This window comes from Sander vitreus, chromosome 7 (genome assembly GCF_031162955.1).
Source record: "Sander vitreus isolate 19-12246 chromosome 7, sanVit1, whole genome shotgun sequence".
Classification (NCBI taxonomy): Eukaryota; Metazoa; Chordata; class Actinopteri; order Perciformes; family Percidae; genus Sander; species Sander vitreus.
In genome coordinates this window covers 20,670,092-20,792,930 of record NC_135861.1, presented here as the reverse complement: position 1 = coordinate 20,792,930, position 122,839 = coordinate 20,670,092, and the positions used below count along the sequence as shown (strand labels likewise).

General features: G+C 40.0%; 3 protein-coding genes across 6 annotated transcripts; 2 read left to right on the top strand and 1 right to left on the bottom strand.

Annotated features, from left to right (window-relative positions):
• Positions 1 to 1,355: 1,355 nt before the first annotated feature.
• LOC144521025 (dedicator of cytokinesis protein 3-like) lies at positions 1,356 to 49,578 on the top strand. The gene is made up of 53 exons (XM_078255230.1): positions 1,356 to 1,516; positions 7,741 to 7,824; positions 9,527 to 9,567; positions 11,488 to 11,543; positions 13,454 to 13,550; positions 15,138 to 15,286; positions 17,587 to 17,671; positions 19,036 to 19,077; positions 20,571 to 20,725; positions 20,990 to 21,071; positions 21,164 to 21,224; positions 21,310 to 21,457; positions 22,520 to 22,608; positions 24,449 to 24,574; positions 26,844 to 26,968; positions 27,126 to 27,288; positions 27,439 to 27,545; positions 28,246 to 28,417; positions 28,513 to 28,610; positions 28,825 to 28,908; positions 29,110 to 29,210; positions 29,308 to 29,389; positions 29,814 to 29,984; positions 30,647 to 30,839; positions 30,983 to 31,110; positions 31,315 to 31,461; positions 31,588 to 31,686; positions 31,789 to 31,883; positions 32,077 to 32,152; positions 32,324 to 32,424; positions 32,519 to 32,577; positions 32,704 to 32,852; positions 33,014 to 33,099; positions 33,214 to 33,240; positions 33,347 to 33,442; positions 33,522 to 33,582; positions 33,692 to 33,785; positions 35,675 to 35,823; positions 39,035 to 39,121; positions 39,368 to 39,472; positions 40,541 to 40,682; positions 41,194 to 41,360; positions 43,078 to 43,164; positions 43,326 to 43,505; positions 43,597 to 43,680; positions 43,796 to 43,912; positions 44,093 to 44,214; positions 44,338 to 44,527; positions 44,840 to 44,921; positions 45,204 to 45,319; positions 45,516 to 45,600; positions 45,960 to 46,042; positions 46,697 to 49,578. Exons 1-53 carry the CDS (start codon positions 1,480 to 1,482, stop codon positions 47,303 to 47,305), a joined length of 6,171 nt encoding a protein of 2,056 aa, XP_078111356.1. The 5' UTR covers positions 1,356 to 1,479; the 3' UTR covers positions 47,306 to 49,578.
• A 2,591-nt stretch (positions 49,579 to 52,169) lies between these two features.
• LOC144520321 (poly(rC)-binding protein 4-like) lies at positions 52,170 to 82,850 on the bottom strand. The gene is made up of 14 exons (XM_078253990.1): positions 82,544 to 82,850; positions 70,926 to 71,115; positions 70,708 to 70,731; positions 68,809 to 68,841; positions 66,939 to 67,055; positions 63,542 to 63,673; positions 61,723 to 61,851; positions 60,387 to 60,461; positions 59,482 to 59,553; positions 57,718 to 57,759; positions 57,544 to 57,619; positions 56,980 to 57,029; positions 53,747 to 53,916; positions 52,170 to 52,966 (listed from the first exon to the last, which is right to left on the bottom strand). Exons 2-14 carry the CDS (start codon positions 71,031 to 71,033, stop codon positions 52,621 to 52,623), a joined length of 1,374 nt encoding a protein of 457 aa, XP_078110116.1. The 5' UTR covers positions 71,034 to 71,115; positions 82,544 to 82,850; the 3' UTR covers positions 52,170 to 52,620.
• Positions 82,851 to 99,136: 16,286 nt separating this feature from the next.
• On the top strand, positions 99,137 to 115,899 carry LOC144521024 (dystroglycan 1-like). Of its 4 annotated transcripts, none has more exons than XM_078255229.1 (4): positions 99,137 to 99,395; positions 100,180 to 100,239; positions 110,718 to 111,284; positions 112,259 to 115,899. In XM_078255229.1, the coding sequence occupies exons 3-4, from the start codon at positions 110,862 to 110,864 to the stop codon at positions 114,566 to 114,568; spliced, it is 2,733 nt and encodes a 910-aa protein (XP_078111355.1). In that variant the 5' UTR covers positions 99,137 to 99,395; positions 100,180 to 100,239; positions 110,718 to 110,861; the 3' UTR covers positions 114,569 to 115,899. The 4 variants fall into 4 exon arrangements, with proteins under 4 accessions (XP_078111355.1, XP_078111354.1, XP_078111352.1 ...); XM_078255228.1 differs by having other exon boundaries at positions 99,137 to 99,522; XM_078255226.1 differs by lacking the exon at positions 100,180 to 100,239.
• The last annotated feature ends 6,940 nt before the right edge of the window (positions 115,900 to 122,839 follow it).

Genomic DNA, 122,839 nt, shown 5'->3' with positions numbered 1-122,839 from the left:
TCCGCTTGTTTTCCAGGGTGGCTGCGAGGATCTTAAGGACTTGGTTATGACGCCAGGTATAACGTACTTGGGTGAGGCTGACTCTACACCCGTCAGTATGTGCTTGAGAGAAATAAATATATAAACAGTTTCAGGATGGTACCATGATGGGGGCTTTGTATCAGCACTTAGGCCTTCATTTGTAGAAATACAATTTCCAGAAAATATAAGTGAGCAGTTAAACAGAATAAAAAAAAAAAAAATACAAATTCTAAATTCTAGGTATTGAACTCACCACTTGATATGAATTCAGTTACATCTACAGATTATACTCAAAAAATCTCTGTTAGAGAATGTAGCAGATGTGTCTCAGCTCAAGTCCAAAGTGAAGTCAAATCCCCACCTCTGGTTTGCAGCTCATTAATCTACAACATTAAGTTGAATAAATAAAGACAACTACATTTCGTGGTCGTGTGTGATATAGGTCTAATGGGAAATCAGTTTGCCAAACCTAGCCAAAGGGTGAAATTGGCCTTTAGGAATTAGTTGCATCTCATCTGTGTGGGAGCATGACTGCACTATGACAAATCATCGCCGGTAGTGGGTCTGTTTCTTTGAAATGACTCAACCAGGAGGTGCTTCCCCACATGTTCTGGCCTGATCCGTAACACCGGGAGCTACTTTATGGCCAACAGCCACCAAAGCAATGCATTCAATCAAAAAAGGTAGACTGCCAGCCAGCATCCTAGCAGGAGAAAATGCAGTTTGTGTTTGTGATGGATGCAACTGCCATGCAGAGAAAGAGAGGGAGAGAGAGAGAGAGAGGGAGAGGGTGCATATATTTGCAAATGCTTGACACATCAGTGTTGACAAAACGAGTCATGTGACGACCATGAAGATGGCGCAGCTTATGGTATATTGCAGGTTTCTCAGTATTTTCTGAGACCAGCTCGACAGTTCGGACCGCGGAACGGTATCGCGACCTATTACCAACTAATTACCGACCGATTGAGCCCGTTCACGTTGGCTGAGCAGCCTAATGTGGATCAGCTGGACTTGAACGCGATTGGCTGTAAAAGAGAGAAAAACAAAGAAATTAAATAAATTAGCTTCGAGGGAAAAGAAACCTCTTCGTTTCACTTGAAATGCGGCTGCAATCACACCTTTTTGGAGAGACCAAAAAACCGCTCACTGTGTGCGTGCGAGCGTGCGTGCTTGCGTGAGCGAGTGTGTGTGTGTGCGCGTTACATTAGGTGGACACGGAGACTGCATCAGACTGAAGACACACGCCGGGTAATAGAGCGGAGATATTGAGGCTTTGATGGTCCTCCCCCCCCGCACACATACAAAACGCCAGGATACTGATTAGGGTCGAGACATGTAGTCCCATGTATGAGCAGCCAGGAGAATTTATAGCCTTTAGCTCTCTTTTTTTTAGCAGCATCATCTCACGATATCAACATAATGTGGCTTGCTCTACCGGAGGGAAAATAACCAAATATGTGGATACCTACAGAAGAGGAGAAAATCGGAGTTGGTGAGTCAATGGCACCCTTTATTGTTAATTTCTTAACGTTTGTTTTCTAGCTTTTTAGTTGACTTTAATCATACCGCGTTGTGATGGCAGTTTTTGCACGAGAAACACCCAATTTGTGTTCATCGACACCCCGCATAGGCTACACAGCACATTTGTCCTGTTCTTGTGCCCATTACACTCAATGAAAAACATATACACTTATAATGGCTGATATACACGGCCAGCGACTGCATGGAAAGGGAAATTGCGTGGGATGATACAGCCTACAACCCACCACCTTAAAGATGCTATCGCAGTCTATACACAACCGCAGGCGTTGCTTTAAAACAGGCTCCTACTCTTAGTTGTATGGTTTTGTAAAAATGCGTCAGTGTAGCATTTTAGCCTTTTCGTCTTATGAGCATATACGGAGGGGGGAGAGGGGAGAACGCGATTCGTGTCTAAACCACGAGGGGGCATCGTGACTGCGTCCCTCCAACAGGTGTAAGCTGGAGAAAAGCTGGAGTCTACCTGTAGAAAGAAAACTGCCCTAATGCTGCTGCTGCTGCTGCAACGACAGGGACTGCATTGTACCACACTGTACTTTCATCCCACGTTGACCCCGAGGGAGAGGTGAAAGTGCAAGATCGGCATTTCTCCATTCAGATTAGCTTTTATGGGGACAAAAACAAAACACATCTCAAAGCGAGCTTTATACAGTCTAATAGGTAAAATGTGCACAAATAACGCCATAAGAGACCATACGGTCATTATAAACTGATTGCTGAACACCACGACCACGGCAAAAGTGTCTATAGCGTATGATTATCTTATAGAGGGGTTTCATTAGGGGAATGAGTCATGTCAAGATGCTCTACAGTGTGTTACTTGCAGGGCTACTCATGCTGGCTTGCATATGACCGCTCGTTTGTATTGTCATCCACGCATCCATTTATCCACCATAGAATCACTACAGAGTTTTCAAACGAAAATATATTAGGGGTTTTAACAGGGAAGGAAGGTAGTTTTGTCTGGGGAAGCAACAGTTCGGCGCAGCCTCCGCATCAGTCAGTGCAGAGTGACCTGGCGCTATCCATGGTGCTGAAATGTGGAGGTGACGCTGTCCATGGTGCTGAAATGCGGGGAAGCTGAGCCGCTGTGTACCTACACAGTACATACTGTACCTTGTAAAAGCAGCCCACATTACTCTGGTACAATTCCCCCACACCCCCCCCACCCCAACTCCCATTCGCCGTAGATAACATAATGACATGGTTCAATATTTCTCCAACATCATGTAGATGAAGCCCACGCTGCTATACTTTGACTGGCAATACAGCACCTTACGTAAATAGCCTGTTAACATTTCCTCTCCCGCCTCATCTTTGTTAATACTGGCACCATTTTGCATATTTCCCTATCTTCTTTTCTTATTTTGTCATTGCCTGTACATTGTCTCTCACCAATATTGCCATACACCAATATGAAACTGAGCTCTGGTCTGTCAGCAGCCAGCCAGGCCTTTTCTTTTCTCCTGTGCTGTTTTAATGTGCTCTATTTAAACAGGAAACAGTTGGAGACCACCTTATGAAACCTTAATGCCTTTCTTAGAATCACATTTTTTTGTTTATGCAGGAAGTAATGCTAGTTTGGTAATCACTTGAAAAGTGGCAGCAAAGGCCTGGATTGTATGTGTACTGTGGTGATGCCCAGCTTTTCCCACTCTGGAACTGCAACTGATAATTATTATAATCACCAATTAATCTAAAATGACTTGTTTTGTTCCTTGTTTAATATTTAATCTATAAAATGTCAAAAGTACCCCAAAGTAAATGCTCATTATGCAATAAAAATGAAATATAAGCTAATTGTGATTTTGTAAATTGTAAATATTTGGAATTTAATTTTATAAATGACAATAGACTTTCAAAATTATAACCATTAAATCAATCCTCAGTACAGTCTTCTTGAAATTTCTCTTATTTGCAAATGAGTAACTGATGGATGTCTCTCATATAAACAGTAATATTGCAAGATTGTCTTTACTCTTTTATTGGAGAGAGCTCTGACTGTAAGTCAGTACCTGTCCACATAAGAGAGAGTGAAATGAATCTGCCGGCTTTATCTGTGGCCACATGGACGTGGCTCAGCCGCAAACTACTGTAGCAGTACACAAAATAATCACGCAGACTAGGCCACCATTATCTGAAATGGATAGCTCGAGGATCAAACGTGTTCACGACAGAAGAAAAGATAGAGCTAATGTTCAACCGATAGTGGGATTAGAGAGATTAATGTAGCATTTCTCTGTGGGTTTTTGCCATGATTTTAGTGGAAAGTTGCTCAGCTTCATTTCGGTGAGCACTTCTTGGATTCATCATAGGCTCACAAAGTTCATTAATAGTGTAGTTTTCTGTACCTTAACTGCACATCAGCACTTGAAAATATACTCATATGTTGCATGTGTGATAGTCATGTACATGGTCATTTAAAAGTGCTTTATGATAAGGTCATCATCTTGCAGCTACACAGACCCCTGCAGCTGGGTAGCGTGCCTAGATTTCTGTGTCACTGATTTGGAATCCGATATGGTAAAATGCTCCTCTGCCTCTGTGGCAGAAATCCCTATGTTAGCAAGATTTCAGTGTAGTAAAGTGTCTGAGTAAGTGAATGTGCATTCAAGTCGTGCTGAACCACACAAATCAGTGGGCGAAGCCCAAAGACCGTTGTTTTATTTTAACTTAGCTGGATCTGGGACAAGACTACTCAAGCAGGACCTTCATGGTCTTCATAATCACATTGTATTACTGAAATGGTTTAAGGAATCACTTGGTAAGCAGTTCAGCTTCAATTGTACCAGTCATGGTTGAGACTGGAACTAAAAAGATGAAATAAACCTAATGAAATAAGTTAATCTCAGTTCTGCAGTATAGATGAGCACACTGTCCTCTTTAATCAAATGTGTCTCAATACACTGGTGCTATGGGCACTCAGGTGTTTTAGCAAAAAATAGCAGACAATTTATAATCCATAGTAGTGTTTACTGGCAGGTTTTTGATGACATCTCTTCTCTCTCTGCAAAATATTTCTCCCCTGTCTCTCTCTGATTCTAATACAAGGCCAGTAGGTCACACATGCTGTGTTTTAAGCTTCACTATATTACATATAGAGAAGAAAACATGTTTCAAGACATGACAGCATGTAATAATATTTACAGTGGAAAGTGATACATGTCTCACTTCATATGTTGTAAAAGAACAACTCATGTTTAAAAAGAAATTATAGCTTACATATTGGATTTGGCTTGACCATAAAAATTACAGAGAATGACAGAAAACAGGAAAGTAAAGGGTAGACAAGGGAAATAGTTCAAATGTCACCCTCAGTGTCTTAAATACCTTAGACTGCCTTTTACAGAGTATGTAGTGAACATTGTCTTGAGATATTTTCAGATTTTATTTTATTTGTTGTGTTTGGTGTGCAGGAAATATGGCAGATAGCAAAGACACAGTAATGTGACTTGAACACATTCAAAACTGTGAATAGTATTACAGTTGCTAATGTGATGCTAGTGTATGCTAGTGTGTGACCCAAGACATTCCTCCCAACATAGGCACAATGTTTGTGGTGCTACAACTCTCTATTTTAACACATTGGAGAGCTCTCTGAATCGCCACATTTTTCTTGCAGTCATCACATTAAAGCCCTTTTTATACTACAACACTGCAGGATATAATCAACAAGATGAGGTGGAGGGTTTTAGTGTTCACTCATAGGCTTCCTATTTAAAAAGTAGGCTTTTTTCTTACACACCATGGGCGGCAGGAATGCTAGTGAAGAACAGCCAGTTAAAAAATAAAAGCACAACAGAGGAAGAGCGTTATAAATTCTTACTGAGGCCGCTTCAGTGAAATTTATACTTATTTTACAATTGTGCTCCAGTTTATCTCCGGTCTCCTGAGTCTAAACTATGACGCTTGATACTCAGTGGGTGATATTCCTCCTATGATTATCAGTATTAGGTCACCCTGAGTGGTACCATAGATAGTGTAAACTTGAATGTCATAACGTCTGCATAATGAAATCCAGGAATATTGCTACTTTTGTCCCACAGGAACTGGTGTTATTAGTTGCTATGGAATATCAGCTCCAGCATCTGTTCTTACTTTAAGCCAACACAGAAAACTGGTTTCTTAAGAGACTAAGTTTCAGGCTGTTAAAAATGTTTGGTAGATATCTGAAGAATAATTCAGAATGGGAAATTGAGAATGTTATGTGCATTGAGTTTATATTTTGCCTGTTGACAATACATAGTAAATATCTAATTCATTACTTTGAATCTGTTAATTTATGAAATACAAAGCATTTACAGTAATGATGATGAAACCTGTCTGGCTATAGTTTGTTGTTCTCTATCTTGATCTATCTTAAACTCAATTTATTTCTTTAAATAGTCTGTTTCTGTAGTTTTTTTGGAAGAATTATTCAGCATTTTGCACAGCCTAGTTTTATACATTTGCTAAGGCTGATAATTAATTAGGAAAAAGCTTTGCATCTCTTTGCTAAATCCACAATTTCAATTGTTTGATAGTTAATGAGTAAATGAATACAGGTGATGTTTGAGTTATGGATTAGTAGACATATATTTGTTATAATGGAGAAGTTGTAATGTGAGAGTAAAGGGGAGGACAGCAGGACCCTTGTCCTGGGCTCAAGCACCATAATTCTGTTGTGAGTTGCTGGTTACACAATAGCAGCCATAAGATGCCATGTGGACTGAATGCAAGTGAATAGAGGGACAGTCTGGACTGATATACTATTGCTCAGAAGAAATGTTTGCTTTTGCCAACATTTTCCACTGCCTGTCCTGTCAGTCCTTCCAACATCCTACGTTCAACATGTTAAAGTATAAAGATGAATTTGGTTGGTTAGGTTTTGTGGATATGCTAATGCCCTGAAGCTTTTAGGCACAATGAGAGAGTGTTTACACAGCTTGGAGATTTTGTGAGGGTGGACTATGAAAATATGAACCTGTTTGATGCGCCCATTTCTCTCAAAACATGACAAGCTCATCTTGTTCTGACGTGACCTCCGTTTAAGAGTTTTCAAATGGTGTGAGTGCAGGTTTTGCAATTCAAATGAAATAGAGGCCATAAAGAATATCACTCTCAAATAGGAAATACTCATCCCTTGTTCGAAAAAGGCCCTGAGGCAGACTGAAAAAGGTGACAAGAAGGCTCTTTAAGTCTATCCATCTCTCTGACGCTAATACAGGCCCAATACGCTGCTTGACTTGAACTCTTGTGCCATGCAGCATCCATAAGCTTTGCCATTTTAAAATGCCCAGATCCCCGCAGCAGGTACAGTGGAGAAATCCCTCCAGTTTGTAAATGATCTGTTGCCATAGTTACCCAAGCACAGGAACTGAGCACTTATTACCCTCAAACAGGCAATGGAGCCCAAGCCCCTCCTCCTCTTCCTCCCCCTCACTGGGTCCCCTGGCTAGTTCATTAGCATAATGATTCACACCAAACTCTCCTTGAAGGGCCACCATTTGTAGGTTTTTAAAATCGTCAGTGGAGCCCTGTCATTATTAAACAAGTTTGTCTTTACTGAGGCTTGTATGTTGTATGTTACAGAGATGCACAGGTAAAAAAGCAGGCTCCAGAGGCCATCCTATTGTGAAGGCCTTTACTGTGCCATTTATCCCCTAAGTATTAATAATGTTCATAATCAGTGTTTGAGTCACAGGATGTTTCTGTGTATGGTCTAAGACTGTGTGATGCTGCATAAGCAGGTGGCATGGAAGATTTATGCTAATACCGACTTATGATAAAGCAGTGTTTACTACTTAGCAGTTTGTGTGGGCTCTATTTTGGGAGACAGATCAATTAACTTAACATTCCACAAAAATTAGGCCGCTTAAGAATTAATTGCCTATTAAAATGACTACACACTTCAGGGTGGGAGCTTGTTTACAGTTTGCTAAGCAGTGGTTCCTGTGTGACACTCTGTTTAGATGTTTGCATTAAACAGCTTATTAAAAGCCCCGCTACAACCCCAAAGCACATGCTGTGGAGACACGACAGTGTAGGGGAGGCACCTTGCCTAATCCGAGGTCACAAAGATGAAACCAAGCATGGATCTTTATCCGTAATGTAATATCTCTTGACAGTCAACTCCTATAAGGTCTAATATTTTTTCATCACTGCTGTCTGCTGAGTGTTTTCTTTTTTTCTGCACAGTGATCTGCAACTTCCGGTCATCAATATGTCAGGCCCTGGTCCTGGAGATTGGGGAAACTGTGCAGATTTTGGAGAAGAGTGAAGGTAAAATCACTCAGATTGCCTATGACAATGCATACTTGTGATAAACAGGAAACAGTTGTTGTGTTTGGTTGTAAATGATAGCATTTCTGTACTGCACAAAGATATCAGGTATGCAAAGTTGACACTACTGTTATGTGGTGGTCATTTTCACCCAGGGCCTCAATGTCCTCCTCAGCATTTTATGTGGGAATTTGTTTAGTTTTTTAGCTAGTATTAAAATGTGGATACTTTTAGGCCAAATAAAAAAAGTATTTGTCAAATTTCATTCCATGCAGCAGAGGCTTGAAAGAGCATTTATGTTGGAAAATAAAACATTTTATTTCACGGGTCTATAATTAGCTAATAAACTCCCGTAAAGATTCCTGTGAAAAACTATTTATGCTGGTGATAATTATAGGGAAATTAGGGGCAATGCTCTAAAACACATTTTTACTTAGAGTCTAGTTAGTTCAGTTTACAAGCAGTTTTTGATTTCCAGATGAATTTCCTTGAAAGACCTGCAACGTTTAAATAAAACTTAAAGAAAATATAACTGAAGCTAAATCGATAAATACAATATGGCAAATTCAAATAATTATGATATTGGACTTTCTTTTTGGTGTTGGGGGGGGGCTTTGACTTAAAGCTATAGTGCGTAACTTTTTGATATTAATGAACGTCCGTTACATTCAAGCCATTGCCAAATGGGTTGATAAAAAGCTAATTAAGAGTATCAGCTTCACAAAACTCTCTCTGTATTTCTCAGTATGGCTATGTTCAGAAAATGGTGTCGTCCGGCGACTTTCGAACGAAGAAACTCCAGTAAAGATAATTGCCTCGTCTGAAGAATCCATTATGTTTTTTAAATCCTCCGTGTGTGCGTGATTACGGAAGGCTTGTGTCATGTGGGATGCAACAACAGTGGTGTTGTCATTGCTTAGAATTCCTAATTGGCACTATAGCTTTAAGCCCACAATATTTTAAAAATCCTGGTTACAGCACTGTTTTAACCACAAGCCTAGAGTAAACTGCACTTGATGGCACAGTTTCATTGTGAACCAGTCGAGGTCTTGAAACCTCTAGACAAACTGCAAACTTTGATAAATTCCAGTAACAACACTAGTCCTAACATACTGAGATAGCTGTATGTAACATTTATTAAAATGTAATCGCATTACTGTTTTCAGTGCAGCCAGTGGTGTCTAGAGAGCCACTAATGTTATTTTTATCCATCACACTGGTTCAGTGATGTAGCAGAGCTAACTGCTAGCTAACGTAACCCCTGCTAACGTAACTGCTGCCACATATCTGTTTAATAGTTTGTGGCCAAAGCATTACCCCACTACAGAGTATCCACAGCATCAGTTTAAAGGCTAGGCTAGTCAAAGCAGCTAATGCAAGTTTGATAAGTAGTTGACACGGTATGTGAAGACAACAACATTGTTGTACTATTATAGTTGAGTGAAATATATGTTTAAAAACCACGTTAGCTATTGTGTTAAAAGCAATGTTATAACAGCAGAGAATAACATTCACATTTCAAGTACAAGTTGATTTGAGGTGTGGAAAAAAAAAGAAGCTGGCACACTTCATCTTCAACGTTTTGTACCATGATACCAACTACTTCAGCAAAATGGTGTAATGGCACATACTATATACATTGGTTATGTGTTTCATTGTGAGGAAGTGAGGTTTTCTGATGTGCACTTTGCTCTTTCTTTAGGTTGGTACAGAGGCTTTTCCTCCAAGAAGCCTTCTATCAAGGTAATTATTTTATAACAGCAGAATTTGACATTTTGTTGATTCCTGCAGGCTGCCTACAGTAGTATGCATTTATATGAATTGAAAGTGAATACAACACATCATATGTCACATATGTGACAAAAAACTATTTGGATTGTGTATAAAACCTTTAATGTATTATAAATGTCTATGTGCACATTAATAATGCAGCAGACTGTTAACTAAATACATAATTGAACAACCAGTATTTTATATAAGGTTAACTAGGATTGTATTAAACACATGAAGAGCTGGTTGCCTTGTAATACAAAGTGGTCTCCACATGAAGGTGTTATTCGAGGCTGATGCATTTTTGTGAATGATAATGTGATGTGAGAGATGAGCATCCCAGAAATAACTTTGTCTAGACAACAAAGACCTTAATGACTGATTAACTTATTGAATAGAGCTTTGATTTGACAAAAATAGAAATCTCCTGACCTGTATTTTCAGATGGGTTTTCATAAAGACACGTTTTACCCAAATTGTTCTGACTTCATACACCACAAAAGCACTACATGTAGTGTTATTTACAAATGGTGGAAACAACTACACAGCAAATATAATGACAAGAAAAGACAAAATATAATAAAAAAGATACACTGTATGTGTGTCGCATTACATGCACAATATGGTATGAGGCACATGCCAGCTCTAACATTTATTTTAAATTTTAGTATGGCACTTTATAGATTATCAGAGCATCTTGGATGCACCACTCTACACACTTCTCTCCTGTGCAGACTTCTTTCGAAAATCCAAATTTTGTTTTCCTTTCAGCCAGCAGATGGTGCAAACAGTAATCTGAAAACCATTCATTTTACCAAAAAATGCTATAAAATAATTAAATCCAAGTTGGTTAATTAATTACATTAAATACATTGTTTTCTTCAGTGACTTCTGCAGGACAGATTCAACACACACTTGTTGTGGTGTTTTATCTTTGATCAAGGCAGAAAACAAGTTGAGATGGAAGGCGGGATGGAATGATTCAATCCAAACCTCTCACTTCACAGTTCGTGCATGCAGCATCATTATGATAAATCCTGCTCAGTAAGAAAAAAACATAGGTGCAGAACTCAACACCATTATACAACACCATCACTGCTGACAGAGATCAATACTCTGCACTGCAGTAAGTGCTTATTATATACCACTGACACATCTGCTTCCCAAATGATTGATTGTTTAGTAAAGACGGACTCCATCCTTGATAACCTGTTTCATAGGTCTACTCTGCTTTAAAATGAAATGTCAGAAGCTGAAGTGTTATGTGATGCTGTTCTAATGTTTTAAAGCACACAAGCTGTCCAGTCCTGGTAAATGTAGGTGTTAGTGGCTACATGCTGTCCTTCTCTACTCTCATCAGCTATTTACAGTTCTTACTAACACCCCTCCATTTTGTTATGTACTCTGCTGCCCACATTCAGTCGCCCCCATACTCTCTCTGTGCTGAGAGAATTAGTTGTGCTCACTGTGGCCAATTCTTCACATCTGGCAGATTAGAATAAGAAAGATGAACTGCAAGGGTGGCAGTTGGCACCACTCAGTCTCGCATGCCCTTCCCCTGCTAAGCCAAGCCGCAATAGGGCTCCTGCACATTGCTCTGCCTCTCGTCTTTGTAGTGGTGCAAACAGTATCCTTTTTTTCTTTGCATGGCAGAAAATGTCAGCACATAGCAAAGGAGAAATTGTCGAAATACTAAAGGAATGATCTCATGTTTCCTTCAACATATAATTTGTTGCCAGCAGTATTGCATAATCCTAACTCAACACAGTTTAGGTCATTCTACCTAATAACAGAAACACAATACTGTATGTTTTGGTTACATGTAGCAGGAAGATTAAGAATGTGATCCTGTCCCACTCAGTAACATATCTGCTCTTTCTTCTCTGTCCACAGGGTATTTTCCCAGTCAGCTATGTCCACTTGAAGAAATCCACAGTGACCAACAGAGGGTGAGTTGTATGATGTATGATGATGTTTTTTGATTTGAGCTTGCACAGCATCATAATTAGGGATGCACTTATCCAACTGTAAAAGTACTTAGTATTTACCCCACCCTGATACATCCACCAACATCAACTCATCTGTGTCAGAGCATGACAATCTGCGATGATCCATTCTTTAAGACAATTTCCACCGGACAGCTGCTGACATGCATGCACACACTCCCTCTCACACACACATACACACACACATGTATGTACTGTACACACAGTGGCGGTCATCTACCGTTCCAATCACAAAAGCCGACCACGGCTATAGAGGCCAGAATAAAGGCAAAGACAAAACCAGGCAGCAAAGCTCTTTATCAGCCTGAACTCATGGATGTTAAATCTGCAGGCTGGGAGCTGTGGCTCAGTGTGGACTGGGAGTTTGCTGTTATTTCACCACCCTCCAGTTGAGCTACCACATAGCTTGAGGACTCTCGTTTACACTCAAACAATTAAAAGTGCAGGCTTGGAAATTAACATTATTATACTTCCTCGCTCCAGGGGCTGCACTTGGGGAAATGTGCTGTGCTGTCTCATGGGGTTAATGAGGTGAAACACCTACTGCATATCTGTAGTTATCCCAAAGCATCCGTGCCACAGACAATCACCCTGACTCATTGTGTAAGGGATGGATATGCTTCCCTTGTTGCAAAAACAACATTACAGTATTAAAGAGATCTAACCTTTGGTTTAATGTTTCCCTGTGAGTGTGGTCACATAGGAAGGATGTGTGTTGAGGTTTTTATTGGAGTGCACCACCTCCGTTCCTTCCTCTATTACCTCTTTGTCATTTCATAGCTTCTTTAAAAAGCTGACTTGAAGCAGTGACATACGTAAATGCATGTGGTTTTGTATGTGTGAATATTCAGTCAATTTTTGGCAAGTTACCTGAAAATGTAATCATTTACACATTACATATTACTCATTTAAAAAGTAATTACATTACTTATTACTCAACAAAAGTAATCAGTTACATTACTTATTACTTTACTTTTGTTCTCAGCTCACCGTTAACTCGGTAGCGACTAACCGCGTCCCTGAACCAAGTTACTCATTTCACCTCACAGCTTGCAGATTCCGGGTTTGAACCTACTGGCCAGCTTTAGCTCTTGTGTGTGGAGTTTGCATGTTCTCCCTGTTTTAGCATGGGTTTCTCCACGTTCTCCGGCTTCCTTCCACAGTCCGAAGACATGCAGGTTAGGTTAGTTGTTGACTCTAAATTGCCCGTAGGTGTGAATTACAGCTATGATCAGGCCTTGAACCTGCATGGTTTCTATCCAAGCCCAACCTGAACCCAAACCACAGCAGCAGGTTTGGGTAAATCGATCCCAATTAAAAACCTGACTTTCCTGCTTCAGTCAAGCTTTAGTCAATTAGAGTATTTTCTGCACAGTAACTGTCATATGCCATATTAAAAAAGATTGTATAACATTTCTCCACATTAATCAGAGGTGGGAGTCGAAATTTAGCACGAAACTGACCCAATTCAAGCCCCCGGGAATTTTGAGAAATTACAGCCCCAATCGGATTCGGGCTCACGAATTAAAGCTCTAGTGTGAATGTGAGCATGAATGATTGTCTCTGTGTGAGCCCTGTTATGGTCCGCTGAACTGTCGAGGTTGTACGCAGCCTCTTACCCAATGTCAGCTGGGATCGGCTCCAGCCGATGTGCAGCGGTTGACCTGCACCTGGATAAAACAGGTTACATACAATAATTATCACATACTCAGGGGTCAACAGAATTTAAAATTGTAATCCCTTACACTATTCATTACTGAAAAAAGTAATCTGCCAATATTGCATTACTGCCCAAGACTTGTGTGTATCATTGTGTGTTTTTCCACATTCATGTACATGTTTCTTTGCTGCAGGCTGTGCGAGACGGTGGTGCCCCTTGAGGACCCTATTATCACAGAGACCACCTCCACACTGCAGGAATGGGGGATATTGTGGAAGCAGCTCTATGTGGTCAGTGGCAATATATTTAATACATCACATTCATCTTAAAACATACCTAAGCTATACATGTGAGACTGATTCTAACATTACTAATTTCCAAGGGAGTTGGGAGAAAACCAGGTTTTACAAAAAGAAATTCCATCATTCGTTGTTTAATTTGCATCCTTTTAAGGGGCTTTAGTTTAATAAGCGTGTTGAGTATGTCTTTCTTCCCTGCCCCTAATTCAACACCTGGTATAACCAGAAAGTATAATGAACAGCTCACAGAGATACAGCCCAAAGTGTGCAGTGACAGCTCCTTAAGATATTTCCCCATAGCATGTCGTTCTGACTGTCGCCCTACATTTTCATATACTATCTATGTAGGAAAAGAAATGGTGGTTGGGCACAGCTAATGGCCTACAGACCTGTCGTATGCAATTTCATGCTGTGTCATTCAGCCATTGATTGATTTAAGCCTGCCTCTTGTAGTTTCTACATCATCTTAAGATCCAGCTCTGCTTGCCACCTTCAGTCAGCCTTTACTTGCTGGCTAAAAGTGATTACTGGAAACCTAAAGCATCTTAATCCTGCTATGTGTTGAGGGGGCAGGCTGAAGAGGTTGGTAGGGTTTGGAGCTGAGTGGATACGTTGTGGAGCTGGCAGCAAGTTTTTACATAACCTCTCACTGAGGACTGATCATGCTCTGAGCAACTAAGGAGCCAGTGGCATTGGTGTGGTGATGTAACTTCCTCTGAAGCTCGACTAATGTGAAGCGCTGATTTAACAGTGCTCGTTTTGGTGCTCACCCCCTGTGTGATATGGGCCATGTTGCCACAGTTGCATCCACAATAATAGGATGTAGCATTGGCTAGATGTTAATACATTTTACCTTATTGTTGCCAATTACAATTCATGGTATTACTTCAGGGAGCAATGGCCTAAGCATAACTGTGTATCTGTTATAATGTAGGTAATTAGCCCCGCACAATAGACACCCGTAAGGGCTCATCAACCCTGACAAAAATCTTAGTTTTTCAGCAGCCTTTGAGAACATGCAGTGTTTATCCTCATTAAATTTACATCGGCATTGTGGCAGCGCTTAATATTTGCTTTTATGTAAACAAACCTGGGTGGTAATGTGGGCTTGTAATGCCATTAGGGATAACAGAAAATGCCTGAATTAAAGGTGTTGTCCTTGGTCTCCGAAAATGGTGATGAAATTCATTACCGTGAGGAGGTCAAAGCAGACTTGCTAGAGGAATTTATTTTTTGTTTCATTAACAAAACCAGTGGGCTTTAAATCTCAGTATTTGTTCTGCTACCTGCACTGGCTGGCAGAAGTGGTTAGAACGTGATATTTGTCTCAATCATACCTTAATTGAATGCAAAATAAATCACCAAAGTCTGATATCAGAGAACCACCTTCATGTAGACTGTTGTTTTTCTCACTGTCCAGCTTTGTAGCTGTAGAGTACTGCTATACAGTATATAGTTATAAAATCCATGATACCAAGAAATTTCTCTGCAGAGTTTAATTAATAACCTTTAAATAAATGCTGCAGAAGAAGGATATCACATATCTTAACTAAGTCTTTTTTTTGGCTGCTTCAATAGAAACACAAGGTGGATCTATTTCATAAGCTGCGTCATGTGATGAATGAGCTCATCGACCTGCGTCGGCAGCTGATCCAGGGTCACCTCGCCCAGGACCAGACTCGTGAGATCAAGCGGCACATCACTGTACGGCTTGACTGGGGCAATGAGTGAGTTAATCTTGTACTGAGTGCATTGTATTGACATTGGCTACCAAAGAATAGAATATGTCTTTGGCAGAGATCTACAACACTGGATGAGTGGGTGTGAAATAGCATCCTCTATGATGTAATTTTATGGTCATTTAGCAGATGAGTGAATCTCAAGCGGCTTAAAGTCAATGCACATCCCCCTGAAGGAACTGTAAAGCCACATTCCTACTGTTGCCAGTTTTAAACTCCATCCAACTGAGCTGTGACAGGCATCCATAACAGAGATAAAGATGTGAGGGCTCTAGTTCGGCCAAGGAAAAGCTTTATGTAGGGGCCATCTGTCAGTTTATTATAAGACTCATTGCACAATTTAACATAAAAGTACACAGATATTCACTTGAACTATGTGTGTCAATGTAAAAAAACAAAAAACACTCAGAAGTGGAGCCGGAATTCACTGTATTTTATTCACCATGTGTGTTCAGTGCTCTGTCGTGCACACTGACCTGAGAGCTGTAGTGATCTAATGTCATGGTCATCAGAGCAGCGCTGATAGTACTCCATGATTTGAGGCTGCACAATTTTGTTTAAAGTGCTCATATTATGCTTTTTGGCGTTTTCCCTTTCCCTTATTGTGTTATATATCTTTTTGTGCATGTCATAGGCTTCCAAAGTGAGAAAGCCCAAAGTCCACCCCAAAGAGACTTACCATCTCCAACAGAAAACACTGTTCACAAACTGCTCCAAACAGCTCTTGTAGTCCAGCCTTTACTTCCGTGACGAACGTGTGTCACTTTGTAACACACGTTATAATGCTCGCCAATGTGCTAGAGTGGCACGCCCTCATGCTCTGCTTCTGATTAGCTAGCAGTGCTTACCTAGCTACTGTGCATGTGTGACTCCCAACAAAGATGGAACAGAAGTGAGGTGCCTCACTCTGTAGCTAAAACAGAGAGCTCAACACACAGGGTGAAAAGAGGAGCTGCAGCAATGTGCAGTACAATATTTGATTCTGATATAACCTCTAAATACAATTATGAACCTGAAAATGAGCATAATATGAGTACTTTAAGTGAAAGGTTACAGTATTTTATACAAGAGCATAAACCAGAGGTGTAAGGAAACAAAGTACATTTAGTTACTTTTACTGTAGTACTGTACTTAACCTCTTTAATCCCATAGAGTCTTTGGTGGATCTCTTTAATTCAAACTCATGTTGAGTGGTTAAGTACTTTTCAAACCCATAAATCCCAATTCCACCAAGAGATCCAAGTGTTTTCAAAGTTGCCAAAAATGTCTAATGGACAAGACTAATCTAAAATTGTCCATTGGATGTGACGGTGCTGCGTCTGAAATACATTTAACTCATTATTTTAACATGAAAATCCAACAATTGTCATCTTTAAAACACTATCTAATGGTAGGCCTAATTATGATAATAATACATATACTCATTATGCAGAATGGCTCCTTTTAGAGATATACATAATATACATTATATCATTGATTATTTAAATGATGCATTAATAGCAGTTTTTAATGTTGCAGCTACCATCAAACACTTTAAATACTGATGTGTAGTTACTAAATTAATGATATTTGATAAAGTAATCCTGTGTTTTCTATGTAAAATCTTGAACATTTTGGGAAATACGCTTATTACCACTATATCTTGGCCCTGAGCAGTTGCCAGGCAACCAGCAAGACTCAAGTAAAGGACTGTGCTTAGCTAAGAGATAGTCTGGCATATAAACCCCCCAGTGAAACAGAAAACTGTCATTTTTACACAACATTTGTTTGTATGGATTACACAAGCAAGATATAATGTGCGAATTAGTGAGCTTTAGAGGTGCTGGTAGGCATATTTTGCTATTTTCAGACAGAGCCCGGTTAGCTGTTTCATCCTGTTTCCAGTCTTTTTGCTAAGCTAACTGTCATCTAACTCTCCAGCAGAAAGTGAATAAACATATTTCCCATTCCTTTAATATGAAAACTAATAACTATAGATGTAAGATAAAAGTAAAAAGTGTGTTTTATTATTTAGAAATACTATTATTAGTACAGTACTTAAATAAATGTAAAAAGGCATGTTTATAAAGATTTGGATATATTACAAAATTGATTGAGACACGTCTCTTATCATCTTGTGAAGTGAAAAAGAACACCAAGATCATATGCACAAGCTCAACATTTGATTCACTTCCACTAAAAGTTGAAATGTGACATTGTTTGACTCAGAATCTAATTTTCTTTCCTTTCTTCACTACTGTTTTTCTTCTTCTTCTTCGTCATACACCCTTAACCCCCTCTTTCACCAGACACCTTGGCTTAGACCTTGTTCCCAGAAAAGAGTTTGAAATGGTGGATCCAGATCAGATCAGCGTATCAGAGCTACACAAACTGGTATGTTGGGTGGGAATATTGTTGAACCAGTGCATGCAGTACAAATTCAACCCATGAATTATTGAATACGATACAGTATTCTTTGAAGGATAAAAATGCTATTAAATATGATTCTGCACCATGCATATACTATTCTAGATAAACTATGTATATCTACTGCAATGACTCAAAGATACTGTCTCTACCCACTATGAGCTTTTTTGTGCCTCTTTTTTTATTGCACAGCCTGTTTTTGAGACTTTTGTTGGATGTGTAGGGATGTGTGAATGTACCGATTATCAATCATCCATAAAAAGGTGACTCACAAGAGAGTGTGATTCAGCTGTTGGAGCTGCCTTATGCGAACTGTTCTTTATGCTTATCTTACTGCCATATTGTGTTCCTTTTCTTGCATGCACGTGACTCTCACAAGCATGATTGCCAGCTAGCAATGCAGACATAATGCAAAGTGACAGTCCCAGGTGAGGCTATGAGAAAATACATACAAATACATTTTTTTTTAAAATAAATTACATATTTTAGTCTTGGTTCCTTTAATCCAGCAAACAAACTAGAGGCATATTTATATAAATACAAATTGCCTCAAATGTATTTTGGCTTCAGTTACATGGGACTTTCAAATGTACACACGCACGTGCGCGCACGCACGCACACACACACACACGCGCACACACACACACACACACACACACACACACACACACACACACACACACACACACACAAAAGAGACTTACTGAAGCAGATCCAATTTTAGAAATATTACAGCACAGATGTTATGAAATCTAATGTAATACTGCTGGATACTGTTAGGAGGGAGATCCTTTCTGGTCAGAAGTTGAATCTCCATATGCTGATCAAAACACTCTCCAACTGCCCTGCAGCCTCCCATTATCCCGATGCCATGTTTTTCAGCTTTGTGCACAGAATGTTTGTGCACTAAATGCCTTGTCCAGAATCAACAGTGTAGCTCTTCCTTGCCAAAAAGCCGCCTGACTCTGTCGATGAAAGTGAGCTTGTTTTTGGCAGGGCACAAGGCCTTGGCACCTCTTCAGGTAGAGGAATAGAGGAGTTCTTTTAGGCTGCTAACCAGAGAGGTGTGTGTGGGTGATCCTGGCTTTGTCCTCTCCTCTCCCACACGCTCACGTTTTACCTCATGTGGGCTTCTTGTAGCACCACAGTAGTATAGCCGCTTGGCAATGTGCGTAGGTGAAATTTTGTCAGATTTGAAGCATCGACCGAAGCATGGCTCAGGTAGTGTGTCTGAAGCTGCTATAAGGTAAATAAGTTCAATGCTGTGTGGGAAGAGTAAAGAATGGGCTGACTGATCTGACATCTTTCCTTTGAACTTCACTCTTTTTTAGCATATATCCAGCAGACACTGTGGTCAGCAAAGCACAAACCAGGTATAGTCATTTCAAAGCAGTTTGTTTACAAAATCATCGAACCTTTCATACTTTGCCAGTCTCTTCATCTCTCATTTTATATTTCTCTCTGTACCAAATGAGTGTTGTAAAGTCAGGGCACTCTGGCTCTGACACTATCACATTTAGACTTGGTGATAGGAATTTATCTTATTGCACTGAGGACATAATAAGAGCTTGTAGGGTTAAAAGCCCTTGATATAAAATTCAAATTACATGGTGTCGCTGCCATGCTCCGTAAGAACCTTACACCAACGCTGCTCAGAGTGTGAGAGTTGATTCCCATTGGGACCACATATGCCCCAAGATGTGTGCCAACAGTATAACATTGAAAACCCAACAAGCAGTGGCGAAGTGACGCTTGTCGCAATAATTACATTTTTCTTAGGCTGGGAGGCGTGTTCATGTGTTTCAGGCGGGAAGAAATTCTTTGTAACATAGGTCAACATGTCATAGGAATCTGTTTACTGATTGGCTGCGGGTATTATCTGGCCACAATACGTTGCAAAAAGTTAAACTATCCCTAGTCTATATCCTTCGCGTTCCACTCCGGTGCTGCAGGAAATTCCGCCGGATGCATGTATTTTTCCGTCTCCTCCTGCTTTCTTTGTGTTGGAATTTTAAATTCGGTGGATTTATGAGGACTATTGCTCCTCAGATCTCTGCATGGTAAATTGAGACAGCTAGCTAGACTATCTGTCCAATCTGAGTTTTCTCTCACACAACTATTTTGCAGCGGCTCTGTGAGGAGCGTAGCGCCGCCCATGACTATTTTGATTGGTTTAAAGAAATGCCATTAAACCAGAGCACGTTTTCCTCCCATCCCCGAATGCTGTGTTGAGTAGCCAGACTCTCCTTCAGTGCAATTTGGAGGAGGGTCTGGCAAAACGAGACTAAACTATCCCTAACTTTAGTTTGGCTGCATTTTGCCGCAGAATCAAATGGCCGCAGCTTTCTTTAGACATTGCATGGCAGCTCGCCGCTGGATGCACTTCGCTGCTGCTTGGTGTGTTTTCAGCGTAAAGCTCCCTAATAAGCCTCCCATAAAACAATATGTCGTTTGTACACTTTGGGTTTTGTACGGATTAAACAAACAAGATCAAACAAGCGGTTGCTTTATATTAAACAGGCAGATATCAATGTTCAACTCTCAGCAAGAAAGCATATAAATAGAAAAGTTTACATCACAGGAATGCATCCTCCCTGCATCCCCTAACAACAAATACAGACCCACCAAAGCTGCATTTTTTATCATTCATTCATAATTTCTTGTAACCTGCATGTTTACTGAGTCAACTGTAAATAGCATGCACATGTGACAGGATGGAATACACTGTAGAGCATATATCAATGAATTATTCAGACCTTATAGTACCCCCATTGATCTGTTAAATAAGCTTATATATATACAGAGTGGCAGGTACTTTGCCTCTCTCACAGTCTTGTTAACGGTCACTTTCTTCTTTTGTTCCCAGAGTGATAGCACGAGACAGCGCCATGGTGACGGTTGCCGTGTCCCTGTGTCGCACCACCTCTTCATTAATCTGAAGAGCTTTACTTACAACAGCATCAGCGAGGATGCAGATGTCTTCTTTTTTCTGTATGACACTCGCGAGGCCAAACAGATCAGGTACACATAACAGCCCCAAATGATCCCACGATGCAAGAGCAAACACACACACACACACACACACACACGCACACACACACGCACACACACACACACACACACACACACACACACACACACACACACACACACACACACACACACACACACACACACACACACACACACACACACACGTTTACACACTATCTCTGTCCAGCAGATTGACTGAGGCATTCTGTGGTTGACAGACACTCTCAAACTGTGAACTGGCTTCTTTTGCAGTGAGAAGTTCATGGTGAAACTGAACAAAAATGGAGGACCAAAGAATCCAGAGAAGGTTGATCGTCTGTGTGCTCTCTTCACGGTAACATATTTTCCCTTCTAGACATAAATATAAATACTCTGTATTTCAACTCTTAAAGGAACTTTTTTTTTTTTTATCCCATTTTACTTTAGGACCTGAGCAGTAAAGACTTGAAGAGAGACCTGTACATTGTTGCACATGTCATAAGAACTGGTAAATAAAATGCAGTGTTTAATGACAGAGGTTTATGGTTTATCAGTGCTCCTTCTTAGTGCGTCCCTCTCCTTTTTGTTTCCAGGTCGCATGCTGCTGAACGACTCAAAGAAAGGCCCACCTCATGTGCAGTACAGAAGGCCTTATGGCTGCGCTGTACTTGCCATGAGTGATGTTTTCCACACCATCACAGACCTCAAAGAGGAGAAGGACTTTGTGCTCAAAGTTTACACGTGAGTGTACATGTGAAGCTCTTCTTCTTGATTATAAATACAGTAGCGAAAAAAAAGAATTCCTCTTGCATTTTAAAGTGTGAAACAGAATACAATCTGTATACAGCCGTCAGTGTAATTGCTCAGTAGTTGCATGACTTCTGTACTTCTGGTAATAGAGTTTATTCAGTGAGGTGGGAATGTGTGAATGCATGACAACCTAGTGCTTCAGTGTTGATGCCTGGTGTGTTTTGACCAGAGTGATAATGAAGTGTCCTCTGAAAAATCAATAGCTGCTCACCCCGGGCCTGAGATAGGGCACTTGGCGTGTTTTGAATCTGGCTGCTTCTGTTAGGCTTCGCTACAGAGAGCCACTCCTGTACGCCAGCCAACCCAGTGAACGAGGGAGACACAGAGAAGGAGAGGGGAAGAGACCGAGAGAGATGACACTTAGATAATTGAGCAAAGTTAGAGGACAAAGAAGAATAAAAAAACACCAAGCTCAGCATTTTCTCTTGTCAGTCAACAGCTAGAATGTCTCCTTGTGTGGGCACTGTCCTCCTCAGCGTCCACTCCGGGTCAGAGGTCATTCATACACTTTGCCATCCTATTGTATGTGACATTTGTCTTGTGTAGCATTTTCAGGATAACTTTACAGCTCAGTGTGAAATAAAGATTTCCAGAATAGAAAGCTGTCGTTTTTATTGGATTCCTCTGCTGAGGCGAAGAGCTCTTCCCTTTAAAAAGCAAGCAGTGATTCAGTGCTGAGCTGCCTCCAAACTGTCGGCTCCTATAACGCTCCAGTCTGTGTATTTCCCCATGCCATCCCAGGGGCCTACGGGCCCACAGTAATGAAAAAGGCTGGTAGAGAGCTGGCTGTCAGGTTTGCTTAGTGAGCTGTGCATTTGGGCTAATGTGCTGCTTGATAGCACCTCCCCCTGCTGCTACCTTTTCTCCAGGTGTAAATCGGCTCTGGGACACATGCTGTTCATGTAGTCCCCATGCACACAATCCCGATCCCTCCACCTGGACCCACTAATGGGTGCGTTGTTAATAGCCCTACCCAACTGTCTTTCTCTCCAGATGTAACAATGAGAACGAGTGGTACCAGATACAGGAGAACATCATTCGCAAGTCCAACACAAAGTACTCCGCTCCCAGCACCAATTATGGTAAATATAATGTCTCTACTGGTCTGTTACCTGTTTGGTCTCCCCAGGATTATAGATTTGCACCTTTTTTCCCTAGACAGTGTCATGGTGAACATGCTGTCTACAGTTTTTATAGGGAACTAGTTCCTTCATAGAAATTAGTTCCAAAGACAATTGTGCCCAGCAAGGTCTGTTGATTATTCTGAGAAAACCGGACAGGAAATTTGTGTTTCTGCAGACACGTTGCTATTAACGACTATATCAAATCAATACAACTAAAATGATTAACATTATTAGACCAAGTGAATTTTCTTTTGTGTGTGAATAGTGTAGGGTTCATATGATTATATATACCATGAGATGATAAACATTTATTAACTGCCAGAAATGTTCATGTACTGTTTATACTGAAGGTAACTATCCCTTTAACATCTCAGGTTATTGCTGCTAGTGTTGTAAATTAAGTATTGGATTAACAGGGTTCTTGCATCTATTTTTGATATTTTCACATATTTAAATAAATAGTTTCACATTTGGCATTTTTGCTTTCTTGCAGAGAATTAGGTGAAAAGATTGATGCTGCTCTCATGTCGGTACGGTAAATAAGAAGCTACAGGCAGTAGCCAGTTAGCTTAGCACAAATATTAGTGACACCTAGCCTGGCTCTGTCCAAATATTTTTTTAAAAGCCTACCAGTACTTCGAAAGCTCATTAATTATTTTTTTGTTGTTGTCCCGAACACAAACAGAAGTGTACAAGACTAAACGTTGTGGTTTTACAGGGGATTATGTGAGTGGAGTGTTTTGTTGCCGTGAGCAGTGACTCCTGCTCCTGGCCAAGAAATAGAAATTGTCCTTAGCTAAGCTAATTGACTTCTGGCTGCAGCTTCATATTCAAAGGACAAATAAGAGAGTGGCATCAAAATAAGTCATCTAAAAATAAATAGGGCTGCAGAGTATTTTCTCGATTAATCGTTTGGAGTATTAAATAGTTCCCAGAGCCCTGAGTGACTTCTTCAATATTCTTGTTTTTCCTGATCTGTCCAAAGCCCAACAGTGTTCACTTTTACATCAAAGAAGAAGACCACGAAAACCATCCAAATGTTCATTTGTGAACCTGGAACCTGGAAGCAGGGAATTTCAGAGCTGTCAAACTATTCTTTTAATTCCCCTCCAATTAATTTATCTAAAAATGGTTTTACAACAAAAGTATAGAAAATATACCCTGATATTTATGAATGTCAATTAAAATTACTTCAAAATATACAACCCACCCCTAACTGTCACTAATCACCTGAAGGAGAAAACACACCAGCTCACCCATTTGGTTAGCTGCTATGAAAAGATAATGCAGCTCACTTTGTGTCTTTGGTATTATACAATCTTGCTGTGTGGATTTTTCAAAATGGCCTTACTGTAAGCGTGAACTCTCCTAATTCACTATTACTTTTCTTTTTTATGAGCGTCTCACAGTTTGATATATGACTCATGCCTCACAAAAATCTGTCACTAGATTTGTGTGGTAGCCATATTTTTCCTTGCTTCTTTACGTAATTCCACTACACCCTTTCTCCTCCCTCCCTCTGTTGTCCCTGGCTCTGATCACGTCTCTCCATCCACTCTTGTGTCTGTCTTCTCCTCCCCCACATTCTGACTAATGTCCTTTAAATACCCCTCCCAACTCCTTTCTTATTCATCCCTTCCCTTTCTTTTCTTCAATTCCACTTTCCTCCCACAACCCCACACCTCTACATTTGCACACACACACACACACACACACACACACACACACACACACACACACACACACACACACACATACTCACACAAAACTCAACCCTCCCCTCCCTTCCTGCCCCCAGGCCTCATAATTTCCCTGCAGCTGCTGCGGGGTGAGCTGGAGCAGATCAGACGGGAGAACCAGGCTGTGTTCAACAGGGCCCTGGCACTCACACGCAAACTGGGTTTCCCAGATGTCATCCTGCCAGGTAAGGAGGCAAAGAGCAGTGGGCGGTAATGTGGACAGAGAGGTTGAGGGAGGCGGTGGAGACCAGAGGCCAGATGGCTTGGAGGAATGAAAAGAGGGTAAGGTCACAGATCAGGGTACAGACGAGGCAGATGAAGGAGGACAGGGATTGGGCAAGAAGGATGTAAGAAAAGCAAGGATGGGGGTTAAAATTGAATAGAAGAAAACGGAAATGGTGTTAGAAAGATGTAGGAGAGAGCAGAATGGGCTGTGGTCTTGAGGAAATAGTCATTCAAGTAAATCTACTCAAGTACTGTACTGAAGCACAACTTTGAAGTATTTGTACTTAAGTATTTCCACTTGATGCTACTTTATATTTCTACACTTCAGAGGAAAACGTACTTTTTACTGCACTACATTTATCTGACTGCTACAGTTACTAGTTATTTTTCAGTTACATTGAACACTTTGACTAAGCTTAAAAAAGATTTGTACATTTGTACAATACTAGTGGCCTCTTGTTATATCTCCGATGCCTATGAGTTGTTAAAGTTCCTCCAACAAGACATTTTCCCTCCTAACTTCTCAGATGGTTAATTTAAATAACTGTATGAGGCCCAACGAGGTAAAGTAATCCAATATTTTACAAAAACAGAAACAATTTGAGAATAGTCACACAAAAGTCAACATTGTTTTTTCTTCTCTTGTACCTCATTAATCATCTCATGACCCCTCAAATTTATCTTGTGACCCCTTTGAGTGGACCCGACCCCAAGGTTGGTAACACTAAACTACCTAACTGTATGTAAAGTTGTTAAAACTGGACACACCTTGACTAGCTACATTAGTAAAATACATATTGATGCAGCAGTATAAACAACTAAGATTTTGAATGCAGGACTTTTACTTTTACTTACTACTACTGTAACTACACCATTGGTATTTAGGAAGCTCTCAGATTTGTCAGTCCCTATTTGCCTGAGATCGGCATTTAGGTCAGGTACTGAGAAGTTTATGAAGAGCAGAGGTCTTCAAAGAGAGAGAGAGAAAGAGAGAGAGAGAGAGAAAGGGAGAGGTGTGTGTTTATTTCGGTATATTTCATCAGATAACATTGTTCTGCTTTGTGTCTACTGAGAATGTATGATCCTCTCCTCTCTAGCTCCTCTCCAGCTCTTCTCCAGATCCAGTTAGCCTGAAATACCTCCCAATATCAACTCTTGTGACTCATCCGTCCCCAAGGAAATGACTTGGATATAAATAACTATCATCTGATTTTATATATAACTGCAATATCTTCCTCCACTGTTGCCACTGATATTTATTGCATTAAACACTGACCGCACAAAAGGGGCTGAGGCAGTCATGAGCTGCAGTGTATTACAACTCAGTGGGGTCATTTCTCATCGACAAGAACAATGGCATGTGGTCTGTGGTGCACAGCTTAGTCTTAATTTATGTTGAGCACTTGCAGTTCGTCTGTGGAACAGAGGTTGACATGTACATTATAACTTATTAACATCGCCAAGGCAGGAGACATGTTTGTTATCATAGTCTGGGAATTTCTGAGATGTCTTTGTCCTGTTGTTGTCTCTAGCTTGAACCTCAAGAGGGCAATGATTTTGCGCATGACGTCCTAGCTAGTGTGTCAAGCTTAAATGAGTGCTCTGCCGATATAGCATAGCACTCCTATAACATTATCAGTCACAATGCAAAAAAAAAAGTCAAATTCGATGCAGCAGTCTTTTTTTATTCCACGCATTCTTCTTCTTGTCAAAACCTTATGCTACATTACCTATAATTACCCAACTTGACTGCTAACAGTTTGGAGATTGGATCGGCGATTCAGGTGTGTTATGCTAATGTAGCCTCGAGCCCCGAGCCTCAAGCAGAGATGAGGAGCGGGCTACAGAGCTCTGGTAAACCTCATTTCTTTCTTTACACCATGGATGTATTAGGAGAGCTGGATACGGGGGGAAATAGCCTTCTGCCTGCCAATTTATCCCAGTTAGCCACTTGCGATATTGCAAAAATCTGTAAAAATTTCAGTAAATCTGTTGACAGAACAATGGAACTATGAACAAATTCAATTATTATTCTTTGTATTTTACATTTTATTTTTATTTTCAAATCTGTTGTCCCAAACTGACGTTGGACGTTGATCACTTGAGGCACTCCAGAGGGAACCGCAGAGGGCTTTATAAAACGTTTTAATGCGTTGCCCCAAGAGCTGTCAACAGGCTTTGATATGTTGGCGAGTTTCCCCATTAACTGTAATTTCCCCTGTGTCTTAGGTGACATACGCAATGACCTGTACCTGACCCTGGAGCGGGGGGAGTTTGAGAGGGGCGGCAAGAGTGTCCAGAAGAACATCGAAGTCACGCTCTATGTGCTTTATGCCGACGGGGACACACTCAAAGTATGACACATATGTACATGAGTTTTTGTGTTCCATATCATCCATATATGAGTCATGACTAATGTAACCTTCCTCCTATACATCCCCACATTCATTTGATACATCATTATCAGTACATGTCACTAAAAACAATCCACCATGCTCCTTTTCTTCTCAGGACTGCATCAGTTTGGGCAGTGGGGAGCCCAACACAAGTGAATATCGCTCTTTTGTCCTTTACCACAACAACAGCCCTCGCTGGAGTGAGATGGTCAAGCTTCCCATTCCCATAGATCGTTTCAGAGGATCCCACCTACGCCTTGAGTTCAGACACTGCTCCAGTGAGTCACTAATACAGCCCAGTGGCAGTCATCCCTCAGCGCACAAGATTATTAGGACAGATTGGATCACGCTCTGAGTTATACAAGTATGGTTTGTGCTGTGTAGATACAATATGATGATGCATGATATTATGATGTGCTTCCTTTCAGCTAAAGACAAAGGAGAGAAAAAATTGTTTGGTTTTGCTTTCACTCCTCTGATGAGAGAAGATGGGACCACACTGTCAGATGAAAGCCATGAGCTATATGTGTACAAGGTATGTGTAGGTTCAACCCACACATTTTAGATGTATGGTGTCTTATCTTTATCGTCAGTGTCTTTTTAACTTTGACCTTTGGTGTCTTAAGCTTTTAAATTAAAAGTCGATTGCATGGCCCAGCTGTGATGGGTTGTTTCTGTGTTGGTGGGGAGTCCTGTGCTGGGAGTCGGCAGCTGGCAGCTCTCTGTGTGTCTTTATTGTATTTTCTCAGCAGTGGACCCTGGGTCATAGTCTGCTCTGACAACATGCAATTAAATGCAACATCCATTTAGTTTCCTCTCCTGCACCAAAACATGTACACATTACACAATGATCACAACAGTTAGAGAGTTGTCTCATAATTATGATTTATGGCATTAATAAAATAATCAATGTTAACTTGTTGTTAGCATGCTAAAGTGTCACCCTCAGAATAAAACTTTTGCGTGGGAGCACAACACATTAGCAAGTAACATTAGTATGCTATGAAGCCAGAAAGCTACTCAAAGCAATATGCATATTGTGCTGACATTTTTATTTGGTTGGAGACTGGCTGGCCGCTCTACTGCAGCTACATAGAAGAGCCAATCAAATGATTCTGTGGTCCAGTGGACCAATCACCGACTTGAGAGTGCCATTGTTCCATTACTTTTTTAAACTCCAAGATGTCTCCAAAACTCAATGAATCTTTTCTTTCCCTCTGTTATCTGCCCTCTAGTGTGATGAAAATGCTACCTTCAGTAACCAGGGCCTCTACCTGAGTCTGCCCTGCTGTAAAGAGGACTTCAACAGCTGCCCCAACCTGCCGGCCAACTTGCCCTTCCAGAGAAGCCCCAAAGAAACCTTCTGGGTCTCAACGATACTATGCTCCACCAAACTCACACAAAATGGTAATCGAACACTTTAGCTCTTATTTGTATATTTTCACTTTCCATTTAATTTGATTAATTGATTCAACTCAATTTGATTTATTTTCCCTTTCTAGTGGACCTTCTGGCTCTTCTGAACTGGAAGGCCCATCCAGACAGGGTGTTGGACATCCTTGGTCGATTACGTCAGATTAGTGGAGAGGAGATTGTCAAGGTCACTGTCATAGCACTATTTATATTTTTTTATTTATTTTATATTATTCACTCAACAAAAGACATTTTCAGTTTTCTATGACAATCATTTCAGAATTAAAAAAAGGTTTTATTGCCATGTTTTTGGATGAAGGGGCTACCCTTTGTTTCTATTTTAGTTAGCAGCAAAGCATTTAATGTGATGTGTAAAGTGTTGTTCCTTTTTCTCCTCACAGTTCTTACGAGATGTCCTGGATACGCTCTTCTGTCTTTTAGATGACAACACTGATAAATACGGACCGCTGGTTTTCCAGTCACTGGTAGGAAAATTAAAGGAGCACAACCATACTCTACTATATGATTTATTTTGCCTGTAAGCAGAGGAAATAAGCATAACATCTCTCTCTCTCTCTCTCTCTCTCTCTGTATATGTATATATATATATATATATATATATATATATATATATATATATATATATATATATATATATATATATGTGTGTGTGTGTGTGTGTTTAGGTGTTCATCATTAACCTGCTCAGGGACAGCCGTTTCTACCACTTCAGACCTGTCATGGACTCCTACATCCAAAACCACTTTGCTGGAGCTTTGGCATACAAGTACAACAACAAAGCACATACAACAATCTGAATTTAGATAGTTACAAAGTCACACTTGATATTGACTCTCATAATTTTAAACTATGATTTACTGCAGAGAGCTGATTCGATGTCTGAAGTGGTACATGGACCGCTCAGCTGAGGTCGTCCGACAGGACCACATCCAGGAAGCCATGAGGGTAAAGTATCACACACACTTCCTTCTGGTCTGCCCTGGCTCCCTTTACTGGGATTAATTAGTCGGAAATGGCAACAGACAGACTGATAAGGAGTAATGTGACTCCATATACAGCCTCAGTAAGTGACTTCCATGCTGAGAGAAAGTTATATAAAATCTCTGCAGATATTGAAATGTGCAGAGTGAGACATTTCCACAGGGTCTTTGAATTTCCTTTTCCCGATGAGATCATGTGAAGAGGTATTTTCTTACGAGACCTGAAAATTGGAAACATTTGTTTTATGTATTGATTTTCTCTGGATGATCAACCACAAACCCATTCAGTGCTCAGTGTTTTTTCATTGTGAGGGAATTTATAGTACGAAATTATGTGTATCTTTGCTGACTGTGTGTCTCCGTCTGCTTCCTGCCGACACCCCCCTCAGGCTCTGGAGTACCTGTTCAAGTTCATCGTCCAGTCACGTATCCTGTACTCGAGAGCCACCTGCGGGATGGAGGAGGAGCAGTTTAGAGCGAGCATCCAAGAGCTCTTCCAGTCCATCCGCTTCGTCCTGAGTCTGGACAGCCGCAGCTCAGAGAACCTGGTGTTCACACAGGTCAGATACTTCACACAGCATGACAAACACTGTCTAACTGTTCTGACGACGTACAGTGTGTCACCTGCTTGGAAGTCTTATTTTATCTTTGGTTATATTTGTTTATTTTCTCTTTTATTCATCCTCTTAGTTTGCAGTCACGATTAATTGATTCATTTTTGTTTGTTAACTTGTTTCTCGTTTCATTCTTTTTACTTATTTCACTTTTCATTCCGTGCATTTTGTGACCGATGCTTCAGTCTCGCACCCCACTGTTGTCCTATCCTTGTATTGCTCTGGGACATTTTAGGGGTGTAATCAGCTGCATGCCTGTCTGTGGACATGCCTGGGGCTCTCATCCATCTCAGTAAGTCACAGCGCCCCCCTGTGTTGGTTCCACAATGCAGCAGATGCTTTGTGTCCAGGATGATGTATTCTTAAATAACTGCTATGCAGTCTGTGAAAAGAGATCAATTGTGTTCCTCTGTTAAGATCCTGGTGCTCCTTTTAGAAGATAAACAGCAAGTTGAAGTTTGGGCTGTTTTGTTTTGTGTCAGTGTCACTCAGAAAGAGCAATATTTGTTAAAAGTGGTAATTTTTGTGATGTTTTTATTCATGTAATTGTAGCTTCTTTGATTTCATATGCACACTTCATATTCCTTCTTCCTTTGTCCACCTCCCAGGCGGCACTGTTGAACAGTTTCCCTGATATCTTTGATGAGCTGCTGCAGATGTTCACCGTTCAGGAGGTAGCCGAATATGTCAGGGGCACCCTAGGGAGCATGCCCAGCACTGTGGACATTGGCCAGTCTATGGATGTAGTCAAACTGCAGTCCATTGCTCGTACAGTTGAGAGCCGCCTCTTCTTCTTCCCTGGTGAGACAAACATGAATGTTTATGCAAAGTGTTATCTTTCTCTGAAGAGACCAAAACAACCATATATGTAAGTCTAATGTGCATACAGTGCTTTTCAGTCTCATCCTCACTCTGTCTCCTTTTTTTTTCTTCTCTTCCCTCAGAGTCTCGAAGTATTCTGTTGCCGGTGGTTCTGCATCACATCCACCTGCATCTGCGCCAGCAGAGGGAGCTGCTCATCTGTTCTGGGATCCTTGGCAGCATCTTTTCCATAATTAAGACTAGCTCCATGGTACAGTAAATTATACCATATACATACTTAACATATATGACTTAAAATCACATGTGATTACAAAAAAGTTAAATTGAATTAGTAAAGACAATATAAAATGCCTATTTCCTTTTAAAATATATTATATCATGGAAATGCAGCTGTAGCATGTTAGCACAAACAGTAAAGCATTAAGCAGCATGTTTGCATCTCTGTGTGTCTCAGGAGTCTTCTGTTCAGGAGGAAGTGGAGATGATGGTGGAGAGCCTTCTGGATGTGCTGCTGCAGACTCTGCTGTCCATCATGAGCAAGTCTCACTCTGTGGAGACATCCAGAGGACAACGCTGTCCCCAGTGCACTGCCGAGATAACGGTAAGCTACCACTCATATGTGCCTCTTGGATGTGCAATAAAAACAGGTGGAATTTTAGTTCATAGTTTGAGTTGATTAACCTTTTTGAATATGTGTGCCCATATCTGTCATTTTCTTTTTGTGCAGGGGGAGTATGTTTCCTGTCTTCTCTCTCTGCTCCGGCAGATGACAGAGATCCATTTTCACCATCTACTCAACAACTTCCATAGCAAAGAGGAGCTGAAGGTGGGGAACTCTTACATAGCTGTGCTTGATCACAGCATTTTGCTGCAGCCTACTTACTGCATACCTTGACTGCATACACTTTTAAAATATATTCCTTTGCAGGAGTTCCTTTTGAAGATCTTCTGCGTGTTCCGCAATCTGATGAAACTGACTATCTTCCCCCGAGACTGGAGCGTCATGAGGCTTCTTACTAGTCAGTGAGTCTGCTTTTCCATTTCTATCATGCAGTCTTCTTTGTCCCAGAGAAGGTAAGGGGATACAGCCAACCATTAGATCAGACTCTCTTCAGATAATCCTGCTCTGAGGTGACACTTGTGTTGCAAATGTTTTCATCTGTTTTTGGCATCTACCTCGTTTTGTAAGCTGACAGTGTTATTTTGCTTTCTACAGTATCATCGTAGTGACAACACAGTTCCTGTCTCCGGCTCTGCACAAGAACTTCTCAGAGGCAGATTTTGATTTCAAGGTGTGTCTGAAAAACAGGAGGCTAGTATTTAGCAAACCCACCACACCATGAAGCCACAAACTAACTAACTAACTAAACTGTGATGCTTTTCCATAATTCAATTTCTGAAGCTAGTGTAATGATTCAATGTAACATTTATTAATTTTTGTTTTTGTCTGTTGTGTGTGTTAGGTGTGGAACTCCTTTTTCAGCCTCACTGTACTGTACATCAACCAGCCCAGTCTGCAGCTGGAGGCGCTCGGCCCGGCGAAGAGAAAGAAAGTCCTGGACAAGTAAGAAACTGCCATAGATTCATTGTGTGCATTCTCTCCAACACATGTTAATTATTAATCAAACTTTTTATACCTCAATGTCCACTCTTTGTAGGCATGGAGATATGAGAGTGATGATGGCTTATGAGCTCTTCAGCATGTGGCAAAAATTAGGTGCGTCAGACAGCCTGACTCCACACACACATACAGTATCACAGTGGACCACCTCCATCTAGATTTTTATAAAAAAAAAATTAACGAGAACAATGGCTCCTATCTATATGAATCTATGTAATCCAGGTGACAACAAGCCCCACTTCATCCCAGGAATGATGGGTCCCTTCCTTGGTGTCACACTGGTGCCTCAGACCGAGGTTAGAAATATCATGATTCCAATTTTCCACGACATGATGGATTGGGAGCAGAGGAAAAACGGCAACTTCAAACAGGTCATTATGACATTATTTTCTCTCTAAAGTACAGATTGTGTACCATGGTATGTTGTTTGTCACATAACATACCCACATCTTTTGGCTGAGTGTGTGTGTGTGTGTGTGTGTGTGTGTGTGTGTGTGTGTGTGTGTGTGTGTGTGTGTGTGTGTGTGTGTAGGTGGAAGCAGAGCTGATGGATAAGCTGGACAGCATGGTGTCGGATGGAAAAGGCGATGATAATCACAGAGAGCTCTTCAGCCTTTTGTAAGCATCAAACCTGTGTTGAGTGAGCCTGTGGAGTTATACTCAGAAAGATGCTGCTCTCAAAGTATTTCCCTCTAACGTACTGCTCTGTGTTGTTTGACTGTCACACCGCAGGACCCAGCTGTTTGGTCCTTATCCAAGGTGAGGTGTAACACCCTCACTGCTAAGACTAAGACTCCTAGTGATTTATAGCTATTCACTTCCTGTGCTTGTCACCTTTAGTAAGAGTATCTTATTTTCTCTGCAGCCTGCTGGAGAAGATAGAGCAGGAGACCTGGAGAGAGACAGGGATCTCATTCGTCACATCAGTCACAAGACTTGTCGAGCGATTACTGGATTACAGGTATGCTGAGATTAAGTTGCACATTATAACTCTAATGGGATCATGAAATTGAGAAAAAATATATACTTTTCATTTTTAGGGACTGCATGAAAGGAGATGAGATGGAGAACAAGAAAATTGGTGGTTCTGTCAACCTCATGGTGAGACATTCATGGCAGTGCTTTTTAGATTTTAGAAACATGTTGAGGATGAATAAATAATTCTACACATGCAATAAGATTTTAACCATTCTTTTTCATTCAATCCCAGAACTTCTACAAATCAGAGGTCAACAAGGAGGATATGTACATCCGTTACATCCACAAGCTGTGTGACCTGCATCTCCATGCAGAGGACTACACAGGTAAGGGAGATTACTGGGTCATTTTTTGTGATGGTGCATGCTTCATGGCGGAGCTTTTGTTCCGGGTAAAGTAGCATTTCTATTTGGTGAACGCAGGTTTTATTTTCTCTCATTTGCTCTGTTGCTCTGCATGTGCTGTCTCTATCCTTTCATTGGATTTTACCAATAGAGGCACCTAGAGAAGTAGTAGAATATATGTAGTAGGTGGGAAAAAGCACGACATGTAAAGCAGAATCATGGCTATATGTTTTGGGGTTTGAGGCCCTGCATACCGATGGCCCACTCACACAGGCCATTTCACTTGTTTTAGCTGATTATACATCTTCTCAATGTGTAGTCCGACAATGTCCAGCCAGTTTGAGGGAGCGGGTGAGTTTAACTATACATTCAGGAAATTCTGATTGTTTTATTCCTTGTTTTATAACTGCATGGCAAACTAATACAAACAGCAGAGAAGGTGGAATGCTGCTTGGCTGTAGTGAGTGCAAGGACAGTGACAGAGATAAATGATAAAATGCTATATAACTTTGTGGACTGCTGTTTAGAGCCTGCTAGCTTCCGCAGTTTATAGGTACAACTCCATCATTAATCTTTATGATTCTTATTAGTACATGGAACCCGATGACCTCCCATACTTCCCAGCATACCTCCACCCACCTTTAACCTGAGTAGAGGTTTAACTAGCAAGAGTAACTGAAAAAAATTGATTGTGCAGGGGCTTTAAAGGTGATAGTTTCAGGCCTGGATACCTTTTTACAGAAAACAGTTCTCTGTAGATAATCAAAATAATTCCAGCAGATCTGCCCTCAGCAATTAGACAAAGAAAAGAGTCTGGTGGCATCGTCTTATAAAAACTGGTAAAACTCAACCCCAGCATTTATATCACAGTTGTCCATTCTATATTAGAAAAAGAGAACATTTGTTATTTTTAGGGGTGGGGTGGGGGGGGAGTTATAGTAAATTTTATTCAGTTCTGGTAATGCCACTCTCAATCATGTAAAAAGGAAATCAGGGGAAGTTGTCAGTTTATGTATTCGTGTAAATGGCTTAAGTGTTCTTGATTTACTCATATTACTGGCAGTGGTGGCTTTATTGTGTGCATGTAGCCAAAAGTGACTAATTAAACAAATCATATTCATAAATAACACTAAAGAAAACTATGAATTCAACATAGAAAAAGCATAATTTGTATTTGGTTTTATACTGTGGATTCAATGGATTCATGTTGTACTGTTTATTTAGAACATAAACTAATAATTATACTTTTCGATTAATCTATAAAATGAGAGTTTTACCAAGTAACACTCAAAAGCCCAACAGTATTTAATTTATTATCTCATAAGACAAAGAAGCAAATCTTCACAATTGAGAAGCTTTTTCTGTCAATCGACTAATCGATTAATCAACTGATCGTTTCAGCTCTAGTTTATAATTTCTTTTCTTATAGTTTAAAGCCAAGACAGTCAGATGTCTAAGGAACTATTTTAATATGACAGATATAACTAATATTGTGTTTCTATGTGTCTGTGTAAAACTGAAAATACATATTAAATAGTAGAGTGAAGACAAATTTTACAGAATCCTGATTTTAATTTGACCATTGTGCCAAAGCAACTGAGAGCAGCGGATAGGATTTCAACTGTGCAGGTGCCTTTTGCTCCTCTGGCCACCAATATGCCAAAACATACTCACCATGCTCTGGGCTAATTGTGCTTTAAGCCATTGACTGAGCTTTGTGCCATTCACCATCTGTTCACGAAAACTGAACCCAAAAAGATATCATCACTGAGGCCAGACTGAGCAGACTGTTCAACATCTGTAGCTTTACTAGATAGCAGATAATACCCTTTTATTCTGAAGACCTTTGACCTGTATCCCCTCAACAACAGAGGCAGCGTTTACCTTGCTGCTGTACTGGGAGCTGCTGCAGTGGGAGGACCGGCCTCTCAGGGATTTCCTCCACTACCCCTGTCAGAGTGAGTGGCAACGTAAGGAGAACCTGAGTCGTAAGATCCTCCACTACTTCAACAAGGGCAAGGCAAGTGCATTTTTATAGCTTTATCTCTCGCTCCTGTTTTGACTGACTTTCAAGCCAGTATTTCAGGCCTTTGGCCACTGCAACTGAGGCTCACATAGTAAAACGTGAAAATGGAGGCAAGGCCAAGTTAACTTTACAGTGATGGAGCAGTATTGGTAGGTTCGTGCTGGATAAGGCATATCAGAAACTAAATCAACATTAGATCACATTTAGTTTCATAGATTTCTTTTTTTTTTTTACAATGTTCAAGTGGTTGTTTTTTCTCATCTGCAGTGCAGCTTTTCCCAAATGTAATTATGTTGTGCCCTCATTAACATTAGGAGTGAGACAGAATCTTGCTGTGTTTCTTATATTCTTTCTCAAAGTTTTTGTTTATCATGTTTTATATCAAAACTTACTTACGTGCTTAGACTAGATTATACAGTGGTGGTGGAGAAGTACTGAGATCCTTTACTTAAGTAAAAGTATCAATACCACAGTGTTAAAATACTACAGCTTTAAAGTCTAAAATTCAAAATGTTACTTCTGTAAAAGTACAGCAATATTGGTAAAACATGTATACTGTAATACATATAGAAGACTTGTTATGCAAAACACTAGCTGCCAAGATTGTTATATTATTATACATATATTATATTTTGATTATTACTAACGAGGTTATACATTTATGTAAGTAGCATTTAATGTAGCCTGTGAACGTGGAGCTAATTTGAACTACTTTATATACTGCAGGGTAGTTAAATATTTAACAGTTATTATATTTTACAAGCTGACCATATGTTTTCAATATCAAATATTATCATTTACAGCAAGATAAATGTTGTGAAATAAGAAAAGTAAGTACCTTAATACTTCACTTAAATAAATGTACTTTCCACCACAGGTTTTTTAGCTAAAGCAACATCCTTTCTACAGCGTTGAGAGCATTAACAGAACTGCGGATTATCAAAACAACATCATATAATTGTCATTGCCTTGGCATATATCATGAACAGTGTTGGGCAAGTTACTTTTAAAAAGTAATTAGTTATAGTTACTAGTTACTTCTTCCAAAAAATAACTAAATCAGTTATACAGTTACAAATTATCAAAGTAACTAGTTACTTCAGAAAGTAACTATTGCGTTACTTTCAAGTACATTTTTAAATGCTCAAATGTGACCCCACCTCCACCTACCCCTCTTTAATGGAACCTCAAAATACTTGTGCATGTTCAATTATTTATGATAAATCTGAATATTATAATGAAATGGACACACATTATTAACAGAAACAATGTACACAAATCTAAACTATTTTAATGTTGCTGTGGGACAAAGTGAGATTAGCCTCCAATCAAATGCCATGTATGTAGATATTATATTTATATAGTGGATCGATACAAATAACACAACACCTCAACAGGCCACAACTGGGCAAAATTAAATAATGCTTGTTAAGCACTATACCAAAAATAAATAACAAATATATACACTCTTTTTAGTGCAAATAACGTAAGTGGCCTGATCTTTATACCTATATACGCCATACCTGTCTCTCTCTCTCTCGTTGACTGACTCGCTTGTGTTGTTTGTTGTGTGTCCGACTGCGTGCTTTCGAACACCCGCCCAACTCTACCTCTGATTGGCTAACCATGACATTTTACTCAACCTCAGCCAATCGTCAGCATTTATGCGCTTGCGTCGTGCACTGCCCACTAACCAAGGAAGAACAGTAAAAAAAAAGTATTTGCCTCTCGGCTCAGACTCAGAGATCTAGTTGGTCTGATGAAATGAAAAAAAAATAGTAACGCGCCGCATTTTTTGGCAGTAACGGTAACGGCGTTATTAAGATGGGAAGAGTAATCAATTAGATTACTCGTTACTGAAAGAAAGTAACGCCGTTAGTAACACCCTTTATAATGCTGTTATTCCCATCACTGATCATGAAATAGTTTTCTGTACTAAAGCAAACTCTGAATATTATATAATTTAAATACAAACATGCAACCTTTGCCCATATCGACAGTACTATTGAGGAAGGGTCAGATGTCTGCTCAAATGTGATTTGCTTCCCCGAATCACTCCTCCCTGGCTGGCATTCATCCACAAAATTAAATTAGTTGACTGGTCTCTGTGCTTTGGAGAGGACAATGCCCTCTGGACTCTGGGAGCAGCTGAGGAGGAAATAAAAGTGGCCTCCTTTATTAACTCTTTGTCATCTCTAGTTTTTATTGCAGCTCTAACAGAAAAGAAAAAGGTAGCCTGTGTGTACCTGTGGAATCATGTTGTCATGCTGTTACGAATGTTAAAATTCTTCCAGTACAAATAGAAATGTACATGTGCTTAAAGAGCAACATACAGGCTGGCGACCGCAGTGAATTAATGGTTAGGTAGAAGACTTTGAAAAAAAATAAAAATATATATATATATATATATATATGTACTACACAGCGTGTCATTTCCTTTTTTACTGCATACTCAAGAAGTACTCTAACATTAAAATGCAAGATATTTTATTTTGAAAACATGTAACAATATAATATATTATATATGTAGTCAATTTTATTATTTTATTAGGAAAATTCTATAAACAGAAGATAAGTGTAGTTTTAATACGACAGCTCCCTGTTCCCCTAGGTAAACATGAATTGTTTTTTTCTTCTACTAAATTAGTTAAAATTATACAAAAGTTTGTGTTCTTCTTCTTCTGAATTTCTTCCCATATGGCATGTTAAACATAAAATCATACATTAACTGTTCATATAACGATCTCCACGAAACATAAAGTACAAGTCTGAAAGAAATGTAACCTGCAAGTGTTGTTTTTATTTATTGTTACTGTAGAATTTAAAATAAACAGAAAGGCACGACGAGATGTTCACATACAACTTTTCAGTTATCACACACATTTTGAAGCTATATTGAATTCCAAATATGATATTTCTACTTTTAGCTCCAACCTTTGGAACTATAGCTCAGCAGGCAAACCAGACTCCTATAGACTCTGATGAAGGTGTTTTTGTCTGTTTCGTTTCATGTTGTTGCTGTATTTATCTGTCAGCTGTCTCAGTGATTCTTCCAGCAACTTTATTTTTTGTATACTTTCTCCTAGTACTCTGATGTTTCCTAATTTCACACAGTTATTTTAATGATAATAATATCTTTATTATCAGGGATAAATTAAGCTTTATTGATATGTTCCATTCATCTCAGTTATATCTGATTTTGCAGTGCTGGGAATATGGAATCTCTCTCTGCCGGGAGCTGGCTTTCCAGTACGAGACTTTATATGATTATCAGAGCCTCAGCTGGATACGGGTAAGTCAAGTCTTCGTGCGTCCTGTTATTATCAAACAAGCTTCCTCTGTGATGCTGAAGTCAGATTTTTAGCTCCCTCTTTCATTGTCATTCTCTGATGTGCTGTGAAGTGCATATAGCACAAACACAATGTCCTAATTACCTGTGCACAGCCACACTCATCAGGACATGCAGAGGATTCAGTAATGTGTGTCATTAAGTCATTATTCATCATGACTCTTTTGCATGTTTATTATTCTGTGACAGAAAATGGAGGCAGCGTATTATGACAACATCATTGAGCAGCAGAGGATTGAGCCGGAGTTCTTCAGAATGGGCTTCTATGGCAGGAAGTTTCCTTTCTTCCTCAGGGTAAGACCTACTGAATCTAGTCTCATCTTTGTCTGTCCTGACACAGTTATGTTTCTGCTCATGCGGACAGCTACAGTAGAACATTACAATAAATAAAAAACTGTAAATCTAGCCAGGGAGTTAATTTATTCCTAGCAGCCAAATGCAATTCTTAATTACCTATATGCTATGCCTATTGTATTTCATTAAAGCAGTTATAGTCAATGTTTTCATAATAGCATTATGTATCAAATGACAATGTGAAAAAAATGTGACATTGTGAAAGGTGTTGCTCTTGATGATGAATTTACAAGGAATTCTTAATCTCAATCTGTAGCTCCATTTGGCTTTATGGAGCTTCATAGTGATTTTCAGCTCATTGTTTAGCTGTTCGCCACACTTTTACTGTTTTGGTTCACTCTAACCGCTCCCATACATTGGTTTCGGTCACAGCAGGCAGCTGTTTTCAGCACAAAAAGCTCAAAAAGCCCACCAAACACTAAGAACCAAGCAGCAGACACACACAGTTAGTGACTAGCTGATGAACATAATGGAGCATTTTGCAACTGAAGAGACATATATATATATATATTGATAAGGACTAGAAACAGAGCTTAAATGAGAGTGAATATTAGACTTGATTTGCCAGGTGGCCAAATGCACGACTCCAAATGAATGATAATGTCGTTTTGTAACTGCTGAATAAGTAAATAAGCAACTGTTTACTAACAAGTTTGGCATGTCAACTTATTAAAAGGTGATGATATGTCAATTTGTGTTCACAAGTTGCTTCCACTGCCCCCAAGTGGCCACAAAAACAGTTATGGCAGGTTTAAGACAGCAGTAGAAGTTTTATATTATTCAGCAGAACTGCATTAGAAATCCAACAGTATGCCTTGTTATGCTGTTTTATCCACAATATGTATTAAAACAACTAAAGTAGTACAGCTAATACTAAAACAGCTAGTACTACCAGTACTAGTACTAAAACAATTCAAAAAAATCTAGAGCACTCATGTGCCGCAGTTTCTCATCAGCATGTCAGTGTTGAATAAATCCACCGGCTGTTGTTTTTTTCCTTTTCTGCAGAACAAGGAGTTTGTCTGTCGGGGTTATGACTATGAACGGCTCGAGGACTTCCAGCAAAGGATGCTGGGGGAATTTCCACAAGCCATCGCCATGCAGCATCCCAACCAACCTGACGACACTATCCTACAAAGCGACGCTCAGTGTATCCTACACGGCTTATAGGGCTAAAACTGTTGTTTTCAATATCAATTAATGTGTAATTTATTTTTTGTATCAAGACTGTTGAAACTGTTGGTCAGACAAAATTGTTTGTCTCACCAGTGACCAACAGTCTAAAACTTAAATACCTTAAATGTCTAATGATATAAAAGCAAATCCTTACATTTGAGAAGGTGAAACCAGTAAATATGTAATATGTTTTCTTGATAAATGACTTGAACAATTGATTAATTATTAAAATGATGACAGTTAATTTCCTTTAGATCAATTAAGCAACTAATTGTTTCAACATTACAGCTTGCACTATGTATTGCTTTTTTATGTGCTAAAGGGTATTACAGATCAAAGAGGAACACTGTATGCAATGTTGGGGTTGATTGCCAGAGTCACACAGTCAGAGCAAACACTCTCTGTAAGCATTTCCCTTGAATATCCCTCCCTCTGTGAATATGCATGTCTGTCTGTCTGTCACTTCCTTGACACTTGGCTTCTAGACTTGCAGATCTATGCGGTGACTCCAGTGTCAGACATCTCTGATGTGCCTCAGCTGGAGCGTGTGCCCGAGAGGATCAAGAGCTTCTACCGCATAAACAATGTCAGCCGCTTCCACTATGACAGGCCTTTTCACAAGGGGCCCAAGGACCGCGAAAATGAGTTCAGGGTACGGTGAGCCAGCAGTGCCACTCTCAGTCCATTTTTGCCTCACAGAAATACTGAATTTACATGCAACGCTAGTTAAAAACATGAAATGGATCAAACTCAAAACTGCAGTTAGATTGATGCAGAGGCCTCTAGCAAAACAAATTCAAGTACATTTTATTTCTATAGCCTATACATACTTATTATAAAGCCTATACATACTATATTATACAGCATACAAAATCACTCTGTCCTTTGAGCCTCGATTTAGAGAGAGAGAGAGAGAGAGAGAGAGAGAGGCATCAAACAAACAGGGTTAGAGAGATGCGGTGGTTTTCAGAAAGTTTACGGTATATCTCGTCGGCAGGTCAGACATAGACTATAGGTGCTTGGCTTAATACTTATCTCTCCAGTCTCTCTGATTACTCCACCACAGATTTATCTGATCATTTTTTAGTCATGTCACAATTACATCTTGTGAGTTAGTCACAGTCAAAAGGCTGTCTTACTATATGATGACATACACCAACATGATTTTTTTTTCTGTAGGTAGCAAGTTGCTTTGTTGAAAACCTTGTGAAATTAGGTATTCACACAGATATATCTCTCTTGTGTAGCAGCCTCTGCAATTGTAACTTATAGCAGTCTCTGTCTGAACCACAGGTGCATTAGTCATACACACTGCAAAATGATGTAATGTGGCAAGAGAAAAAGTTTCCAAAATCATGACGACATGAGCCAGAGACAGAAAACTGCATTAGCATCAAGGAAATTACATTGAATTACATTGAATGAGTATCTCAATCTCAAAAACTGCTATAACTACTATATACTTTTGTATTGCATTTAGGGCTACAACTAATTACTATTTTTATTACTTATTAATCTGTCAATCATTTTTGTTAGAAAATAGTGAAGAATACCCGTCAGCATTTTCCAGAGCCCATGAAAATGTTTTCAAATTCATATCATTTATTTATTTAATTGATTGGCTTATTTAAAACAGGGACAGTGTGCAATACATGTGCACCAGATATATCACAATGCCAATTTCCATCTGTTGTCCCTGGGAGCGTATATAATGCACATTAAACAATGTAAAAATGATAATTCATCATAATAAATACACATGTAGGACAGACTAGTGTATATATATATATATATATATATTCAGAGACAAATGTGGAAAAAAATATATAAATCACCAACAAATATAACTTTGAAGAAATGTTGTTTTTGTCCAGCCAACTGTTCAAAATCCATTGATATTCAATTTACAATAATATGAAACAGAAAGACAGCAACATTTTAAGAAGCAGTAAACAATGAGGAAATTACTTTTAACGTTTAACAGATGAGATGATCACAATTGTTAGTGATTCATTTTCTGTCCATCATCTAATCGGTTAATCATTTCAGCCCTAACTTTATTGCAAGCGTTTTTTTTTTTACTTTACTCACCCGCTTGTATCTAGTCCAAGTACAGACAACAGTGCTCTAGAGACTTAGACCAGTCATGATAATGTACTATAGTTTTCTCTGACACAGTAACCTAAATTTGAAATCAAACCAGGACTTTTACTCTCCACTGAACTGACCTACATGCTACACTAAAACACAGTTTTGAGGTTTCCCAGTCTTACTATTTACCTGTTACACACATTCAGTTCATGATGTTACCAGATGTGGTTCATAGTAGACTGCCTAACCTCTGTTCTCTGTTCTGTGTTTTTCAACAGAGTCTGTGGATTGAGAGAACAACCCTGATCCTCTCTCGTCCTCTCCCCGGGATCTCCCGCTGGGCGGAGGTGGAAAGGAGAGAAGTGGTGAGGAGCTCAAACATTCACTCTCGGTCATCTTATACTGCACATACTGCCTACTCCATCTCTCTTACAACAGATGTGGAGTCGGAATATGTTAGATTGACTAACGTGAAGTCATATACACATACTTCCTCCCCTTTTATCATGGGTATATTTATTTGCAGATGGAGGTGAGCCCTCTGGAGAATGCCATTTATGTGGTGGAGAATAAAACCCAGGAGCTGCGGACTCTGATCAGCCAGTACCAACACAGACAGCATCATGGCAACATCAACCCGCTCAGCATGTGTCTAAACGGGGTCATAGATGCTGCTGTGAACGGAGGCATTGCCAGATATCAGGAGGTAGAGAGAAATGAATGGGTAGATTTATCGATTTTGATATATGGATTGAATCGTGAGAGATCCTCATCTTTTGACTTCTCTTCTACAACAGGCCTTCTTTGATAAGGACTACATCAGCAGTCACCCAGAAGACACAGAGAGGATCACACATCTGAAGGATTTGATGCAGGAACAGGTCAGACTCAGCTTTGAATTTCATCATATGTGTAACTGCTAGTTAAAATGACTCTCATGATAGTGGTGCAAACATCCTCTTCAGTGCTTCTTCTTCGCTGATTTCCTGTCAACAGGTGCACGTTCTCGGAGTGGGGCTGGCTGTTCATGAGAAGCTGGTGCATCCAGAAATGCGCCCCCTGCACAAAAAACTTGTAGACCAGTTTCACATGATGAGGACAGGTTTACATCATGTGAGTAGTCCCACCTGCGGCTCAGTTTTTCAGCTATGTTCATTTTTATTCTTGCTGACAAATGGGCACATTATGTGTTTTTCATGCAACCATATGTGTGATAAAGTAATATGGGTGTGGCTTTAATGCATGTGTGAGCAGTGTAAATATTCAGAGCAGTATATGGTTGGGTCCCAGCAGGGTGTGCCCGGCGTGGACCGATTCAGCCCTGCAGGCTGCCAAGGGGTCAATTCTCCCAGAGGCATCCTCTCCTCCCACAGCCACATGAGCCCTGAGAGTGTCCGCCTCATACACAGACACAGGTCAGTCACACAACAGGCACGCACGCACGCACGCGCATACATACACTCCCACACATTTATGAACACCCATGTACATACGGAGATAAAAGTTTCACAGTCTCCAACATTGTCTCTGTCCTGCAGCCCTCTGAATCTTCAGAGTTCGATTCGTCACTCGTCCTCCTCTCTGTCCTCACACACATCGAGTGAGGCAGGAAACCTCGTCATAATGACCGACGGCCTGATGGGGGAACACCCAGAGGAGGCATTACACATGCAGGTAAGGCTTGAAATAACAAACACACTCATGTCCACTACATTCAGTGGACATGGTGTGAATTTGTAATGCACATTGTAAAGCTTAACTCACATGAAAACTGGTCTGTTCAGGATGTAAAACATTGTATAATACTCGTACAATTACTTTTGTGAATATCAACATTGATACTGTAACTATAACGGCATTTTAATGCTGCCCTCTCATTGCACACAACTTTATATTATTAGTTTCCTGTCTGCTAGATAAAAGAAAAAAAGGCAGATACAGCAAATACATTTTTTCTCATAAAACAATGCTTTTTACTTCTTAAAAATTGTTTTGTATTGTATTGTATATGTTATTTTTACAATATATTTTGTTTTGCAGCCGAGCCCCTCCTCCTCCAGCCTGAGCTCAATTCGCTCCAACTCTTCCCAGATTATTAACTCTGCTCCCTCAAGTGCCAGAGGTAAGTAAGAAAGCCACGTCAGAGATGGAGACTGAAATAATCATTACTGTATACTGCCCCAAATTTCCATATCGGTGTATATTATATATCTTTATGGGAGGTTTTATTAATCATAGATGCATGAGATTTAGAAAATACATTACATAGATATTTCATGAAACTATGCAGAAGGTAGCAAGAGATAAAATACCTGCATATGTAGAATGGCAATACATCTCTGTTGAATATAATGAGGTTGCTGCAAGTAGAAGTAATACATTTCCACGTCTTTTCTCTGTCCAGGCTCTCCATCCTTGCCCGATAAGGCCAAACACAACCGGGAAGTGATGATACTGTTGCCGTCTCATCGTGAGAGGGTCAACAACTCCATGTACTACAACATGGCAGAGAATGGACAGGTGGGACAGATCTACAGCACCATAATGGTGCATCGATGTGCAGAACATACCAGATGCCAAATATATTCGTACTCACTCAAATGAGTGGGTGTTGAATGTTCATAAGAGATTTTTTTAAATATGTCTTTAGCTCGCCATTAAAAAAACAATAAAAACTGCTGTTTTCTAACCTATAATAATACATTCTGTTTTACAGAACAACCACATGCAGCGTGCCTTACTTCAGCAAATTAGCCCCTGTAAGCCGTGTGCTGATCCTCACATGAATCTACCAGAGAAAGGTAACGTAACACAAACAGGTTTAATTGTACAGTATTATGTACTTGAGATGTATCACAGTGTGTGTTGACGTGTTTATGTAATCCCCCTCCAGTCTTTCCCAACGCTCCCAACAGCTGGAGTCTGGATGGAGAGAACAGGGAGCAGGTGTCCTACATGCCAGCTTCTAGCGGAGGGGTAATCATGCCCCCTGTCCCACCCAGGTCCTTCCCACCAGGTACTTTCTTCTTTTACTTTGCACTCAGGGTATTTTATTGGGGTGGGAGCTTTTGAGTTGTAGGCTGGGTTTTAATGGCTATTTAAGACCTTTACATAAGAATGTATAAATTAATTATTTCCTCATATGAATTTCACTTTGCAGGACATTTCCTGATGCACTGTGATGTGTTTCACCACCAGAACAGTGACCCTCCCCCTGCCCTGCCTGTCCGTTCACTTCGAAAGGTACAGCCATCAGAGAAATAGTATTTGTGTAGTCATAAAATATCAAACAGCAGACGCAAACAGCATGATAGCAAATGTTTGGCTTCTCTTCCTCCTCATCCTCCTTCTTCCTTTTCACTCTCCTCTTCTCCTTGTGCCGCCTTATTTCAATTTACACAAGGAACTAATTTAGATTTCGTGCTACAATTGGAATCCTAACTTTGGAAAGTACATTTTCAATTGTTAAAATTACATTCTGAAAAATTAAATTTTTTGTCTTTTGTCATGGTAACACTGCATTTGCAGAAGCTTCTATTTCACAAGTTGTCAACTCCCACACATTGTCTTCACATACAGTCAATTTGTTAAAAATACGATTGAGTGTAGACACAGTATTTGTTTCACTCCAGTAGTCGAGTGATGATTACAAAGCCATTTTCAAGTGCCTCCATGTCTGAAATACAAACATTCTCAGAATGATCAAGTTGTTGTTGGCTCTTTATCTTTTTTCATTTGCAACTTGTAATTCCAATATTTCTGACACCATGTGAAGGCAGCTTGAGTAGTGTTAAAATTCAGGTTGTCCTGACAACACCAGACCCTCTGTCCTTTACTGTAAGCCAAGAGAAATACACCCATGACACCCACTATCTCTGTGATTCTTTCTCTCACCAGTCTCCTCTCCACCCGATCCCTGGCTCCCCCACCAGTCCTCAGTCAGCTTTGGGTGGCAGTAACTCCACTCTGTCAGGCAGCGCCAGCAGCGGTGTTTCCTCTCTGAGTGAGAGTAACTTTGGAGGCCAGTATCCAGACCCCGGCCCCATCAGGAGTGATGCATTGGAGCCTCTTCCCAGCCACCTGTGGTCTCCCCCTGATGAATACCTGGCCTCTCCCTACCTGCACATCCACTACGGCGGACCAGAGATCGAATCCGTGGACCAGGTCCGCCCCTTCCACTATCGCAGCCCCGCTTCGCACCCGCACAACCACCCGCATCCTCACGCTCACGCACACCCCGGACTTGACAGCCACTCCCACGGGCCGCCACCTCACCATCACGCTCCCATTCATGGCCCCCACCACATCCCTTACCGCAGGCCTCAGCCTCCAGCCGTGCCACCTAAACCCTATCTGAGAGAGGGCTGCATCCCTGAAGAGGAGCTGCAACCTCAGCCCATCCCGCTGCCCCGCAGGATCTTCCACTCCCCTCACGGCCACCGGGAGGACCAGGGGAAACACCCCTGGGAGCAGTGTATCAGCGAGGAGCACGAGGAGACCCAGTGATGAGGAGGCTCCAGCTATACTCCAGTTAGAGCTTTCTTCTCCTTGTCTTCTTCCCCTCATTTGCACTGAGTTAAAGGAGCAGTAACAGGAAGAGTCCAATGTGAAGCCGTGGAGTGTGTTCAGTTGACCTTCTGTGATTTAATTTCAGTGCACATGAAGGAAAGAAAAGAGTGAGTGAACCTCGATGAATCTACTGTATGAGGCACAACTGCCGTCACTGCTCCGTGTGGCCTCTTAGATATAACTAAAAGAAATGTATCTGTTGAACAATAAGACAGATTAACTCTGTTCAGAAATTGATATTGATAGTACAAAATTGTACAACTCGTCTGTGAGCATGTTTTTCCATTTGAGAATAATATGACAACTGTTTTGTGAAATACGACAACCATCATCATAACCAACGTGATCCCAGGTGCAGTATAAGCTCTGAACTTTCTTAATTTTGCTTTTAATGGCACTTTCACAACACAAGGCAACGACCTTATTATTCACAGTGAAGTGACTTCTATGCTTTAAATGCTTCATATATATGAATTCTTATTTTGATAAATAAATACATAATATAAAATACATTATAGTGTTTTTAAAAGCTTATGTCCATTATGTTTTTCAAAACACTGTTAAGTGCTCCTTAATAGTGAATCATATCAAATGGCGCACTCTGATGTGTTGCTGCCGGGCTGTAATGGCTCGCAGGTCTCTAAGGTTGGACTTGCAGCTCTCCTGTCGGACCGGCATCTCAAGGGACACAAACTTCAGTCATTGACAATTTCCCTTCCGTACTAATGTGTATGGAAACCTACGTGAATGTATTCAGATGAGATGTTTTATTTGTATTGCACAAGCTGCAATGCTGTTTTTTTTTGTTAAAGTGCTCTAAGTTCAGTCTATGTTGAAGAAGTCTCTATTTGTCTCTTTTATGTGACAAAGATATCTCAAGAGGAAGAAGAGGGGAAACTAAGGACAGTGATAGACATGTCATGTTTCATGTTCATGGTGAATGAAGACGGGATGGCACGAGAACTCTCCACACCTCAACCACCTGCTGGACTCTGAAAACTAACACCATTCTCTCTCTCTTTCTCCCTCCATCTTTTCCCTTCTCTGTATGGTTGTCAGACCATGTTAAGCAGTGAGAGCTGAACCTGGACAGTTGCAGTGGCATTGTATCTGATGACACTGTCTAGATCCCCGCCCGCTGAGTGGCAAGTCGAGGAGCCCACTCAGACAGCGTTGGAATCGCCTACCTGCCTTAAGTGCACTCAAATGCAGTTTGACCTCTCATCTGAACTGTGAGAAGTTAATTTAGTGACAGCCGTTCCCCTTTTCATTCTGTTCACTATAAGCTCCCTGAAGAAAAGAAAAAAAAAGATATCTACCTAGTGATGTTTTGTATGGTTTTGTCCCGCTTTGGTTTCAGGTTGTTGTTTGGTTTGTAGCGCTAATATTTCCTATTCTGCCTGCAGCTCTTTCTCAATCACCTTTCTGTTGTGTGAAAACTAATGATGTATTTCAGAAGAATGCTGAAGCCTGGACTGAGAGAGAGAAGTTTACTTTTTAGGGAGCAGAAGAACAGCGCTGCTTATCACGATGGGTTGGAAGGATATAGCTAATATTTTAACAATTACTTGTTTTCCTGGTTGTTTCTTTTGCAGGTGGATGCTTTGTGTTACTGTACATCAAGTTGTCAGCTGACTAGACAACATCTATTTTTGTATGTGAGATCATCAGTTTTGTGAACATGTTTCAGAAACCGTACCGAGACAGAAGACCCAGGTACTGCATCAGCTGTTATACTTTGTATGGAGATGAACCTGAGGTTAGATATATACAGTATGTGATTATCTTTTGTGACCCTGATGGCACCGAGGATAACTGGTAACTGAAGTGATACTCAAAATATAGGTACAATAGAATTTTTCAATGTAAATTCTGTTATTGTACATACAGCAGTATTGTGAAATATTTTTGAGAATTATTGCAGACGCCCTAAAAAGGTTTATCGTTGTTTTGTGTATATACATGTATTCCAGAGATCAGTGTAATTGATAAATATCTATAATCAGTGTTTGAAAAAGGACAAATCCATTAGACTGTGGCTGTCTCCACCGTTCTTGACTTTGAGTCTTCTCATATAAATACTTTATACACTTTTCAATGTGCTTTCCTGTACATATGGTGTTAGCATGATCAAACGGTGTTTGGTTGTAAAAGTGGTTTTCCTACTCCCATAACTGCTGTGGTATGGAATTCATTAACGATGCCAAACATTAAAGACAATCTTTTATCAGCTCTAACTCTTCCTCCTTACCTTTGCTGTGCTGTGATTGGTGGAGCAGTATGTCAAGTGGACAGTAGAGGGCGCTGTTTGTCATGAAAATACATGAAGCAGACTTTTTTTCAAAAAGGCACATGTCATATGCAAGCGAATACAGATTACAACAGCAAAAAACAACCAAGTGAGTGATATTAATAACAAACAAAAAGAAAATAAATATAAAAAAGAAATGAAAAAGTGGTCAATCAGGAATTAAGCTACATAGATTTATTTTATTATTTTTTTTTTTTTTTTACAGAAGTAGGGCCTGTCAAATTTTACAACATTTCACATATTTTTTTGTTTAAACGTGCAGCAAAAAAATTACAATTGTGTATGAATTATTTTTATAATTTGCCAAAATAATAACATTATTATTATATATTGTTCTCTAACTTTGCTTTCTTGTCCTTCAGTTGGACACCAAACTTCATATTTTAATATGTTATAATTGGAATATTTTGATCATCATAAGTCATCTAATATTGAAAAGCATCCCAAAAGGTCTTAGCTACTGTAATCTTCATTGTGGACATAGTGGAGCATTTAGCAAGATAAGAGCAGGATAAGAGCCAGATATTAAGTTGGTGTAAGACCAAAAACAGCTAAAAGAGGGTAAATATTGGACTTGCAATTACCATTTGACCAGAAACATAACTACACATAGTATAATATTATGTATAAATATATATGTGTGTGTGTGTGTGTGTGTGTGTGTGTGTGTGTGTGTGTGTGTGTGTGTGTGTGTGTGTGTAACAGCATGTCACACAACCCCTGGGTCCACCACAGAAGAAAAAATATGGAAAAAAGAAAACAAAATCTTTAGCTGCAGTGACAGCTAGGGTCCCTGCTCTCACCAGCTCAAGCTTCACACTGTCACTAACCTCGTACGTCAAATCTTTTTCTTATATATATGATAATGCAGCTAGTCAAGTTGTATTCGTTTATAGAAAGAAAGAAATAAGTGTGATTTGTGTTATAAATCAATCTAAGGTTGCATTAGCAAATCGTTCTGCAAGTATCATGAACATGGATCTGCTTCAAAGTCAGTTTACACCACCTCAGTAATGAGTATGTGTGGCCTACAGATGGCACAAGTGACCCATTATGAATTCCTGGAGAATCTAGAAATAATCCGAATTAAAGTAGAATTGCTATATTAATGGAAGATCTTTTGAAGGTGAAGAATTATGTTTTACCTAATTCAGTAGCTTTACAGTTTTATCAAAAAAGTGTTGTTATAGTGAGAAGAAAGATACAAAAAGGAAAGATAGATAGATCGATAGATATTTATCTTTCTTGATAGATAGATCGATAGATAGATAGATAGATAGATAGGTAGATAGATAGATATATAGATAGATAGATAGATAGATAGATAGATAGATATGTAGATAGATAGGTAGATAGATAGATATATAGATAGATAGATAGATAGATAGATAGATAGATATGTAGATAGATAGGTAGATAGATAGATAGATATGTAGATAGATAGGTAGATAGATAGATAGATAGATAGATAGATCTTTATCTTTCTTGATAGATAGATAGATAGATATGTAGATAGATAGATATATAGATAGATAGATAGATAGATAGATAGATAGATAGATAGATAGATAGGCATAGGCTGTGTGTCTGTTTGCCTCTGAAATGTCTCTGGTAACAATGAGGACTGTGCACTCTCCGTGTCTTGCATATCCATGATGCAGTCACAGAAAAAAAAGGAGGCGAGTTAAGATGAAAGGATCCTAGCTGCCTCTCCAGAGGATGATGAGGCTGTGGTACATGCTGATGCAGATACTGAATTTCATTTTTACAGCGTCACCGTGGCTCCTCAAATGTTTTGCATCTCCCTCTTTTTGTGCCCTTTTTCTTTTTTCATCGCAAACTCCTCTGTCTTAAAGTCTCACTGAATTTTCTCTTAAGGGACTTATAGTGAGGGAATTCAGTATAATTATGTGGTCTCCACGCTGGATCTGTTTTCGTTTGTACACACTTGCATGTATGGCATGCAGGTAGAGCTCTACCCTCTTCTGTGATTGCATCCTTTCATTCTGCTTTTATTGTTCGGGGCACAAGAGCATAATGATGTGAAAAGCATCTCTCATACATCCTGGCAACTGGAATGACAAGCTGCCATCGAGCCTTCTGTTTGGAGGAAAACAAAAATAACCTTGATCTGTCATCGCATCTCTTTGTGTATACTGTTTCTTACTGAATGTGTTCTTGTGCTGCTACAATAATTTGACACAGATTTGGTTCAAGTACTGTGTCTACTGTTTGAATGCCTGTGAAAAAGCCAGCAGTGCACCAGTGTGCTACAAATTAAGGTAGAAAAAGATTTAAAAAAAAAAAAAAACAAGGAGACAAATACATCAGGAAACAAAGACTTTTAATAAATGAAACAATACTAATAAATAAAGATTAAACAAGTTGCACATTCAAAATAAAATCCAACAAAAAGAACATAACACTGAACAGTAAAGTACAGTACCATAGCACATATTATTAAAAAAGAAAATCCCCACCCCCCCCCCAAACATTTACAAATTTTCTTAAAAACTTCAAGAGGCAAACAGACATTGTATAAAAGCATCATACAGTAGAGTATTTGTCATCTGAGTATAATTTACAAATTTATTGAAGGATAAATACTTATAGCTGATCTCTAACTTGAGATACACATGTGAAAACTGTAATTTAAACATGTATTTCTCAGGTGAGGTTCCAGCCCTTGTTTTAGTGATCAATAACAGTGATGAGGTGACAATGAAAGCAATCCATCAATTCATGGGAAACTCACAAATTATCTATAACCGTAAATAACTTTTAATAGCTTTATCCACATCTCCATTGGTCTCTCCTCTGTTGGTGCATCATAGAATAAAAGTCAAGAGCATCTCTGCCAGCGGATATGGCTACATCAGGCGTTTTGTGAAAGAACACTGCAGCTGTCCTTCATCTGACTCTCCAGAGCTCAGAGGCTGCATCAGTATGGAGCAAACTTCTGTCTCTCTGGCTTTTTGATGCAGTTGGCTGAGGAGATTTTGGTGGTGTAGGCAGCCAGAGTGGTGTGGGAGGGCGCTGCAGTGACGGCCACGGTGGGGCCGGGACTGGACAGAGTCAGAAAGGGGACAGACTTCATCCCTAGCAGGCCGGAGAGGGGCATGGCACCATACGGGGTGCCCAGCATATGAGCCGGAGTCAGGGTGCCCATTGTGGCCATGGTGGGTGCAGGGGAGGCAGCTGGGGAGGCTGGCTGGGTGAAGGCCATGTTGAGGTCGACTGGAGCTGTCATAGTTGCTGCCTGGGCCGTGGATTTGGCGGTCTCTAAACTATGATGGCAGAGATAGCAGGAGGGCAGATAGGGAGATGAGGAGAAAAGACACAGAATGAAGATTAGAGGATTATACTGTTGCTGCAACAATGACCGAAAGGTCTGGACATTTTTTAAAGGGGAACGCCACAGATTTTACAAATCAAAGTCTTGGTCTGCATATGTGAAAATAGCTGTATAAAGCCTTTTGTAGCTCCAGAAAGAGCTGCGCAAAATCTAATAAAGTGCCTCAAGTGATGTCACTTGAGTCAGCATTGGTTAAAAGCACTTCATATTATAGGCACTAACACTGACTATCCTTGTAACAATTTGGCCACAATTTAGCCATATACTCTGTTTCAATTTAGTCTTGTTTCTTTAAACTCCCTCCACTCCCCTTGTCTCTTGTAGTATTGTAAAGAAACGTTTACTCAGTCAATTTAAACTGACCTACATTTTATTTTTATCTAAGTATATTTTATGTCAAATCAAGTCATTTTACTTGTACTATTTCCATCCCTGTAAATAGGTGTATTTATGAAAGCCAAGTATTGAAAAAGATAATTAAGAAAAAGATGCCAGAGCTGCACGGCAAATACTGAATTCCAACAAGACACTGCTTCTATGTTGTACAATACAACCAGGATTTTACTCATTCCCTCAAGGCCAATTACCAGCAGCACAAGGACATGCCTCATTATCACTTATCACTCTACAGCGTAACCTTTGACCCTTTTAAACCAATGCATTTCTCTCAGGCTTGCGATGACTAATTAGATGGCTGTACGCTGGGCCTTACCAGGAGGTAATGAGGTACTGGGCCAAGTTGATGCTGACCGGTGTTCCTGTGATAGTGACATGGCGGTCACTTGTACCGTCCAGCTGGCTGCCGATCTTGATCTGAGCTCCTGACACCTGCCTGATCTCGTTGATCTTAGTGCCCTGACGGCCGATGATCGAGCCGATCAGCTGCAAAAGAACAGAGGCAGAGACAGAACGGTCAGTTTGATGGAAAAACGGTTCAATAAATCATTTGACTGATTGCAGCTTTTTCTTAATGTTGGTTGTAATGCTGATGAAAGTGACTGACCAAAAGGCCAAAAGCAAAAAAACTAGAACAATAAATGAAAGAAGTACTGTGCTGTTGGGCTGATTTAATGCAGTCCACTTCAAATATTGCAATTGCATTGTCTTCATTAGATTGGTCATCCATCATGCATGTCAAAAGCACTTTTTTACCCCCAGAGTCTTCCTTAATTGCTACTGCATGTGCACTGGTAAAAGAGACGAGAGAAGGCACATTTGCCTCTCATTAATCTGAGTGGCTAAAAGGTTATTGATTCCTTAGAGTGGTGATGACTTCCCAAACAAATCACTTCCCAAACACATGCCAGCTAGATGCATCTCTGCACTAATGGAAAACATAATGGGAAAATAACTCAAATATATAACATACAGTCCCATCGGCTTGAGCGTTCTCTCTGCTGAGAGTAGATTAGACAATGACATGAGTTTTATTGCATTCCAAAATACATTATCACTTTATTTCTGCTTTCATTACCCGACCTGGACCCCTGCCTATTAGTGACAATAGATATTTAACAGAGCCAATGCTCGGGGGCTGCATATCAGCTCAAGTGCAGGGTGTCAGGGCTCAGTGACAGGGTTATGCTGCCAGTATATAGTGAGTGAGACAGACAGTGATGAAGTACTTGTAGTATGCGTGTGTGCTGGCAGCTTAACAGCGGCTGAAGCATAGGTAGAAATACACAACACACACATGGTGCATTTCACATTCCTTTCCTGAGAAGTAAGCAGCCTGTGTCTGATTTGTCACACAGCGACCAGATTGGTCTGCCTGGCTATTATAGGCTCAGCAGTTTATTCAGGGGGGGAAGAGACACACTAAGAGCAGCCAGCCTAAGGAGCAACTCTAGAGACAATGACCACTACAGACGTCACATCACAGATAACGTGTCTCCCCCACTGAGACCAAGAATCTCTACAGGACTCTGGCCTTTTACACCAGCTGTCAATAGACACCAGCTGTCAACAGTTCACCCGCTTTGGTGTGCATGACCTCAGACAACAGCATTCCTATATGAACAACCTTAAAAAAAATGCAACCAGAGCTAAATAAATGACACAGGAGACACCGCAGGTATGCTTGCTGTGGTGATTATTTTTCCTGAGCATTCAAATAACATTAATGCTGCACTACACTCCTGGTGTTCAACTATAAATGGCCTACATATTGTTGAGTTCCTGCTGAGGCAGTCGTTTGAAAGGACACAGGAAGAGGGATGGGATGGTGAGGGTGCAGCCATTTTTCTTCCGGCTAAAAAGTACAGTACATACTGCTGACTGGGTGTAAGCTGTTTCTCAATGCAACTGTGTGTGTGTGTGTGCGTGCGTGCGTGCGTGCACGCGAGTGTGCGCGAGTGTGCGCACGTCTCCTTCGGCATTCAGTATGTGAGCACAGAGTAGGATTGTGTGGTCGGCCTGAGGGGGGATGGAGGGCTGAGGAGGCTCAGTCATGGCTATAAGTCCTCTCTTCTAGAACAATGGCTGGAGCTTACAGCTGTCCCTGTCACGTATAGTGCTGGACTCCCTCACTCCTGATGCATTGTGCCACTGGTCATGTGTGGGTTTACTTGGTTAAAAAAGCCTTCAGGCATTTTAGAAATGTTGTTGAAGGGTTGTGGCTATATTCTATAAAGTACAGTGAAACCTAATCAATCCAACCCTTGTTTTCTGTCTTCTCTCTATTGTAAAACAAAGACAGCAAATTTGTTCTTTGCCAATATTGATTGAAGTAGTATTTTGAACCTGCAAATTTGACAGTAGACAGCATTTCAGGTCATGAATTCCAACACAGTTTAAAGAATAAGACCAAAGAAAAGACCAAACAATTACAGTATTAAAACACACCAGTGAGCTACACTGTTGCACTGGGTGACATGTTCCTTCTCTGTAGTTTATTTTGAGTCAATCCCACATACGGAATCCTGCTGCTGTAAATACTTACAGGCGTGTATAAATCTGCAGTTGAAAATAGTCCCCAGCAAATGTACTATTTACTCCTGTTTGAGTAACCTTTGCTCAAAACTACAGTGGCTGGCTGTTTTAGGATATTTATTAGCCTTTTTAAAAAGCAAAACTATTTATTTGTGACCTGATTTTAAAGATTAACGTCCTCATTAGGAAGTAATGAGGTTGAGGAAGTCATTGAGAAATTGTTTGTTCTGGTCTTTTTTTTATATAATGTGTTGACAGTGAGAAAAATACAGAAAAAATGCCGGCCTTATCCTTTAATTTCCAACATTTCATTTTTATGGATGGTTTGTTTTTATACCAGATATAAGAGCTGCAAATTAAATCATAAATCATACATGGCTTCATTATAAATTTGACTTTCTAAATGAAATCCAATAGGAAGCAAATTATTACAATTAATAGCCAGATGCTCTCTGTCCAGCCCAGCCAAACCAAATACTAGAGTGATCATCTGAAGAGAAATGTAGTCTGACTTTATTTTGAAGTGAATCTATGCATCGTGATTTCTACTCTTAGATTGGAGAGACGTCTCATCAAACCCTGGCGGGGGCTAAGTGAAGAGGGAAAGGATCTTTGTCTGTTTTCTTATTGGCTGTTTTGACAGCAGACAGCTTCTAAGTAGGTCAGGGAACATGAGAGGATTTACTGAGCACTCATGGGAGTCACTCTATAAGACACTGCAACTGCAGCCCAGACAATAATGTGAAAGGATCCATATCAGCTCAGAATCCCTTTAACCTTGTGTTAGACTGAGGTTAGAATAATGAGGATAATTAGTAAGTGTCCACCATGTCTCTCGTCTCTTCTGAAGGCACACCAGACGTCTTTGCAGTTGCAGCTACTGCATCCAAAATCACCTGCTCCTGTGCTGTGTACATGTGAGATGAGTGCTGATTTCCTGTTCTTTTCTCGTGGTTCCGATGGGATAATACTAACAAGGTGAAGAATAAAAAGTTAAGCGTTGCTTTTGCTTACATCATTGGGAATAAGCAGCTCCTGAGATGTCTGAGAGTTGCCGTCCATCCCTGATAAGAGAAAACACAAGCACCGACTTAATAAAATTGACATATCATACATTTGAATATTCATTCAACTCCTGTAGTTAGTGAAGCCACACAGCTGTCATTGATATGCTGGAAAAAACCCTTTGAGCGGGGAACTGCTAGATATAGTCAAACAGTTAATTTACATTTGAATGGACTGATGTTTAACACAGCACTCATTCTTTTTCTTCTCCCAGTTCTCTGACTCTGCGGAACTTATCATTTCACATAATCATTTCTATGAGAGAGCTTTAAAGCCTTGTCTCCTCCTTTCTCACTGACACAAGCACATTATCAGTGCAGCTAATGACAACAGCCTTTATTTCTCAGGTCTAAAGGCGTGTTCAGTTAGTTAGTCCAAGTTACTGATGGAGGAGCAAAGAAGAAACTCTGCAACCTGCTTATTTTATTTTATTTTTTAATTAAACCGTTTGACTGTCAGCGCAATGGGATATAATCCAGAGCAAATACTGACTATTCTGACTGCTTTACATACCAGGTATGATAGTCGAAGCAGGCTGGGCCATTTGACTCAGGCCTTGCTGCATTGATAGCTGATGTAGCTTGGCCATCTGTAAAACAGAAAGCAGAACGTCATGCAGTGTACACTAAACCATAAACTACTCATGTTATATAAATTATAACATTTCCACAAATGGTCATACTCTACCTCTGAGTGTGGAATGCCATATTGGTTTTGCAAAGTGTAGGCCTGAAAGAGAGTACCCTGCATTAGGTAAATTACAGCTATAAACCATCACACACAGGAAATAAATCTGCAGCCTCTTAATGGAAGTGCTTCACTGTCAATACATGCCTGTTTTGTTTTTTTAGAATAAGAGAAATGAGCGTTTATAGTCCAGCTCTGAACTAGACAGACTTACTCTCCTCCAGTGGTCTCTACCAATGCAGGTACCGTTGTTTGGGTTTAATTTAGCCAGGTTTTGAAATACCCATTTCTGAGAATTTAATTTTGCTTGTGGTTCTCACAGCATTAAAAAAATGACAAAAGATTCAACGAGAACATCTCTTTCCTAAAAGAAATCCCAAAAAGAACATTAGTATTAAAATTAAATTTTAGGGTGTGGCCTTGACCAACTGCCATGCTTTGCTTGTTTTCAAGCCATGATGTCTCTCTCTTTCTCATGGTCAGGCCAAATTCTCTGGGTGGGCAAAGCAGAGAAATGGGAGGTAACCTTGCTCCTTATGATGTTATAAGGAGAAGATTTCAGATCGGCCCATCTGAGCTTTCATTTTCTCAAAGGCAGAGCCGGATACCCAGAGCTTGGTTTACATCTATCGCCATTTCTAGCCACTGGGGGACCATAGGCAGGCTAGGGGAACTCACATTAATGTTAAAAAACCTCATAAAGTGAAATTTTCATGCCATGGGACTTTTGAAAGCTCAAATATCTAAAAACCAGGATAAATAAAGCTAAAAAATCTGCATGGCTAGATACCACTAGAGGTATGTGAAAAATAAATGTGATTTTTTTTTTCCTGTAATTTAGATGACTTGACCCTTTTATTGACCCTGTATTACTTACAAATAGGTCCTCTTTTGTGCTGTAACAAATTATTTGTGCAATCCTGCCTTTTGGCTGCATCTTCTTTATCTCTACCTGCAGGATTGCTCATCCCCCATCATCTTAAATAATGCACTCACATATATTAACCCTCCTTTCTCTCACTCCACCCAGCGATACTCACTTTAACTTAATTTATATCTTTCCATCCATCCAAACATCCATCCATCCGTCTAACTATTCTAACTCAATTCTGCCTGATGCCAGCTGTCTGGCTACTATTACCCGTCCATCATATATGGTCATAAACTGGAGAGGAGAGCTTGGTCATTACAATAAATCAGTACAGTACATTAGAGTTGTGTTTATACAGGAAAGCAAAAAAAAAAAAAACACAAATTAGTAGCAATAATCTTTCAATTTACAGCATGAGTGATCTAAATCATAAAAGCTTTATATTTCATTACCCACAATTATTTTTATTTTTTTTAATCTAGCACTGATTTGTCAGAGGCTGCTGTTTCTGTTCTGATATTATGACAGTATCTGCTATTGCTGTCATGGGAAGAATATTCCTAAAGCCGAAATTGTTTCTGGTGCAGTGCTAGGCAGGACTAAAAAGGAGACTGTGGAGGTGGTGTGTGTGATGGCATCATGTTTCAGGAGGGGTTATAGCTCTTATGACAGGGTAGAACAATAGCTGCAGCTTACGCTCAGCTGTTGTTTTTAATGCCTCGTGCCAGATGATGGACTGTGTGGACATACCACACAACCCTCTGATCCTCACAGCCCCTGAAAGTCATTCCTGCTCTCCGCAGTGAAGACCAGCATCTGGAGAGATCTTTATATTCTATAGTCAAAAGAATGAATATTATTCACAGACTTCACATTAATGGATCTTCAGTTACCTGCTGGAGGTCCAGGCCACCTTGGGTGACGGAGTACAGAGGGTGGGGTGCAAATTCTGATGCCTCATACACCTACAAACACACAAGAGAAGCACAAAAGGAAAATATGTAGCCCATTATTGAAATAGCTTCACGTTATAAAGTCCAGACATTATTTTTGCAATGGAAGTGATAATTAGTCAGTGTAAATGTATTCTTACCAGCTGAAACCTTCCATGGTACATTTAATGTGAAAATAATGAATAAAAAATTTCCAATTTCATTTTTTCAAATTTGGTCTGAGATGGGCTCTCGAGGCTGCATTTCTGACACTTTAACACACCTAACAGGCTTATAGACCATGACTCATCCACCGACCCTTTCCCATTCCACTTCACTCTGACAAATTATACAAACGTCCCTTAGCTCTGTGCTGCCTTCATTATGGCATCTCCCAGTGACCAGGACCTCACCCTTGGTTTAATTTGATAGCTTGTTATGGGGAATATCAAAAACACAAAGCCATTCCATAAATTGACGAGGGTCTAAGGCAGCACAAACACTACCAGAACTGCTGACAGCTATGCAGAATATCTGACTGCTGCTGTAGCCAGAGGAGACGGCAGGTCTCCAGTCTCGCTGGCTAATCTTGTGACTTGCTACAATCCAATCCCCCACCAGGGAGCACCTGCATGAGTATCATTTCCCCAGAGTGAGCCAAGAACTTCAATGTAAGATCGGGTTATTGGTAATACCTTCTCCAAACATTCATCAATGACAATTTGTAGTTTCATGTAAGTTAGGAAGGTGAGGGTGTCAGACACAAATGCTAATCCAGTAGTTCTCAAACTGTTTTTCCAGTTTGAGAACCACTGTGCTATCGTATTATAGATAAGCTACCCAACGTGTATGGTAAAATCTCTCACCTGGTTCCCAGCGATGAGGAGGGCAGCGGGTGAGGTGCTGGGTCGGTAGGGGATGGTGGCACCCTTCGGGGGAGACTAAGGAGTCAAAAACAAGACAAGGGGTCAGAGGTTGTAATAAATATTTATCATAAATATCATAGACATGAATACACTCTCACATCTACTCTGAAATGACCTCAGTACTTCTGTTAAAAAGTGAGGCACTAAGTGCAAATGGTGTGTAACTCGCTAGTACATATACAATAACAATACATACAATAACAATTAATAATGAACTAAACCGCTATGACACTGACATTATTCCCTTCCTTGTTTCCCTTATGATAATATTAGTCATTCATTGAATTATTGAAGCAGTGTAGTGAGAGTTCTTTGTGGATAATAGCTCTGAGCTTTAGTTTGCACCGGAGCTGTTGGCTCCGCATTGGATTGCCCTCTGGATAAATCAAGCATCCACTGACAAGGAGACATTTGAAGATAAAATTCTTCAAACACCAATGAGAAAAGGAGATTATACAGAGTACATGACACCATATATCTTATCGAGTAACTGCAATGTTGGCGATACTGTTTTGGGGTTTAAAATGTGTAGCATCTTTTCTGCGGGAGCAGTCACAGCAAATTCTTTGTATAACTTTGCATAATTGAAATCTTGAAGCCAAAAGCAAGAAGCCGCTGGTACAGAATCCTAATGAAACTTGCAAGCCTTTGAAGAAAGCCCTGGAAAACTGGATCAAACTAGCAATTAGTCAGTGAGGTCCAGCTGCAATGCTAAAACAAAAAGGACTTGTGCACTTCCATGAACACACAGGGAGAAACTGTGCTTGGGGTTGTTTTTCTCTTATCTCCTCAATTTTCTCAAGAGAGCTGTTGTATAAAGATGGAAAGATTTTGCTGCAGGCCAGTTTGTTTTCTGTTACCAGCTTAGAGTCCTCTTCAACAATACTGAGGTCTGACCTGAGAGCTGCACCTTTTGACTCCATCCGATTGTCTCGCCCGGAAGATTAAAGCATGAAAGGTCCAAACAATAAAGAAACTACGTACTTCCTTGTTATTTCCTAAATTAAATGAGGATAATTTTACAGAATCTGTGTTCAGCAGTCGACTTCTATGCAACACAGTTATAGGTAGCATTACATAACACAGAAGACTAACACAGCCTACTAAAAATGCATGTCTGCTGCAGTGGAATAAACAATCACTTCATACTGGTGAAATGAAAACATGCATGTCAACAGCAATTATTTCCTTCACGTAGCTGCAGCAGCAGAGCTCTGACAACATGTCAGCTTGGTGTGGGTATGTGGAGTAAAGAGAGGAATTGTACGCTTCCTACCTCCAGAATTACTGTGCAGATGAGCTTGACACACTGGATTACAGACTCCTGATTCCCAGATATCGTCACCCCTCGCTCAGTAGAGTTGGGCAGCAAATCCCCTGCCACCTGTATCTGAGCTCCAGTGCTCTGCAAATGATAGGGGTTTTAAAAAGATTAGTTTGATTCCGGAGATAAGACAAGCCGTTATTACTCTGCCATGGCTCCTTTCCGTGCCTCCCTGCTGGCTTTGCTAACCTTATATTTTTCCAACTACACTGACAAAGACCAACTACGCTGTAGTATGTAACGCCAAGTCCTGTCAGGTTAGAGATAAATGAAAAGTCACCCATGGTCAACAAACATAATTCTCTCAATTGTAGCTGATATATTCCCAATATAGCATGTCTGGAGGCAAAAAGGACTGTTTTTAAAGATTTATCTACATTTGCTGATGTCTCTATCAAACTGCAGGGTTTTTGGAGGCCATTGTTGAACCACACACATCACAAAATGCTTCTGTAAGTGAGCATGTGTCCTGTGGCAACCAAACAAACAAAACAAGTCCGTAACTGAAACAAATTTGGGTTATGAACATGACAAAAAAATCTGTCTAACCACAGAAAATTGACTGGAGGCCATTGCCGGGCCGGTGAAGCCTTCACCGAGAAGGTAAAGGCTAAAATGAGAGAGAGAGACTATTTGTAGATCGGTACAGAGCTAAAGTTAAAGTGTCAATCGTCTCTGGCAACTGATCTGATATGTTTAATCCTAATGTTTCAACTGGGCATAATGTAGTCAGGAGTTTTTCCCCTTTCAAAGTTGCCACTGCTGAGTCATACTGTGTGTTGTGTTCAGTGATCTATCCGGACTGCGTTGTCTCACTAATTTCCTGCCTTCAGTCCAATTTTAGTGTGGTGCCAACCGACTGTATGTGCAGATACCACCACTTTGGTCCAGACGGAAATATCTCAACAACAATTATGTACAGACATTTATATTCCTCGGAGGATAAATTGTAAGAACTTATTGATGATCCCCGGACTTTTCATCTAGCACCATCTTTAGATCAAAACATGAAGTTGTCCAACACTTTATGGTTTATGATTGAATACCTAAAACTAACAACATTCCCATTAGCCTCAGATGTACTTTTGTGTTTGCTGCTAAATGGCAAATGTTAGCATGCTAACCAGCTAAACTAAGATGGTGAACCTGGTAAACATTATACCTGCTAAACATCGGCATCTTAGCTTCGTCATTGGGAGAATGTTAGCATCCTCTAAGCACAGCTGTGTCCAAGTAGCCTCACAGAGCTGCTAGCATGGCTGTAGACTCTTAGTCTTGTTATTCACTACCTAATAGTGAGCCTTTGTAAGTTTTGTACTTTATGTAAATTCTGCTTCTTGACATATGTCACTCGTTTGTAGCTTTAATGCAATTTGCATGTTATGATTTATTATTTATGCATTTATTTTTTACCATTTTTTTTCTGTAGATAAATATGATCACCACCTTTCTAGCTTTATTATATTAATATATTTAAACTGTAAAGCAGTGATTCTGAGTAAAGCATCTAATACAGTATATAGCCTACCTAATATATATTAGTGCAAGCAGCAGGACTTACACTTACTGTATAGGGCACAACATGCAGCAATGCAAAAAAAAACAACAACTTCACAATTGTGGAAAATTAAATATATATCCCTTCCAGCTGCAGTTAATTTTCCCTCATCTCCAGAAGCAGATTTGTTCTCTTCATATTTCAGTGTTTGTCCAGCCTGTGCAGCAAAGATGGGGAGGATGGAGTAGATTTGTGTTGTGGCTCGGTGCTCACCTCTCTGATCTCCTTTATCTTGGCCCCTCCCTTTCCAATGAGAGAGCCACACTGGCTGGCAGGGATCACCAGCCGCAGGGTGACTGGTGGCTTGGAGCTGATGGTGCCGTTGGCCACCAGCGCAGTCAGGTCCTGGAGGGAGATGTCGGGAAAGAAAACGTGGTGAGATGGTGAGTCAGCAGGAAAGAAAGAGGAGAGAGAGAGAGAGAGAGAGAGAGAGAGTCTCAGAGGAAAGGATCAGGCAGCAGCGGTCAAGGTGGAAATAGAGGAAGAAAAAAGCCACTGGAGGGTTTTATCGCCAACAATTAGGACTGAAGAGGAGTTGAATTTGAATCCAGCTCATTTTATTGGTCGATTTAGGGTTCACATTGATCCACTTTCCAACCCCAAACTATAAAGAGAAAAGCAGGTGCTACACTCATTATTGGGATGAACCAATCACAAAGCAGCCAAGCTCAATATCTACTGCATCAACATGCATTGGACATCAGAAAAAAGCACATAGTTCCATTGGAAGTGTCAGGTGGAGCTATGAGCAATCCAGCATCTGCACCTAATTAACCTATGTATTTCACTATGTGCTGGGAGGCCACAGGCTGGCCAGCAATGTAAGAGATGTAGTCCAGTCCTGTGTGGGATCTTAAAAGGCTGTTCAATCATTCATATGAACTGCTGAATTCTCCATGAAAGGGGCAACATTAATTGCAGCACCGGTGGTGTGCAAATCGTGCTTTGAGATTTTCACTCTGCTGTATAAAACTGAGTCAGAACTTGTCCACTTGTCCCTTCCGACTGCAAGAACACTCAACCTGCTCACCTTGGGAATTCTTTCCACAGATCTTTTGTAAAGAACCGATTGAGAGCACATAATGTGAAAAAAATAATCTAATGGAACTGCCATGAGATGAGGTCCAATTTAAAGGAATAGTTTAACATTGTGGGACATTTATTTGTTTGTTTTCTTGCTGAGAGATTGATGAGAATATTGATGTGTTAAATATGAAGCACCAGTCAGCAGCCATTTAGCTTAGCTTATTATTAAGACTGGAAATGGCTCTCTCCCACGCTAAGAAAATCTGCCTACCTCTAAAGCTTTCTAATTAAGACGTTATATCTTGTTTGTTTATTCTGTACAAAAATACGTATTTGAGTAACAGATATAAGAATGGTATCAATCTCCTCATCTAACTCTCGGAAAGAAAGCTAATAAGCACATTTCCCAAAATGTAGAACTATTCCTTTAAACTGCCAGAAATGCTTTACACATACTGAAAAAACTCTTGGGAAAATGAAATGAAAAATCCTTTAAGTGCCTAAAGTTTGATACGGTTGGTATGGTTGCAGTCCAATTTTACATATTTTTAAAGGTATACTGTACGACGTAATCATTCAACTCACTTATTTAACATCAAACCCACAGTGGACGTTAAAATGCATATCAACATCAATATTTAACATATCAACTAACAATGTCTGATCATAATACCAGCCAATGAAAGAATGGGTGTAGAATACAATTTATCTTATGTATTTAGATCAAGAACCTCACTGATTTGAGGAGTGTTTTTACAGTGCAGGTAGCAAACATTCTGTGTCTGCTCTTCTATGGGTGGAGATTGCACTTTTAATTAATGAACAGTGTGTCTCTGTGAACCTTTGAAATGTAAATATGCTGCGCTGTCTTTTTTCCCATAAATGTTCAATCCACAACAAAATGTGTGACAGAATGCAAAGCACACTGCTTGTTTTTGAACGGTTTGCTTGCAATAAAATTAGAAAACTTAAGAGGGGGCAGTGTGTGGATGTGTAACCTCAAGAGATTTTTAGTATGAAGAGAACTGTATAATACAATATCTGAGTATGATCTGAATATTTGAAAGGCATATTCTGTGTGGCTGTTGTGCCCCTCTGCTCCGTGTCTATTTTTAGTGAGGCAGATCAGGCTCTCTGACGTCTTGTCTCATTAAAAGAGGGGCACACAGCTCGACTGTAGAATCACAAGATTGAGAATGTCATTTTCTTGATTTGATCTAAAAATATGAGCCACAGCTTAACAACTGTGAACGTTCCCATACTTCCCTGTGACATCCTGGTGAAAAAAAAGAAACTCTCAAAGCGAATTGGCGTAAATAAGACAGCGGGTTACACAAGCACTGTTCAAACAAAGAGTTGCCGGGCTTAAATCCCCAAAGCATATTGTGTTGCTTGTGAGATACAGACTCCAACAAAGACAGATTATGCGGCTTTCATGCATGCTGTGCCTCGACACCTGGGAACAAAATACATGTATGATACTGTAGTGTAATGTATTGTGTGGTATTAAAGCACTTCTTTCAGATTATCAGATAACTTAATTTGCATAAATCTGTGTTTTTGTACTTATGTGGCAGCAGATGGGGAAAACTTCATCCATAAAACACAGACAGAAACACGCACGACTCAGCCAAATGAAAGAATTAAGACGCCTGTGTAATCATAAACTATTGAGACAGAAACAAATGCCAAGTTTAATACTCAGTGGCCAAAAAGCAGATTATTCATACAATAACTCAACTATGGTGGAAGCGGCGCGCAGTGGGTCAGCCAACACGTTGCCAAGGAAACTCAAGAGTTTCAGGGTTGAAAAGAGGTGAGTGTGAAAGATATTTAATGAATACTACTGCACTGTGCTCCCAGCCAGTGTGTTTACTGAAGTCTGTCGACCTGAGCGGGGAGCACCTGTTTCCTTGCCATTGTCTGCTGTGATGCTAAATCAGAGTGAAGACGGCTCTCATTCCACCATATTAATTAGTGCGGTGATGGACAGTCACCATGGGGAGAGGAACCTGTCATCTATAACTCATTAGTAGACGGTGAGAAGGTAAACAAATCCTTCTCATTAGCAGGTGCAAATCAGCATCATTCACACTTTTTACAGGTGGACTGAACATGTGTTGCCCAGTAAAAGGCATTTATATGACAAGGCCCAGCGAATACCTTACTGAACACAAATCACATCATTCCACAAGTCAAAAATGGGTTTACAACAGCAGCTAAATCCACTTATCCCAAATTTTCCTCTTCAGTGTAATCATATCTGAAAGTGCTATGAAACACAGCTAAAATCTTTCCTTCCATCACTTCAGTTTAAAGTATAATCGATAGCGATAAAAGCACATTAGTGGTAATGTTGAGATGAAGCTTAGGAAATGAATTCTTGTAATGATGTGGTGAAATGGCTTCTTGCACTTTCTTTGTTATTTTGGATCCACAAAGAATTTGACAACTTCCAAAAGCTTGCTACATACATTTTCTGATTGCACCCTGAGTGGGATTTTGGTTTATGGGACATGACGACATGAGCTGATTTCACTCGTATGTGATGCCAATGAATGGCATGCATTACAGTTACAGTTACCTCCTCCATTTTGTATGTGATCATGGTGAAAGCTCTGAAGACGCAGTCTGTGGAGCCAGTGATGGTGATGATCCTCTCTGGACAGGAGCCCTCTGAGATGTTGACCCGAGCACTGCTCTGTGGGGACAGAGGACATTAGGTCAGTTAATGGTCAACATTAACAGAATTGTTTGACATTCTGCGAAATATGCTTATTTGCCTTCTTGCCAAGAGTTAAATGAGAAGATTGCTACCACTGTCATCATGTCTGTAAGATGAATATGAAGCTGATGAACACATGAACAACAAATGACACATGATAAATAAATGAAAATATTGGTAATTTGAATATCTGTGTTGATGTATGGAAACAGGTGGAAACAGCTAGCCTGTTATCTGTCCAAAAGCAGCAAAATCCCCCAACTAGCACCTCTAAAGCTCACTAATTAACACAAATTTATCATATGTTTAATCTTTACAAAAACCAAAGTGTAAAAACGACAATTAGTGTTTTTTCTGGGATTATGTGCCTGACTATGTCTTGGCTGGGAGCAGTAACTTCCTGAAGGGGCTGGTAGATGGATTTTTTCCGCTTTAGACAGAGCCAAGCTAGCGTTTTAAGATAACAGGCTACTGACTGTACCTTGATGTTTACCAGTACAGGTAGTATTGATCTTTTTATCTAACTCTTGGCAAGAAAGCAAACAAGCAAATTTCTGAAAATGTCAAACATTTTCGTTAATTTTCTTGTGGTTTGATTTCAAACTATTTAAAGTATTCAAAGTGGCCAGAGACATACTGTACAGTACAGCACACCCACGGGAAGGAGAGTCAAGTGACATGAGGTAAAGGAGGTGAAACTGAAAGCTATAGAGCACATCTCTGTATCTCAGACTGACAATGTAATAGAATTTCTAATCGGGGCATTGCCCTCCGATGACAAATCTCCTGCTCTCCCCTCCTTCCATTTTGTGTCCTTGAATTGAAGGCGAACGAGCTGAGACAGGACAGTGCTCTGAGCTCTGGGACGTGTTTTCCAGTCACTCCAGTGAGCCATGCTCCCACTGTGACTGCAATGCCTGGGCAGTGGCTGACAAGATGAGGCTCATACAGTAACAAAGGCCCAAACTGGCTGGATGAGTGGATGGATGACTACCATGGGTGAGTGGTTTATCAAACAGCTCTGCAGGGCTGCACTGTCCCATGACCTCACTATTCCTCTGGTTATCCTTCTGCCTCATAAAGTACAACATAAAACCTTAGCAGCCAGAGAAATAATCAAATGTACTGCCATGGTGTCAGCCTAATTACTTTTTAATACAAACAGGTAACCAAGCGGCATTAGTTTGGCTGCACCCTTGAGATTTACAAAGAGGGACCGGAGGGGCAGACAGAGAAGAAGGAAGATGTTTTATGCAGGAAAAGAAAGAAAAGGGATTTACTGAGAGAGCAGCTAGAAAAGCGGTAGTGAATGATGAAGAGAGAGGATTTAAATTGAAAAGGTGTCGTTATTGCCCAAAAGGCAATTCGGACAATGTACCTGCTCTGTATGCTTTTCAAACTCAAAGCTCCCAAACAGCCAGAAGAACTGAGCTTTGTTATTAATACATACAACTTGCCAGAAAGCCTGGTCGGCATTAGAGGCCTTCTGAGATTGAATTATGTTTTCTCTTGAGATGAACCTACTGAGCTTGTGGTCAAAGACAGAGACCACAGAAAAGATGTGGTCAGTTCAAGTCTTAGTGTAAGAAAAAGGGAACAAAGTGTGCTTATTTTGGCTCCTGTATGGCATAATGCTACAGCTAGTCAGTCAAGAAAACACGTATAATCAACAGCAAATAGCATAACTGATGCAGATGATGAAAAGTTTTAAAGCTCTAAATCACAGTACCTCTTCTCGTATTCGTTTCACAGTCTCTCCTTTCTGGAAAAGAGAAGATGAAGGACAGCTTTAAACAGAATCAAATGTGCTTTGTTTGACACATCACAGTGTCCTCGACCTCTAAGTGAGACCGGCTTTTTCCAACCAAGAAAGCCTGATTGGAATCTCGCCGAACAAATTTCAGCTAGAGTTCCAATGGGCAATGCATCGCAGCAGTATCCCCTGCACTGCTGTCTCAAAAAGAAATTGAATACATCTGTGCGTCTGAAGGGGGCATACACCTGCTGTACTGTAACGGCTGTATATGCAGTGTATATGAAGACCTCCTGCCAGGGACAAGAACATTTTGTCAGACTTGTGTCACGCTGCAGCACATCCTCTGCTGTTTTTTTAGATTGTTTCTTCTCCTGTCCCCCATTTGCTTTTGGCTTAAGTCCATTCAAGCTGTCACACCTCTGTTCACACCTTCATGCATCCACTGACGAACACTTCCTCACAGCAGTATAAAAAACTGTAACATCTCACACGGGGCTACGCTCTTATTTATATTATATTCCAGGACAACTTATTATTGTGTATGTGGTGCATTATCATTCTGGTCTCAGTCTTCTATTGACGAGAAAGAGATGAGAGGTTTGCTTAATAGATAGAGTGGCAAGTTATTAGTCCAAGTACTGCAGAGTGCCTCTCTCTATTGAGCTGCACAGTATGTGCCAAGCTCCTCTCTCTTTCTTTTCTCTATTTTTGTTTCGATATCTGATTTCTGCAATACACTGCGGCATCCATTGTGACATTTTTCTTTATTTTCTGCATTAAGTTATTTTTTTTTTGTCCTTGTTCTGTCTTCAATTGATGTCTTTAGGTGTTGTATTACAAGGCGTGATAGCTAGAGCTACTGATGCAGCATTGAGCAGCCAGGCCCTTCCTTACAGACACTTAAAGTGCCCACAAGGGGCCAACAGTAATATGTCTTTGGAGCTCAGTTTCAACAGGAGGCTTTCAGTCAATGCACTAATGTTTTTGTTTGATGGATTACTGGGTTGCATTATGGGTGGTGGCGAGGTCTTAAGAGGGTTGGTTTAGGGCAGTTACATTTAGGATGGGGATATTCAAAACTACAATTGTTTGTTAGAGCAGGGGTTCTCAACTGGTCTCACTCTGTGACCCACATCTTCCCATGGTCATTAAGTTGCGACCCACTTTTATAGAATTCAAATCAAGCAAATTTATTTTTCAAAAATAGCCTTCGAAAACATTACATGTGAAAAGTGCATTTCAGAGCACATTAATAATAAACTGAGGAGGAACATGACAACTGCACGGACCAACGTGACTTAAATAAATTAAATATCAAAACTGCACAAAAAAAGTAAGGCCACAAATTCTTGCCTCTGAACATCAACACAAACTTAAAGAGAAAGTTGATCAAATGATGGTTACCATGGCTACGGCGCTAGACTGCTGCACGGCTCTGCTGAATGTCCTTAAAAATATTTTTTTCAAAATAAAAGATAAGTCCAAAATTAGATGTGTATTAAATATTATTTATTTATTTATTGACCAGCTGTCCGCGCCCACCAAGAACGGGTCCGCGACCCACTTTTGGGTCACGACCCACCAGTTGAGAATCACTGTGTTAGAGGGCTTTGTGCTCTGCGTTGATTTCAAGATGGAATCAAGACAGAGAGGAAAATTAGTCCACAAAGGCTTATTATGAAGCCACATAAAAGGCATCATTAAGGTATTTGGCTTAAGACAATGGAAAATAACTTTAAATCTACATAAGATCAGACATTTCAAAACATCAACCTCATCTGATAAAGGAATACCATTCTGTTTTTTTATGATTAATAACTTTATACAAATATGCAGTATTTTGTGTAGTAGAATAAAAATAGGAGTTCTCACCTTTCCTATGATGCTGCCAACCTCCTATAATACAAAGACATAAACGTAATTACATACACTAAATACAATTTTAAAAAGCAAAAAAGATTATATAGTAGAATTTCATTATTTATTAATTCTATCAATTTCTGGTTTATAATTTATGAGGAGGTGAAAACTCTCTGAGTGCTGCAGCATGCAAGTCCTTCATAAACAATGTTTGAGCAGGGGGATTGTACCTTTCCATGCATGAGCAGGCGTAGTGTGAGGGTCACTCCCAAGCCCCCATCTGCAAAGTCCTGCTCACAGTTCATAGTGATGTGGGAGTGGCACGCAGGGAGACGCATGAACAAGGCTCATTCGCTGGTCACACAGTCAAAGGAAGGCCAGCGCTTGTTCTCTGGCTCTCCAAAGTCCTTCAGTGCCGCTCTGAGAGAGAGAAAAGCATGACTGACGTTAAAATAAATTGTCATTTCAAAAAACATTTCCTTCTTACCAAAGAAATATGAGAATCAAGTCACAAACATATGCGTTCACGCTCACACACACACACACACACACACACACACACACACACACACACACACACTAACACCAGTGACAACAGTGACACTAACAACAAGATGTGGCTCATGTGTGTGTCATTATTCACTGAACATTATGTGCCACTATTAAACTAATAGCCGTGTTCTAGTTCATTTCTCTGAAACTATGTGCTCATACTGTGTCTAACTGCATTGTTGACTGAATGATTATTCACAGAGATCAAAGACATTCAGATAAACAGAGGACAAATCAAAGCCAAAATGAAATACATTTATGTCATCAACTGCCTGAAAGAACATTGAAACCAAGTATCTTAGTGAGGAACTTCTTCATTAGTTTGAGTCAATGTAATATTGATGGGGATTCATAACAAAATCATAATGAAGCCCATTGTGTGTGCAGGATATTGACCAGAAGCACCAGCAGCGTCAGTGATGTTGCATCTCATCAGAGCTTTGGGGTCCTAACAGACAGTGGGTGGCCATCGATGACTAACACACAATCTGTGTGTCTTCATTAACTGACAAGCAGTTTCTCTTCTGTCTCTCTCTTTCTGTCATGAGCGTGTTGAGTGATTTGTGAAAGTGGATGCCAAAAAATAAATGAATAAATAATTTCCTTTAAGCCGAGCTTGGCGTGCATTTCATGCAAAGTTCTTCAAATTCAATTTGAAACAGTTTTCATTAAACTGAAAACGTGTGGATTTTCTTTGGGGACCTGGTTTCACAGTCAGTCAGAGTAAAAAAACCCTGTTATGGGCAGAATTTATACGTACAATTTAAATGAGTAGCATCTTCGCTGATCGCAGAATGGGGATGTGGCAGTGGCTACATGTCAGTAACATATGGTATGATGATTAATGTGTGAGTCACCTGCCTGCTCAGTCTCAGAATGATGTATAATTAGTTCATGGAATCATTCATGTTTCCTTTTGAGGAAAAAATATATTTGCTTACATTTGTCAGCATGGACAGGGGAAGTAGTTATATTTGTAGGTAGTTTTTTTGACGCATAAATATAGCTACACTGTAGATGCTGTGTGATGCGAAGAACTTAAAGGATTGTTTTCTTATATTTCCAGAGGATGTGACAAATACCTACAAATGCTTTCATTTAGGGCTGCCACTAAGAATTATTTCCTTTATTGATTAATCAGCGGATTATTTAACTTTAATATGTCAAAAAATAATCATCACAGTATACCTAAGGTTGGTGAATGGTTCGAATGTCTTGTTTTGTCCAAACAACAGTCCAAAACCCCAAGAAATTCTGTTTACTGTCACAGAAATCAAAGAAAAGCAGCAACTTTCTCCAAAGAGAAGCTGGATCCAGAGAATCTTTGTCATTTTTACTTAAACAAGACTAAAGATGCCGGTATACTCCATCATCAGAAGTGCTTGTTGGATGGTATTATTAATAGCATTGGAAACTCCCTCCCACCACACTTTTCCAATGTCACATCAGGAGGTGTCCAACCAAGTTTGTTAGGTTAGCCAAACTTATTTAAAAGAAAATAAGACAAAGAGAGTCTACAGCCATGCTAGTGCCTCTTTGAGGCTGTACTTTGGCACAATGGTGAGTTTAGCAGAAAAATGCTAATGCCAGAATGCTAACATGCTCACAACGGCAATGCTAGCATGTTGATGTTTGCAGGTACAGTATTTGGGCATCATCAAAGTCATTCAAATACATCACCTGGAAACCATAGATGTCTGAACAAAATGTTGTACCAATCCATCTGGTGGATGTTAAGATGTTTCACTGGATACATGAAAACTGTGACCTGCGGATAGCGCTGGATGAAAATTTAGGGGATCATAGTTATCCGGCAGCAAAACTTTTGTTCCAAAATTCATGGCAATCCATCCAATTGCTGTCGAGATATTTTACTAAAAAACTGTCAATGTCAGGGTTGCACTAGAGAAAAAGTCAATGGATCACCAACGTTTTTATGACTTATTATCTGGGAAGCATGAATGTCTGCACCAAATGTTGTGCCAATTGATCAAGTAAATGTTGAGATATTTCAGACTCGACTAAAGTGGTGGACTGGACAAGTGACTGACATTTCCATCTCTAGAACCATCCACTAGTGTAGCTAAAAATTACTTAAATAGTTATTGAATTATCAAAGTGGTTATCGATTTATTTCTGTTGAATCTATTATTCGACTCATCATATCAGCTCTGCTTCAATACTATATAAATATAAAATAAAAAAACATTTGGTTTTAATGACGCTTTTAAGATATTTCAGATATCAGAGGAATCCTTTATCACCATGGATCACCAACTCCTCTTCTTTTTCACTCATCACGGCCACTTGTTTGTCTGCCAAGTGCATTCCAACCAGCCTACAGAGTCACTGTATATCAGCCCACTGCTGCAATCCTACTGACGCCGCCTGGCATATGTGTGTCTGTTCTAAATCTGCATGCTGTCTGTAGATTTGATGAGCTATGTGAAGAGATCAGATTTAATAAATGGGTGTTATTTTAGATGAGATCCAATTCCGGAGAGACTTGTTGTAGGCAGGTTTATTGCTTTTGCTTAGTGCACAAGGCCATCACTGCTTCGCTGATTTATTCATGCACTGGATGCTTGCAAATACACATTATAATGCTCACACACATCCTTCTTTAGATCCTACAGAGCTTGGCTGTCCGTGTGGGTTTTAAATTCCCCTCCATGGCCTCAGCCCATTCTGACACGCCGGTCTGTCAAAATGTGGTAGTAAGTGGAGCAAAGTGTCATTTCCTGTATTAGATTGCACCAAATCAAACTTTTTTTGAGAGAGATGCTTATTGGATTGACTTACAAAACTATCAGTTAGAAACTCATCTCCATACAATTTCCATAAATATCAAACAAGCCCAGGGGGTTGACTGGAGATAAATAAATGAAACATTTTGCTTGCTGTTAGCTACAGATATAAGGCCAAGTAAAAGGCATGATGCCTTTAATCTTGATCGATGCATCCTGAACACGTGTTATCACAGAGCACATTTGTGCAGCCCGTGGGCTAACTTCATTATGTTTAGGCACTGAAGGGCATGGCTAAAATGTAAGCATTTTATTGCATTAGGAGCTAATGGTTGGAGTGATCATTATGTGCTGCTCTGTGGGTTGATAACAAGGCATGTGCTCTGTGTCTGTGTGAGGGCGGTGAGTCTCTGAACTCCTCATTTCCAGAATCCCAAGCAGCAGCGTTCCAGAATGAACAGAGCCCCTCTGTTCTAAATTAGACCTGGTAACTCAGAACACGGAATTAGCAAAGTGCAGACTGCAGTGCCAGGCTGCCAAAATACAGTCAGAACAGGAGAAAGAGGCAGAGAGCACGTCCACTGTTCTGCTCCTCTGTCATGTAACCTTGGTCCTTACTGAATCCAGTATGCAGGAGCTTCTTGTTATGAGTCACTGCTTGTATTCATCTTTATTAAGCATGACTTTGTGACCAAATGACTAACACAAAAACAAATGCACCTAAGTTTAAAAAGTATTAAAGGAGGAATACTGTTTATTGCAATTTGGGTCTTATATTTTCGGCCATCATTTCTATTCAGTTATGATGAGATTGTACTCACTCAAAGTCTGGTGTGGCAAGAAACCCCAGCAGCCAGGTTGTAAACAAGCAACAGTTAAGCCAAATTATCTAAACTACTTTATTTGGAGGGAACACCAAAAGTGAGAAAATGCAAAATGCCTTTTTTCGGAACTATGAACACTACACCACTATCCCCTATTGCAAATAATAAAAAATATATATAGTATGTGTGTGCATTCTAACACTCCAGGGACTAATTTGTGCTGAAAATAAACAATTAAATGATCAAAAGAATAATAATCTGCAACTGTTTTGACAATTCACAAAAAATTGTTTCAGTATCTTTTCAAGCAAAAATGCCAGAAATGTTCCGGTTCATTTTCTGGTCATATATTACAGTAAATAAAATATATTTACATTTTGGACTATTAGTCAGACAAAACATGACATTTGAAGACATTTTTTAACTACTTTTGTACGTTTCATGGACTAAACCTAATCAATGACTTGGGAAACTAATGGCCAGATTAATCTATAATGAAAATATTCATTAGTTGCAGCCCTAGAAAGAATAATGCCAAATATAAACACAAGTTTAGCATAGCCCACCCATAATACACTATTCAGAAAATACATACAACTATTGTATGAACTTCTGTGATATCAGAACATATTGATGTATGTAATATGATAAACAATTTACCAGCTATAAATATGTACTTAACTGACTCTTATAAGTACAGTGCTATAATTACAGATAGGATTCATGCCAAAAACCACAAAAATAAGACCCAATTTATTACCGAAATATGTGATAAACCTGGAATTATCCTTTAAGATATCGAGATGTGTTTTCTTTGGTCTTACTTCCATGAAGCACACATCAAAGATGTCACAGATAAAAGCAACCAGCGTATATCCCTTGACAGCCGCCAGCAATATTGTTTTTTATTTTGGCCATGTTGTCAGTAGCATCCACTCCAGAGAGTCTATCGAGATGAAAAGGATGTTGTTCAACCCGCTTGTCTAGAGGACTGGACACCTGTTTTGAGGCAACCATGTCCCTCACACAACAGGCAACAGACGGCTCTGGGCCGGCTTAGAGGAAATGAAGAAGGAATGAGGACATGCCTGGTCTCCATGGTGAAAGATAGAAACAGGGTTCCCCTCTGCATATGGTACATACAGGGGGCCGGGGGTATTGAGTGTCTGCATGATAAACACACGGAGGCAGAGAGGATAAGGTGTCCCCCGGGTGGGCACATATAGAGCAGTAAGTGAGAGGGTGTCAACGTGTGTACACGCGCATGGCAAGAGCAAGAGGTGAGAGACCATTCACACACATAGAGACAGCCACATTCACAGGTCTGTGTGCACCAAAACAAAGCACACACAAACCCACATACAGCTGCTGGGATGAAAGAAGGCAACAATTCACACACACTACAAACACGCAGACGCAGAAATCGCCCTGTTGAAATACAAAGGCGAACAGGCTTTGATCTGCTGAGAAGTTCCACAGGAGGATTTTTTTCTGCAGCTATCTGTCATGAGCAAACTTAAAATACTGCCATGTTTGAGTCCATGGGATGATCACATACAGTACAAGAGAAGAATCCTCTCTCTTCACTAGTGGTCAGCCAGGCTGAGTCGTCTCCTCCAAACTTAAATGAGATCCTCAGGGAACAAACACGTGTGCACACATCCACGCAAGAAAGCACAATGGTACACACACAAACACATGTAAACAAGTCATTTGGAGTTTCTGTCTATAAACAGTGGAAAGTATTGGACTGACACAGCTAACGACTGCACATTTAAAAGAGTCTGAATACTTACATTTCAGCAGAATTACGACTTTATACAAAGGCCTCTTGATTAAATGAACTCAACTGCATGTGAATAAAATATTCGCAGAGGAGATGCATGTTTGGATTAGCTTTAACAGCATCACAGCTATAAGTCATGCTGGGATTCATCAGTAATATTGCTTTATGAGCTGAGCTGCGTGGTTATTTTAACGCAGCTAAGGGAAGAGTGGATATGCAACCTAAAACGCTAGTGCAAATGAAGTACAATTTAAACTTTTTTACATAAACCTATTTAAATATTTTATGCTGTAGCTCCTAGTGTTAAATTCTCAAGAACTCTGTGGGTGAATTGATTGACAGTGCTGATCAAATAACCCCACAACTTGGCACAAAATAATTGCCAAATTGCAGTTGGTACAAGGGAATATATTTTTTCCCAACTAAACCACGCCTACTTTGACCCTCCCCCCAACAAAAAACACACAAATACAGAAATTTAGAAGTTTAATATACATAAATCCTATAGCTCTATTATATGACACTTTGACAGGCAAAGCTCACAACTTTAACACTTAAAACCACTTGATGTAAGTTAAAAGTTTCTTCACCATGGCTGCATTTCCACTGAGACAAGACAAAAAAAAAAAGAAAAGAGACAGGAGGAGAGGGCTTTAGTTGTGAAAGAGGAGAGGCTTGAAATTAAAGAGCAGTGTTTCATCTCTTAGCGTGTCTGTCTTAACTCTGTCAGATATAATGGGAGGGGTCAGGTCTCTGGGCAGAAGGGACTGTGCTCTCCTATCAGCCCCTGGCTTCATCTGGTGTTAAAGCACAATGGTGTGAGGCTGCGGTGCGAGCCGCCTGTCAACCACATGGCCCCAGAGAGGGTTAACAGACCCCTGGACAGCATGCTGCTCCTGGAGCCAGCTCGGCTTCCTTGCAGCAGGGAGGAGGCCAACAGCCACCTTCACTGCAGCCACTGCACCAAAATATATATGATAAGATTAGATGATAAGATTACCGTAAAGCAGCGTATTTCTAATCCATAATTTGTGGCGTTTTAAAGAGTGAATAAAACTACAAGATTTCCTGCAGACTGTGTAAACAAATCCACTGAAAAGTTGCAATGAAGTTTCTAATTCAAAGTGCTGTGACAAAATTACTGATGTAGGAATTTCTAAGCATCTGCCAGAACTGTGTGGGATTTATGGCTGACATTAAGAACTTGGAGCACCATCCAGTTAGTTATTAAACGAGACTCTTATTTATAACAAAATACTTTAATATCTCCCTCATTCCCCAAACATATTTTTGACTATATCGGACCTAAAACGTCACTTATCTTTACACGAAAGCAGATTATTTATCTTCATCATAACAACTGTCAATCCACTTTCTGCAATGTGATGAGAGCTCAGGAGCCACAAATGATTGACGTCAGAAACAGTTGCATTTTTCAAAGACTGTCATATCTCAAAGTGGCACGAATCATTACTTTTAGCGCTTCTTCTTGTCACAGCGACTTAGAATCATGTCAATCTGGCTACAGAATAATGCTAGCTAATAAACAGCAATGTAAGTGACACTTCATTATGGCAGTCTACCCTAAGCAATCAGATTCTGTGACTGTCAGGATGGAGCAGTATTTAGTTAGTCCTGGCTCAATAGTTATTAATAAGCGTATACCCTTGAAAGAACATGGCCACTGTGTGAGAAACATTCATTGATCAAGAGTTGTTTTCACAAAGGATCCCGTCTCCTCATTAGGTAAACCGGAGTTCCTTCCTCTTTCTCATTATTGCCAGCAGGGATGAGAACAACACAAACATACAGATAATGAACCTTACATGGCCGTGTTTCTGGGCTGTCAATTGTTATCCCCCAAGTGGCTGCTGGTTCCAGACACACAGTGACACTTTCTGAGCCTTTATTTACACTCGCTTTAGTTAGCATGGGGACAGGGTGGCCCAAGCCCACACTTGTCACTTGACTCTCCTTATCTCAGTTTAGGGCTAATGGTGACTTTCATTATTGATTAATCTGCAGATAATTTTTTCTTGATTAATCGTTGGGTATGTAAAATATCAGAAAATATTGAAAATGAGTCTTAGGTGTGGTCTTCAAATTTCTTCTATCCGACAATCGGTCCAAACACCAAAAATATTCAAATTACTATCATATATGACAAAGATAAGCAGCAAATCATCACATTTAAGAGGCCAAAAACCGAGAGATGTCTGGCTTTTTTTGCTTGAAATATGACAGAAACGATTAAGTGTTTACCAAAATAGTTGCAGATTAATTTTGTGCATTGTGCATGCATGAATTTCTTCAAATTAAAGATCTACAGTACATTTGGGAAAAGCTCTACTTGGCTTTTACATCATGTGCTGCAGTGCTGTTTTCATTTGATTATACAGTTTGACTTCTCCAGAGTGTTTATGCCTCTGGACTCTACACTGGAATTTTCTGGTCATTTGCCTTGCCTTTACTTACAATGGCATACTTATTATTAGAGAGCTTCTATTAGGACCATATATCATTCTGAATGGTTTTTTTTTGGAATGGTGGAGAATACACTTTGGCAGGGTATTAACTCTAGCTTTTATCCCATCCCTCTTGCTGGATGAAGGTCACCCTCTATCTGCAAAATGACTTTCTCTTCTCTTTCATCCTTGCTTTCCTCCCATCCTCCACACCAGGGCATGAGTCAGAGAATCTGACACCTCAGAGAGAGGAGAGAGAAGAGAGAAGGGAGACAAATTGAGAAAGAAAGGGGGAGAGATGGGGACAGTTGGAGGCAAGAGAAACGAGTTGATCGATATTTTAGAGAAACAAGTAACCTGAAAACATGTGGACTGGCCCTGCATGCAACCATCAATTAAATGAATCAAAGCACAGTTAGTGCAGGATCCCTTCATAGTGGCGTATAGTATGGCTGCAAAGTCAGAGTCTTAACAGCATCACTACGCTTAAGTTAGCCGAGTTGCTGGTGTGTTATTTGGTATACAACAGTACCAGTGCATGTTGAGCTGAAACTACATATTACATAAGCTGCTCAACAAACCAAGCACAAACCCAAAAATAGTGCAGTCGCTGTTAAATATTTCAGGCACTCGGCAGCTGAAGAGGGGGATAAAAGGCTTCTCTCCTTGGTCGCAATACAGAAAACATACACAAACACACACACACACACACACAAACAAACACATACATAGACACACACTGATGCAGATGGCCAATTGAAAGAAACCTCCATTTAGTTTCCTGTAGAGGGATTACTGTCACGAAACAGTCTTTTAGCTTATTCATTTGATATACTGTACAGAACTTACGCACTGGAGTGGCGTACTTAGCATACACCTATCAGTATTTCTTGAGTCGATTTAAAGAGGACATGAAAGCCACTCTTTGAGGGTAACTTCTGAACTAAATAAATTACGCTCATGAGACTCTTTGCGAGACACAACAGGAGAGTCATGGGGCCTGCTGGGTCAATCTTTGGAGCTCAACACAGAGCTATCTTTTCATAACGGGGACAGCCTGCAGCTCTGTCAAACACTGGGTCAGTCTTAAGAACAGCAGCGAGGGTCACATTCTGCTTCAGAAGAAAGGCTCTCTTCATAAGCAGAACAAGAAGATCCAAAACAAAGCAAGCTACACTATTTGCATGGAAGCATCACAAATATGCATGTGATTTTGTTTCTGTCATTTCTTGTAAAACACAGCCTACTTCATGGTAAAACATAAGAATCATTAAAAAAAAATAAACATGTATTGCAATCGACAAAGCTGGAAAAGAGGGAGTTGAGACTCAAGAGTCTGTAGTTATTAGATAGCGACAAGCACAGGTTAATTGCTCAAATGCAGGTTAATTGCTACAGGGGATTTGTCTCAGATATTGGAGAGGAAATTAATTTGTATCACAACAATGCTCCTGCGACAACAACATCTAAATTAACGGCTGAGTGAAGATGATGATACTGATTTGCCTCGTAAAACGTACAAGTATGAGTCCAAAAGCACTACAATTGACTACATTTTACACTTTCTTTTATGTTTTGAGTCGAACAGAAAACAATTTAGGACTAATTTGATATTGACATGACTTAAGTAATCAGGGGAATACAATGTTAAAGACTAAATCATCTGGAAAGCTCTTCTTGTACTCTCCCCATCCGTAAAAGGTGATTGAATATCCAAGATCTCGCTCTCTGCAGAACTGTTTAATAGAGCAAAGCTGCTGCACAGGGCTGATTACTTGATGACTTCCAAACTAAAACTAAGCATTGTGCCCTCACTCCCCACCCAGTCTGCAAGAACAGCATTTTACTAGATGAGAGGGATTATTGGCAGTTCCCAGACGTTGGAGCAGCACGTGTAAGGTCTGGCTTCTGTTATTTATGAAGCCTCTCGGCCCCAGCCCTCACTCTGCAGCAGAGATGCAGGTGGGGTTTCATTATTGAAGATGCTCTTCCACTTCTTATTAGATCTCTGACTCTCAAAGTGCATTAAGGAATTGCATTTGGACAGAGTCAGCATATACATGATGGTCTGTCTTTGTGCCCCCTGGAGTTGTGTGCCTCTCACATCAACCAAATTGTATGTCCTATTTCCTTTTCAGGTATAAATATTGTATTTGCACTCAGGCAGACATCATCACACACAGAATTCTAAAATGCTACTCTTTATTGATGTCCATTTTGTGCTTTAGAAGATAAATCTGAATCTACTACTTCTTCAGTAAAATAGTCATGTTATGCATTACACCTAAATGAATTCTTCCACAAACAGCTAACAGTTAGTGATGTGCAATTCTCCAATGTGTCCTATTTCTCTCCACCTTTGTTTGAGTGCTGCACATGCACGATTCATGAGCGTCCCCAGGCAGAAAGGAACATGATTTCCTGAATCAATCAGCTGGTCCACTATCAGCTGCTTTTTGCTTCTTATGTAGTAAAGAGTCTAAAGATGATCCATCTCCTGAATTTCATATGGGCCTAAAGTGGATAAATGTAGGCCATACTATGCAAAACATATGAGTGTTATTAAAACTGGAAGTTGAAACAGCCCTGCCATCATGCCAGAAACAAAGATACTAATTTGTATTGAAGCCTATAGTATGGTTAATTAAGATCTTGACAAGACTGTTTGTACCCTCTTTGCTAAATGAAAACAATCCTTCAAATGACCAGTGTTAACTGGCTGTGAATGTCTGGCAAACAAAATAGTTGGAAACTGTATAGACAAATCAACATAATTGCCTGTAAAATATTGTATTCATGTAAACTGCCCTTTGCCATGTGACTCTAATGGTAGAATTGAGTAAAACATGTCCAGCCAAATAGCATCTGGACTGAGTTTTGGTTTTCATTTGGGTCTGATTAACAAGACAGTTTTTTTCTATACAATGTAAAACTAATGCAATTAGGCATCTTGGTGAATAATGTAGCTGTCACACACACTCGCTGCCTCAGCACCAAGCAGGCGCCCACAGTACTTGTTGAGAATGATCTCTGTGTTCAGGACAGGCCTGGCCAACGGGGTCCACTTTCTATTATCATAAAACCGTCAACACACAAGAGACCAATTGTCTCCTCAGTCTTAGCTGTGTCCCCTGCTCATCTGGTGACTTTGTGCCATATGCTGGAGTTAACACTCACTTTATGGCTTCATTAGCTCCAGCGAATGAATCTAGCAGCTTACTCTACATACGTGACAACATAGGAGACTGTTTATATAATTTAAATGGACTGATTCTAGCTTTAATTCGGTGATGGTTCATTAAGAAAAAAAAAAAAAAAGCATGCCTCTCTGTTTGGTGTAATTCGAGGGACACTAAATAGGATAGCGATCATCGATTAAGAATGTTACCTATTGGATAAGAGCTCTTTCAAGTTGGAGAACTGGGAACATGCTGTTCATAACTGTGCCTTTTCTGTATAATCTAAGTCACTTACCTGTGTTCATGTAAAAGGTCGCAGGCTGCAGTTCCCACTAAAGTATCCCCATGGATGTGTGTTGTGACCGGGCTTTGTATCCACATAGAGTCCAATGACGCGGACGTGTAGTGCGGACTGTCCTCCCGATGTGTCAGCAGACTGGAGTGCAGGGCGCCTGTGCGCTGAGGAGGGTACACACACACACACACACACACACACACACACACACACACACACACACACACACACACACACACACACACACACACACGGACACACACGGAGGGTGATGCAGGCGGCGACCACCCCGCTCACCCTGATCACCATTAACCGAGGCACCTCGTGGGAGAAAACCGAGTGCTCTCTGGGTAAAAAGTCCTTTTTGGCTCGGATGCCTTCAAGCCTCCAGTAGGCTATGTTTGTATCCGCGCCTCGGCCGGTGTGGTGTGATCCTCTCCCCACAGGACCGCTACTGGGAGCGCGGCGCGCTTCTCCTTGTGCGTCGCACCGAAGATTGACACATTCACGATCATTGAGAATCTGTGAGGTGTGAAATCATGGCATTAACGGGGAAATGTGCTGAATCAATCAGAGTGTTCAGAAATTTGCGGTATTTGTCTCAATTAGTGGGTGTTTTAGTGGAGACACTGGCAGTTTTAGAAATCATTACCGCTGCTTTAAATATACACTTAATTTACTAGGCTATATATTTACTATACCCATTTAAACTCCAGTTAACTGCAAGCCAAGTACCCCACACCTCTGATAAATTGTCACATGCTTTACTGTTCAGCTATAGGCCAACAAAACATGAAGATCCAACACAAATCTTCCCAATCTTGACTCAATTTAAAATGTACAAGGCGAAATGCATTGGTTTAATCAAGGTCGGTGGTGCAAATGTAAAATTTAAGCTCTTGGCATTTTCTTTTGAAGTTTGTGGTGTGAACGAGATCAGTAACTTTCTCTCACATAGCACCATCTAGTGTATTTATCTTGCTATTGCAATTGTTCCACCATCACAAGTTTCTAAAACAAACAAGAAAAAAAGAGGCATTGTCATGGATGTATGTTTAGTAATATTATTTATTCATCATCATTCTATCTATGTAATAATCTATGTAATAGTAGCATGGTATTCTTAGCAAAGTGAGTGACATTGATATTTCTCATTGAGACATGTGAAACAAACAACATTGAAGGAACAGAATTACATGAATCAGTCTCTTTCACAACAAGCTAAATGTGATGAATTTTCACTTGACAAAACGGCTCATTAATTCAAAGACATTGAAGGGAGACATCTAGACAGCTCCCACTGATTCCTGTGTGAAGGAGGAAACGTCTGGGTAATTTCCATTTAAATCTCCATTTATTTTACATATTATCTCCAGTTGTTTCTCAGGTGCCTCTCATTCACGGCAAGAGGATGGATGTCAACTCATATTTATATTTGTAAACAAAGGCCTCTATTCGTCACTGCTTGACATGTTTACTACTGTCCCTGTAAGCTGTTACATTGTGTTGCTTTGTCTGTCTGATGGTGATTGGCTGGGAGTCAAAAGAGAACCGAGAGGCTATAAATAAATTAGATATTTACAGCAGATACAGTTACACAGCTTGTTTTTGTCATCAGCTGTTTATTTCCTGAATGTATGATCAGAATTTCAATTTAGGGAGCTGCTGGATTCCAGCACAAGCACTTATGGGGTCACTTATTGAGATGAAAGGGATGCAATTATCTGGTATGATTACTACAACCCTGACCCAGTGCAGTGCCACCAAGCGAATAAAACCATATTAGACCCTAACCTTGAGGGAAGACATATTACTGTATTTAGGGCCCGAGCACGAAAGTTCAAGGCAGTGAAAGTGCGAAGGAACCTATTGTTCTTGTAAGGGTTATTATTCCGCGACTTCACTCGCATTTTTTAGGGGTTTAGCATGCTGGAAAACTCACAATAATTTGCACACACGTCAGACCGGGCAAAAACTACAAAGATTCCCAAAAATTACACATATCCACCACTAGGTGGCGCTACAGCAGAACAAAAACGTGTTTGACCCTATAACTCCCAAACTGTACATCGCACATTCAAAAACCATATATCCTCGTATTCCCTGGATCCAGCTGAATCGCCTGATATAGGCCACCCCCATTTCCGCCTAGACTTTTATGCATGAAAAATCGCGATTTATTGAAAACCTAATTTGCCGAACTCCTCCTAGACCCATCTGCACGAAACTTGGCAAGTAGCATCTACATACCGACCTGACAAAACGTTATCAAAAGAATGTTATAGGATAAAAATTGCGTAAATTACGCACAAACAAATTTGTGTAGCTGACTATAAAAACACCAACTTTGCCATATCTGGACCAATATTAAGATTATCAACGCGAAACTTTAGATTCTTGTTTGCCATGACCCTCTGGAGGTCCCCCACACATTTTTATGAACATTGGCCACTAGGGGGCGCTACAAGTACAAAAAGTTTATATCTCATGAACAGCTCATCAGATTTTTACAAAATTTGGAGGGTACCATCTAGGGCCAATCCTGAGGCCACCCCTACAGTAAGGTACTGATTGGTCAAAGTGGGCGTAGCCTATGGGACCCTAATTGGTTTTAGCCCTTGGGCATATTTTTGACGACCTCAATATATACTAAAACTCACAAAAATTGGCGCCCACACAAACACCTGGGAGCTTTGCGAGACTTTACAGCGATTTGGCCCATACCTGTAAGCGGGCTCCATAGCGCCCCCTAATGTGTGGAAGGCCTTAACTTGGACATAGTTGCTTCAATCTTCACCAGATTTAATACACATATTGCTCTAATCATTGCGGACACATTTCCCACCTTCATTAGCTCCGTCCAACCGGAAGGTGGCCATCTTTAATTTATGCATTTTTCATACGTTTTACATTGTTTCAAACTCGTCCTAGGCCGTGATTTCAATCTTCTTGAATCTTTGCTGGTAGTATCCGTTGACCCTCATGACGAAAAGTTATCCAAAGAATTTTGATAGTTGAAAAAATGCGCAAGTTAGGTTGGGCGTTATGTTGCCAACAATTATTCCGATTGCCCGGAAACTTGACAAAGTTGTTCCTCATGGCTGGTTGTCAGTACCCGATCCATACCGCCTGTAAAATCCGTTCTGCGCATGTACATAGTTACGTAGTAGAAAACTAACAATGTCCCTGTGCGATTTGTACCACGCATGCGTTGAAACACTTTACGACCAAACATCACAATTTTTTTATTAAATCTTTATTATACAATAGTCATAGCTACAAACAATCAACACTTGTCACTGATCCAAAACCGTGTAGCAACGTCGTTGTTGTGTTGTTTATGTTAATGTTTTTACTTTTAATCCTTCGTCTTGACTAATAACCATAGACTGTCTATTATTAATGCGATAAAGTGTAAACGTACATAAGTGTCCTTTTGAAGACGGGTTGACAGCTCTTCCAGCCACAACTGCTGTATACCACTATAGTAGCTACATGCTAACGGCAGTAAACATGTCATCTTAGCTGGCAATGTTAAATTCTCCCCAATTCCGGGTCACATTCCTGCTGAAACATGTCCGATTGTGTAGTGTTTGGTTCAGAAACCTTTATCTGTGTTAGATTATATTGGACGTTAGAAAGTGCTGCTTTGTTCCACTACAATCTAACGTTAGCGTACTCATAGCTAACTATTGTAGCTGCATGCTAACGCGACATAGCGGAGCATATGTAGCTAGCTATATATGTACGTATGTAGCAGGACTTTGTACCATAAAAAATCACCAATAAAGGCTTCTAAACCAAATACTAAACAAATACAAATACAGTAAAGTGACAGGAATTTGGGGTGAAATGTCCAGCATTGAGCTACATAATAGTTTGCTAGGAGTTTGCTGGTCTCTCACAGAGATCTCATTTGTAGCCCTGTTTTTACCTGATACTTTCATAGAAGTACAAACTGTGAAGTTTGAAGGTGTTCGCGCAAGCGTAGCACTGATCAGGCAGTGTCACTCGCTGAGTTTCTGCGCATGCGCTGAATTATGTGCATGCGCAGAACGGATTTTACAGGCGGTACGGATCGGGTACTGACAGCGGTTTAGCATCTGTGCCAAACTTGGCGGCAATCAGCCATTAGATGGGGCTGTTTTAATTTTTTGAAATAATCAGCAAAATATCGATATATGGGAAACCTACTTTGTCCAACTCCTCCTCGGCCATGAGTTAAAAAGTTGCCACAGTGGTTATCAAAAAAGTTATCAAAAGAATTTTGATAGCTAACACAATGCACAAGTTGTAGAGGACCAATTTCCTGTAGGTGGCTGTTGAAACAGGAACAGTTGTATCTTGGCAAAAGTTATTCCGATTTACATGAAACTTAGAATGTGTGGTCTACATGTGATATTGAGCTGCCCCCTATACTCTAGCCACACCCATGTACACAGACCACGCTCCCTTTAATAACGTATGAACCGTTTAAGGTAAACTCTTGTGAGAGGTATCATTGAACACAGCAAAGAGTTCCTTTTAAATTGGTGACGGTTTGCCCCACCCCATATGCTTAAGCCACGCCCCCTTTCATAAGTAATGACCCATTTGTTGTACACTATTGTGTGAGGTATCAATGAACTCAGCAGAGAGTTCCCTTTTAATTGACGATTTGCAGTGTCTGAGTGCCACGCAAATGCACGGCCGCAAAGAGCGGCGTCCGCCAGTACCCACGACCTGCGGAGGAGGCGAGGGCCCGTTCATCACTGCTTGCAGCTTTAATATTATATTATCTTTTGACAGGGAAACATAACTTTGAAGAAAGCTATAGAATAATATAGCCTATTATGGTTTAATCTGTCACCCAAGCAAAAGCAACTCTATGGGAGTTTCTACATAACGGCACACTATGAATCAATCACTTAACCATATAAAAGCTTTACTGAATAACTTGCTGTGGTCCATCTGGTCCAGTGTCAGAGTGATATGTTTTTCAAACAGTAGGAGGTGCTGTGTGATTTCCAATCCATCTTGCAGAGACAAGGTGCTTTGTTTTAAAAAAGAAAAAGAAAAAAAGTAAAGAAAAGAAAAATGCAACCACCACTAGTGGTGTGTGTGGGTCAGACTGCTGCCAGCCATCACTCATGTCGATGTGGCTTTAAAACAGCTAAGGTGCATTGTTGGATATGACAAAGCCATCAGCTACGAGAGGGAGTTGTGATTGCATCAATACATTTGCCACATAAAATACATGGAAATAATTAACATAGTGAGAGCTGTACTATAGGTGTGTGTGTGTGTGTGTGTGTGTGTGTGTGTGTGTGTGTGAGTGTGTGTGGGCTTGTTTAACTATATTCGTGAGGTCCAAAAACCGGGAGTCAAAATGCTGAAATTACTGATAGAATTAGGTTATGGTTAGGGTGAGGGTAAGGGTTAAGGTTAGGCATTTACCTGTGATGGTTAAGGTTAGGGTAAGGGGCTAGGGAATGCATTATGTCAATGACGGGTCCCCACAAAGATAGTGCTACAAACCTGTGTGTGTGTGTGTAGATGTATTTCTGCCAGAGTGATAAGGTGTGAGGGCAAAATAAAAAAAATTACATGTTATTTTGGTTTAATTGTATGGTTTTGACACAGCGGGGATACATATCTGTATTTGGATAATTTCTAATTTAGTTTGGTTAAGACTGAAGTGCTTCTATGTGTTCTCATTGTAACCTGATTATTTCTGAAATCAAACAGAGCTGGAAATAAGACAGTGATGTCAAATTCACAAAAGCCTTGCTTGCGCTGATTTCAGCCATGGTACAAAGACCTCCCATTTGCTTTGGCAAACACAATGTATAGCCTACCATCCCTGCTTGTCTGGGAGCATCCAACCATAACAAATACCTCTCATACTAAATGGCACTGAAACAAGGAGAAATGACACAAGGGCAACAACAGCAATTACTCAGCTGTGGAACGTCTCTCTTCTTCTCTCCAATCCTCCCATGCACAAACAAACATGGCTTGACATTATCTGCATTGGATTTTGCAGCGTTTCTTAACTGTGTCCTGATAAATGGTGATTGAAGACATATTGTGCTCTTAGTTTGCTTCCACATGCCAGGGCTCAGAGTAGTGGAGGAGGAGTAGCTTTCATCAAAGTAACTTCTGCAGTAGCTTGATCTTCTTGAAAGCTGCAGGCGTCTTTGATTACCTTTCAAGCGAGGCGCGATGGTTTAACATTTGTTTTTTAATGTTTACTCATGAAACATGAAAGGCATTTCTTGTACAAACTTAACTATTACTTCCCTTAAAATTCACATGATAAGTATACAGAAGCTACAGGTGTTTCAACGTCTGCTGTACCGGTTTAAAGAATGAAATAGACCCACAAATAAAATGCATGCACAGACACAAGACTAGTGTTTACCACTGTGGCAATGATTTGCATTTAGATGCAGAATGATGATGTTTATTAGAAGGCACATTTCCATATATCTTCCTTTGAAGATTGATGATATAAGATATATGGCTTTGCTTTGAAGCGAGTGTATTATTTTAAACATTGGGTGTGAAGGAGACATTGGACAGAACAGACTCGAGTTGGAATACTAAATTAATAAGAGATTTGGTATGAAATAGCTTACAGAGCAAGAATTATGTCTGACATGCTCTTTTAGTGTTGTTCTGTTTTGTACTATACTGCACTGGGCACTGAGGAAGTTGAGTGGCCATGTGATACGATATATTGCCATTTATATGTTGCATAAATAAGTGTGACATAATCAAATGTCCCATTTTATCCACTGCTTCTTATTCAATCTTATTCTGTCATTGAACCTCATTTTTTCTGTTCATACAAATACAGTAAAAAAAAGAAAACACAAGAAAAAACTACATAAAAAGTAATAAATAAACTGCAGAGACAGAGAATGAGTAAAGAAGTTAAAGATCAAATGAAATAAAAGAAATGAAATGACAAAAGACAAGGTTAAAGGTTAATGAGCTTCCCTCAGATCCACAGGGTTGGCTGTTCCATGTGATTAAAGGCACTTTTAGTTGTATGTTTGATATTTGTATCAAAGCTGAGAGCAATATCAACCAACAATGTAACAGTAATGTGACAATATGAAAGCCGTCGCTCGTAGTGAGGTGCCTACAGAGAATAAGCACCTGAATCTGCATCTCCCCTCAGCTTTATGAGGTATTATGTTGAATTTCAACTCATTGTTTAGCTGTTCAGCTGCAACTTTACTATTTTGGGTCACTCTCATCGCTTTCATAGCTAGCATATAGGCCTCTTATTGGTAAAGAGTTAGTTCAGATTCACCAAATCACATAATAACACAAACTAACTGATCGAGGTTCTGCAAGGTAGAATTACTGTTTTTGGAGTCTGGTGGTTTTGAAAAGAGCATAGATAACGGCTTCAGTTCCCCGTCGACTGTCTGATCGCAAGGTAAAGCGGTGAAAATATTCTTAATATACAGTAGTGTACACTTAAAGGGATACTTTGCAGATTTTAAACCAGCTCTGTGTCATGGCAGTGTGTGTGCAGATGAATGGCTTCCCTCCATGGCGCCAGCTACTGTATCAGTTTGTTAGTCTAATATTTTTTTCTTTATTTTGCAAAGGAATTAGACATCAAATCTGTGGTATGTGGTTATTATATCACGGCTATAAACTAATCAGATTGTTTGCTTTGAGCTACCCGTTTTATAAAAAACAATTATATCTTAATTCATTGCAGCTTTAAAAACTGTCTGAACAGATCTAAGATTACCTTATTTTACATGTAATGCTAAAGAAATCTTAGATATAAAACAGGATTTTCGACTGAACATCACACTATGACACCAATTAAACATAACTCTGGGACTTTAAAAGGACCATTTTAGAGTTGTAGATGCAAGACTTCCTCTAATATCATCCATAGTTTTATAGAAGAGACAGATCACTACTGCATTTCTCTTTCATTTAATGAGTCTTCTCCTGCACCCAAAGAAATTAAGCTTTGGTCAAAACATTGTTCCAGTTTTAATTCATTCATTAAAAAAGAGAGTTTTTATGCAGGTTTTCTTCTCAAATTGTACGATTATGCAGCAAAACGAATGTAACTGTTCAATGTCTCAATACAAAACCATGGCTCTGAGTCGTAGGTGCCTTAATTCAGTGTGTGTTAAAAAGAAAAACTGAGCATGAGATCATGGCAGACGTGAGAGGAGGTGCTCCTCCAGGCTATGTCTCGAACAGGCCAAAGGATACGGTGTCATCGGCAGGTGCACATAAATGCAATGTAGGCAACATTATGACAGTATGGTTTCTAGTGTTGTGGTTGGAAACAGCCTGTAGGCAGGAACCTGATCTGATAAATATGGTGGAAAGTGTGGGAAGTCCTGGCATTCATTTCAAAGAGGTGCAAAATAAGTGGCGAGAAGTTAAAACTAATAGAAATGGAAATATGTGAAATGTGACTATTCTTTTTAATTCTGCATTATTAATCTGATTGTTGTTGAGGAAAATATGGGGCAGATTTAATATTGTAACTCTGGAATCTTCATTTTGTATTTTAAACAAACACCAGTGTGAAATAAACGTTTAACATAACTTACTAATAACGTCCTGTTCCAGGGCCCCATCAAGGCTCTTGATTGAACAGTAACTTCAGAGATAGAGCTATCTGCTGAGTATCATGTATCAGGTATGAAGAGTACCTTCAAACAGCTTTTGATCTTGAAAGTGCACTGAGGTGGGGAAACAGGTAATGAGATCTGTGCTGGAGCACAATACTGTACTTGTACACAGTGCCACAATAGTGTGGTAGTACATTATTTTGTCACTTTGGAAAGTACTGAAAGTTAGCAGTTGAACCATAAGGAAGCCTGTATTTGCTGACATTGACATTGAAAGGAATATGCATACCAATATTTAATTAGGAATACATTTGCAACTTTAAATAACATGAGAATCCACTGAATACTTTTCTCGTATACTTTTTTTGTATCTCATTTATTGAAAGCAAAGAACACATTTCCCATGTCATGCCTCCATCAGCGCAGATGATTTGCAGTGAAAAATGCCTGACATAAAGGATAAAGGCTGAATGTTTGTAACTCTGCAGCCAACAAAAGGACAAAAACAAAAACAAGAAACACTGTTCGAGAGCTGGTTAGCGTGCCAGTTTGTGCCTGTTTCAGTGCCTGTTTCTGTGCCCTAGGCTTTAATTATGGAAACCATTGTTTATTCATCGGTTTTTAACCCTTTGTTGTCCCATGCAGTATATTGCTGAGCACATGTTCAGTTACGTGTATTCTACTAGAAGCTAGCTAGCATTGCCATAATATTCTGCTGTTGGGAATTGAGCAGCTGAACTGGGGATTAGTGCTGGGGATTAAACCTCAAAATGTTTTGGTAATAACTGAAATGTCTCAGTAGCATTGAGTATAGAAAACTTACAAGCACTGTCAAGTTGTTTACTTATTGTTTGATCAGTCCTTGATTTAAATCAAGCCATTTTATTTGTGTTTATGTCAACGTTCTTGTATGGCTACTAACGTTTGAGAACTTTGGCTTCTTTTATTCAACTTTTAAAATGGGAGAAAAACATGCTTATGTTTCTCAAAGTAAGGTGTTGGAATTGTTATTGTTTGGTAGTGGTGCTGAAACTCCAATATTGCATCAGCACAAGTATCTAAGATTTCCAGACAAAACCCCCATCCTACTGGGGATTAATCTTGCTCAGAGGCAAATTGACTGTGTTGATGATGGACGAAAGACTGATGACCCCCACTGCCGTTAGCTTTAGGACACCAGAGTCATTGCATAGTTTAACTGAGCCCTCAGAAGTCTTTATACTGTATCCACCCTAATACTCAGAAATTCTGGGTGGAGTACTACAGTTTTGTGTTGGACACTGATTAACTATACTAATACAAAAGTCTTTGCACCAGCATTGCTGTACTGCTTGGAGCTATGATTGGTTGCTTGGTATTCAATGTTGCAAAGTAAAAAAAGGATAAGGAACGGCTCTAATTTACATCTGGAAGATTAAAAACAATTCAGGCAGATAAATAGAACAAATACATTATGATTTTCATTCTATAACAGCACATCTGAGCCTAAGGGGAAAAAGGAAAAATATCCTTTTTTTTGTTTGGCTGCACATGCCTATACACATTTAAGGAATGTGGAGAATGGAGAGTGACAAGAAAGGCCTTGTATTTGTAGGTCTATCTCCTGCCCACCGTGTAGATTAGCCTCTTATCTGTTAAATGAGACAGTGCTGACAGATTTTGGATAACAGGACTTTGGCATCGGCACTACGCTCCCTGCACTGAGAGCTCTGCTGTATCACAGAAAGTCCCTGTGCCAGCCCAGAACTAAGCAGCACAGACAGCTTTGGACCAAGCAGTGGGTGGATATGGGGAGCCGCATAATAGGCAGCTTCAGATGCTGCCTTTCCTTCCCCTTGAGCGCACGCAGCTCATGTTTTTCTCTTCTTCTCCTGGTCGTCTCTTATCATAGATATGACTGTGACATGGGATTATGAGTGACACGCCTCAGAGTCTAGATTCAATTCACACTTTCCAACATATCACCTAGATGGATGTGGCTGTGATTCTTGTAGACGCCGTTGACTCATTCCATCTCAGTCTGTGCTGTTATCATGTGACTAGCCAGGCAATAAGGCAGGCTGAAATGCATCCTCCAGCTCTGACTCATGATTTGATCTGACTTGTAGTCTCCCTCACCCCGGGCCGGAATTGATAGGTTGCGTTAAGTGCACACCTGGGACCCAATGTTGGGTCTCTGCGCTTTCTCCCCATTTCTGTTGCCCCTAAGCCCAGGGCCTCAGACAGATATTAAGTAGTACTGCTCCACACACTTGGCAGCCCACGCAGACTTACCGAGACAGAACTGCCTGCCACATTAGGCCTGAGTGCCAGTCACCATCAGGTTCAATAGACGAAACTGGAGCACATTCCTGAGACCTTACATGTTGCTTGCTAGTTAATAAATCTCTTAGCCCGCCGAGGACAAAAAACACAGGAAGGTGATGATTATCTAGCCCAGAGAGGTAACGGGAGAGGCGTAGAGTCAGGTTACACTGAACAGGCTTGTCACTCTGTGCAGGGATTTGACTCTCCCAGATTCAGACTCTAAAGGGCATCATGAATGTTTGAATCAAGTTTCTGGACAATGCATCAAATAGTTGTTAAAGGTTCCATATTGTAAAAAGTGTCTTTTTATTAATTATGAAGCAGGTCGAGCTGCTATATTTTTTTGATACTGTGAAAGTATCTGAACGCGCAATCCACAGAGAAATGCACACAGCCCGTATTTAGAAATGGTGCCTTTAAACAAGCCATAAGGACTTTCATACAGTTGTGATGTCCACAGCTATTATATGTAGGTTGAATGTGCCGCTACAGTGCCATTACAATCATTGTAGTGGTGGGGTATAGGCTTCATCCTCTGTGGACCATCAATGGCTGTACCAAATTTAATGGCAATCTACCTGATGGTTGTTGAGATATTTCAGTCTGGACCAAAGTAGTGGACCTACGATTGGACACATAGCCATCCATAGAGCCGTGCCATTTTCATGGGTTAAAATTACTTATATTTAAGTAACATGCCATATCACAGTCCTATCATTGTAATCCTGCCAATTACCTTATTTAAATGATTCCTTTTTCATTGGAAAAAGAATTACATCCACAACTGAACTAAACTAATGTTTGTTTCTATGGTAGTAGCTATTAGAATGAACTTGTCCAAATAAGGAATTGATGAGAACTGGTAGGTACATATGGTATCATAGTTCAAATGTGCAAAGGGTTTCCAAGGACTAACAATTATGACTGTGTAATCACATAACAGCACTGATAGATTGGGTTATGGGTATTTCGGGCAACTGCTAAAGAGTTGCAGTACACATTCAGGGGCCTTTGAGAATTCAGTAATTGGGTTTTATATTGATTTCTGTTCTTCATTGGGGTCATCCTGTGGCCATGCCATTTGCTGATTCCTGTATTTGCTGATGTCCTTTTGATGTGTTTCACAGTCATTTGGCCTGTTTGTCTCTGATAAGAAAAATATTACTCAAGTCACAGAGGCCATTAGAGGCTTTTCTCAGACTAGCATGAGGTCTCCTCAAAAGCTGCATGTTTACACTATAATGGAATGGCCCGATCTGCCACTGGTCGAACGTACAGAGCTGCTAATGTCCAATCCCCTGTAATTGTCTTCGGGGTCTCTGATGGACAGTGGATTAATTATGCAGTGTAATTTGCGAATTATCGGCTAGCTTGCCTCAGCAAGACTTTGATGGGATTAATTTACACTGAGATACAAGTAAATACAAGTACAAGATGCAACTACAAGTCCCAATTTGCTTTTCAATAAGACATAATATTTGGTTTATAATAATTGTTTTTTGTTACACTAAAGAGGATGTTTTTACAGAGCAGTGGCTTGCTAACAATCTAACTTTATTTTAGTATAAACAATCATCAGTGATTATGGAACCTCTTGGAAAACCTTATTTGTGCTGAGCAGCAAGAACAGATAACTGGGAGCAGGCACAAACTTTACTAGGAACTTTACTCTGGGCTAGGTGCTGTGCTGTAAAAATATCCTCCTTCCTGTTCTATTATCAGCTCAACATAACAAGGGACGGAGTAAGCAGACACCCACTGCAGACCAAAAACTAAACTTCAAAAAAGGAAAATGATGAGTTCCTGAAACATTCTTGCAAATTACTGTAACCCTGTGAGAACCAAAAAAAAAACATTTTAGGGCAGATATTCTGAATTATGAGTTGTGGGTTAAAAAGAGAGATCCTTGAGCATAACATATATAAAGCAGAATGGGTCTTTCTGTTGTCGTCCCCCCCCTCTGCTGTCCAACAGTCCGCACAGAATAACCCTTCTAATAAGTCACTTGGAAGAAAATGTGGGGAGTCAGCTGATTTGTAATCTCTCTTTCTCGGTCTTTGCTTGATGTGTGATCAAGAGTCAGATTGATATGTGCAATCACATGAAAGCCCCTCGGCTCTGCAGCTATCATGGTCTAGTAGACCTGCAGGTGTTTTTGTGTATGTGTGTTTTGGCAAAATGAGAGCTGGCTGATGCATTTGCAATGGAAATCCCTCATCCATAATATGTCTCAAGTGTAAACAATGAGATGAGAGAACAGCAACTGCTAGGAAGTGCATGTATTCTTCTCTGCTGACATCAATACAATTTACATATTAAGCTTATGCTGATGGTGTATTCATTTTATTAAGAGACAATTATAAGGTACAACACAATTACAACAAAAGGTTCTTGTTACTCTGAATGTGTTATGTAATGTGTGAAAGCAACCTGCGATGCAACATCTATGTGATAATTCTTTCTTTACATATATTTGGAAACTAATATCATCACTTGTGCATGTTTTCTTTCAGTAAACATTAATTTAGATACTCAGTTTCCAATTTATTCTCTCAAATCTACATGCAGATATAACATGTGTGCACTTTGTCCATACTGTCGCCTTGCAGGGGTGAAGAAAGAGTCAGGGGGATTCAGATGATTGACAGGGCTATGAACTATTACAGACAAGCTCAGTTTTTCCATCTTAAAATCCTAATCAAGCTCGCACAGGGTTTTATTGGTATATAAAAGCTCTTTCTTTGTTGCTATGAACATCGAGTCAATTTTTGTTCCAAGACATTCACACAGTTTATAGTTTATGACAATGTATGATGATGGCATTACATAAATGGTACATATTTCACGCAAATGTTTTCTGTGAAGTAAAAGACATCTAATCATTTGTTGGCAAAGTGAATGATTTTTACTGTGCTGCTTCCCTCTTTTTCAACACTGGCTGTCAGTCTGAGAGACGTTCCTCTTTCTTTAAACTTTTCCTTCTTCTTTCAAGTATTGTTCCCAATAGAGCTCATGCCCTATTTAAAAACCATAATAATGCAGGCTAATATAACCAGTCATTCATATATGCTCAAAGAGATCTTAACAAAGAAATGTCACCTTCTTCGTATGTGTCTGTTTCACCTTTAAATGGGAAGGTAGGTAGTTGTCAAGGTGAAGAAAAGTCATCTCAGGGAATCTTTTGCAGTGCAGAAAGCTGGTGAGCAGGACGTGGATTGAATGGCTGCTCCACAAATTCACAAACCAATATTAACTGTAGCATATGTGTATACTGTAATACTGAAAGCTTAATAATATATTATAACATGAATTGAGGTAACAGCAGTAATGGAAGGTAACTATTTGTTTGAATCAATTTATAAAATATGATGCTGTGCTGTAGATTCAACTATCCAACAGTATATAAAGCAGTTTAAAATGTGCTCCACCTCCACCAGCTGTACATTAAAATGCTGCTTATGTTTTAAAGCATCAATAATAATATTCCAATAATATATGTATAACTCTCTGAAAGGGACCATTCTGCCCAAGTAGTACTTTTACTTTAATATTTCAAGTGCATTTTGGTGATTATACTTGTACTTTTACTTCAATCTTGAATTTGTGTATTTTACTTAGAAATCATTACTACTTATACTTAAATAGAGTACTTGGGTAACAGACAGTATTGACAGGTGCCTGGATAGCTCAGTTGGTAGAGCGGGTGCCCATATATAGAGGTTTACACCTTGATGCAGCAGGGTTTGACTCCGACCTGTGGCGCTTTTCTCTCTCTCTCCCATTTCATTCCTTCAGCTGTCCTGTCAATAAAGGCCTAAAAATGCCCAAAAAATAATCTTAAAAAAACCCACAGTATTAATGACATTTTATTACATTTTTTGTTGAGGAGTTAATATATCACATAAACTAAATATACTTTAACAATAACAATATAACCTGACAACTCTTCATTTTTGAATGTTTGAACCCTTACACAACCACATGCTTGAATCTTGTGACAAATATCCCAGTTGCCTTCACTCAGCAGCCTGAATGCACTGATGCAAATGCACATTATTGAAAACTGTGTGCAACATGGTTGATAAGCCTTCTGTGCTAAGATACCCCTTGTCAATAAAACCCCACAATATTCCTCATCCAGCTGATGTTTCTTTCCTCTAAAGTTTGATTTTCACTCATGACATTTTGAGTATTAATACCAAAGTCAATGTAGAACTTTTGTATTGACATAGAAACTTTAATTTAGAAAAAAGGGATGTAGACAGATAAGATATAATAATGACATAATTTTTAACCTGCACAAACAGAAAATAAGTCACTTTGCTGTTTACTTATTTCAGCACAGTTCTTTGAACAAATATAACCTTTAGACTGTGAATGGCCCTCATCTTTACTGTCTGACTTTGACTTTAGAAAACATGAGCAAATACAATACAAATTACATTTTGCCAATCTGAGTCTGTTACAAAAAACCCCATTGAAGACACTATGAAGCCCAGATACAGTATCAGAGAGATCACTTCAGGGGTGTATTTAACTTTTGTCACTACAGTACATTAATGTAGGTGGAAATACCTGTTTGGTGTTTTTAATCATCATAGAGACATGTTTTCATAAAAACAGAGCAGGCTTTGCAGATACTTGTCTTCACTGTCTAAGTTTATATTGCCAGAAAGGCTATTAGGTTAGATTTTACAATAACTTTCACCATTTATGTCTTTCAAACTTGCTATTGTGTGTCTTGTGCTTTGTGTAATTCCCTTTGTTGCATTCTATCCTGCATCATTTTATTTTGTGGTGATTTTTTTTGTCAGATCAAAGTAGGCCCATTCTCTGTAAAGTCATTTCAGATATACTAGGGATGAAAGGCTCAATTAAAAAAAGACTTTTAAATGAGATACAAGGGATTTTATTAAAACATCCTTTGAGAAAGGCAGTGCTTAAGAAACATCTACCAGCTTTACATTGTTAAAAGTGATAAGAGATGATTATATCTGCAAAACTTTAGTACTACATGCTACAAATGTAATGCTTGTAATGCTTCATGGTGAAAATACAAACATAAGAAATCTGTGTGCTTGGCAGGAAATAAAGCCTTGAAGGTCTTGGCATGTTTGTTGGCTAATAGTTGCAATGCAAAGTCACAGGAGAAGGAAGAAAGGATATGAAACTATTCCATTGTCTAATTGTTTTATTGATAAGATAGTGACTTTCTCACAGTCAAAATGTTAACAGAAACACTAGTTTTATATTACATTTTTACAACCTGAAAATGAATAGATTGCTAATGGATGTTACATGTCAAGGTCCCAAAAGTATAAGCATGCCACTACTAAATTGTGTTGAATGTTCTCAGAAATATGATGAAGCTGTCAAAGTGCGTAATGCTACCTGAATACAAGTTTTTTTCCACCAAAAAAAAAAACGAAACAAAAGGTTTTCTCTGTTTACCCGTGAGTAGCTTGGTCCAGTCGTCACCTTTCATCTCACTAGTATATCTGCCTTCATGTCATGACAGTTCAAAAGTATTGCCTTACTCAAAGTTGGAGTATTACATTGTGTACAGGCACTGTGCATCTAAACTCTCAATTTAAGTGTCCTCAACAGTTTATCGTTTCACCTGCATGTCTCCAGATAAAAGGGAGGCGGAGTCACGCTGGTACACACGATTGGCCTCAACCTGTAGACCTGTCTGGGAAGAGGACAGAGGCAGCAGGGGAGGGGTTGCTACAGAGCAGTGAACTATCTGTAGATGAAAACCAGTGATTTATCTGTTCCCTTGACTGTGCCCAGTCTACTTTCTAAATGCTAAAAGATATGTGTTTGTGGCGTTGAGTGAAAGTGCATGTTTAATGGCATTTTGGAAGTCTCCGCGGCGCTCTCCGGGTAGAAGAGGAGACATTACGGCGCGAGTTAGCTAACGTTAGCTCGCTAACAAGGTCAGTTTGAATTTTGGGTTCAGTCGGTGTTTTAGTAGTAGCATCGTTAAAAATGCCACCCTCGTCATCTTTGCTAACTCGGCTCATATACAGAATTCGCATGGACTCCCGTCCGCTGACAGGACAGGTAACCAGCTATTTTTGTCATCGGAATATAATGTTACTCTCTTGACGTTACCTTGTTAGTTAGCCTTACTCGGTGGCTATCATTGCTCAGTCCATTCGCTCTTATTCGACTTTGAAAGCGATGGAGCTGGCTCATGTTAACAATGCCTTATGGAGGTTATTGCCAAGAAGCAAGCTTTGTTAGTAACAGAGCTTCAACAGTGCAGCCTAACTGAGCTAACGTTAGCTGCATTATTTTGAGAGAGCTGGTGGATGCAGCAGCAGCTCGCTTGTTTCCGCCTAGAATAAAACAGGTGCATCTAGCTAGCTGGCTATGCGCTAGCGATGTACAGATGCACGATAGTCCTTAACACAGCTAGCTAGCTAGCTAGTTATTGGATTTGCAGCTTTTATGGATTCATATTCCCATTAAGGCAGAGTTTACTTAGTGTAGGCTGTTAAATGATTTGTCAAGGTTGAATGCCGTAGGTGGCGTTATCATTAACAAAGGCCTCGTCTACATACTCCAATAGAAATGGGGGCAACTGAGACGGGCCCCGGTAGCTAACGTTTTAGCCTATGTTAGCTGTAAGACAGTACCGTTGGCCACTGGGACACAAATGTCTATCCTGAAACATTTGATTATGATGGCAATTTCGGTGATTTTGTTTATTCACAGGATACAAATCGTCATTTGCTGTCATCAACCACAGGTTTCTATCGTTGCTGGTGTTAATTGGTAAGGGCTGGTTTAGCCTAACTTAACGTTACTAGTTAACGTTAGCGTGAAATTCACAACGACTTTGACGTTATCGTTAATTCCAGGAGATTTGCTTTAACTTTATGCTGTCATTTTACGAGTTAGAACGTGTGTAGATAGTGATGTCACAATCATTAGCAATTCGAAACGTTAATAAGTTTAAACAAGAATTGTGAAAATCAACCGATACATCATATCGGCTAATTGTCAGATACAAGTGTCACTTGTTGGGAGGATTTACAGAGCAGAGATTAAGCGTTGCCATTGTTTTTCACTTGAAACTTTACTGTTGCTTCATACTTCAGATACCTCTGAATTGATAGAAATACACAAAAGAAATGTGTTGACTTCAAACACTGGGTTTTGACAGCATACAGTAGTTTTTCTGTAGCGTTAAACGAGTTGCTTTCAGGTCATCATGCCAGGTTAGACTTTCACTCAGCCAAGGCCGAGTTTGTTTTCTCACCACATATTTCATTACTTGGTTGAACAGTGTAGAGGGCAACACAAGGGAAACATCCAATTGAAAAGCAAGCTTGTCTTGTGGATATATGTTTGTTATTCAGCTCATGCACTATCTAGAGGCTGCTGGATGTGGTACGTCAATTCAATTGGCCCTGAGTGCCACTGTGCATCGGAGCCCTAATTATTTTTGATGGTTTTCAAGTTTTAACTACTGTTGAACTGCAGAAAGCATGGATACCGTGGTTGTAAACGGTTTCGTCCCCCTTGGTAGTGAAGGCGTCCTTGTGAAATGGGAAGAAGTCACCTACACTCAAGCCTGGCTCATTGCACTGTTAAACAAAACAAACAAGAAAACAAAAATGGGCTTGTCATAGAAACGGTTTGGTTTTAATAGTTGTTCAGTGGTAAATTAAGTTGTATCAACTACCAAATAAATATTGTAAATACCACTTCTTTTATAGAACCTTTTTGTATTAGCACTTGGGCTTTTGAAACTACATGTCTTAAATATTTTAACAAGTGCGCTATATAGCTAAGCCCAAATGCTGTTGGAAATTGTCATGATGATAAAAATGTGGCACAGTTAACCCCTCTATTAGCAATGTGAAATGTAATTAAGACAGGTTGTGTTTTTCAACAAAGAGGCCTAGGCTTTGTTTGTGCTCTTTTCTTAGAGTGATGGAAGTACAGTTTTATTTTTAAGTTATACTTAATGCTTTTCAATGCTCTTAACAACAGACATGAGCCGTGTGTTGCCAATGCCACACATCGGTTTAAATTATATTTTTCTATTTTTTTATTTGCTCCCATGATCGCTTCCCACTGCTAGGGTTGCAGCTGAAATAATAGGCTAAAGCAACACCAGTTTATGGAAAGCACAAGTGTAATTATGGTCAGATCTTGTGCCTGACTGATGAATGAGTGAAATTGATGAGCGTTGTGATTTACACATAACGTTGGCTATTTTTTTGCCAGCTTTCATTCCTGTTTTCAGAAGCAGGGACTGTATTGCTTTTTGCTTGTAAAACCGTGTCCGTGTTCTTCATATTTATGTAGAATTATAATTTGCTCTTCTTATATAAAATGTGTCTCTGGTAGATGTTTGCGATTGGTCATGCTGTGCAAACACCGCCTCTTTTACTTGAACGTGCGCGCCGCTGGATTGGGAAACCCTGAGTTGACTGAACTAGTTGATAACCAGCGTCGTGACGCAGCTTATGCTGGACCGCGGTTGTTAGCTTAGGCGAAGCCGGGTAACTGAAATAAATCCAGGGCATGTTGATCTTGATTCGTAGTACAGGCCTCAGGTTGGCCTTTTTCTCAAATGACACATACTCATTACATGTTCTGTTATGCACATTTCATTTTAATATTGTTTTGTTGTTCATTTGAACGGTGTGTTAGAACACCCCAAATCGACATATTAAAACATTTCATATTTTTCTTAATGAGATGTTTGAATTGGATTCTGATTTACTTGCACACTGAAATTAGAACGTGATAGAATCTAGGCCACATTGTGGAGAGCTTACTTTGATGCTCAGATGTAGCTTTTTTCCGTGTGTGTGGCAATAGCCTGAGGTGTGCTCATTCTGAATTAAGTTTATGTATAAACCCTATTTTCATGTTAATATTTGTGTTTTACATATAAACACAAATTGATAGATGAATCATGCTATACGTTTGCCTTTACAGTTTGCATATTGTAGTCCATTGAAGATTCAGCCTCTTGCTGATAAGGGACTACAGGAGTTTTAAAATACTAACTGGTTTTAAAATCAGTTTGCACCTCCCACCTAAGGGACCGTTCGGTCTTTATGGAATGGACCACCGGAGGAAAATAGGGGAGGGTCATTTCTTTGTTGAGGGGAGGGCCGTTTTTTTTTTTCTTTAGTCTACGAGGAAGGGTCACCCAACTTTTGTATTCATGAGTAGAGCAAAATTTCAAAGTGGCTTGTTTGGTGCATATTTATCCATGTAGCTCTTTGTCTCGGCCCCTATCGCTAGCAGATGGATCCCTCCCTGTTTAGTCAGCCAGACCTGTAGCTTTAGAGACCGTGGGATTACCCAAACTGAATAAATCCCGCTCCCACATATAAACACAAAACTGCTTTGCTAGCTCAATCATGTTGTAACTAAGACATCTGCTGAAAAAATAAATGTATTCATTAGCATGATTGCCGTACTGCTTAGTTCAAAAACATCCAAAACACCGTACGAAAACATAGCTGACCAGACGCAAGCTTTTATTTTGAAAAGCCGAAACTCAGCCGAAACTCGGCCGCAGACAGCACCAGCAGGCAGCCGGGAGGGCATGAGACGGGAGGTATATCCTTTCGGTCCCGGTGATTATTTGTGAAAATGTGCAAACGACTTTTCAAGGCATTTGAGAAGGACTTGCTGTAGCGTTAATAATACTTTTGCAGTGATAAAAAAGAAACGCAGAGGCAAGTCAACATGGGTTGTCCTTGGTTCTTCAGCAAGAACTGGAGATGAATTTAACCATTTCCGTCTCCTGTTTACCGTTGCTTGGCAACACATTTGCCGCAGGACTCATTGGCTATAGTGAAAGTACTGACTTAATCATACAGATTCTAACTCCTAAATATCAAACATTTGAAATTAGCAAATTGTTCGTGAGGTTTAAGATTGGTTCTGTAAACCGCTCCCATTACCAGATAATCTGGGCCAAACATCGGTACTGACCCAGGTCCTGTACCAGCTTTCTCCGCAGATTATCGGGACAGGTGAATTGGGGATAAAATGGCCTGAAACTCCTGAGGCCTGTACTACGAATCAAGATCAACATGCCCTGGATTTCTTTCAGTTACCCGGCTTCACCTAAACTAACAACCGCGGTCCAGCATAAGCTGCGTCACGACGCTGGTTATCAACTAGTTCAGTCAACTCAGGGTTTCCCAATCCCGCAACGTGCGTGTTCAAATAAAAGAGGCGGTGTTTGCACAGCATAACCAATCGCAAACATGTACCAGAGCTGCATATTTTAAATAAGAAGAGCAAATTATAATTCTACGTAAATATGAAGAACACAGACACGGTTTTACGGGCAAAACATAATACAGTCGCTGCTTCCTAAAACGGGAATGAAAGCTGGCAAAAAATAGCCGACGCTGTTATGTGTAAATCACAACGCTCATCAATTTCACTCATTCATCAGTCAGGCACAAGATCTGACCATAATTACACTTGTCTTTTCCATAAACTTCCGTTGCTTTAGCCTATTATTTCAGTTGCAACCCTAGCAGTGGGAAGCGATCATGGGAGCAAATAAAAAAAAATAAATAAAAAAAAATAGAAATATAATTCAAACCGATGTGCGCATTGGCAACGCATGGCTCAAGAAGCCGACAAATAGCCTATACGTAATTACCTCCGCTGAAAATCTATATATCTTTCATAAAAATACCCATCAGGGAATGTTAACGGAGTTGTCGGTCTCTAAATGTTAACTTTTCTGAGCGTACCTCTCTCTCCGTGCACTGAACTCCACTGGATCTTCTAAGAACGGTGACGCCGTTATCCATAGTATTGATTGGTCGGCCTGCGCTGCTTTTACACCGGTTGATCTCTAATCTCCAACATAACCTGCTGCTGAGCAGGTTAGGTTTTCAGCATAAATTAAAGTTACCACGCGATTTAACCCGGTAACAAGTGATCCACCATCGTGATGCACAAAACCCTGGGTTGAACCTGAAGTTACCTCGTTAATGCCAAATCTTGCTTCGTAGTACAGGCCTCTGAAGTCTGAGCCTGGCTTAAGTGTTTTATTTTGTCTAGGATTTTTTGTAGAGATGCACCGATTACAACTTTCTAGGCCTATTCCGATTTTCTTTGAGTTAGGCCAGCCGATTCCGATTTAATTTTTTCTAACTACTTTACAGCACACACAAATTTATTTTCTATCTTTTCTTTAATAGAAAATGTTACATTTTGCATAGAACATTTTTTAAATAGATAATCGATCGCTATAAAATGTTAAGTGCAATGTTATGGAAGAACCATTTCCTTCTTTTCACATCAAACTAAAAAAACTAAACTTCTGTATGTATGAAAACAGGTAATGGCAATACAATAATATATAAATAACAAATAAAAATAAAATAAATATAGCCTTAATGCAGTATAAAGATATTTCTCAAAACACACACACAGGCCTGTTTGAACGTCAATAGTAACGTTACCTGAAAACAGCGTGTAGTTCCTTTTTTAGCAAGTTTGCTTTATGTGTCGTGCATAAATATGAACAATGCCGTTGCTGTCAACAGGCTTATCTGCTAACGTTAGCTACCACCGGTGACCTCGGAACAATCCAGCAAATAGACGGTACCCTAGAGTGCCGTTACCTGAAATGGATGATTTAACGTCACCGCTCATTTTACAGTTTAACAACAAAACTAAACTCTTTAAATATTACTATGTTTTTAATGTTGGTTTTGAGCGGTATGCACCCCCACTAACCTGGAAAGCGTAAACCGTAACGTTAATACAGCGTGTCGGAGGATTACAGCGTCTCTTTTTTTTGTTTTTTTGTTTACAGCGTCTCAGGTCAGTGTGCCCAACGCTATTTTCCGATAAACTGTAGCTGTCATATTTCACGGGACCCGCATAAGTGCGATTTTCATGTTCCAGTTTTTCAGCCTCAGAGGGGAGAGAGAGAGCAGCTGACTCTTCGAGCAGTGTATAATTACGACTGTATGACATTTCATAAACAGCTGATGGAGCGGCAGTGTGCCGCTGCTGCATACAGCGGAAACCCTGCATGTGCACGTGTGGTGTTGCGCGATGTAAGTCATGCGGCGCCCGAGTGCATTTGACCGGCATAAAATCGGCATATGTCAGACTGACCGGCAGGTCGCCGGTCATGGCCGATGACGTGAAAATCGGCCAATTCCGGTCACCAGCTGGTCAATCGGTGCATCTCTAATCTTAAGAGTCAGAGTGTTGGTGAAGTGGGGGTAAATACCCCACTAAACTGACTCAAATAAAGATGCCAGATAAGGTGCACGTCTCAGCCTAGTTAATGGGTTAGGTGAGACATGACTCGGTACTCTGCCTATTTGTGAGTTAGGTGGCAAAATGTCACATTCGCAAAACCAGTGTGTCACTACTTTTTCATATTTCAAACTGACTTTTCTTGTTGATACATCTTATGTTTTGTATTTGTATGTAATGTCTTTGATAAGTCCATCCTGCATTTCAAACCACATGCAGCATGGTGGAGGAAGCCCTGTGGATGCAAATTGATTGTATGTTCTAGTTTTCCCAGCTGGCAGTCTAGTCATAACGGTTCAATTCTGTGTCAGAAACACAACAACCTATACTCGCTGTAGATATTCATCGTCATTTACACTTAAAACCGCATACATACTTAGACAATGTGCTCTGAGTTGTTTTGTCTTGCATACAGTAGCCTACATGTTTTTATCAGTCTCTGACAGTAGATGCTCTACTGACAAAATTGATTTTCCCAGCAAACAAATAACTGACTGTAGCTGCCTTAGTATGTAGGTTTTTGTCCAATGATGAATCATACATTTTCTAATGCAAAAGCCTGTCTCAATAGCACTGGCTGAGCTGTACGCCACTATTGAGATACTAGCTTCTTTCAATTGTATGATTAGATCAGAATAAGGTGGGAAGTTATTGTAAACGAGTGTGAAGGAGAGAGACTGTACTTGAATACACAGGAACCAAAGTTGCAAAAGGAGCTGTTAGTAGTATGCATTTGGCAGGTTAACAGAAGGCTTAATATTGAGAGAGATAATTTCAACTACATAATAACTTGGTAAAAAAAAAATTGGCTCTTTCAAAGGCTGAGTTATCTTTGGTAAAGTAAGAATAAAGTGAACATTTAATGTGTCTTTGCATCATTTACATTTTAAAGTCAACAGTAACACAATTACAGAAGGCTATGTTAAGAACTGTTTGTGCCAGTCCCATACGATTTATGCCTTATCAGACAAAATTGTTAATCATGTCTGAGGCCAATGCCTTTTTAAAAAAATAAAATAAAAAAAAATAAACTTTGTACCCTCCATTTTTGTCCTTTTCTACATTTGATATAAAAAAATTAGGTCTGTTTAGAATTTGCAGGGTTTCTGACCACTGCCCCCAAGTCCCACTTATATTCTGATCTCTCCCTCCTGCAATGTTCTCTCTATTGAAAATCTTTCTGCTCCATTCAGCAGGGCAAATACAGCCGCTCAACAGTTTCATAAGTAGCCTTTTAGAATACACAAATTGCAAACGAGCTTGTTAAATGGGTTTTGAAGGAACAAATACACACCAGATGTTTGAATGTTAGACATCACAGCAGTTGAATAGAGAGGAGTAGAGGGAAAGCTTGTGGATGAGTGAGAGAAGCAAACTAATCTTCTGAAGCTAAACTTTATTTGCTACAGCATTTGGTGGTATACAGTTTACTGGAAGATGCATGGTTGATTTTAATGACTCCCTCTCATTAAGTTCATTACATTTTATAGCTTATCCCAAACCAATGAGGTTAAGCGTCTGTTCATGCCTGTATTAAGGTAAATAAATGCATGTACAGTTGGTGATTGAAACATTGGTATTGGTTCCCACAAGGTCCCTATCCCATCCCATTGCAGTGCAGCCCTCTTTACTGGCTGTTTATTGTATGAATCATCCAAATATTGTGGGGGTGAGTTCAAACAGCATAAAACATTCTTAGAAAGATGCGTTTTGTATAAATTGACTGATTTCATGACGCATGTTGATCCAAATGTTGGCCAGTGAAGGACATGTATTTTACTAAGACCCTCTGTAAGAAGTCTTTTGGATATGGAGCCGTTTAGATCAGGCAATATTTTGTTTAAGTTGACGTCACAGCCTTGTGATAGTCAGGCATTACGATTCCAGGCAATTGGAAGACTCTGCCCGTTTGTGAGTGCTACAGGATTGAGGTTAGCTGGGTCAGCACAATAGAGACTCTAATTCCAACCCCCAGGGCACCTAATTAAAACTTACAACCAAGACAAACAACCTTTGACACTTGCACATGCATCTCGTGAGAATCGCTATTACTGAAAATGCCATGAAATAGAAGTGAAGATCAGAAGGAGATCAATGTGTCCTTTTCTAATGTTTATTACTTTGAAACTACATGTGTAGAATCTAAATTGAAAGTGGAAATGTATATCTATGCTGTTGGCACAAATAACTAATTGCATGCATTTTTGTATCAGTGTTTTCAGCCAGTTTTTGTGTGCTTTATTCAAAATCGCTGCTTCATTCACTTATCACTAGTCCTTATATAATGGACTAGACATGGAGGTTCATACGAGACCATCTCCCTCCCTCCTTATCTTGTTTTCTATCTAATGAAAAACTAGTTTTGCTCTGTGTTAAGACAAAGTTGTTAACACATGAAATGCATAATAAAAGATTAGCTTAGTCAGACTTACAGGCATTTATAGACTTCATACGTGAATTTCACGGTTCAGAGACAATGTAGTTAGTTACTTTTGGCAGGGGAAAAAACAATTGGTAATCGTCTCTTCGATGCTTGAGATAATTCCCAATCGGCACAAGTTTAGTAAATATATTGCACTAGATGGTAAACGTGATAGAAATATAAAAGTGATTTAGGACTCAGCAAAGTATGTTGCCCTATTAGTTCTTTTACAGTAATAGAACAATTGAACTGCACCACCATACTCTACAGGGCTCGACAGTAATGGTTACCCTTGGCAACCAGATTGAGTCAATTGGCAACCTTTTCGTGGCCTCTGGTTGCCAACCACTTGTTCAGTATTTGTTTTTTTTAAATATAAAAACAAATCAAAACTGGAAAATCTTATTTCAAAAGAAGTCAATATTTTATTTGGTTGTCTCCGTAAAGTTTAAACACTACATTTGTGCGCAACAAAACATTTCAGCTGTTGTGCGACCACTTTGCACACACCGTGAAAACATACAGGCAACGCAATTTTCTGTTCGACGCATGTTAAAATCCGGTGCTAATATGGCACCGGTGCCCGGTATCTACCGGATGGAATAGCAACGTGGATTTCAGTGTCTCATTACAGTGCCACCTAAATGTCTACGCTGCTCTCTGATGTTCCGAAACAGAAGTTACATTCAACAGAAACATCACTGCATGTCACGCTAGTAAACACTAAGTATACGTTACTCTTGATAGCAGGTAACGTTGGCCTACCGTTAGCTACAGTAGTAACTGGATTAAACATGGTTAAAATGCTGACAGCTAAACGGTGTAGTGTGACTGTATGCCACTGTAGAGGACGTACAACAGTCTCCCGCTAAAGCTATGAGCTAAAAGACTCAAACTAGCGCTATGGTCACCGCTGTTGTCGGAAAAACAACACTGACGGGACAAAATGCGTTTACTGAAACTGGTGACGGCCTCTAGCTCACCCAGTAAGCGCGTTCGCCCCATGTTGGTTGAGTCCTGCAGCGGCACGGGTTCAAATCCGATCTGCGGCCCTTTGCTGCGTGTCATCCCCCATCTCACTCCCACCTTTCGTGTCTATCCACTATCACAGAGGGAAATAATCTTAAAAAAAAGAAATACCCTTTTCTCATCTGTTTTTGTCTTTTAACAGCAATCTAATGGTGAAAGAAGTAATTAAGTTATTACATTTTTAATAATCATTTAAATTTCTCCCCTTTTTGTGCTGATCCGAAAATGGATCCGATCGTGACTCAAACCCGTGATCCGAACCATGAGTTTTGTGATCCGTTGCATCCCTATTTGAGAGGGATGGGAAATTATATTGCAAGCCTTTATCGCATTGTTTCATTATTAAAATGTGTGGTATAGTTACATAAGAAATTAATTGCTCCAAATATAGGCAGTTTAAAACATGGCAACCGTATTGTAAATTTCGGGAACCAAAAGCTGATGTCTGATTGCCAAGCCGGCAACCACTTAAAAAAGTTAGCGTTGAGCCCTGCTCTACTGTAGCACCATATAGTATTTTTAAACTAGGGTGTGAAATGCATGATATGCCGTTTTAGCATGCAATGTACAACCTGTTGGTAGTATTTAGGTGAGAAGATGTGTTAAGATTAGGGAAGCACCGATCCAACCTTTTCAGTTCTGATACAGATACCTGGGCTTTGGGTATCGGCTGATACCGAGTACTAGGGTTGTGTACTGAACTCGGTACCGACCGAATTACGTCGGTACTACAGAGGACCAATTCATGTTAAATCAAATTGCCAAATTTCGGTACCTGAGAGCACATAAGCGCGAGCATATCTGTCCTCTCTGCATGTTGACAGAGAGCAGAGCTCTGACACACACACAGGGCTGTGGTGCGGAGGGAACGAAACATCGACTCAGCAGTTTGTTAAAGTCACAGTGAGTCATAGCAATGCCGGTAAAGCGGTTGCAAGTGTGGTTATACTTTTCAAAACTCCACGCAGACAGCGTATATAATGGCGAGGCGATATTCTATGGTAAACGTTAGACTTCCTCTGACAGGCAGGCACCAATGTGTTCACTTTGCCCTGTTGACTGACTGACAGGCTGAGGTTGTAGGCACATTTTAGCAACAAGTAAGTACCGAAAAAAGGGTACCGTTGGGTATCGGAACCGAATTCCAGGTACTGGTATCGGGTGGAAAAAAGTGAACGGTACCCAACATTACTGATCCAACACAAGTGTTTAATTATTAGGCTGCTTTCCTCACTGTGTGGAAGTGACTGGGATCATTCATCATTCATGTGTAAGGCTTGACTTTAAACATTGCTTTCCTAACTTTGTAAAACTAAATGTAATAAATAAATAAATACATTTACTGAGTTGTTTATTATTCAAATAATAAATTGGATCGGTGCGTCCCTAGTTTAAGTCACTAAGCATAAATTGGTATCAGCAGAAACTTTACAGTGTAAGCGGTTATACTACTTGAATGTTTGCAGTTTTTTTTGTCACTTTGTCACATGTTTTTTTTTTTTCTTTTTTTTTTTTTCCTCTCATGTAGCTGGCTGAAATGGCTGTCTAACAGGCTGCCAAAGATCTCTTCATGGATCACAGAGGACAACAAAGAGAAACCACTGCATCTGTGAGCATAGCCAATAACTAGGGAATCTGACCCACAAGCATATCATCAGACTGACGTCCATGCATGTGGCCTCTTAAGTTGTTTATAGACATCTGTTGGGCAGCCCTTAAGCCTATTGCTATGTACTATAAACGGAAAGACATGAGCTGTGGGAATGCTGGGAGAAGCCGGCTTCTTTCTTGTAGAACTATCCTTCTGGTAATGGGGCTTCTGGTGACCATGACCCAGGGCACTGTGCCAGAACAGCAAGAGACACTGGTGGAGATGATATCTGTGGAACTAGAGGCTTCTATGCAGTCATCTGTGCTCTCTGAGCTCCAAGCTGCAGCATCTTTAGTTGGTGAGGGGCCGCCTACAGCTATCCCAGATTCCTCTGCAAAGAATGGGGGAGTGCACACTGGCATCCCTGACTCGTCGGCAATCGTGGGCCAGGTGTTCCAGTTGAAGGTTCCCCCAGGACCTTCCAATGCAACCTGTAATGTCCATGTAAGTAACCTAAAGATTAGACATAGTAGGGACAATTAAATCTGATAAATCTGTTAATTTCATGTTGGAAATATTAGGCATGTAATATGGAATGCCTCATAATGTAATTTTAATGTTAGTATTAACAAATACATGTATCTAAATTCTTCAACATTAATTTAATGAGATCAGAATTAATCAGTTAATGATAACAGAATTTTTGTTGAAAAAAGAGACTCAGAATAATAAAGTGGGGTGTATGGGAGGACTTTTTGTTGTATTGTATTTTGTTGTACTGATGGACTGAAGGTTTACTGTCCCATATGGGGACACCAGTATTTTTCTTACCTGTAGAAATACATAATGTATATTATTTATCCCTTCAGTTTTGATCACTGTATCACTGCAGATTGAAGCTGATTGTTGATTGACTTTGCAATTGGTTCCAGTCTGACTTATTATTATTATTATTATTATTATTATTAGCCCAAGTGTTGATGCAGAATGCTATCCTGTCATACATTAATAACAACGTAGAGTGATGACTCTTATAGTTATTATGAATACAAGCTCACCTTTCTTCCTGTTCATATGGTGAGATTTTATACACTGAAAGGCATATGGAGGTGTTGGGGAGATGGTAAAAGCATGTCTGGGTCAATACCAAACAGATAATTAAATACAGGGTTATTTTTTATGTTACAGTAATTCACCATTTTAATAATTGCCAAACATTTCCTAGTTACAACTTCACAAATGCTAATATTTACTTGCTTTTCTCTGTTTCATCTTATTAAAAAAAATCCTAGTCCAACTAATTTTAGGACATCACTTGGGTCCTGGTAACTTGTAATGGTCATTCATAATTATTTTCAAAGTGAATTATCACTTGAATGAAATAAGTAATGACTTTTTCCTTTTCTGACTTCACTTACATCTCAGAAGTATCTTTGCAGTACAAAACAGTAATAGTGTTTCTCTTTTTCCTCTTGTAGCTCACTGAGATGGGAAAGGAGACTTTACCCTCCTGGCTATATTGGGACAAAGAGAGCTGCATTCTGAGAGGCTTGGCCCTGGAGAAGGATAAAGGTGTGTATCATATCTTGGTGTCTGGAGAGGAGATAATTGAGAAGACTGGCAGCCAACTGTTCCCCAGTACGGTCTTCTCCATTGAAGTGTACCCAGAAGAACGGGCAGACACTGAGCCAGCCCTGCTCACTCTACAGTCTGATATCAGTGGCATCCAGCCTTTCACATGTGGCTCTGAGGAGCTCGTAACGGTCCTGACTGTCATCTTGGATGCTGACTTGACAAAGATGGTTGCTGAACAGAGGGTCAACTTACTGGGCATTATGAGAAAATTCTCTCATGTGCCCCTGGAGCACATGAGGGTGGTCCCTGTTGTCAACAATCGCTTATTTGACATGTCTGCTTTCATGGCTGGACCAGGGAATGCCAAGAAGGTGGTGGAGAATGGGGCCCTACTGTCATGGAAACTTGGATGTGCCCTTGACCAGGGCAGTATTCCTGACATTAACAGCGTCCATTCCTCAGCAAAGGATGGGACCATGTCAGCCAGGCTGGGATACCCAGTGGTTGGCTGGCACATTGTCAACAAAAAGCCCCATGGAGTGAAACGGGTCAGACGGCAGTTGTACAATACTCCTACTCCAGTGCCATCCCTGCTTCCTCCGACTACTCACCCAGAGCCCCCTCTACGGGTTGTTCCCACCCCAACCTCGCCTTCTATTGCCCCAGCAACAGACAACTCTGCTCCCCCTGTCCGAGGCCCTTTGCCTCTTCCAGTGAAGCCCACTATGAAGGTCAGAGATCAGATAGCCCACACACCTGTTTTTGGACCTCCCCAACCCACAAGAGTACTAGCAACTACAAGCACCATCCCTGTTCAGCCTACCATGACCCGGCCTACATTTGTGGAGGCCACTGCTCTGCCAACACCACCAAGCACCACCAAAAGACCCAAACTCTCTACCACAAGGAAACCCAAGAAACCCAAAACCTCCACCCCAGCTCCCAGGGAACCCAAGTCCACCACTACGAAACCACCCAAACGCACCACTCCTCTCTCTTTGGCTCCAGACTTAAATCAAAACCCAGAGATCCGCAACGCCATTGATCAGGTGAATGCCTGGGTTGGCACATACTTCGAGGTTAAGATTCCTCCTGATACATTCTTTGACAGGGAGGATGGTACTACTGATAAGCTGCGTTTGACTTTGAAAAGGACCCCCAAAGAAGCAGTGAGTGAAACATCCTGGATACAATTCAACAGCACTATCCAGCTCTTGTACGGCCTCCCAGAGGAGCAGCATGAGGGGAAACATGAGTACTTTATGTTGGCCACTGACAAAGGTGGGAAGAGCATCATGGATGCATTTGAGGTTCAAGTCAACCGTTGGTCTACTAATGATAAACCATCAGTTGTGTTTGCTGCTCGTTTCCATGGTGACCCCAAAACGTTAAGCAATGATGTCCATAAGAAGATTCTTTTGACCAAAAAGTTAGCTTATGCCCTTGGTGATCGCAACAGCAGCACAGTAACCCTGGGAAGCATCACTAGAGGCTCCATTGTGGTGGAATGGACAAACAACAGTCTGCAACAGAGTCATTGTCCAAAGGACCAGATCACAGTTCTCAGCAACAGGATCTCTGATCCCCAAGGGACACCTAAACTGGCCTTCATCAAAGCCATGGAGCCTGAATTCAAACCCATAAACATCTCCATTCGTGGCACCAATAAATGTCAGAGCTACACATTCATCCCACCAGGAGAGGTGCCTATGCCTGTTCTTCCTACAGCTACACCTTCACCTGGGACAGGTCGTAGGAGCACTGACGATGTTTACCTACACACTGTCATTCCCGCTGTAGTGGTAGCTGCCCTGCTACTCATAGCTGGTATCATTGCCATGGTCTGCTACCGCAAGAAGCGCAGAGGGAAGATGACCATAGAGGAGCAGGCCACTTTCATCAAGAAAGGTGTTCCCATAATATTTGCAGATGAGTTGGATGATTCCAAGTCGCCACCATCCTCCAGCATCCCTCTTATCCTTCAGGAGGAAAAGCCCCCACTTCCCCCTCCAGAGTACCCTAACATGGCTGGCCCCCACAGTACCCTGCTTAACCAGGATCTACTGGAGGAGTATTCCGTCTATCAAGATGATGATCCTAATGCACCTCCTTACCAACCCCCACCACCATTTACTGTCCCCATAGAGGGCAAAGGCTCTCGCCCCAAGAACATGACCTCATACAGGTCCCCACCTCCCTATGTGCCTCCCTAACGCATGCTAGAGCTTTCAGTTTGGAAAGCAGGTGCAATGTAGGGATGCTTGTTGAAAACTACTACAGGAGTAATTTTACGTGTTTGATGAAATGGCTTTGACTTTGTAGATGAGCAGGCAACCATACCCACATATTTGACCATCATGGATAAGACACTGTATCGTACAATTCTACTACTGGCACAGGGCAAATGGATGGGGAACAGTTTATAATTCCAGCACTTTTTTTTGTTGTCCTTCAGATCTGCTTTTGACTTCTTGCATATCTTTTTCGTCTGTTTTTTGCCAAGAAGAGTCAATTTTATCTTCAATGATGTACTATTTCTATTGTATAGAAAATAATAAAGAAGCCGACTGAAGCCCACAGGGCCATTGAGCAGATGTCACCATGACAACTGACTTGAGGCTCTCCCTCACAATGTTAATCTTTATGAGTTCTATATCACTCTTATCTGTCCTTCGGCTAGGTTTACTAAGATTTTGCACCTGTTATTTCTAGAGGGGAATGAGATACAAGAAGCCAAACTGAAAGCATGAAAAACTTTATTTACACAAAAATCTGTTTCTTTCCTAGACTTTGATTCCGGTTTTTTCCTCTGCTTTGCGCCCTCTTGACAATAACATGCAAACCTTGCACTTATGCAACTTCTTGTTAAACCTTGCACTATGTGTCTTGCGCATAATTGAATGCAGTAAGTGGTAGTCCAATAAGGAAAAAATATTTTCTTTTTGTATCCTTGAACTTACCACCTGACTGAGATTTCTCTGGTACTTGATCACAAAGGACATTACACTGATCACGCCTGTTGTAGATGTAGCCTAATTAAGTTTAGAAAACAAATAATTACTTATTTTTTTCCTTTTTGTTAATGTGTGTGCCACTGAACCTGCCTGTGAAATGATTGGTCTTGCTGTTGCCAAGGTGATGTCTGTGGTCACACAGCAGACCATGTGGGGTTGTTAAAACAATAATGAAGGGGCCAATGGAATGCTGTGGTTCATAGCGGGGTGAGAATGGTGACATCGAGCTGCATCCACTGTCTTATTTCAGTTAGTTTTGTTAGTATGACCGGTGTGTGGGCTTAGAGTACTGTATTATCACTGCTCTGCCTCTAGGTGTTGCAGTGTTATGTTAAGTGCACTGCCTGTTGTCAGGTCAGATGAGGCATGGGGACAAGGGGATGTACATAATTGTGTGCCTGTGAAATTAAACAACTCCATAATGTTAGTGTTTTATCAGTAAACCTAGTAGGGAAAGGGAGGGCCAGGGTGGGAAATCATTTTTATTTTTTAATTGTAGGTCTAGATTTATGATCACAATCATGGGGGAAATAATGCATTATATCAATATGATGGGGAACAAAGAAACTACAACAATATGTGAATTATGTACATTTCATATCTGATATCACCATAAGAAAAAATGGTTAAAAATCTAATGTTTTTACTGAGTTTTTGATACAGTCTTAAACTTGTTTTATGAAAATATATTAATAAAATGTAATACTATTTGTAAAGCCTCAAATATGGTGTATAGTCACTTTTTTATTTGAGAAAATGGAACTGGATTAAATATTGTTTTTGATATACATGTCTGTGCATATGTGTATTAAAGGGCTGACGAACGCAAATCAAAGAAATTAGAATGCAATATACATTAAATTCAAAATGTGTTGATACAATACATGTTATACTGTATTTATGGTCAAAAGCAGTAATGGGCTTTGTTACAAGTGGGAGAATTAAGTGCAAACTATGAGATATGTTAGGGTTAGCATTTTAAGTTAAAAAAGTAGGTTTGAAATAACATACACCCCACTTTGCTTTCCAAATGTATTTTGTCATCAAATATGATTCCTGTGGTCATTTGTAGCCTTGCTTTACAGTATGTTGTCACATTCTTGCTTTTAGAAGCTATGATAGGGTCCAATGTTTGGCTGGTTTTGGCTATAACATGAGCTGTACACTTTTTTTTTTTTGTAATAAACCAAATACACCGCAGGCAGCCCCTGTGAGAGAGTGCGATATTTTAAGAGAAGTGCTCCCTTTCTGTGGCATTTAGGTGGGCAGTTTTTCTTTTTTTGGCTCTGTGCTCCTACATCTCTTGGAGAAATATCAATGACTAAAATGCTCTCATTCTTTTAGTATAGAGCTTGTGTAATCATGGCTTATTCGGGAGAGGTCAGAAACAGTTTCACTGGTTGGTGACCCATGCTGCTGTGACAAATGTACATTTTCAGTACAAGTTGCAATACAAGACATTTTGATTGTTTTTTTGGGTAGTGCTAGAAAGAAATCCTTCAACTGCTATGAAGGCTTCTGGATGTAATCTTAGCAATAATGTATATGTGAAAAGTTGCTTTAGGAATTAATCAAGGCATTAAATATTGTTTCTTTTGTATATTTAAAGAGCATTCAAACTGACACACAAGCATGCTATTTTACCTTTTTAAGCTCATATAGAATCACTGATTATTTCCAGACCCATCTTCTCTAGACAGTGACTTACTGCAAAGAGAGAACAATCTTATTTTTAACACTTGACACATACCCATAACTTCATACATACCAGATGTGGCTGTAGTTGTATGTAGAATGTGTACTGTACTTTTTTAATTTCTTCATTGTCAGTGCTGTAATTATGTTATCTGCCCTGCTCTCATTTGCTCAGTCTTACCAATGATTGTAACACGTAATTGGTGATTATGAGGTGGGTTATGTTGCAAATTTAATGTAATAATCATTTATCAACAAGCCAACAATCATCTAACTGTGGGCGACCTACTCATTTACATATTTTCATAGATATATACAGTATTCGTGACGCTGCATTTAAAGACCCAGTTTCTTACAAACACTGATTAAATACAGTTTTTACTGTTCAAAAATATACAGACTGAATAACAGACATTTCAACCCTTGTTGCATAAATAACAGACATGATTTCAGATTTGTATTGCCATGGTTACATGTCATGGGTACAAAACAATACATACAGTACATTACAGTAATGACAAAACAATGCAACGCGGCAACAAAGTTAAAATGAACATTCTTCAGGAAGGCACCTAATTTACATATACCTTTTGTACATTTTTAACCTACATATACCTCTGAAAACATACCGTATAATATAGCAGGCATCAGCAACTGCAGGAATGATTGCCTCTGGCTGTCTTTGTTTGACACCTCTGACACAGAATATGCAGTTGTAGGATAATGTTTTATTCTGGGAGCACATGATGGAGTCATTGACCACTGACAGACAGGAGTTAGCATCTGATGTTGACACCAACTGACACAAACTTGATGGGATTGAGGTTGGAGGAAGGCACAAAACTGCTCACTAATATTACTACACAGTTGGGACTATAAACACTGCCTTTTTCTTGCAGTGACCTACTGTAAGCTTAAACTTTTAAAACTGTACCTTGTTAGGTAAAATGCACCAATCACCTTCAATTTGGTGGCATGGTAGCTCAGTGGTTAGCCCTGCTGCCTCACAGCAGGTAGACACTGCCGAGTGCTAGGTTCAAGGGCCTTTCTGTGTAAAGTTTGCATGTTCTCATGTGGGTTTCCTCCCACCATAAAGACATGCGTGCTAGGTAACTCCTGCCATTGTCCTTGACATAAGCGCTGGCATTACAGCTGGAGGTGGTCCCCGGCACCAGACTATGGCTGCCCACTGCTCCTAATTAGTTTAGTGAGTCTCACAGCACAAGTTTCATACACCTTTCTGCAAAAGTACACAACCGACAGCACATCTATTGTATGAAGGGACATGCTTGTTATTAATACTACTCTCCATTAAGGATCAGATAACTGCTACAACAGCAGTTGAGTAGTTTGAATCTACAAATGTAGTTGAGCTAATCGATAACAGCAGCCAGTAGTAGATAATGAGGGTGTATCAGAATGTAGACTTGAGGCTATTTTATGCCCTGCCAGTCTCTCACTTCATTAACCCCCCCCCCCAATTAATAATGTATTGAGAATGAAAGTTAATGTATGTGATGAAAAATGTATAACCTCATGAAAACCTACTGACCTTTCAGTTGGTGATTTGTGTGAAGCACTGCACTTGAAAACCTGCTGCGGATGCTTTGCAGCTCTGCACACCAACAGTCTTATCTGTCTTAATTACTGAAATAAGAGTATACAGAACACAAATGCTTTGCTTTATAGTTGTTAAATCTGTAAATAGTTTCACAGATTTTTACATTTCCACAATCAGTGTTTATAAAACACCTGCTGTATCTTTTTTTTAATTTCAACACTAATCAAAACGGGTGTTTTGTAAGTGTGTTTATAATACCTGCGGGTCATAACAAATTCTAATTACGCCTGTAGCCATGTCAGGCAAGGCTCTCGTTGCAAACAGGAGGCTAATTATTTCCACTGCACAGTATTATTGACAAACTTCTCTTGATTAAAAAAAGAAAAAGTAATCAGCCTTTGTATGCACCCTAGTGCTTGAGGAGGCGGTAAGGTGATCTGCTACTTAGCAGTGGAAAAAACAGAAAGGATATGATGGTGGGCAGCACCAGTTGATATGGACAACTCAGTAATTGGCCTCATTAGATGCCCAAAGCCCATGAAATGTGGCACTCTGTTTCCCATTAGGCTGAAAGTGCAATGATAAAAGAAAACATCATATTGATGAAGGATAATTGTTAGGGAAGCAATGAGTAGCCTATATATTTAATATTTTATAATGGGTAATCCATAAAAAATTTTTTTGCATATTATACATAGATCATAAGGAGTGCTCTTGCAGTACTGTACAAACAGTCTTTACCCTTGACTTAATAATATAAAGACATACTCTGATAATAAAAAAAAATTAAAGCTAAATGCCATTTTCATTTTGCATAATCCAGAAATGTAGCTATGGTCTATACCAATTCTACTTTTTGTATAACACAGTGAATGTTTACAAGACCAAAAGACATTTTAACCAACAAATGTGTTGGTAACGTTACTGTTGTTCTGGGTATAGCCTGTATTACAGTTTTTCCCAATTGGTTTCACGTTTGCTGAATCCTTGGCCTATTTTCCCCAAACTGGAAAATGGTAAGCTCTACATGTCCCTAGCAAAAACAAACACTGCATTCAAAACTGTTACATCTCTTTCCAAAATGTGTTTTTGCATCAAAATGACACACACACACACACACACACACACACACACACACACACATCCATCATATGAATAGCTCTGTCCACCAACCAACAGCACACTGATGTGCTCAACACAAAACACTACTATGACTATCCCATCAATAAGTTTATGCCTTTTGCATTCCCAGTGTTACGCTGTAGCCGGTTGTAAAAGACTGTCACAGTAATGTATACCCACTCAAATATAAATGAACAAATACTGTAATACAGTAACAAAAAACATTGCCATTTATTTCCAAAATGCAGTATTTTTGAACACTTGTATTTTGCATGTACCACTTTCCATATCCAAGATGAGAAAACCAGGAAAACATGCAGTAAGATAAATGGTTTACTGTACAAAAATTACAAATGAAAGTGACTAATTCTTTCAACACTCTAAACACAAAAAGACAAAAACACATGCAAAATGTAGGACGGACGAAATCAGGCTGCATCCTGCCTCCTATTTTGGTCTGGCTACAGCACATCATCTACCTCTAGCTCTAGCTTCGTCATTGAATCCCATTTTTCTCCAAAACAGGAAAACTGATCTGTGGCCTTATAGTGCTCAAGCTCTTTGTGCGCAATTCAGCAACTAGTGTTTACACCTGTGAGCAGTGGGTGTTGCCAATTGGTGTATAGAGCTTGGCATTGTGATTGGTGTTGCTTTCCAAAGGGACTACAGAGATTTTAATTTTGAATGGTGTGCCTAATGTAGACAGCTGTGTGTAGTGTTATACAGAATTGGACGCTGAGTGTAATGCAGGAATTGTGCTTGCAATTTTGCAGACTAGGTTTAGGTATTTGGTACATTTCAGGTTTCGGTTCAAGTCCCAATTTTGGTGTGTAAACAATTGGGGAGAACTGTAAACCAAAGCGGAAAACACGGGTGGTGGTGGGGGTTGAAAAAACAGGCAATATTAACGTTATGTAAACTTGTAGCGACCAATAATTAACCAAAACTCAACAGTCTGTGGTTCAGGAATAATTTGTAAACAAACAAATCAACTCTCTTCAACAGCAGCATGTTTTTCTTTATTTTTCTTTTGGGAGCTTGGCTAACTGCGGTGTGCTGCTAGTTAGGCATTACTGCTAATATAGCTTTTTGGCATTAACGGGTTTCAACCATGTTTGATCAACCCGTGCCTCAACCTGTGATCGGAGAATTGAGCTTCAATGGTGAGTAACAATATATATCACATCCACTTCACTTTGTAGGGTTTAGAAGTGTAGCTAAAGTGCCACAGGAGGGTTGGAAGCGCTATGGTAACGTTAGCTGCTTGGTAATGGGGTTTTCTCCGTTGACGGGTGTGTGTGTGTGGGGGTGTGGGTGTGGCTGTATAGTTAGGACAACCTGTTTGGGGCAAAATGCTGACCCCATAAGATCATTTAGGTTACTGTAAGACTAAAGATCAGGTATAATTAGAGTTGGGTATGTGTACATTTAGGTTTAGTATCCGGGGAATTAACCTAATCCAATGCATTGTCCTCCAAGGTGACAAAAGCGTGTGATTACAATCTCTCTTTACAGCACTGGAAATGATCAAGATGAAGTTAAATCCTCACCTCATCTGCAGGCTGCATCTTGTCCTCTCACCAACAATGACCGCAGCGCCATCTTGTGAAAGAATAAAGTAAGTTCATTGGAATGCGTTAGTAATGCCGACACAATGAGCTGCCTTGCCCTGAGCGCTGAACAGGAAGTCTATTCAGAAGTACATTTTGTAATCTGTCGGGACTGGTTGTACAGATCATATATTCTGAGACAGGGTCGTGAGAAAACAAGATACAGAGGGAAAGATGGAGATCGCTGCAGTTATCAGTAGATGGCAGTAGCATTACACCATGGCAAATGTACTGACTGATAACCTGCATGAGATCATATCTTTTGTAGACCGAAAAAAAAGTAGCCTTAAGCTTTGGTAAACAAAATACAGAACTGCAATTATCATTTATCAGATACTGTGTGTGTATAGGCAACAAGATCCTATTACAAGATACTTGAGTTTATTTAAATTCATTACTTTCAAAGTTACCATAACGCCACATGTAAATCAGTGATTGTATCACTGATGGCTGCTATTTATTAAACAGTGCATCAGCAAAGAAGTGATCTTCGGTTAATTCACCCTGATAACAAAATGTGTCAGCTCTCTCTTAAGTCACACTCATAATTAGAAAGTGAGATAAGTTATAACAACTGTGAGACGCCCATAATTCAGTCACAGATTTAGAAAGTGTAGACTAATTGCATTTTGCTTCTTATCTCATAAATTGAATCCATTCCAGAGCTCGGGTGGAAATCCTCGTCTTCAGTCATGGAAGGCGCCCGCTCCCGTGGATGTGGTGGGTTTTCGCAGGCATGACAAAGCTAAGAAGTTGGGAGAGTTTCATAAGGGCAGATGACAGATGCTGCCTTGTGCTGGCTGCTTGCACTGGCTTTAATGTTGTGAGCAGCATTTTAAGGGGCTGAGGGCAGCGGCAGAACACTTGACATTTGAGAGGTTGTTAGAAACATTTACATGGCTGTGCATTGTAGTGTAGAGGAGAAACCGCAGCACTGAGGTCAGGTTAACTCTGTAATGTCATGTTGAACCAACCTCTGCATGACTTGCGAAGATCACAGCTGAGTCAACATGTTGTTTTTGCTCTAAATTATACACAACACAGCAGCAGGATCGCTATCCCTTTATGCACCATACAGCATATTCCTCTCAGCAATGTGCATTTAGCTGGAAACTCTTTGCCCTCTCTCCTATGCAGTTCAGACAACACGCAGCATCTCAAAATAAAACATGAAGGTTGCTCAGTATGTGGCTGTTGTACACCATGTCTACCTTTTACTGGCATGAGGTAAATGGTGTGATCCGCCAGTCTCATGTAAGCACAGGATGTTTGTGCAGAGCTTTGGTCTCTGCATCCTGCGTGCTCCCCGCTGGCCTGTTGGCCAGATGGGTCAGTGACTGTGTAGTCGGGGCTTGTCAGGCCCCTTCTGTTCTCTGCTTCCCACTCATGAGACCCCAGAGACCAGAATTATAGAAGCTGGATTCCAAGGTAGATGGATTGCAAGCTGAGTGGAGACATTCACACATATATGCATTCAGTGCA

What these genes read in the sequence shown, in the direction of transcription:
- LOC144521025 (XM_078255230.1), top strand. Translation starts at nt 1,480, where the DNA reads ATGTGGATACCTACAGAAGAGGAGAAAATCGGAGTTG. An exon ending in AGAGGAGAAAATCGGAGTTG is followed by an intron (nt 1,517 to 7,740) that starts GTGAGTCAATGG and finishes TTTTCTGCACAG; the next exon opens with TGATCTGCAACTTCCGGTCA. An exon ending in CCCAGATGTCATCCTGCCAG is followed by an intron (nt 24,575 to 26,843) that starts GTAAGGAGGCAA and finishes CCTGTGTCTTAG; the next exon opens with GTGACATACGCAATGACCTG.
- LOC144521024 (XM_078255226.1), top strand. Translation starts at nt 110,862, where the DNA reads ATGTGGCCTCTTAAGTTGTTTATAGACATCTGTTGGGCAGCCCTTAAG. An exon ending in ATGCAACCTGTAATGTCCAT is followed by an intron (nt 111,285 to 112,258) that starts GTAAGTAACCTA and finishes TTCCTCTTGTAG; the next exon opens with CTCACTGAGATGGGAAAGGA.
- LOC144520321 (XM_078253990.1), bottom strand. Translation starts at nt 71,033, where the DNA reads ATGCGTCTCCCTGCGTGCCACTCCCACATCACTATGAACTGTGAGCAG. An exon ending in TCCTCATCGCTGGGAACCAG is followed by an intron (nt 59,554 to 60,386) that starts GTGAGAGATTTT and finishes GTGTGTTTGTAG; the next exon opens with GTGTATGAGGCATCAGAATT. An exon ending in TGCTTCGACTATCATACCTG is followed by an intron (nt 57,030 to 57,543) that starts GTATGTAAAGCA and finishes TTCTCTTATCAG; the next exon opens with GGATGGACGGCAACTCTCAG.